General features: G+C 42.4%; 2 protein-coding genes across 8 annotated transcripts; both read left to right on the top strand.

Moving 5' to 3' along the window:
- Nucleotides 1-45733: 45733 nt before the first annotated feature.
- Nucleotides 45734-62614, top strand: GFPT2 (glutamine-fructose-6-phosphate transaminase 2). The gene is made up of 19 exons (XM_009091418.4): nt 45734-45822; nt 50301-50408; nt 51016-51114; nt 51803-51928; nt 52500-52558; nt 53079-53213; nt 54587-54648; nt 55853-55932; nt 56213-56330; nt 57030-57193; nt 57713-57808; nt 57907-58004; nt 58348-58468; nt 58638-58795; nt 58932-59046; nt 59651-59778; nt 60416-60583; nt 61015-61176; nt 61756-62614. Exons 1-19 carry the CDS (start codon nt 45816-45818, stop codon nt 61798-61800), a joined length of 2049 nt encoding a protein of 682 aa, XP_009089666.1. The 5' UTR covers nt 45734-45815; the 3' UTR covers nt 61801-62614.
- A 1436-nt stretch (nt 62615-64050) lies between these two features.
- On the top strand, nt 64051-90296 carry MAPK9 (mitogen-activated protein kinase 9). 7 transcript variants are annotated; one of them, XM_050979685.1, is made up of 13 exons: nt 68103-68221; nt 68645-68880; nt 69017-71456; nt 72109-72219; nt 73381-73439; nt 74343-74481; nt 74698-74863; nt 76088-76159; nt 79949-80131; nt 80638-80762; nt 81277-81340; nt 82653-82724; nt 83460-90296. In XM_050979685.1, exons 6-13 carry the CDS (start codon nt 74353-74355, stop codon nt 83600-83602), a joined length of 954 nt encoding a protein of 317 aa, XP_050835642.1. In that variant the 5' UTR covers nt 68103-68221; nt 68645-68880; nt 69017-71456; nt 72109-72219; nt 73381-73439; nt 74343-74352; the 3' UTR covers nt 83603-90296. The 7 variants fall into 7 exon arrangements, 5 of the variants coding, with proteins under 5 accessions (XP_009089663.1, XP_018770985.1, XP_050835642.1 ...); XM_050979683.1 differs by having other exon boundaries at nt 72109-72238; XM_009091415.4 differs by lacking the exons at nt 68645-68880; nt 69017-71456 and adding an exon at nt 64051-64201 and having other exon boundaries at nt 68047-68221; nt 72109-72238.
- The last annotated feature ends 20143 nt before the right edge of the window (nt 90297-110439 follow it).

Raw genomic sequence — 110439 nt, 5'->3', positions numbered from 1 at the left:
AGGTCTAGTGACAAAGGCCTGCAACACTGCAAGTGGAGAACCAATGGCAGAAAATACTGTAATTCTCAAATAACTGAGATAAGCAAATGAGAACATTATAGAAAATAATTTAAAATAATCCTGTATAGATTAACAGGAGATCACAGCAGTTTGGCAGATTTAAAGTTAGTGAACCTTATTATGATTTTACAGGTTATTTATAAAAAACCAGCAATGTTTGGAGAGCCTAAAATTACAGCCTTTTATGTCAACTTTTTTTTTAACTGCCAGCTTGTGTGGTTTGAAAGAGCAGAATGAAGTAAAAACAGGTATGTGGGGTTTTTTTAGAAACTGTTATGTTCCACTGAATTTCCTGTGCAGCAGTGCTATTGCTCATCTGTACGTCTGATTAACTTTTGCTCCCTGAAAGTGTTATCAGACCTGTAACCAGGCAAACAGCAGAGCAGATGGCCAGTGCCAGTATCGGTGTTTCTGGTCTGGGTGCTTAATGAGATCTGAGAGTGTAACATGAGCCTCTTTCATTTTGTCTGTCTCACATGGCAGATATACTTGGTGCAAGTGCTCTGGTTGCTCAAGGTCACAGATTCATCAATCAAGAGAGAGCCCTTCCCATTAATCTTTTACCTGCCCATGACAGTTCCATACATCTCAGGAGCTGCCAAGTCACACTGAGTGCTGTTGTCCTGAGTTTGGGACAGTAGTGCTGCGAAAGACAACCAGCTCAAGCAGAAATTGGCTGCTGTTTAAAACACAGCATTACATGTACTGTACTCTGAGTGTAAGTTTTCATTCATTAACTCTAAACCAAAAATGCCTTTTTGTGCTGTGGAAGAAGCCTTCAGCTGGGCCAAATCTCCTGTACCACACAATTGCATGTCCCACACTATGCAGGTGAATGTCCTACAACGTTTCTCAGCTTACACTTGGAGATAAAAGTATTTGCTGTGAGTGGTTTAAAAAAATCTCCGTACCCCCCCATCATCTCCTCTCTGAATGCACACGTCCAGGTGGAGCTGGGAGTGTGCCTGGGAGGGCTCAGGGAGGCCACTGGGTCCATTTGACCAACACTTACAGCTGGTTCAAGGTCCTGGTTCCTCTGTGCACTGACAGAGGGATGTGAAACTTGCGGTAGAGAGTTGTCTTTGTGGCAGAGCAATGGTACTTTTCTGCTTTATTTAAATTGCTAAATTTGGTAAAGATATACTCTTGAAATATCTATATACAATTGCACAGTAGAGGCTTGTTTGTCTTATAAGTTCTTTGCAGTAGAGGATGACCTTCATCCTGCACGGCTCACACATCACCCCAACCCGAGAGAGAGCAGGCACAGTGGGGTTGTGGCTTGTGGGATCTCTTGTGTTTGGGGTTACAGAAGTGGTGACCAAGGAAAGGTTCAATCCTACCCACCCCCTCACTTTCTGTGCCCAGGAAATGTGACAAAAGCAACGTAACTGGAGGCAGGAAAGGAATTGAAGAGGAGAGCACAGTTATGGTAAAGCAGGGGAGATAATGAGAAGGAAAGAAGGAGTAAGTGGGAGATGGAGAGGGATCCCAAATAGGAGGGCAGAGCCTCATTATGGTCAGCATTTCCAGTCTGTGTGGGTATAGATACAGGGATCTGAACTGCAGGATGGCTTCCATGGCTGAGATCAGTGGGATAGCTGCTCTGAACATGGCATATGCCTAAAATGACAGGTAGTCTGAAAAATGAGGACTTGGAACACTCATATTGTGCTTCTGAAATCATTGCATTTTTAATGATTTCAGCCTTAAGTTTTATGGCCTGTTCTCCATCTACCGAGTGAATGTAAGAGCATCTTCTTTCACAGCTGGATAGTAAAGATAAATCTTTGATGTTTATTGAGCATTAAAACTACAGTGAAAGCTCCATACAAAAAGCATTGAGCCAATTAATATTCCTGCTTTTCTCTGCATGGAATGGAGTTCAGTGGTTTCCAGAAGACCTGTATGTAAAAAGGTAATTGAAATCTCCCCTTATGCATATCCACAACAGAGATGAATTCAGGAATTTTAATCCTGGGATGGCACAATTTGTAGGTGAGGGCTTTGCAGCCTTAGAATTACTTTAATATGCAGTGTTAGACAAAAGTGGAATAAGTACTTTGAAAGAAACTGAATATGATCAAAAGCTTTCTTTCTAGAAATATCTGCATTTTAGTAGGAAGATTTTCACAATGAGAGAAGACTTTCAAACTCCTTTTTTGCCTGTTATGGGTACTACCATATAACTCTGCCACCACCTGAGATGCTTGTGTACTATGTTTAGATGGCTATTACAATTATTTAGATATTTGATAAACTGTCAGGGTTGCAGCAGTTTAAAATGTGCATTGGATCTTGTTCTTTATCCCAAGCATGCAGGTCTGTGGAGCATTGAGTCATTAATACTTCCTAGTGTGTACATTTGTGCTATACTGTAGCAGTGAAGTAACAGATCTAAGAATGCCATAATTCTTACTGGTCCTAATCAAATATTAAAATCTGAAGGCTGTTAAGAAGCTGGATTTATGAACCATGATGTTGTTTACCTCACTGTCATTTTTTAGACACAGGCTGATTCTTGCATGTTTTTGTTCTTAGAATCTCCTCTCCAACTCTTGTCATCTTTCTCCAAGAAGATATCCATCTTTTCATATTAGAACTAAGTTAATAATATGAAAGAAAATGCTAATGGTATTTCCTGCCTGCATGCATTACATGGGCAGAGCTTCTGGTTGCATTCAAAGCTCTGCAAAAAGAGCACAAGGCTTTGCCTTTCATGGCAAAAGCTTTTATGGATGTGAGTGAATAGAGCAAATTGCTATGAAATACCTGAATGCCCAGTTATGGAATCACAACAGAGAGGTTAAATGCCAAATAATGGCATTATTGGTGAAAGATGGAAGGATTCTCTTGAATGGAAGGAAAGCCAGTGTTCAAACTACCCACACAGATCTTTGGTGTTTTCTACCATATCCTCTTCCCTTTGTGCCCATTTTGGCCGCTTTTTCCTCTTCCTCTGTCAGCATCTTCTTTTTCATCTTTATTCATCGTCTCTTTCTATGCTTTTCTCTAACAACAGAAACATATTTACTTGCAAGCTGATCCCATCTGTGCTCCTGCATTGTGAAGCTTCCCCCTGCTGTGGCACTGCATGGCTGATGGAGCTTCATGCGACGGGTGGGAAGCTCCAGCTTTCCTCAGTGCCAGGATTTCACACCATGGGTCAGGCAGGCAGGGCACTGCCCACTGGGCATGGGGCTTTTTTAAAAAAAAGAGGGTGGGCAGTTTTCCTCGTGTAAGAAAATGCAGTAATACTGTAATCATTTGTCACCTGAGCGTTGGCTGAAATGGAAGAGTGCTGAACTTTTAATTTAATTGGGTCTCTCGTGCTTGCACTTCTTCCTGCTTATGAACCAGAATATATGAGGACTATAACTCAAATATACACTAAGCTGTCCCTGCTGCAGTCTCATCCCTTGCAAATTAAGTAGGATCAGGAATCAAAAGAGATAACTAAGGAGACCTATGTCCTGGAGGAAATTACTGTGAATTACAAAATGATGGTTTCTCTCTTAATAAAAAATGAACTAATGCTCCAGTGTGACGCTATGGAACTCTTCAGTTTATAAAGGTACTGTCTTTCAGGAAATATATATGTTAATCCAGCTGTCATGCATAAATTCTCATTTGGGGCCTGATCTAATTCCCATTGAAGTAGAGATGGACTCAATCTACTTAAATTTCTCCATACAGTTTCACGGCTTTCCACTATCTTCATCTGTTGTATCACATTACTGTGTGTGGGTAGAGTTGCCACATTCCACCCATGACACAACTGTTTCAGTGGCAAGTGAAGTGATACGTGCATATGGTACACACAGGCTTTACACAAACCGTATGCTTTCAGACAGCTAGCTGTGTAACTGGGGGATGCTGGAGAAAAAGCCCATTTATAACATTATTAGGAAATGTAGCAAACTTTGTTTATTACCCCCATGATCTTACTTTTTATATTTGAGGGACAGAATGAGTGATTTATTGTTTATCTTTTCTAAATTAGCAAATCGGATTAATTACTAGGAATAACAATAAAATGGTTGCATGAGGATTTTGGAATCAATCTCTTAATATTATTATTTACTGTGTCAAGTCTTAGGCCCAAGTTTTGCTTATTTAACAGTGAGCAACTTCATAAAATTTCCAATTAAATTAGACATAGTCTTCTTTATGCAATGTGTTTCACATTTCAAACATGTTGAATATCCTCATTACTGAATGTTTTGTATAGATTATTATTATTTATCTGAAGAATTTTGGCTAAGGGTGGTCTCTGGTTGGGAAAAGACACTCCAGAGAATTTATAAAGTACCCTTTAATCTTGAGGCTATTATAGGCCTACTATTCTTGGGGTTTTTTCATTGGTGGTTGCAAAAAAAATTACAAAATGACCAAATAAATTTAGCTGGTAGTTAAGTGTGGTTATTTGTACATTATCTGAATTGAAAAAATACTTTCCTTAGAACATCAGCTATGCAGAGAGAGGGGACAACATAGTACAGGGTCAAACACCAGCACAGCCAAAATAATTAATTATGAAAACTTTTCAGCCTCTCTTGGAGCTGCACATTAGGTTGCTCCCCACCTGTAGGGCCAGATCCATTGCTTTGGGATGTGTTGGAGTAGGCTTTGAAGGCAGGAATTGGGGCTGAGGTGATGAAACTGGAAGAGTTTTGTTTCCAAGCACTGGGAGACCTCACTGAGCTGAGAGAACATAGGATGGGGGGTGAGTCAGTGTCTGCAGCCATGCTGGCTTAAAGGCTGCACCACAGAACAGCTTCTGCTCAAAAAAAGGATGAAAATCACTGCCTGCTTCCCAGGTGATGACTGCAGGTGACAGGAAGAAAATTTGTCCCTTAAAGCTGATGATTGGTGCGGTACATTAAGGGCTTTCCCGTTCCTTCCAAAATATTAGGCACTTTGAATAAATGCCCCAAGGAGGGACAAAATGGCAAGTTGAACAAGCCACTGATCTGACCTGCTGTTGTTTCCTCTGTGTCCAGAACTGTTGGTCTGCAAGATTAAAAAAGGACAAAAATTTGTCAGACAAAAAAACCGCAAATGTTTGAGCCTAATGCAGCAGGCTCAGGCTGAATCTCGTTTCCCAAAGTGTGGCTTTCAATATCAAGCCTACTCCTGAGGAACTGGCAAATGCTCAACGAGCACAACACGGAGACAACTGGCAGCCTGAGTCATTTTCACATGTGATTGTTGAATGTGACAGATTGAGAATAGCAAGGAGTACGAGTTCATGCTATGAGAGTGAAGTAACCCAGCATCCGCTCGCTGGCTCGAGCCTACGGAGAGATGTGGAGTGCTGTGGCAGAGAAATGCCATTGAGGCTTTGGAAAAATGGCTTTAACACACATGTTGTTTTCTTCCTTTGCTCATTTTTATTTCACCAGAGAATGTTTCTTTCTTGTCTTGATGACAGATGGAAACTTAGAAAAAAACCCTTGACATATTTGTAAAGCCTGGATTAACTTATTTGCCTTTTTTGGTTTTTTTCTGATTACCTTTTGCCTTTCTACTTTTACTGATGCTGTGCTGGCCTTTTTATTCCATTGTTCCAGCACATTGGCTGTACAAAAATGGCTTCAGATAAAACTGGGGTACAATTGCTTATGGAAATGATCCCTTCCAAACAGTCCGGGTGAGGGTTCCTTTCAGAGCAAACTGCAACGGGCTGGGGAAGTTCAGGGGAGTTACCAATGAAATATCTGCTGCAATCCAACCTTCTGTTGCAGTTGATCAGAGTATTCTATCTGAGTCATCTATTAATTAAATTTAGCCACACTTTATTTTGACACATGTTCTTGGAAAAGGCAACTTCTTCCCAATTTCTTATTCAGAATTGTTGGATGGGTGGTCTCTGCCAGCACAGCTGAGCACTTTGGCTGTTTGGGACATGTCTGTAATGTGTTCTGCACTGAGCTGCTCTTTGGAGACTGCTGCTCAGCTGTGTAACACTGTATGTGAGGGATTCTTTCGTTTAATCTCTGTAAAACAATGTGCTTGGTTAGTTAGCTGTAGAGGTGTTTAGAGTGTTTTGGATGGGAGACACCATGGACCAGTGAGATGTTGCAAAAAGAATTTGAGATGGGTAATGTTGATGCCCAGGGCCCTTGCAAAAAGAGAAGCCTCTGCACAGCTTGAGAAGGATAAAGGAAGATTTTTTATGCGTCCAGAATTTTTTTCTTTTTTTTTTTTTCCCTGTGAGATCTTATGTGTTACCATAGGTTCAGGACATATGTGGCTCTTTTTACAATTAGAACCAAACCCTTTTACTCCTTTAATTCTTTCTTCAAGACTTTGGGAAGATGATGATTCCTGGGAGCCCTTTGGCTACAGTGAATGGTGAGTACCTGGACTGACTCCACTGGTCTCTGTTCTGTTCTACAAATAATTATAGGTAATACATTAACACAGAGAGCTGCCTAATGCACCGGGCACGCTCTGTTTGCTCACCACAGCAACAGAAAAGGATTAAATGCATTCTTTGTGTTCGTGAGCTCTGGGCCGTTATTCTCGCCAGCCCGAGGTGATTTATTGCTTCAGATCTGAGTTGCCAGTCCCTGGTGGGGATGTGTGGAAGTGAAGTGACCTGTACAGGAATTGGTCTATTTAAACCCATATTTGTTCGGTGAATCCTTGGCCTTTATGGCTGTTTGTGACAGCAGCTGCCTGTCAGGGATGTGCCAGGGGTGGTGAGGGGCCCCAGGAGAGCAGCCAGGACGTGGATGTCTGGAGCTGCCAGTGCTGTTTTCTCCAGCTTGGTACCTCCATGTCTGTCCATGCATCTGACACCACAAGAAACTGCACCAGCCTGGGCATTTTTCTGACATTCCTTTTACCTAATTTCCTAATTCTCTCCTCGATGCTGCTGTTTGTTCAGGAGAATTCCACAGAATGCCTTCTCTCTGGGGTGACTGGTGCCCCTGAGCTCCCCAAGACTGGCCCTGCATGGACTGAAGCTGCTCCCAGTGTCCTGGAACCAGAGTGGGACTTGGGGCTGTGGGGAGACCGTGGGTGCCAGGCCCTGCTGGGGACCCTGCTCTTCCAAATAATGGACAGCAGGTGGTAGCACATGTTCATTTCATCACTTTTGGGGCTTTTTTTTGAGAATTAGGCTTTGCAAAGCTTCATCTGATTTTCTAGAAAGGGAAGGGGTGGGAAGGCTGCTTCCGAAGAGGATGAGCACCTGGCTTGCTTCCAAGTTTTTCAGTTTTTCCACGAAATCTCAAGCCCCTGACATTTCTACAGACACTTTTCCTCCATGAGTTCCTTTGCTGTGTAACCAAGAGAGCCTGTCTTGGCTTGGCTGCAATCCTTCCTGGATCATTTCCCTGTGGAAGAGCACAGGTAATGCTGAGCCAGCAGAGCACCCGGGCTGGGAGCAGCAGCGAGCTCAGGCACACTCTGTGGACCTGAACTAAAGCTGAATTAAACTGGTTGCATCAGCCACCAGGGCTGCTGAAGGGAAACACTCTTCCAGCCCAAAATCCTCCTGAGAAGTGTGAAGGTAGCCAGGGCAGCGTGTCAGACAGGCAGGGCTGAGTCCACCCTCCAGCTGGCAGGCAAAATATACAGATCCCTCTCCCCAGCAAGCTGAGTGGCAGCAGGAGCAATGGAAGCATTTTTAGACAAATATTCCTGCAGGGTTTGTGATAAGATAATACTTTTTGTTGGCCTGGTGAGAGCATCTGCACGGGCAAAGGCACAGACGTGGTTTTGAAATATCCAGCTCAGTTAATCCATGTGTCAATAATACATTCATCCTGAGATTTATTTAATACAGACACTTTGTTTACTGCTGGCTTTGGAAATACTTCAGCTCCAATAAAAGGGAAAACTTGCTTGTTTTTTAATAACTGGGCTTATATAATTAACTGACATGTTATGACAGTCTACTGTGGCCTAAAAAGCAGAGCTTCAATCACATGTCTTAAATGAAATTAAGACGATCTAACCTCAGGTTTCTTGTTTGACTGGGTTTATAATTGCTTTCAGACTGCCCTTACAAACGCCCACATGTGGACAGCAACACCTGCAGTTTGGCCACTGGGATAACCTCTGAGTTGTTTCCTTGTCAGCCCAGGGGAGGAGTGCCAGGAGGCTGAACCCTCTTATGTGGCCAGTGCTTGCAGGTGTAGCTGCTTTTGTAAAAATATTATGTGCCTAATCTCTTATATCTGTAGATATCCATTTATAGCAGGGAGAGCAGAAATGCCCTAGGAAATGCTCTAGGAAATGCATACTGTCACAGGAATATGTGATTCAACTTGGCTCCACTTGTTTTGAACTGTTAAAGTTTTCTCAGGACTGAACTATGGGCCTATTGTAATTAAATTGTGTTTGAGCTTTTACGTCTTGATTTTGACAAACCAGAACTTTTCTTCTGCAGCAGCATGCTGGGATTCTTTTCCAAACTTCAGTTTAGAAAAAGTAACAATTTTCCAAGGAACTGGCCAGAATTTGAAATCTTGCAGAACTTCTGAGCAGTTTAAATCAGTTCTCAATACACTCTAGTCACTGTGCCTTCTGTTTTTTAGTGCCAACCTGTCTCAGGCAGGTGCTCATTACCTTATGTGGCAATATAACCTTTTGTTTCATTAAACTTTTACCAGTAAAACCTCATTCATTTTCGTCTGGATAATCTAGAAGATGAATTACCACTGCAGTCCTCCTGCTTTCCAGAGTTGCAGTTGAGCCAAACCCCAGCTTTTCCAGAAAAGTGAATATTAATTTTGTGTCCTAGTAGCTGGTAAATCACATGGTAACTGTAATTGCAAAAATGGCTCCTCTATGACATTGCATTTTTTGTAAAGTTATTTTTTGTAAAGCTTACATTAAAAAAATACTCTAGTAAACCATCCTATGAAAGACACATCTGAAGAAGAGAAAAAAAGGGGTTTGCTAGCAGTGACTTATTTGTTCTTCAGTGAATGTAGAAGTAGTAACTGATATGAAATTGCTGCTCAAACTTAGCCAAATTCTGACGTGTAATTGCAACATGCTTCTTCAGAAGGGTGGTGCTTGCAGAAATATCAGAGTGTGTAAGTAAAATTCCCTTCAGGATGGGATGATAGGACAGCTCTGGGAACAAGTAGACTGGGTGTCCTGCCAGTAACCTTCACTGTGGTGACGTAGGAGGAACCACCCATGGCAGGAGTGCAGATGGCTCACGTTATTAGAGATGTCCCCAGCAGGCTGGTCAGTTCCCTAGTATTTAATTTCAGGACAGCAGGGAACATGCTATTTATTGGAGAGGGGATGTGGATGTGCAGGATCCTGCCCAGCTCTGTAAACAGAACCTAAAACCTCAATCTCCCATCTTCTCATAGCTGGGTCGATGGTATCAGGGTCCAGGACAAAATCCTTCCTTTGTGTGGTGTCCTTTCTGCCTCCCAGGAAAAGAACCTGGGTTGTGAATAAACACCAGCATGGAGGTGGAACTGGGGCAATCTGGTTTTGCTTAGTGGTGTGAATGATTTTAGCTTTGTTTCTCAGTCCTGGCTTTAAAAAAAAATAAATAGAATTTCTCAGAGACAAGTCACAGGCCTTCATTCAGGAACAGAAGCACTTCAGTCTGAAAGGCCAAGTGGTACAGGCTTTTCCCTGACTTGGGAAGCCCTGCCATTCGACCCTCTTGGTTGTGGTTCCCATGGTGTAATGCTTAAATGTGTCCCTTGACTGCCACTTGGTGGTGTTTTCTAGCCCAAGTGGCAACATGGGCATGCCTAGAGAATAAAGTGATGCTCCACTTAATTTTGGCCCAGAACAGAGTTCTGTCATTACTGCTGGGTGAGCAGGTTAAAGGCTGTGTCCCTCCCTAGTTTAGCAGAGCTGTACCTCAGCTCTGTGGCATGTCAGAGGTTCAATTCTCTGGCTCCTGGCCAGGACAGACAGGAACTCTCTCAGTGTCCTGCTATTAGATATAGATGGGGCTAAGGAGAGCATTAGTAATCAGAGCAACTCCACCCTGTTTGGTGGGGACACAGTGCCCTGATGGGAGATTCCCCTGGAAAACTCTGGTAAAGCTGATAAGAATCCACCACTGACCTTTGATGTCTGCAGCTTTCAGATGCAAAATGTTTAAATTAAGGAAATGGTGAATCTGAGGCGTTCCCAAGTGGGTCTGAGCAAGGGCAAGCTGAAAATGTATTTAGAGCTTTTACCATAGATTTATGGGCTTAGTAGGGCCCAGCCAGAGGGAAAATGTTTTCCTTTCTATGTGAGGATGCTGTGGCAAATTTCCCTACAGAGCCCAGATCCTGGGAGTCTTGTTGGATAGAAAAAAAGAGCTTCTCAGCTAGAGCTTTGCCTGAAGAGATTCAGAATATACCTGTGTTTTTCTCAGCTTACACAGTTTTCATTTAAGTGTTTCTGGTGCTGAGGTGATGCTTGTGCAGGTCAGGATTGTTCAGGGTGTTTTATTCTGTGCATTTTTCTAGTGTACATCCTGTAGGCTTGTACAGCCCTAAGGAGCACACTGGACCTGTCCCAAACTGTATCTCTCCAGCACAGCACTGAATGAAGAAAATCATAACACAGTGCAGCAGGTGAAGTCACCTTCTGGCTCATCACCATGGGAGAGCTGGAAGAGGAGGAGCAGCCCAGGTTGCAGAGGGGAGTGGAGGTGATCAGTGTGCAGGAACGCAGAGGGGACATCTGCTCCAGACCCAGCAGTGACAAAGCCAATGCAGAAATACCCTTTGTTTCTTGGATGGGAGAGTTCTGGAATTCTGTCAGTTATCACTGAAAAGCAGACTGCAGCCTCAGTCCTGCTTTGTCCAAGTGTGAGGTGTGCAGGTTCACATCAAAGGACCTGGTTGGTTCTTGTGTATGGGCTCATCATGGCCCTGCAGAGCATCTCAGTGCTCATGCAATGGTTGTGGATAATTTTGTTGTTCTTACTGAGACTGGTGCTGTATGTAAATTTGGTGTTGGAGTGCTTTGCATGGCTATAAAGTCTCTAAGAGAGAAAAAAGCGATTTCATGGAAATATTCAAACACTTCTAAAAAAGAACATTTTCCTTCCTGCTGGACTGACTGAATTCAAACAAGGCTTCTCAGACCACCTCTTGAGCTCAGGGTGAAAAAATACTTTTAGAGAAAATAACCTCTAAATCACTTCCAGTAGCTTTGCTAGTGACACAGAGTTCCTTGGTGCGTCACAGGGTGTGTTGGGTGTATTACACTATGTTGTTAGATGGTGTAAAATTCTCCTCATTTGGCAGGAGAGCTGTTGGGCAGTATTTTGAAGGGCCTGTAACTTGTCCATAAAAGACCTTTGTTTTTGAGCTGCTGCACTGCTCTGCACAGGAAAAGTGATGTTCCATATAACCAAGCTTAAAAAACCCCAGATATTTCTGGGTTTAGCCCTGGTTACCACTGTGGGCAGATGTAAAAGACTTGCTTTTTGTTTGTTAGTTGTTTGTCATATTTTTAAATGTACTAAAAGATTAAAAAATGTTGCATAAATATGTTCTATCATTAGATTTTTAATACAAGTTCTGCCTGCTCTGTAGTGTCTGATCTACACTGTTGCTCACAGAAGTGACTGAATTGATGCAGATGTTTTCCTTCCTATATCACAAGTAACAGCTGAACACACAAATTCCAGCTTTTCTCAGTCAGAACTGATCATTGCCTCATACATATCTTAGTAACATATAAAAAGTAGGTTTCAAAATCTTACAGGGGACTGATCAATTGTCATTTTTGCCTACTTTATAACCCAAACCACAGAATTCTCAGGAGCTTTCTGTATCCACTCAGGTGCTCTGGTCAAGCCATCAGCTGTAACATAAACATATTTGAGCTTCAGTAGGTGTAACTGGCCCCAGAAAACAGGAGGAGGGTTGGGTGCTTCCTGGAGTGGCAGGGGTCTGGTTTGAAGAGGGACCAACACTGAATGCCAGCTCAAAGTCATCACTGTTCCCCTTTGCTCATTTAGATCTGTTTCTTCCCTCTAATCAATAGCTGGCCTTACAGCACTGGGCTGTGTCACAGATGATCCATGTGCACTTAGCAGTATTAGAAAGGGGCTGTGATGTGCTGCTTCTCTTTGCTACCCTTCCCAGAGGGACTAACCACCACTCCAAGGGACAACTACTCACTTCCAAGCATTTCAAAGGAAGTATCCTGGATGCTCATCTCTGGAAAACAGCTGAGCTGAACTGGAGAACAAGCCACTTAAAAAGAAATGGTATAAAATATTTGCAGTTTTCTTTCTACAAACCAGGCTGCCTTTGCCTTTGGTGAAGGGCCCCAGGACAGTTGCCCCCTGGGTTATTTTAGGAGGGTCCTGAGGGTCCTGGGGTCCCAATTCCAAAACCAGCAGCAGGAGCAAGGCTGGTGTGCCCCGTGGTTTGGCTGTGCCAGCAGTGAGGCACTGCAGAGCTTCCCCACTCTGGACATTTTGCTCCACAGAAAGTCCAGCTCAGCTGGGCCAGCCACGAAGCAGAGCTAACACAGATCACTGGATTTTCCACAGTTGTTCAGTTGCCTGTAAGAAATGGGAAGGAAAATCAACTCTGCTATCACAGCTGCCTTTGCAGGAAAAGGGGTGGAATTTATGACCTGGTTACAAGCATATTATTACTTATTAGTTCTCAATATGAAGGTAAGATGATTTGGGGATAAATACCTATTTTCAACCAACAGTCTTTCCTTTGGTTCTTAGTAAACCTTTAGAAGTGTTTTGATTCAGGCACAGGAGAACCCATATGCCAGGGTTTTTGTAAGCCAGCACCTCTCTCTTCTGTCACCATCCCCCTGTACCTGCTCCTGCCCTGCATTGTCCTTTTCCAAAAGTGATGGCTCTTTCTCCTTGATGTGGCAGCTCCTTCCTCTGCCTCTCTCCTGGCTTTAGTGTCTTGATCCCCTGCCCTACTTCACTCCAAAGACCAGGACTCCTCACCCTCAGGTCTCCCCCTGATTTTTATTTTTGTTGCTGTGTTACCTGACTAGCTATGGCTCACATAGCAAAAAGTCAAAAGTAGTAGAATTCGTGTTAATTTGGGGAAAAAAACCACTCCATGAATGTTACATGTTTTAAAAACATTAATATGTTTTGTGCTCTGCATCCTCCTGGCTCTCATCATGTATAAATTTGCAGCCCTCCAGAAGAACACACTCCTCAGCACAGCAGGATCCTGATTTGATCCTAATTGTGACTGCTGGGCCTGAATAGGCTGTTAGTCAGCAAACTGCCCCCTGCACACAGCAGGTGTTGGGGAGCCTGAGATGTGTGACAGGTTTTGTGCCAGCTGTCCCCTCCCAGCCCCGTGCCCTGCCAGACCCTGACTGACCTGCCAAGGGAGGGCAGGGACACACAGACACCAAGCCCACGTGGGCACAAAACTTTGAGAGCTGGGAAGACCAAGTTTTGATGAGCTAAACTCAAAACTTTGAGAGCTGCGAAGACCGAGTCTTGATGAGCTAAACTCAGAACTAAGCCAAGCAAAGCTCTTTTGACTTAGTGACTAAAATTTTTCAAGTGTAAACATAGCCCATTATACAATTTTTTACTCTGTAAAAGAATGCAGAAGACCACACAAACATTTACATTTGTGTATCCCAGACCACTTAACAGCCTATATAACCTTGAACATTTGTGAGCCTCTGATTGTACTCCACAAGAAAATATTCCATTGCAGGTTGGAAGCCCTCTGAAACCTTGCTGCTGTCTCTCCCAGGAGAGCACACAAGTTATCTCAGAGACTTACACAATCCTTGTTTTGCATCCCTGCTGAGGGCTCTGATGATGTCAGGTGGCTGTGCCCCTGGCCAGAGCTAAGGCTGTGCAAACCTGTGGTTTCCCCAGTGGAAACTGCAGCCAGATAGTCATCTTCATTTCATATCAGCTGGAGTTCCTGCAATGTGCAGTTTTATTCTGATAATATTAGCCAGTCAGTTCAGATTTTGAGGGCTGCTTTCCCAATGGTGCAAAGGTGTAAGAGTGGAATTCCCTCTCCCTCAGCAATGTGTACAATCCTGCAGAAAAATAACCTGACAGATGAAGCTATTTATTAAAATGTTTTTAAATGGATAATCATGCCTGCTTGTATACCTCTTGCATTAAACAAGTCACTCATTTATAGGATGATCCCTTTTGTGTCCCACAGTTCCACAGAACTCAGCAGTGCTGGTGCTTATGGAAGTTGTGCTGAATGGTGAACAAACAGAAAACTCAACCTCACCTCCTCCAGAGGCACCAGCAGGAGCATCTGCTCTCTATCAGGCTGGTTGGATTTAAAGAAGTGACAAAGGATGGGATTTTTCTCTAGCCTTTGAGCAACCTTTCTTTTTTTAATGTTTGTGTTTGTATCTGCAGGTGGTATCTGATCCATAAGACATGTTAATTGAAAGCCTGCTTTAATCATTAAAAAAATGTGGGAAATAGCTGGAGGGTGAAATATCAGGCTGGGATTATGAGACTAAAGCTGCATTTTACAAAGGAAAACCTTGTGCCTGGCAATTGTCCTTGTAATGCTGGAAGAGCCCGAGGCGCTGAATTAATTCCCAATACAGTTGGGTTCTAATTATCCAAACAGATCAGGAGACCCAGGAGCAGCACATCCCTCCCAGTGCCCCCAGAGCCACCCCAAAGCAGGGCTGGTCCTCCCTGGGATGCTGGGGCTGTACCTCAGTCAGCATCATCCCTCACCTCAGTGACGTACTGAGGGGTGCTGGGGTTTGGTGGTTTTAAATAAAGATGGGACATCCCCTTATTTAGGTAATGCAAAGGGGACATCACTCACTCTGAGGTAATGGAAAGTGGGGTTTGAGAGGAAACCAGAAAAATGGGGTTCATGTAGGGGAGCTTGCACTCTCTAGACAATTTTCCTTGTCCATTTCCAGAAGGACAAATCAATAGTTCATGGTCACATTGAGCTGAGGGTTATCACACTCATTTATTTTAAATTGACAGAATAGGGTGTGGTATTTTGGGCCATGGGTGGAACGTGGATTTTTGGGTGTTTTCTTGATTTATGATTGGAAATACTTAAAAAGCAATTTCTGTTTTGCAGAAGAATAGCTATGTCATCTTCCTGTGAATAGCACAGGGTGTTCACATCTCCATGGTAATTGGATGTGATAAAATAAACAGATAATCTGAGGTTCTATGAGAAAAGTCCTGTAAAGGTCTGAGTTTCAGTGCTCCTAATGCACAGATGTCCCTTTGCCTTCAAATTTCTCATAGATAACAAGGTCATGCTACAAATCATGGCAGAAGAAAATACAAATCTGAAGAGAATTATGGCTGGAAAATTTTTCATTAACTTTCTTTAAAAAATATTGGATAAGATTTTAGGAATAGGGCACTTGACTCATCATGCCTACCCTTTAGTTCCCTCTGCCCTAATCCTGTTTTCAGCTTTCATTTCATATCCTAATTCCTTTCCTCCTTCAGAAATGAATAGAGGTATCTGCTGAATTCCTCATGCTCAATCTCCTGCTCTCCAGAGGCTGCAGCAGCCTCGAGGGGAACACCCTGATGAACTCCCTGCTGCCCAGCACAAGCCTGTTGCCTTTCACCATCCTGTTTCCATGGGCACACACACACACACCCCACACAATTTCAGGAAGCCCTCAGAGACCACAGCAGTCAAACGAATTTGAGCCTTTATTTGAACAAGTGTCAGAAGCTGTTGACCTTCCTGGTGCAGATAGAGAGCCCTTTCTCCAGAGGCAGCTCCTGGGGGGCCAGGGCAGCTTGGGGGGATTTTGGGTGTGGGGAGGTGCTGCTGAGGCTTGGGGCTGTGTGTGCCATGCACGAGTGGTGATGGAGAGGAGGGGAGTGCTGCTGGCTAAGTCAATACATTCCTGTTGATATTTCACTGATGCCTAAAAGCCCAGTATGAGAGTGGAGCTGCTCCATGCTCCGTGCTCCCTCTGGCCTCACACACATGCTGCTTTCCCTAAAGGCTTCATGCCCTAAAAGGATGAAGCCAAGAGTGGGAGGGGAGCATGGGGTGGTGGGGAGAGCTCCCCACCCTGCCTGGCTGGTCTCTGGCTGTGCTGGAGCAGCACCAAACCCTCCTGACTCCCAGCCCAGCATCTCATCCACAGCTTTCCTTATCAATTTTTTTGCATTCTTAAATGCATTTGATGGACTGCAGTTGCTGGAGCACCACAGATCTGCTGAGAGGCTCTCTGAAGTGCTGGAAGATTAAAGTGTAAATAGAATATTTTTGGGGACCTAGCCATATTCCACTGATAAGCCTGAGGGAAGAATGGTCCAGAAAAACATAGCTAAAGTCACTGCTGGCACATGGGGTGTCCAGTAGTTTTGGGAGTTGTCAAATTCTCTCTCACTTCATCTAAATTGTAGGGAAGACAGAGTTTTGTCCTTGAAGAATAATACAAAGAGGTACTGAAATTATATTCACCACACTTTCTATCTTTAAGGCACCCTTTAATTTCAAATGCATTGTTCCAAGTTGTTTTTGCTGGAATAATTATAAGGTGTTGCAGTTTATCATCCTTGGATGACAGCCATACCTGGAAAAAAGCACTGAATAAAAGCCACGTTAGCCCTGGGCTGGTTCCCACTGTGAGCCAAGCCCTCTCTCTGGAGCTCAGCTGTTTGCAGTCCATTTATTTAAAAGCTGTTAAAATACTAAATATTTCTTTCCCTTGAAATTCAATGAAATTGTGTGCAATTAATTTCTTCATTTCCAGCAAGCAGTTAAATTTTTTTGCTCCCCATTAGCTAATAAAGCTCTTGAGGTGGAAAGCTGCTTTCCTGCCACAATGAAGCAATATTAATATTTTGCTCTGAAAAAGTCCATTTGGGGGGTCACAAAACATTTTCCAAGGTGGATGACTGTATGGATTGGTATGTACACACTATATATATATATATATACATATATAAAATATATATATATATAAATATATTTTTATATATGCCATCTGTCATGGGCATTTCTGTCACTCTGTTGTCTCTAACTGCAGCTGCAGCTGGTTCCGGCTGGGGTGAAAGCTGACCCTCACCAAGGAAATGTGGGAACTTCCAGACCTCCAAATTATCTAGGAGTGGTTTAAAACATTTGAAATCATCCATCCAGTCTCTCTCCCTGCCTACTTACATGGTAGACAAAAAGACTGGGAAATTTTGATTATGCTTTTACTGAAAAAAAAAAAGCAAGCAAGCAAAAACCTCCCCTGAAGTCAAGCTGACTGGAAGATTTATGAGGGTGAGTTGGGGGGAGCTAATTTTCTTGGAAAGTTTCAATTTCATTTCTAAGAAATAAGGAAACAAATATTGAAGCTTCCATTTATTTTTCTTTTTTTATTATTAAATATAATGCTGTTCTCTAGCCAACCCTAAGTCTAAAAAGCCCAAACAATAACTAACATGATCCAGTCTTGGGTGCCAAGGTAAATCCTTACTGGCTTGGGTAAGAGAACAGTGAGCTCTGAGCAGGCACAGGAGCACAGAGAAAGGTCAGGGCAGGATTTCTGGAGAGATTTTTTTCTCTCCAGGAAATCTTGATAGGAAGCCCATCAGCCCTGGATCTCTTCCCTTTATCCAAGCAATGGCTCAGGCTCCTGTCCCCAGCCCAGTCCCTCTGACAAGTCCTGTGCCCCCATCTCAGTGCCAAGGGACTGGTTCCCTGTGGTTGTTAACAGCTAAGGTTCTGCACAGCACTGGGGAATGGTATCCTCTCCTGCATTTATCCTCACTGGCCTCTCCTCTTCCTCTTCTCCCTCCTCTCCCCTCCTCTTCCTCCCCTCTCCCAGCACTCCTTGGCCTCTCCTTTGTCAAGGCTCTGGGATGCTCCCTCTGCTGAGTGCAGGAGGAGGGTGAGCACACCCATGGCCAAGCAGGTTGCCGTGGCTCCTTCCCCAGGAGGAGGATTTGCCAGGGCAGCAGGCAGTGAACAAACTCAGCCCAGAGCCAGGAAGCATCAGCCTCATTTTCTGCGGGAAGTTTTGGGGGAAAGTCGTGTGGTTCTGCCCCATGTCCAATGACAAATCCTGGCACTCTGATTGTTTCCAGTTGCTTTCCAGCTAGAGGGATTTATCCAACCCCAAACCAGCCATGCAGAAGCAGATGAAGCTGCACAATGGAGGGTTGAATGCCAGGTGATTTTTAAGGTGAGAAGATCAGGGGATATATTACCTTTAATTAGGAAAGCAACAGAGTCAGTTCTGAGATTTAGACTCATGAGCAAGTTTGGAAATAAAACAGACCTTTCACTATAAGCCCCTTTGCCAAACATCTATTCTTATCCACCTTTTTGGTGAACACTGGCCTTTTTAATTAAAAACGGAGCAAATTCCATTATTATGAATTGTTGACTGTCAGTAGGAGAAGAATCATCTGGCCTGTGTTAACTAAATTTTCAGGATTTTTTTCCCCCAAAATACCTCCTTTTTATAGGCTTTAGCTTTATTAATACTATAAATGCAAGAAATTGTATTAATTTAAACATTCTCAAAACGAGCAGTACACCTGACTTTTAATAACCAGGGGTGTAAGCCGTGGAAGAGAAATCTTTATGAAATGCAGTGAAATTTTTATGAAATGAAATGCAGTCACTGGAAGCTTTGCCATTAACTTTGCTGGAGTCATCTTTTCCCTTCTGTTCACTTCCAGCTTTCATTTCTTTCTCCAGGCATGGGGATAGTACCTGTCCCTTGCTGCCACCTGGACCTAGGCCAGGCTGGCCAGGCCATCCCTTCCTTTCCTCCCACGGGTTTATCAGCTTCACCAAACCTGCACCACCACCCTCTGTCCTCCCTGCTGCTCTGCTGAAAGCAGGGGGAACCCAAAGCTGTCCCCAGGCCACCTGCCTGGGATGCAGCAGGTCTGAATAAACGCAGGCAGGTCTCAGGTCTGAGGCCACACCTGCACCTGCAGAGATCAGCATTGGCACTCTGGTGTCTTGGCACCACAAATCAGGAATTTGGCAGTGACACAGCCACTGGTTTCCTGAGGTGGCTGTGGAGGATTTTCAAATCAGGAGGATTTCAAGCTGTTCCCGGTGCAGGATGTGTTCCCCCATCCTCAGGCAAAACTATGGTCCCCACCTCTCCCTCCCTCCTTCCCTTGCTCCATCCCTCCCATCCTTTTCCCCTGCAACACTGGTTCCAATACAAGAGCTGACTCACCCTGAGCTGCTTGAATGCTGCACAGTAAAACCTTGATGGATATTAACTGTTCTTGGATTTATGCATAGCTTCCAGCAATGCTGGCTTTATCAAACCACTAAAATGAATGTAAACTTAAAATATTTTTTTTTAAAAATTAGTTCATTTCCCTCTTCAGGACTCAACAATCAACACCTTCCAGGGTATGTCCTAAAATGAAGAAAAAGACATGTTCCATGACTAAGAAAACAGAGATTATAAATGTTGATCAGGTTGAAAAATGAGTGGTTCTTGGTGTTCGATATCCCTTCATCAATACAGCAAGAGAAAATGGCCCAAAAGACTTTTCCCTCAGTAAAGATGCTCATTGTCTGAAATCTAGGAGAGCCTTCCGACTTTCTGGATAGCAGCACTTGTTGCTACACGTGCACAAAATGCCTGGCTTGAATATTTTATTGAGCTTGGTTTGTTTTCTAGTTTCCACTCAGGCCTTGGAAGTGGCCTGTTTTTCATTTTTCACACCTGGGGCTCACAGAAGGTCTGTAGGTCTGGGCTGGACGTGAGGGCAGGGGCAGGAGAGGGCTGGCAGGCGAAGTGGTGCCTCCTGAGTCCAAAGGGTAATTATTTATGTAACCAGGATGTCACTTGCTGGAGCAGTGGCTGGAAGAGCAGGCCAGAGCACTGAGAGCTGTCTCATGCTGAGGGAATGGTGCTCCCTCAACACGTGTTGCACTGGTGGAATTTGTAAAGCAAATGCAGCCACTGCTCTGCCTCTCGTCCCAGGGCCCTGACCCAGAGGCCACTGCAGCCAAAAGGAGTCTTTCCATCAACTGCAGCACACTTGGAATGGAACCTGAGCTTCAGACACCCAAGATCTTGTGCACAGAAAAATAATTAGAAAAACTCAGTTGGCTGCAGTTGTTACCAGCTCACATGTTTGTGGATTTGTCTGGCTGGACACATGGTTAGAACAAAGAATTAGGAGTGCACACAGATCCCCCTAGAGAATTAACTTCCCTTATTCCTATCTGACCAGACCACCAAAGCCAGCAAACATCTTGACACCAGACCCTTAACTAAGATGTTTGGGAATCTGCAATGGAAATGAGAGTCCAAGGGCCAGATTCCATTGCTGAACTGGTGAGGGAGGACTGGGCCAAGCATCAGGGGAAAAATCTCCTTGAAGAACTCTAGGTAAATTTATCTTGTCCACAAAAATCTTCTAGCTGGAGATAGGCTCAGCCAGTAGGGCCTTGGGAGGCTGGGATCCTCACTCCAGCTTGGCCATGAGCCCACTGGGTGATCTGGGCAAGTGCCTTTGCTTTGTGGCTCATTGGAGGCACTTCCATTATTCCAAAATTAGATATTCCTGTCAGGCCAGATGCTTCACAGCTATTGGATTTTTTTTCCCCTTCACACTTCTGGGCACTCTACAGGGAAATCTTGCATAACAGAGGCTCTGGAGGCACAAGTCAGAAGTAAATCCTGGGGCTGGGATGTCTCCAAGCCTTTCCTACAAACCTGATACTTCTGCTGACAGCTCTTTTTGCTCATGCCCAGTTTTACATCCACTTAACCTGTTTTTGTCCACCTACTGGGAGAAAGGGCTTCTTGCTGAAGAAGAAGGAAAAAAAAAGAGGATTGAAGTGTGATGAAATAATGAGGGTGCTGGGGAAGCATCCCTGAGTCAGAGGGCTGTGGGGTGTGTTACTCACTGTGAGCACAGCCTGACTCCATCCGTGCCCTTCCTTGCTTGGGATCAAGCTGGACATGAGCCAGCAGAGCTGCCCTGCAGTGAGGGGAGGCTCACCTACTCCTGCTAGACTTGGGTTTGCCCCAGTGTTTGCATGGCTGGTAAGGATCCAGTTGCCTTTCTTTCTTCACTTGAGCTTTGACAAATCACAGTCAGGAGAAATATTAATCTGAAATATGTGTCCTGAGCCTTTGATCGCCTTGAGCCAATGAGAAGCTGTGATTAATTTTAATCCTTTAAATGCTCAAATGCAAATCCAGAAACCTGAATTAATATATTTTGCTGGCATCAGTATAGGATTGTGAAACAGGAAATTAAGAACACAATAACTTAAACAAAAGCTTATGAAGAAATAATAGCAGTGGTATGGGTAATGAGTCAGAGCAAAGGGTGGGCTGTTCAGGGAAACCTCTAAGAGTAGGGTACCAGTTTGGTGGGATTTGGGGACCTATTGCCCCTTAAGTTTCTGGAACATTCCAGCCTAAAGCTGTTGCCAACATTTTATTGCAAGTTTATATCTTCATAGCAGAAGTTCTTAATAAAATGATCTTTCCTCTGACCTTGTGCTGAGTCCCAGCAAGGGCTTTGCCTGTGGGTATTCCTGGAGCCTCCTGTCTGCTGCAAGGACTGATTTGTGTTGCACAGGACAAGTAGAGATGGTCTCCATCATCACACCAAGAGATGCTGCAGTTTAAGTGCTTCTTGTTGCTGATACTGGGCAGCAGCCTCACAAAATGCAAGGTGTAAAATGTACCTGGTGGTTTTGAGCCTGTAAACTTGAGTTATGCATTTATCTCCAATTTATCTCTAGTGTCATTCACCATATTAAAATGTGACATAAGTATTATTTATACATGATGGTTACCCTACTAAATTGCTTACAGATATTTAATAGGTGATAGATATTTCCATGAGGAACAGGTGTCACGAGTGAGTACAGTCCTATGAGCAATAAATAGCAAGTAATAAAAGACTAACTCAGTAACAACAGATTAATCATCATTAACCCTCTCTGGAATATTTATAATTGGAATCAGTTCATTAATTTTCTGCCTGCAAGCACCAACAGGTTAACCAGACACTTGTATGACTGAGCTACACCCCTGGGTTCCTGATCCTGATGCTGTTTGCAGTCCCAGGGGACTGGAAATGACGTTGTTCCAAACTCAGTGAACTGCTGCTCCTGGTGCTCTGTGCTGGGCTCCTCCTTGGCTGCCACAGCCAGGGGACGTCATCCCACCAACACACTCCCAAAAATATCAAAATATTGACTGGTCTGTGTGCTAGTTAGGTCTGGGGCAATGAGTTTGGGAGTCTGTAATGTCTCTGTTCTCATCTCTGCTGTCTGTAGGAGTCTGGGGTTATGTTTGAGGAGCTGTGTGTGAGAGAGAGCCACTGCCGGAAATTCAGCATCTGGAATCCATTGTGCCACAGTCATCCCGAGCTGAGCTGGAGGCCAGAAGGATTTCAGACTGCATGGGTGCATTTTTTTTCCTCCATGCTTGTGGGATTTTTAAAGCACAGAGAAAAACTCAAAGGAAATCCGAATCCCAGCATCTCTAATCCTCGCAAGTTGACTTCACATTCTTTGGTTTTGAGGGTCAAATTGTGACCCTTGCACAGGAGCCAGAGAAATCTCCTTCGTCCTGCCCTTCAAACAGCACCCACCGATCCCAGGCACAGCGTGCCCACAGAAGCCACTCTTGGAGAGGGCTGGCCACAGCTGCACCCTGCCTGGGAAGGATGTGCATCTTCATTTCACCTATTTACAGCACTCACAGGGAGGTTAACAGACCACAGAGGAGGTGGCAAATGACCTCTCTAGAATCCCATGTCTACCTCTGTGCCAGGCATCATCCCTGAGCTGTCTGCCTCCTTGTTCCCTCAGGGGAATGCACCTGGGGAGCAGAGGCAGGAAGGTGGTAGAAGGGGTGGGTGTGGGCTGCAAAGTGCCAAATCCTCATGAAGGGCTCAGGGGCCCTCAGTTTGTGCCAGAAACCATACCAGCCCTCCTGTGCCCACAGAATGCCAGCAGCACCTGAGGATTTTCACCCCTTCGGCATTGCTGAGGTCATTCTTGATTTATTTTAGAGACAAGTTTCTCTCTGAGGTTTTCAGAGGCTGGAACTTGACACCTCCATGCTGCAGGAGGCAGGAGGCAGAGCCTGGATTCAGTGGCAATGCCCAGAGGCCAGAGTGTACAGCAGGGCACTGGGAGAGGAGCTGGAGCATCACCCACTGCTGCTCAGTCCGTGATACCTGCAGGGCTAAGGAACAGCTGCCACCTCTGGGGCACACCCTGCAGGTGTGCAGCAGCATAAATCTGGGAATGAATAATTCATAAAGCCCCCTCCTGGGGAGTGCCACAATTTGTGGTGCAGGTAGTTGGATTCTTTGCCTGTTGGAGGCTGTTCCAGATCCCCACTGCTCAGATGGTGCCTGATTCCAAGCCTGGACTGGTCTGTTCTCACTTAACCTCATCTGCTCCCCTGCAAAAATGGCTCTTAAATAGCTCTTCTCTCTCACAGGCAGCATCTTTCCAAGTATTTATAGAAAGCAATCAATGTCCATTCTCACTTGTGTGGACTGAGGATGTCACTTCTCAAAATCTGTCTTTGAGGAACTCCCTAAGTGATGTGGGCAGCCAATAGTTCCTTTTTCTGCTGCTGATTTGGTGTTTCCCTTTTCCATGAAAAATCAATGTTTTCTCTTTAGCTGGGGAATTTATTTTATCAACAGTTCCTTATTAATGCCCCTTTCGCCCAGTTTCTTTGATTTTCCTGGTGAGAACTAACCAAAGCCTTTACTGAAATCTTGGTGAGATCTACCACATTCCTGTTCTTTAGGAAATGAGATATCAAGGAAAGATGCTGAGAGTGTAATTGGTGTTACCTTTGATAACTTGTAATAGAGGTTTATCCTGTTTTTCTACGTCTGAATGTGAAATGAGACTTCAGGCACATTCAGATGCTATAATGGTTTTTCCATGTACTGAATGATCAAAGGTAGAAATTTGAAGGAGATGGATGTGGGCATCCTTCAGAAGATAGATAAAGCATCGGGAAATGAAGTTTGAAGCAAAATGAAAATGCTTTAGTTGTTAAATTCAAGAAAATCCTCCATTCTGTTGGGTTGTAAGCAAAAAAAAAAAAAAAAAAAGATCTGTTTCTTCTTTTGGGTTTTCTTTTAATGTAGACACATGTCAAGACATGTGAATCTTGACAGCCTGCATGAAACTGCAGATCAGATAAAGGAGACCCTCCCCTAAAATCCATTATTTCTGCCTTTCTCATACTTTCTGGTCGGGTTTCCTTCCCCTCTCTAGTGAACTGCCAAGCTGAGGGGTTTGGTGCCAGCTGGTGGAGAGCAAGGAGGACTGCTGCAATGGAAAACATGAGTGCTCTCACTTCAGAACAGCAAAATAAGCAGCAGGAGCCTCTGCCCATGTCTGATGAGCCTCTGAGGCTGGAAGGGATGTGATCTGCCCATCACTGGTCAGAGCTGCCAAAGAGATGGGAGAGATTCAGATTCAAAACCCAGGAACTGTGTTGGGATCAATGTGGGACTCAGAGAGCCCAGCCCATCCTGCCAGGCTGCTGTAAGTGACATGGGAATGTCTTTTGTGTCTCTTGCATTCTGCTCCCTGTGCTGGCCACTGTGGACATCCTCTGAAGCAAATCTCTGCTGTGGAGCAGGACAGCCCCACGCAGCCCAAAGAGCTCTTTCCCTGCAGCTGCAAACCAAGGCTGGCTCCTGTGTCCTCCTGTGAACGTTTCAAGTGCCATAAGAAACCAAACAGTATCATTTTACAATCCTGTACTTTATTGCCTTAAAACCCCACAGCTGGGGGAATAAAAGCCCCCCTCCCCACCCTCAATACCCCAAAGTGACTTAGTGGTTCACATATTCCTGAGCTATCAGCTCCCTTGATCCTGGCACAGAATTTATGCCAAACTCCAGCCAGCAAGTGATCACAGAGGAAGGCTTGAACTGAGAAAACAAATAAACCCTGGTGCATTCTGAAGCAATGCAGATTTTCACTGTGTATGAGCCTTGACAACATACATTATGTCTGCATTCAGCAACAAATCTGTTATCTCCTGGCCTCAAAAATATGCCACAGATGCAAGTTACAGAAAAACAGCTGCTACAAAAAGGGGATGTGTAAGTAGTTACCATCAAAAAAATCCACAACCTAAACAAATGTGAACTACTATAATGTCTCACTGCTTACCACAACAGAGAAAGCAAGTCTGGTTTAGAGGGGAAATGATGCAAAGCTCTGCTCTCCAAATCAGAAACATCCCAGCAAGACCTCCCATAGCAACAAAGGATTAAAAATAACAGAGAAAAAACAGGACAGGGCAGCCAGCATTACCTGGGCTGCAGATTCAATTCAGAATCCCTCACTGTCAGGCTGGAAAGGTTCACTTGTGCTGAAAACATTCATTGATTACATGACCTCCCCCCAGGCCCTGCCAGGAGTGGCACTGCAGTCCTGGGGCTCCAGCATCACTGCTGTGCTCACCCTGGGCTGGTTCCATCACACCATGAGGTCTCCCAGACTGACTCTGCAGTGCACAACCCCCATTACTAAAAACCCCCAGTTCTAATCAGCCATGTGGTTCTGCTGTAGGAGAAGGAGATAGATCTGAAACAGAAAATGTGTGGATTTTGATTTGGCCCCTAGGAATATTGCCTGTGGCAGGGTCAGGCAGGGGTTATTGGGTTATGTGAACTGCCATGTGAATATGAGGCTGGAAATGAAGTGAGCCCTCAAGCACACAGAAATTGGTCATTTCTGAATTACAGGCTCACTCTTTGAGCAGCTTCAATGGATGTGGTCAACTCTTGATCATGAATTGTTGATGGAAAACAACTGCAGTGAATGAGCTTTTTTACTCTACCTGGTAAATGATAGATCTTCAAAGAGGGATAAGAACTGAACTGTACAGAAATTCATTAAAAATCAACATACAACAGATGGTGTATTCTGAGTCTTGTGTCTTAAAATGTAGCCAGCTACTTGTACTCTTGGCTTTTATATTTTCTTCAACTACCTCAAACCTTGTCTCTCAATAGTCATTTCTGTTACAAGCTACTACAGGGACTTCCCAGCTCCTTTCCTGGTGTGGCAGTGGGGTCTCAGACCATATTTGGATATTGGATTTCAGGGTGGAAACTATTCACTAATTGTTCTTTTAGCCTCTGCAGTAGCATATCAGGCTCCAACATCTTGGTTTCTTCCACTTCAAAAATCAGAGAGTGTCTTCCTCCCAGCCATGTAATGATTGTGGGCCAAGGAGCTCTCTGCCCAAGACTTTGTGGGCACACGAAGTTTAAAAATGTAAAGAATAAAATTCTATTTAGCATTTTCTTCTGCCTGTCTACCACACTGTGACTCTGTAATTGGTGAGCTCTTTGCCAGATGAAAAGATGAGCTTATGAAAATTCAGCGGAAAAGCTCCCCAATTCCCTAAAGAACAAAAAATGGGAACAACATATTCTGAAAGCTCATCCTCAGCAGCCAAACTCTGATCCAACACAGATGTAGTTGAATATTGTAGATGGAGAGGATTATAATTTGATATATTGTTTCTCTTGCTTTATCATTCTCTACATTTTTATGGGCTGGCCACATCTTGCTTTGTGTACAAACATAAACATGTATGTGAATGAACACTGGTGAGCAAAGTCTTTTTCTGGTACCAGTAATGGAAAGTTTTCATCCTGGGGTTATCTGTACAGCACACAAACCTGCACACTTCTGATTCCTGGGTTTTATATTATTTCCTGATAAAAAAAGTGTGCAACTCCAGTTTATTGCTCTCCATTTCACAAAGGAAATCCATGTTTATTTTGTATGTCTGAAAAGTACAAACTCAATTAAAGGAATGGCCAATGAGACACTGACTCAGGTGCTTGTACACACATTTAATCACACGTGTGGGAGAATCCCCCTGGAAGACTGATTGTGCTGCCCATTGAGAATGATGTCAAAATCCATTACCTTCAACAGGAACAAGACCTGGCCAAGTCTCCAGTGCCTCTCCAGGCTTGTAGTTGGCACAAAAATTCCAGCATCTGCTGCAGGATCCTGACTTGTGCTGTGCACAGAGAAATGTCTGTCCAGAAGAGCCCACAGCTACAAGGACCCCCTGCTGCAAAGGGCAGCTGGCTGGATCTGGGTACCCAGCAGAGCATAGCTTGGATCCCACAAAGAATTCATCCATCCCTGTGGTATTCATTTTACTGTCCTTGAGCAATGGGCCAGCGTGGGCAAAGGTCACAGCTGGAAGTGGCCAGCCCTGCCTTGTAATGCTGAAGGGGGGTGGCACTTTGCTTGTCTATTTCCCATGCATAAATATGGCAAGTTACAAAACCCCCTAGTGTCTGTTATTTAAAATATTACTGACAGATTTTAACCAGGCCTCACTCTGGCAGCTCTATGGCTGGTTTTTAACACATGGAAAATAGAAGTTTTTTTGCTGGGACAGTCTGCATCTTCAACATTATCATTGGGAGAGGTGACAAAATGTTTCAGTTGTGTCATTTTCAGTGTGACTTTGGCACAGCTACTTTCAGATGAAAAAGACATTAGGAAGGAAAAAAAAGCCACCCTGGGCGTTGTAAGCATGAGAGTGACCTGTTCACTTCCCTACTGCAGATGTCTTGCGTAATTTGATGGTCAAACCTATTGAAACTACACAGCATATTCTGTTTTTCTGTTTCATGGGCAGTGATGTAACTCCAAAACAAGCAATGATTAATGAAATATCATTTGTCCCACCCAAAGCAAGAAATGTCACACTGCTCCAAGCTTTGCTATTACACTGAAAATGTCTGATAAAATGTCTCTAGAAGAGTTTCAGCAGTGCTGTTTCTGTCCCAGGCCTGGCAGCTGGTCTTCTCTGGCACAGAAAATTCCATGTGATATGGTAGGGATGCTCTGGGTACATCTGGAGAATGGCTCAAGTGGTTGCAATTGGGTAAATGGTTCCTTGCTCAACATCCTCAGTCATTATATCTGCTATCCTTTGTGTTTTCTTCACAAACCAGCAGAACTGGGTTATCTCATGCAAGGCCACAGCTGAAAAGGAAGTAACAGAAGAGAGAATGTATCAATTTGGAAATGTCTCGTTTTGTGGAGAGGTAACTGTGTCGTGTCTCATGCATCAAAGGCTTGTCATGCCTGACTGCTGTGGGAGGGCTGCATGAACCCCACACCAGGAATTCACATGGAAACCTCAGAATTTCAGATAGACTTGTTCACTGCTCAGCCTCATCATCTCTCATCCTCATTAAAGTAAAAATATCATATAAGCCAGGAAATCACTCAGTAAAACTTCCTCCACACTAACCCACAGTGATGGAGTGAGAGATGAAAAAGAAAAAGGGAAGGCAAAAGAAAGGCACACCAAATGCAGAGTCAAAGTTGCTGTGTGAAATGTGCCTGCCTCCAGAGTCTGGCAAATCAACAGCAGATGTTTGAGATAACCTCTTGTGGCTGGAACTTGACATGTCAAAGAGCAGTTCTGCCCTACAGACCTTCACTTCTTCCCCCCTTAGGAGGGTAACAGGAGATCTTTCTGTCATCCAGTGGAATTTCTCTTCTACCATGATGCTAACTCTGGAAATTCAATACTCATCAGCCTCTGAAACTGATACATATGGAGGGGCTGCAGAGGGAGGAATCCCTCCAAGCTCTGATACTATTTTGGGGATTTATTGGGACACTTCCATGGGACAAAAAACTGTGCTGAAATGTTCACAGCAACCCACACTCCCTGGGGTCTGCAGCAAGTGGTTGTGCAGGAATTGGGAGCTGGGGTGAAGGGGGTTCACATGCACCAGACTGATCTCTCTGCTGGTGTCCCAGCTCTTCTTGCAGGCAATATAACTACAAAAGTGTCATTTTGGGCTCTAATCCCTCACAGCAGAACAAATGTGACGTGAATGAAGATGGCAAAAAAGCTTTGCAAAAGCTCAGTCACTCAGCAAGCTACTGGGATTAATACTTTTGTCACCAAAAAGTGGCAATTAATTCTTCACCCAAGGGATCTCTGTCCTCTCCTCCTCCAGGCAAAAAAGTTTATGTTCTGGTATTCCTGCAGAGCTCATTGTAGGGACATGGCAGAAACAAGAGAGGTATCTTGGATTTGATTAACCCTCATATAATGAAGGCATGGGAAAGATAAAACCCAAATGAAGGTGAAACTGAAGACAAATTTCATCAACACCTTCATCTTTCTAGAAACAATCAATTTCATTTATCATTTTCACTCAGCTGCAAGGGGCAGCCCCAGGGTGGTGGGCTGGCAAGCAGGAATGTTTCCTAGGTAAAATCACCACTGGAAGAAACCAAATCAAATCAATTCACCTGAACTTCAGCAATAACCTGGGCACACCAAAGATCCAAAATGAGTCTTGAGGTCTGTTCTGAACCAATCCTTATTTTATCTCATTGCTGCACTATAGACACAGGATAAGGCTTCCAACACCTTCCATCATCACATCTTTAACACCACTGCACTCATATGAGTCTAAAGACCTTTATTGCCCTCCCCCAGTAATTTTAATAGGTTTTTTTTTTTTTTCTTCAGAGGTTGAGTTTCCTAGTTATTCTCCTCCCTGCATAATGAAAAATACTGTAGTAAGGAAGAAAATGCTCCTGCTTATAATGAAAACCATATTATGGCAGAGCCCTGGGGACTGGCTGGGGGAGGTGGAGGCAAGGGGGCTCCCTGGCTCTGCTCAAAGTATGATCCAATAAGTCATTTCCAGGGTAAACACATAAATCTGTCTATGTTGAACAGAATCCAAACAATCAGAAGTATTCCCCTTGCCTTATTCAAAACATCTCTGCTGCTACTGAGGAAATAAAAGGAGTGGATAAAAACAAACACCCTTTGGTGGAAGCTGAAAAAGAAAACATCCAGTGTAAATGTTCAGATGGCCACTGAGTAACTCTACTGAGAGGTAAAGTTCTGGCTGCTGTGATGTTCTCTGCCTCACTGGTGGTGTCATGCATGCCCTGATGTTGTTCAAAGGATGAGATGTTAGGATGGATGCCCCAGAGGAAAGAAAAAATGGAATGGGAAAGAAAAAAAAATCAACAGTTCTTCCCCTGCAGCAAATATGGTTTAGCTAATGTGCAAGTTTGGATTTGTACAGAAAGCAGAACCTCCAAGAGCAGCCTGTTTTCATCAGGCTGCCCTGCTGGGGAGGTGTAAGACTGGCCCAGCTGAGTGTAAAGATCAAGGAAAAATTTCTTTTTATGAGGGTCAAAATTACAGTGTCAAATTGAAAACCCAAATCTGATAGACTTTGCAGTGCAAATGAAAGCTACTGAGCTGTCCTAATCCAAGCTCTCCCACCCCCAAAATCTAGCTCTGTGTGTAATGTCACTGAAGGAGTCACGATCTGCTCCAATTAGTGTCAGGTATGGCTCACCCTGCTGTAAACCAGTGTCTCTGGAGGAGCTTTTCAAACCCAGTGCTATTGTCTGCTTTCTTGTTTAAAGCATTGTCCTCGTTGTTATCTTAAACACCTTTTTCTGCAGAGGCAGTGATGTTCTCAGGGAGCTGGAGTCACAAAGAAGCACCAGGTGTTACAGAGGCGTTTTCATCAGAGTGATTCCAAGTGAGCATTTAAAAATGGTGAATCTTGAAATCAGCTCTCTAGCTATCTTGTAGGATTCCTTTCTGCTGCAGAATCCTAAAACTACCCAGTTTCCTACTTAGGTGATTCTAACAACTCTGAGTTTTCTACTTTAGGTCTTCATTAAGAGCACTGGGAACAAAACACAATGTTCAGCTTTAGCTCTTTGCCAAATTGTGCTATTCAGTTATTTTCCTTGGAGGCCCTGTCTTTAACCTCTGCTGTTATTTTAGCCCAGCTACACTTGGAGTTTGTTTGTTTAGACAGGTTTATAGTCCAGTAAAAGGTGAGCCAGGTTCCCTGAATTATGGCTGTAGATAGCACAAAGGCAACCAAGTCAGGGCCAGTAGAAGTCAGGAAAATCCCACCAGTCAGTTCATCCTTTCTGTGTAACCATCTGGATTCTGCCCTGAGCATCTACAGACAGTTCAGCAGCACAACCACAGGTAATTTTTCAGCAAACACACACAGGACACTGAATTTCTCTGTGGGTCTTTCACAACCCTTCGGTAGCTGCACGCTTGTGTCTGGTCAACTTTCTACTCATTCTACAATTCCAAAATCAAAACCTGTCCATTTTCATTTGAACTGGTTAGCTAGAAGATGATTTGGACTTTCTCTAGGTTGTATTTTCCCTGCCTCTTGCTCAGCTGACGCCACTCTTGAGCTCCTGTTTCTCACAGGAGGCTCTGAAATGTGGTTCCCAAGAGTGCGGCTCTGACGCCGCAGCGCGAACGCGTCATTTCTGCCCCGGTCCAGCTCACGGGATGTGGCACATCAACTCAGGGGATGTGTCACTGAGACACACATGATCCCCCCACTCATCTGTTTCTACACACAGGGCAGACAGCAGAGTGAGTAGTAAGGAAGGAATTACAATTTTTATGTCACTCCCTTCAGTGGAGAGAACGTTTGGAGACATTATTGGCATAGTCATGTGGAGTGCTGTCCAGACTAGATTTCACCAAAAGACTTCAAAGCAGTTTAAGGAAATAACTTTAATAGATGGTTTTGCAAGAAACAGATTAATTCAGCCTTGCATTTGAGCTGAAGAAATTCCTAGCAAGAGTAGAATAAAGCTCATTTTGTGCAGATGGATCCTCATTATCTGAACTCATGTGGCTCCTGCAGAAGGTGTCAGGGAATGGTCACTGGTGGGGACTAGAAAGTTGAATCTGCTCTCTACATCAAGAAGGAAAGAGACAGAGCACCCACAAAAGGAAAAGCTAGAGAGCAGCTGGGCACTTGAGGAGGGCATGGGATGGGTTTGGCTGGTAGGGGATGGAAACGTCATGCACACACACCTGGGAGAGGGTTCACAGCTATTCTGGCAGAGGGAATTCTTCCTTGGCTCAGATACACATCAGGTCAGAGAGATATATTGGGCATCTGCTTTATCACCTGATCATCCTCCACATCAGGTCATTCATGGGTAGATTTGATGTTTCAGTGGGCTTTATTTCCCAAAGGACACCTTTTCCTCCTTAACTGTGCTCTTCCCATGTGTCACTTGAAAAGTGGCTACCAAAGGCTGAAAGTGCTACTGAGGGGCTTTTAAAGGTTCAGGACTTAAATTCTCAGGTTGCCTAAACAAAAGGCATTATAAAACCAAGGAAACTGGTACTCAGATATTTTTAATTATCTGGACTTGAGTGACTTTGCTACATTAATTAAAAAAATTAATGATGGAGCATGAGATTAAATAGGATCTGCTAAAGCCCATTGAACCCTTGAGCCATCTTCCCCTGGTCTAACTGGTGCTTTGGAGCTAAAGGAAAATACCACAAGCTTATTTCTATGGTTCACCTTGGAGACACCCCTAAGCAGAAAGCAGACTCAACAGGTATTTCATGTGCCTCAAAGGTCCATTGTGCTTCCACAGCTCCTTGTGAAGGTCAGGAAATCAGATGCTCAGAGCCTGTTCTGAACAGTTTGCAGACTGGCAACTCCAACATCTGGGCTAGGGGGATTGTGCTTCAAAGGAAAGTTGTGAGGAGTGGGGGGTCTCTTGTAAAACTGGGCTCCTGCTCTGCATCCATTGATAGTCCTTGTCTGAGTGAAAATTGCTGTGGTATTTCTGTGAGATGACTGCTGAAACTCTGCATGCAGCTGCTAACAGTGGGGAGAGAATGTGTGTGCTAAGCCATTTTCTTGGAAGCTTTTTAGAAATCTACATTCAGCCTGGAGAAGGAAATTATTTCCCCTGAAGATCCCTCCCTTTGGATGCGTTCTCTCCCATCAGTGCTCTTCTGATGCCTCCCTTTGTAGAAGGAAGCAGAAAGGCTGGTTGCAAACAGTGAGGATTCTGCTTTACCATGAAAGACCTGGCAAAATGTCTGTTGGTTCAGTTCCATTTTGAGCAGGATTAAAACCCAGATTCTTTCTTCTGAATCAAAACATGGAAAGAAGAGGAACCACAACTACTGGAAATAAACATTTTCATCAAATCAGAGTCTGAACTTTGCCTTATTATTTCTCTAACAATTATGCCCAAATAAAACACAATCTACTGGCGAACAATCCATCAATCTAAAAGAGAAAATGTAACTAATATTAGTTGATAGTTTATTTTATATCTGACTATTCTACCAGAACCATTAAATCTTGCTTAGCTTAGATTGGTTAATTTGCTTTTGAAAGAAATCTCCATCTGTGTAATAAGTTTTGTTAAATCTAAGCCAAATTTAATAGAAAGAAATTGTATTTTTGCATACCAGAAAAGGATACATTTCCTGCTAAGTTTGCAGCCATGCCTTTTAATTCTTTGCCCAGTAAACAGTGCTCAGATCCATTAAAAGATGGACTGTGTCAGCCATTACTGGAACCTCCTCTAAGCTGTCAGAAAATGCTGTTTGAGAGGTGGTCCTTTAATAAAAAGGGAACAAGAACTGGATGTAGCTTACCAGGGGATACTTCTTAGTTCTTTCTGTTGCCAGGAGGCCAAAGCTTTTACTGCATTTTGGCACTGTTTCAGCAGCAATGCACATTACAGTTCAGTAGGAACAGGTAAAGAAGAAATGGGCACTGGAATTGCTCCTTTACTTTTGCTGGCTGCAAAAAAGCATTCAGCCTCTTCTTGGAAGTGTTTTCTCAAGTGTAGAATAACACACCAACAAGAATTGCAAGGTAAGAAGAATCTTCAAAAGCAAAATTTGTAAAGGGCAAATCCTACCTGACATAATTCTTGTATGGAAAAATGAAATATTTTATTACCTTTGCTTTTCAGATGTGATCTGTGAGTGGGAGAAGGACTCTGGGGACTGGGACAGAGACACTACAGATGCTCCATCCTCAGCATCACACAATGTCTCTGGCTTTCTTTGTGACTGTGGATAAATCCTTTATCCCATGAGAAGGAATAAGAATATCTATTTATCTCCTCTGCAGATGTTTTGCCCTTTTAAAACCAAATGTTGACTTGTGGGTGCTGTGAATAATCTGTTTTACATACAGCTCTGCTCATTAAAAGCCACAGGCACAGATCTGAGATTGCAGCTGTAAGAGACAGCCCTTGCCCCAACCCCAAAGTGCACTTACTGCCCCCAGCACTATCCCTTCTTGGGAACTTCTAGCAATAAAGGTTTGCTTTCTTAGGAATTCTCCTGGCAGCTGGTTGCTTATCTAAGGAAAAGTGACAGATATGAGCATAAGCAGACACACAGGTACTGGATGCAAATGATCAGTGGGAAAAGATTCCCTGAGGCCAAAAGTTAGGCTTGGGTATAGCCTGGCCCAGAGCTGATAAGAAGCAGTTAAACCCAAGAATGCTCTAGTCTGAATAAGAAAGGGAGAAATAGGTTTCATCTATTTATCCTCACTTATTTTAACTCAAGGGATAATCCAGAGGGCACCCTGGGGCCAGGCTCAGGACCTGCAGAGCCAGACCCAGGGGGTGCAGCAGGCACAGCCCCTGTGCCAGGAGAGCTCTCCCTTCAGCCCCTTTGCAGAAAGACCTGATGGGTGCCACACTCACAAATGCACTGCATGCTTCCAAAAGCTCAGATCTCATCCCAACTCCTCAAACCGTCTCTGTGGAAAATAGAACTGAGGTTCCCAAAGCAGCTGTGTATTTGGGATCTCTCCATGAAAGGCTGGCAGTCTCCACCTGTGCTGCAGATCAGGTCAATCACTGCTGTGTGGCTGAACTCATTCATGGGTGACCCTTAGCTATTTTTTATTTATGTAAATATAGCTAATATCATCACTAATTTTACCTGACTGATTATGCCTATGAAGGACAAAGATTTCTTTTGTTGTTTGGTTTTGTGGGGGTTTTTGTGTATTTAAAATACATCTATTTAAAGGATAAGAAAGAAGCTTAAGTTGGTTAAGTATTAGCAGGCACCAGGTTCAGGGCAGTGAATAAGCTGTGGTTTACACCATTGAGAGAGCAGATTTAGTATTTTGCTAGTCAGAAAAATAAGCAAAATAATATTTACTTCTGTTCTTGGAAATGTATAGGAGCTGTGTCCCTAAGAAGAAAGATGTGCTTTCAGAGTTGTGCTTTTTCCCAGCCTATCTGGAAAAAAATATCTTCATGTAGGCTGCAACAATTGAAGCACAAGCTATTTATGCATTGATGGGTATTTCTGACTTGAAATATTTGACAGGCTCTATGTTAAATATCTGGTTTCAGTTTCTAAATGTCTATCTCAAAGGCTCTCTTTCCCCTGTGCCTTGTTAAAAAAAAAGGCTGTAAGGAAGAAAGTGAAGAAACTTGAAAGTTAAAAACATTCTAGCAGCATGTAGGAAGCCTTCCAGTGTATTGATCCTCCTTGACCCCTAATTAATGTATTGATTTTGCTGTATTCATTCTGTTGATCAATTAGTTTGTGTTTCTTTTTAAATTATAAATGCTTTCCTTTAAAATGATAAAGTCCTAGGACTTTTTAAGGAAGAAGGTGGCATTAAGAATGGAGCTCTCAAGGATATCAGAATCAGACTTGTCTAAAACTTTATTTACTTCACAATATTTGCCCCTGCAGCCGACGAGACTGTGTTTAATGGGCTGTTAAATGTGTTTAAACTAACAAGCAATTGCTTCAACTGTGTCTATCTGGAGAAAATTTTGTCAAATACCATTTTCCAAAGGCAAAAAATAAACCCCTGGCCTGTCAAGAGGAGCAGCAGGCTGCCTGCTGTGGTTTGTGATGGGAAGTTCTCCTACAGGAAGGGGCTGGCTCAGGTTGGTGCCTTTGCTGTCAGTGCCACTGATGATGCCCAGTGTGTGAGCAGGAACCCTGTGCTCGTGGAGCTGGAGCTTCTGGTATCTGCAGGAGGGCTCAGAAAGGTGGGACTGAACCTTTCAGAGTCACTGAAATCCCACAGGACCTTCCCAAAGAGGACAGGGCTCAGTGCTAATGCTGAATCAGGTTCTTCCCACCGAATGCTGTGATGGGGCTGAGGCTGATGGCTGCTGCTTTTGCAGGGGATGCTCCAGGTGCCAGCAGCACCTCCAGGGAGCTCTCCAAGCTCTGTCCTTACTCTGCACACAGCCATCAGCAGGCTTGGGTGTCCCTGATGGCAGCAGAGCTGGACAAAACCATTTCTCTTGTTTGCAGTGTAAATGCAATGATTTGGTTTGAGAGACACCACCAGCTCGATGGACCCTCTAGCTCACACAGGTGCTGTCTCCTTGGAGCTGCTGGGCTGCCTGGACAGCAGCAGAAACTGAGCTATTGAACAGCAGCAGCAATGTGCAGCACCCCAGCTCCTGCCCCCAGGCTGGGTGCTGAAAGCCCTGGCAGTGTGCTTTGCTATTCACTGCTCTTTACTGTAAGAATTCTCTAAAACAATGAAAATAGCTCACCTATGTAACCCGTCTGCTTAAAGTGGTCAGGGTAATGCTGCTGATTTTTGCAGAGTTAAGGGTAAAGCCTTGATTGGACCTGGTGGGTTTCTCTGCTGCTCTTCAATAACCCTGCAAATCTGGGGGTGTAGAAACACAAGTAACTGCAATATTTTCTTACCCTTCATACAGCTGTGCTTAGTTGTTGACAACATGACTTGGGAGAAAGCAGATGGTTTTGCAGTCCAGAAATCTGGAATTCATTAGTGGAAATTTTCAGACGTGGGTTATTTTTCTGGGTTTTTTTGAAATTATTTTTTGGCTGAGCTACAAAAAGTCAAAACAAACAGAGCTGAAAATTCATCATGAGGGGTGCTAAAGAATTTCTTTGCTCTCTTTCACCAAATAAGTGACTGGACAGGAAAATCACTTGAAAATTACTTTTTCCTGAATTGCTTTATTGTGACAGCAAACCCTTTCCTGAGAGGAGGAAGCTCCCCTTCCAGTTCCAGCTAAGAGGAACTGCTCTGGAATTCAGGTTTATTTGTAGAACATCAACTAATGCCTGCATTTTGTACTAACCTCGAAAAGGAAAAGGGAAGGAGACAGAGAAGTGATGTTAATTTATTCACTGAAGAATTCAAACTGTGCAGTTTTTCCCCTCCAAGGAACTTTTTCTCCTGCTCAGGAACAGAAACTGCACAGCAAATGTTAACCTGTGACATCCTGAATCGAGACAGGAGGGGATTGGTTTGAGTTTGTTTTCCAGGCACTTATTGAGAGCAGAGTGCAGCATTTCAATACTGCAACTGCCTGGAAGAAGATGGAGGTGGAATTTGTTTGGCAGGAGTGAAAAATTCTTTGCCTGAGTAAAAGCACAGGAGTGCTGAGCCCTCCTGAGGCAGCACCAGCCTGGCTGCTGGTCTGGCAGTGCTCTTGGTTCTGCCTTGAGCTCTCCCTTCTCAGAGTCTCAAACCTGTTTCTTCCACTTTGTAGGTTTTTCCTCCATTCCCACCACCTAGATTTGTTGCTCTAGACTCCCCTTCTGCTGGGGGACTATGGCATTGTCTCAGTTCCTGGCAGCTTCTTTCTGTGTTTTCCAAGAGATCCAATGCTCCAAGGCTGCTCCAGCATCCACCCTTCCCTGCTATTCTACTTCCCATTATCCTTCAGGCAGCAAATATTTCCTATCTTGTTACACTCCTCTGATGCTGAGCCCTGGGAGAGCCTGGGCTCTGGTCCAGGGGCCAGCAGCTTTCTGACAAGCACAAGCAGCAGGGTAACAAATAACAGGGCTTTGGAGAGCCACCTTTCCAGAAGGAAAGGGAGGTGGAGAGAGCAAACAGGCAGGGGGAACCTCTCCTGCTCCAATCTTTCAGCACACTCGGGGGATCTGCTGCAAAGGATGTTTCAACACCAGCTCCTGGAAGCTGTGCTGCTCATGAATCACGAGGGGTTTACACACACCTTGGTCTGGGAAAGCCTTTAAGCCTTAGGTAAACACAGGTTAACAAAAGTTGCCTGGGACTTCAGGAGTGTTGGGTGAACTTCTCTGAATCTGGGGGAATCAGTTGTTTAAAAAAATAATTTAAAAATCCTGTTTCTGCTTCTCATTTTTGGGCCTCTTGGATTTCCAGGCTGATTTAGGTGTTACCCTCCCATGCAGACAGGGAAGCAGATTTGGTGTGTCACAGCAGCCTTGAAGCACAAGTGATGTCATAAGAAAGTTTTGCCCCAGTCCAGACAGGATGATGACTGTGGTTGGACTAAGGACTAGCTAAGCCCCTGGCAGCCCTCCTCTCACATCTAATATGTAGAGAAGGTGCTGCAGCTGTTATTTAACATCTGGGCTCCTCACCCTCAGCCAGTAAACAATGTGACTAAGAGACAAGGAAATTGAAAATCTTTTTCTGTAAACTGCAGTGTGTAATTAGGCAGATGATAATCCCCCATTTCTTGGAAAAGGAAAAGGTTCCTATTTGGGATTTTCCTAGCATGACACAGTTCAGGAAGCAAACGACCTTCCACAGAATTCTCTGCAAACCTAAAGTGGCAAATTTCCAGTCCTTGGTGACAAGGATGCTGGTTCTTGTGAAGTGACATGCTTCCTGCTGGTGTCCAACATGGAAATTCTTGATGTAACTCCAGTGGCAGATGCAGGACAGACTGTGAAGCTGTTTCTTCTGCCTTCTTTTACTGCTGCTTTTGGTAAATGTACTCAGAAGATATGTGATACAAAATAAAATGTTTCCTTGTTTGAATTTTTTTCATGAACTTATTTTTAGCACATCCAAGTTAAAACTGCCTTTATTTAGGTTGCTTAGAAGTAAGGTGGATAGGTGGATTCATAAATGTGCAGACTGATGTTAAAGGTTGGCCATTTAATTCAGCACCTATTTGTGTTTGAGTTGATTTAAAATGTACTCAAGCTGTACTGTAAAAGCACACCCAAGCTTTGAGCCTGGACTGACTGGATTGCATTCAGATCTCCCTGGGGCTGCAGCAAGGCTGTGCCTGTAGCTGTACCAGCACCACTTAAAGCATTGCTATGGTTAGAAGGCTTTAGCAATACTTCCCTCTAAAATGTGGGCAGAACTGTTGTGGGCTGTAAGGACAGAGGAGGCTTGTGACCATTCCAGGTCCTGCTGCAGGACCCCGAGGTTGCAGAGTTGATGTCCTGCAACTCGATCATCAGAGGGGGGTGGAGGAGAGCCCAGTGCCTGCAGCTGTACAAATAAGGGATTGAGCTGCTTGGGTTTCAAGTTTCCCAGCCAGTTTTGATCAACTGAGTTGAAAACTGACTGTCTTTGCTGTCAAAATGTACAGCACAAAAAAAAAAAAAAAAGGTTTCAGACTTGAATTGAAATTAGATGTTTTGACTGCGGCAAAATATTTTTTAAGAGTAAATCCCTTCACTTTAAGATGTACCTCAAATACAGAAAACAGAAACACCTATTCCTCTTTGTTTTTCTAGCAAATTTCTCTGGCTTACTCCCCCAAATCTTCCTTAAATTTTGTCCAAGTTACCATGAGTTAGTATTTTTTCTCTTTAAATTGCAGAAACAATAGGAAACATTTAAGAAGTACAGGCTCAGTTTCAGCACACAACTCACAGAAGCACAGTTAAAAGTGGAGAATCAAAACCATCATCTTGCCTCCCACTTGCCCAGATAAAATGATGAGGCAAACTGTAGGTTTACCAAAAGCAGAAAACTCAGTTTTGAAGCAAAACATCGTCCTCAACTTACCCCATCTGGTATGTTCAGACCAAAGTACCCAGAGCCCAATGACAATACCACAGGAACTTCATTTGCCAAAGGCAACTTTGCAGTGCAAGAGCATGAACACCCCCACAGGGATGCCATCCTTTCATGCATCTCTTGGGATACTCTAAACACACAGTTCTAAATCCATTTAGCAACTGGAGCTCTTAGGACTAGATAGAGTCCATCTGAGTAAGAGAAACCCAAAGAGGATTTCTAATTTTACTGTAACACAAAAGTCCTTTGCTTAATGGAGGAAAACTATATTTAAAATTTAAAAGGGAAAAAAAAAAAACAAAAAAGGAGAATTTACATGGAATTTTTACTGGCAGTAAAAGAGTGCAATTCATAGGTTGGTTATGAGAGCTGTTTCACTGTGTAGCTGGCAGAAGCTGTCAGGGACAGATTTACTCTGCAGCCCGAGGGGCAGGGGCAGCAGAGGAGGTGCTGTGGGATGTGCACTCAAGGTGACACCGTGGGGGAGCTGCCATCTCACTGCACAACCTTTCCTCCATCCCAGGCTCACTGAAGGATGACATCCTGCCCACTTTCACAGGCTGTAGAGCAGTTTCTGTTAATTATCAACTTGTGACTTCTACTCAGTGGTCTCTATCACCCTGTTCTGCAGCAATGCTGGGTGTGTACTAAACAAACAGATGCTCTGCAGGTTTTTTAGGTGCTTCCTAATCCCCAGTACAGAGGAAGTGCACAAAAACTGAACTGGTTTTGCATATGGCTGGTGATAGAAAAGTTATCTTGGAATCCCTTGCATGCAATATCTATATTTCTACCAATGTTGATGTGCCCAAAGCTGATTTTGACAACTGGTAGATCATGGCAGATCTAATAACCCCAAACCCCTGGAAACAGAGATGTAGATGAGTCATTAATTGTCAGTGGAAGAAAATGACTGCTTCTATTTCAGCAGTTAATGCCATTTTTCTTTGAATAAGCTGCCAAAAGAACAAGATCACAAGCTGTTAGAAAAACAACTTGAAGAAGCTGTAGCTGTGATTTGTGTCAAGCTCAGAAGGAGAAATATAGAATCTGTAGGCAAGAGCAGACATCATCAGAATAGCTGTGGCTCTGGGACAAAAAATAACCCACCTGTGAGAAGAGTTGTGTTCAATATTGTATCAGTTGCTAAACAACAGCATCACATTTCTGTAATAATTGTTTTTTATTTATTAAAGCTAGGGAATGTCTGATTACCTGTGTTTGGACTTAAGGTATTTTACTTCACCCTCCTCTAAAATAAATAGTAGCTCTGAAGCTGCAGTGTTAATACACTAGTCCTAAAAAAATTACTGTTGTAGTTTAATCTGGCTCCCCCCATTGATTCAGTTTAATCAGAAATGGAAGAAAAGGGGGAAGAGGTGGTGTTTAAGTTCCCAGTATATAGTCCTTTGATGCCTATCTCAACTAGAAGGAAGTGATAAGGACAGATTATGATTTGGGGATAGGGACAGATTAGGATTTGGGGATAGGGATAGATAAAACAAATAGACTTGAATGTGTGAGGTAAAGCCAGATGCATCTTGTTAGATGGGCTGCTTTTAGAAACTTGGATTTATTTTCTTTCAGCCTGGAGCTGCTGATAACTGGAGCTGCTTGGAAGGACCTCCCATGGCCAGCACCTTGCCTCCCTCCAGCTCATTCCAGCTGCTGCTGCAGCAGCTTCTTGCTGGGCAGTGGATTAAATCATGGTCACCTAATCCTCAGTCATAGGTAGGATGTTGATTCACACTTATGTGTAACTCCTCCTTCCACACATAATTTTTATAATTTCAAAGTCAACTGTTTGACAGTGACAAATGATAATTAACTCTCCCCATTCTCAAATGAAAAGTTGTTAATTACTATTTCATACTTTTAAACAGAAAATAGCAATGCCTTAGCCCTACACAGATCCTAGGTGAGCAGCTAGTTGACACCTCCACTGAGAGAATCATCAAAATTACAAACATATTTTTCTTCTCTTTTGAGCCTCTCAGCAGAAGAAAGGTGTTGCTGTTTTCACTTCAAAAGCACTGCTGATTGTTCTCCAAACTCGCTGTGGAGCTGAGATGGATGCAGAGGGTGTCCTGAAGCTCAGCCTGACCTTCTTCATATGCCAGCAAGGTCAGCACTTCCTTTTTATATTTTCTGTGGGTGAAATTCAGTTTCACTGGAGTGAGTCCTGGTTAACAGCAGTCATCGTTATCAGACTGGGGAGAAATCAGAGAGATCCCAACCAAGCTGTCAGCCCAAATATTCCTGAGAGCCTTGGCAGGGAATAACACTGTCCCATTTTGTTAAGATGAAAGTGATGGTGATGAGAATGTTCAGGATTTGTCCATGTTTTAAATATTTTTTAATTTGGAGTAATACATAAAAATTGCAGAAGTGCAGAAGCCTAGTTGTGGGGGATGATGATCTGTAATGTACAATTGCTGCTTTTAGGCTCTCAAATTCCACATTTGGAAGCAAGAAATCTCTAAATAAATAATAGATAATTATATGAAATATATAAATATATAATATGCAATATATAAATATATATGTAATATTTATTTATATGCAAAATAATTGTTAAATACATGTATGTTAAATATATAATATATAGATATATAATAGAAACTAAAATAATATATATAATATAAACTAAAATAATGGATTTCATTGTTAATATAAGAACTTGTGCTGTGCATTCCAGTATGAACCTGGAGACAGGCTTCTAGTTCTCAGAAATGTTGTAGACACTCAAACAGCAGTTCAAAAAGGCAATTTAAAAGGAGTTTTATAACCCAGTCATAATCATGGGAGTGCTGGAGTTGGAAGGGACTGCTATTTGGTCACCCCTTGTCCTTCACACCACACACAGGTGACTCAGTGGTGACTCACAGGACAGGGTCTATTCCAGTGGTGTTACTGGGAAAAGGGCCATAAGCCACCATCTGGAGGCTGTTCCATTGCATAACTGCTCCTCCTAATTTTTTCTTGGTATTTATCACAGTTCTTCCCTTTTGCACTTCACATCCACTATATTTTTCCTGCCCCTGTTTACTAATGAGAGGGTTTTGGTCCTTTCTCTCCTGGGTACAAGGGAACCTACTGGAACTCCTCACCAGGAAACTTGGTCCCCATGGGTGTCAAGGACCAGAACAAGATATTCAGAGATGTATCTGGACCTCTTGAGTGTGTGAGTGCAGTTTGAAATAGCTGTCCTTAAAAGGCTGATGGCTGCTTTTCCGGGCAGATCATAAATGCTGTGAGAACTAGTAGCAGTGTTAGGCTCAGAGGGAGCTTAAACAGAAATCCCTCCTCTTTCCAGCCACATGCTCCATGATTTTCATTGTCCCTCACCATTACCTATTGGTGCCCCAGGCAAATTCCTCATTGCCTGGCACTAAAAGAGTGATCCAGCCATCTCCATCCTGTACCCCACTGTTTCCCACTTCTATTTTGATCACTTGTGTAAAGACAGAAAAAAAGAGAATGATGTAGCTGGGCAAAAATTCCTGATCCTTTGGGTGTCCCTTTGGGTTTGTCTTCAGACCTTAGTGGGAAGTTGCACCCCTTGACCTCCTTATTGCTCATCAGTTGCCTGTCTCTCGTGACAGGAAAACAGCAACCTTCAATTTGCAAACTCTCTGTCAAAACTGCCCTCTTTTGTTTTGGGTTTTTTAATGGTCTCATGAGAAGAGCATTTTTGTAGAGTATGGCAGAATTTCTGGATCCTTATTGTGTTGAATACAGTAGGTGATACTTCAAAATATTTTGGCTTCTGGAGTTTAAGAAATTGTTAGATGGGATCAGTTTGATTATCTCATGAGTGCCATAAAATGTGTCCTTCAAGCCAAACAAACCCACTAGTAAAATGAATTAGTGTAGTCTCTAATGCACTTCCAAAAAGTCATGAAAAAGCCAAATGGCATCAGGAAGATGTGTCTGAGAAGTGTTGACTGATAAGTTATCAAGGTGATGCATTAACCACTAATTAATGCAGTTCTTCCTAGCAGTTGAATCTCATTTTGTTTAGTTTTCTCCCTGAGAATGTCACATGGAAACATGAAATGTCTTGCATGAGTGGAATTTTGGGCTCGTGATCTTTGGCAGTTAATATTGCAGAGATGTTCAAAAAAAGTGTTTCTTTCCTACTGTCTGCATCACTCATTAGTTCAAATCCCCCACAAGAAGCAAATAAGAAGTTTTCCTTTACTGTATATAATTTAATATAAATAGTAATGCTACTTAAAACACAGAGAGCTGTGATTAGGAATGTCCCTCTTCACTCAGGCTGGGCTGGGGAAAACAAGATCAGAGGTTACTTTAGAGAAGGAGCAGTTACCTAAACAGAGAAGAAAAACTGCAATGGAGTGTCAAAATTACCTGCCTGATGTCACGTGGCAGGTCAGTGACAGAACTGGGACTGACATGGTGACAAATCATGGGCCTGTTTCATCTTATTCTGGGAGACTGGGGGAAGGCAAACAATATTGGTTTTTAAGGAGCATGGTGTGCATAGCTGTCCACACATTAAGTGAAAAATACACTTAATTATCCCTTTTTATAAACTAATTTTAAAGATAATTTAAACGCTTTTAATTTTATGACCTGAAAATATTTTAAACCTATTTTTTTACTTTAAAATTGAGACAAAGTTTCTCTTTCTTGAAGTGGCACAAAAAGGGGTTTTTTTGTAACTGAAATGTTAATGTTCCAATCTTTATACTTCATTCCACTTCTCCATCAAACAATAAGTGACAAAGTTTGAGGGAATCACTGCCTTAGGTAAAAAATTACCTGCAAAATAAATGCAAGAGGGAAAGAGCCATTAACTTCTAGCTCAAATAAGACACCTTGCACTTGAATTTCAAGAACTCTATAACATAACTAGGACCATGTCTATAAAATATTTTGGTACTTTTTAATAAGGAAGATATTCTGTTCTGTGTCAGCTGTTCTGTTCTGTGTCAATCCAAGTGTGCTGCAAGGCACTCCCTTTAAAAGCCAGCATTCATTCCTTTGGTTTGGAGGAGCCCTCTGAGATGAGATGAGTTCCCTTAGAAGAAGATAAAGCTCGAGGCTCTGCATGGGCCATGTCTGCAGACCTGACCCCATGCCAGGGGCTGTGGCCTTCCTGCTCCTTGCAGTGCCTGCCCCCAGGAGAGAGCCTGGAACAAGAGGTAGAGCTGGACAAGGCTCCTGGAGCAGTTTCTTTCTTACCAAGTACATGGAGGAGATCACAGGGGCTCAGCAGAGTTGAGGCTCTCCCTCAGGTGACCCTGGTGACCACATTCAGCACAGAGCAGGTGCCCCTGGTGCTGCCTGTGCAGGTGCAGCTGGCTGCTGAGTGTGGCTGTCAGTTCTTGTGGCTGGAGGATGTGGGACACCTTCCCCTGCCCAGCTCCACGAGGGGCTGCCCTGGCAGGATGGACCTGTCCTGTTCTTTGATGGCACTGCGAGGTGGAAAACCAGAATCAGGGCACAGAAACTGCTCCTTGTGCTGCCCATGGTCACACAGCCAGGTCTCTCTGGTGTTCCTGTCACTCTGAAAATCCCTGAGCAGGACTGAGGTGGACATGGGATACATCCTGTCTTGACATGACTAGAGGATGTAGCCTAGACCTGTGCCAGAGAAGGTTGAAGTTGGACAACAGGTAGAATTTCTTCAAGGAAAGGATTGCCAAGCATTGGAACAGGCTGTCGGGGAGGTGGTGGAGTTCCCACCCCTGGAGGTGTTGAAGAAATGATCGGACATGTCGTTTAGTGCTCTGTTTGACCAGGTGTGATCGGTCAAAGCCGGACTTGGTGATCTGGAAGGTTTTTCCCGAGCTTAATGGCTCTGGGCGTCCCCGTGCGCCGAGCTCGGCAGGGCCCGGCAGGGCGGGATCCGCCGAGGTCCCGCCGGTCTCTGTCTCCCATGGGCTCTACCCCTTCCCTGGGCTCTGTCCCTTCCCTGGGCTCTGTCCCTTCCCTGGGCTCTGTCCCTTCCCTGGGCTCTGTCTCCCATGGGCTCTACCCCTTCCCTGGGCTCTGTCCCTTCCCTGGGCTCTGTCCCCCCGCGGGGCCCCGAGCAGGGGCGGGCGGAGGCAGGGCCGGCCCGGCCCCGTAACCGGAGCATAAGAGCCGCAGGCGGCGGGGCCGGCCCGGCGTCAGCCGCGTTCGCCGGGAGCGGGAGGGACCGTGCGCTGCCACCATGTGCGGTGAGTGACGGAGCGCGGGCTGAGCCCGGCCAGCAAGGGACAAGGGCGGCTTTGTCCCCAAGCCCAGCGGTGTCGCTCGGGACTGGCCCCGCTGCATCCTTCTGGGGGGTGGGAAGGACAGCGAGCGCCCGGCAGGTGAAGGTGAAGCCCCTCGGCCCTGCCCTTCTCCCAAGAGATGCGATCGCCGTTCCGCTCCTCCCTGCCCGAGCCCCCCGTGCCTGGCGGCGTGTCCCCGCTCTTGGGACGGAAATCGTCCCGTTCCCACCGCCCGGCTGTCCCGGGGGTGCCCGGGGTGCCCGGTTAACCTCTGCTCCTGGTCCTGCTGCCTCTGATGCAAGGGATGCGCTGGGCTCTGTCTTTCCTAATCCGGGACTAGGGATTGATTAATCCTGACTCACTTCCGAGCTGGAGCGATAAGGGAGAGTTTGTGGTTTTCAAACAAAGGCAGTGAAGGAGCTTAATTCCTGGCTGTTGTGAGTTTATTCACCTCATTTCTCCTAATAAAGATGAGATGGAAAAGATAATTCCTATACCCTGTACACAATTGCTTAGGTATGCTTCGGATCAGATGGAAATCAATGTGTGGGTTCGGAAGCTGCTAACGCGATTTTATTTGGTTATGGAGGAAAGTTTAGTGAAACTTTGCCAATCTGTCCCTGACATCTCCTCTCAAGTCTGATGAAAGTAGAAAAATTTGCACTTGTACTTTGTTGTCATCAACAAAACCTCTTTTGTGGGGTGCAGACTGAAAGTGAGTTGAGTTACTGCTCCCAAAATTGTACTTTCTGAATGAGGTATCTTTTCCTTGCCTCCTCATCCTTTTAAATTGTAACCTCAGAAGGAGCAAGGAGCTCTGGAATCCTCTGTCACTTGAATAGAAACACGAGGTGATACTGTTTCAGCTGCCATTGTGTGAGCTCCTACGTGACAGATCGCTATCAATGAGACAAACTCGGTGCCTTCTAAACAAAACCCCTCCAGGTGAGAGACTTGGCCCAGTGCCTGAGCCACCCTGGGGTAGCCACGGCAAGCCCTGAGACACGCAATGGTAACATCAAAAACTTTGCATGTCTGGGCTGTGTATTGATTGGGAAGTGAGGGTGTTAACAGTGTTCTGGGTGTTCGGCGGAACATCCAACTTGGGGTGGAGCAAGTGACTCAGTATGAAATGGCAAAGAGCAGCAGTTCATCAAGGGTGAGAGTAGAGCAAGGTTTTTTCCCATCAGCATTTAGAAACCTTTTATATTCCATTGTTTATGGATATGAAAGATATCCCTCAGCCTGCTATGCTGATCTCTGTACGCAGTGTAGGAGTTCTAGAAACTGCAGCTAGCAGTTCTGAAATGACTTGTTTGTTGTTGTTTTTATTTTTTCACATCTTTCCAGGTTTAAGTGCTGATAATGGACCTTATTTGTTTTCTTTGGCTTCAGGTAGCACAAGAAGATTTACAGCCCTTGGTTTATGTTTTGAAAATACACAGGTCATAAATTCTGCTATAAACATGCTCGTAAGGAAGCAAAGTAGAGATGTTATCATTCTCAGATGTAAGACAGTATAGTCAAAGTATTCAAGCAAAACTATTCAGGGTTTAAAAAAACTCAAGATGCACTTAAACTGATGGCCTCTTTTAAATCAAAGTTTCATCAGGATATGAAGTTGAGACTTTTTCAAAGCTAAGTTTTTGGCATCAACAATGTGCTTAGGGGTATCCTTTTATTTTTCAAAAAGTAAATAATTTTGTTCAAACTTCAAGTATAGGCTGCCCCCTTGTTGATTTTGGTGAAATCTTGCAATTGCAAGAGTTCTTGTGGAATTTTCCCACAAAAAATACTTCATTTACTTTTCCTTCTTCTGATGCTCTGCTTGTAAACCTGAAAAGGGAAACTCTAAAGTCTTGATATACATGTAAAGGGAGAGCCTTGCTTTCAGTGTCTGCATGTGAGTGAAACTGTTTTTAATTATGTTTCAGCAACCTTCTCTTTCTGTTTTTAGCATCTGCTTCTAAAGGTAAGCCATACACTATTGACCTAGTTCATCTTTCTAAGCAAATTGTGATTATGGAAAGTTATAAACTAGATTTAGCATTCAGATCAAGAGGACAATGTCTTAGTAAAACACTTCTTGGGTGCTTTTCCTGGATTTTATGTTTTTGAGTCTCATGAAGGAAGCAAGATCTGGAAATGGCATCTAATACCTTGGGGAGGCCATCATAAAGGAACTTGTTTGCATCACAAAACTCTTATCATAAGATGATTCAGCTGAGATTCAGTCATACTGGTGTGCTTCCAGAAAGAATTAAGATACAAGGAGTCTTTATCACAAATTATTTCTACATGAGTTGAGTAATGTGCTTTAAATCTGGCCAAAATGATGACTGAGGAGGGAAAAAATACGTGAGTGGATAAATCACAAAACAGAAACGTACTAGAGAAAGTGTTACTCTCAGTGCTTAGAGTAAGATTTATTTCCCTTAACTGGAAGAGTTTATAACATGTTCTTTGAAGTCAGGCTGCAGCTATTGTTTTCATTTTAAATGGCCTCTGGTGACTTCTGCATCTTCTAATGCACGTGTGTGGAAGTGCAGCTCCAATTCCCTGGAAACAAGGATCTTTTTAACAACTGCAGCACACTGGTAGCATTGTAGGGATGGTCCCAGAGGAAGGTTCTTCCTGGAGCTCTGTGTAGTGAAAGATGCCACATGGAACATACAAGGATGTTGAGGCTTAAATTCATTGTGAAATCTGGCCTAGAAAGTAGAGCTGGATCTGAAATGAGGTGTGGCAATGTTTTGGAATGATGTTGAGAAATTCGTATTGAAGAAATTGAAGAATGCTGCTTTTGAGGTTCGTGGTTAGTGCCAGGGAACGGTAAATATCTGTCTGGAAAAATGATCAACAGGCTCTCAGTCTGAAGTGACTTCTTATAACCAGAGGCATTATTTCTCAAAGCATCCATGAAGAACAGTATTAAGCAGCTCAAATTCCCAAATACCTCCTTAAATGCAACTATTGTCTTAATGTCTCCGTTAATGTTGGATGCACTAGAAATAATTAGGCTGAGCTCCTCATAAATCTCACTTCTGAAGCAGAAAAGTATTATCCACCCTTTAATTTTTCCAAAATAAATTCAGAGGCACATGTAATGCTCTCTTTGTCTCACTGTCAAATCAACAGTATTAATGTCTTATAAACCAGCAGAGTAACCAAATTCGCAGTAATATTTGTAAGGGAGATTTATTGGTGTATCATTATAACAGCTTCTTCACTATGGCCATTTACAGTTCAAAAGCCTTAATTGAGGGGGAAGAGGGTGTTAAATTTCAAACAAAGGCTTTCTCTATCTAAAACACTTGTCTGAACTGCTTATCTGAAGAGCTCCTAAATTATGGGGTTTTTTTCTAACTGTAGTCTCCAATCCTGACTTGTTGCTCGGAGAAACTGTTGAAACAGCAAAATTAGTTGGTTTTGTTTTATTGGGGTACAGATTTGTAAGAGTTAATAAAGGGTCCTAATGTATCTATATAAATGCCAGAGTTGCAGGAAGAGCAGTAGGCAGAGAAAAGGAAAGGCTGTGTTTTCCTTTGCAGGTGACTCTTTCATCTTACATCTTTTCTAAAGATAAAACAACATCCCCAACACCCTTCTAATAAAAAAATGCCTGTTTACTAAAAAAAAAAAAAAAAGAATTAGGGTGGGGGAACCAAGCCCCAAACTAAAAAAAAAAAGCTTTTTTCTTGGTCGATGGCTGGTCTATTGAAGAGGAGAGGGATCGGGGAGATCCTCCTCGCGATGCCCCGAGGAGCTGACAGGGGCTCCTGTGCCCGCCTGGCTTGGGCATTGTGCTGAGGCAGCGCAGGGGGAGTGCTGTGCTGTGGGTGACCCTGTTTTGTACCTTCTGTTTCTTTCCTTTGTTGTCCCACCCTATTGACTTCTGCCCTTTCCTCGTGTTTGCCTCTCCATTCTCTTTCTGCTGAAGTGGCTGTTGCATACAGGATTAAGCTGGAGCCTTTCAGAAATAGATGTTGTGCCTCGTACCTACCCATGGGTATTTAAGGCCATGACTTGGATTACAAAAGTCTCCTTGTGTTAGTACTGGTGAATATATTCCCTCTTTGAATGCCTGGATATGAAATAGATCACAATGTTCCCATTTTCAGCTGTGGTTTTCGTGAAAAGTGGTTTTTTTTTACCTCTCCTAACTGTTTAACTCTTGGTGGGTAATATGAGGCGAGTGAAATTCGCCAGTGAACTTTGTGTTATGTGTTGAAATTAGGCTTCTGAGTCCTTTATTGTACTTGAATTCTTTCCATTTCAAAATGCATTAGAAGGAATTGTACTAAATGGGAGGCTGGGTGCCCCTAGGACTTCTCCCTGACACTAGTTTTAAAGAGTTTTAAATTGAGTCTGAAGTGATGCAAATTTTTGAAATAACCTCTTTGCTTCTTTCCCCCCCTCCTTCCCCCTTTCTCTTTAAACAGGAATTTTTGCTTATCTAAACTACAGAGTGCCTCGCACTAGGAAGGAAATATATGAAACCCTGATAAAAGGATTACAGAGACTGGAATACAGAGGCTATGACTCTGCAGGTATGTTAACCAACTCAACAAATTAATTTTAGCAACCAACAGCTCGTTCCATTTTGGGGTTTTTGGGTACTTTCAGTGTCTGGCCTCTTGGATTTTTCTTTATTCTACAGATTAACTACAGATCAGAACTAATTAGCTTGATTCTTGGAGTGCTACAGCTTTCCTCAGGACTTAGAATTGGGTGTTTAGCTCTGTAATTAGATGGTTGAGGTTAGTGCACAGTAAGCCAAACAAACAGGGTGTGGGAAAAGATCTCTATACAGGGGCTATGTAGTTTGTACCTTAGCCTTTTTTTTGAATGTGAATCACAGTGAAGGATGGGGAAGATTAAACTTGTCTTAAATTCGAGTTGGCTCATTTCATCAGGCAAAATATTTCAGTCTGTTATCAAATACAATGTGAGATGGCTCATGTATGTTTTAATCTGTGCAGTGGATAAGACTTGATGTGGTTTCATTTGAACATGCACAGCTCTAGCAACAGTCTTCAACTATATCCCTTTAAAGGGTAACTTAAAAAGACTGATTTCAGTGGTGTGTGCCTGTGTGTATTTTCTCAGCCTTTGCTTCATTCCAGTGTATTTCATGCTTTAAATCCTGTGCTGTAGGAGTGGCAATTGATGGGAATAATAATGAAGATAAAGAAAGATTCATCAAACTGGTTAAGAAGAGAGGAAAAGTAAAGGCCCTGGAAGAAGAGTTGTACAGTAAGTGTTAAAAACGACCCCTTTACTTTGGCCTCCCAGTCAGATACTATCTGCATCTCAGCAGAAAGTCAGACCATAAAATTGCAGTTATGATTTTGCATCTGCAATAACTGCATTGTGAAATCCAAGCAGCTAATTTTTTGGTGTCCCTCAAATCTGCACTTAAAAAAGCAAGCTGATCTTCAGATCTAGCACTGTGAAATTGTCAGTCTATTCTCCCTTCTTTTGGTTGCTCCTTTGTTCAAAACCTGGGCTCCTCTTTACTCATGTGATTTCTGTGCTGCATGGCTGAAATGCTGAAACATGCACTCTGACAGAATTTATGACCATTTAAGCAGCTGGCTGTCATCACAATCTGCTTTATGCAGTGCTTCCATCTGTGAAAGCCTGAAGTTGTGTTTTAATAGGTTTACATTATAATTTGTAGTAATGGGGTCTGTTAGCCTGTCTGTTAGTGTTGGCTAAAAATGCTCATGGCTTGGCAAACAAGGTTTTAATCACAGTAGCTTGAACTTTCTGAAGTGTAATGTCAAGAAAGCAAATGGTTAAAAAAACCCCCCAAAAAACAGAAGATAGCTTTTAGATTTTTGTCTGTAGGAATTGTCTTTGTGTTTTACTAATTGTGTGTGTGTGAGAGAGGGAGAGAGGCAATATTAATTATTCAGTAAACTGCATTTCTCCTGTATAGAACAAGATGACCTGGATTCAAAAACAGATTTTGAAACACATTTTGGAATTGCTCATACTCGCTGGGCGACCCATGGAGTACCAAGTGCAATAAACAGTCACCCTCAGAGATCAGATAAAAGGAATGGTATGTAATCTCTGCAGCACTTGAAGCACACAAATCTGAAATGATTCAATCCACAGAACACTAATGTTCTTACTATTGCTATGGTATCTATTTTTGATAGTAGGGCTAAGCTGTTACCATTCTATTTAGTTCAGACACTTTTAAAATGAAATAGGCTCTTCTCAGGCTAAAGCAACACTAAAAATTAATGATATCTGTTCTCTGAAAATTGCAAGTTAATCAAAGTACAACATTCTTGTTTTGAAAAGTAAGACTGAAAATGTGAATGTGTCAATATTGCCTGGTCCAGAAAAGGGAGATTTCATATCATCCTTTACTTGAAATGTTTTGGTGCTCTACTAGATGTAGTTTAGAAATCTCTCAATAATTTGGAACTGCCTTTGTATGCTTTCAGAATTTGTAAGCTTCTGTTTGCAGTTGTCCATGTTGTGATAAGCTGTAGGTCTGAAAGCAATAGCAGATGGTTTAAAGTGTACTTCTAAGCCTTTTTTCCCCCTTGTAATTTTGTGTTCTGAATTAAATAATTTAATTTTTTGTTGCTCATGACTAAATCTATTTTTTTTTCTCTTAGAATTTGTTGTCATCCATAATGGAATCATCACAAACTATAAGGACCTGAGAAAATTTCTGGTGAGTCTGTGGCAACTCAATTCTAAAACTAGAAAGTTAATACTCCCCCAAAGTACCATCAGGTTGTTCATGACTTCAGTGGAACATGAATATTCAAGTTTCTTGATGTCATCTATAAAAAAGCTGTGTGAAAGGGTCTGCCTAATAAAGATACTCAGGAACTGGTGAAGTGCAATATGTTCCTGTAATCCTAAATGCAAAGTATTTATGAGCAGAGTAGCAGTTTGTGCTGAGATTCTCTGAGAGGGTGTGTGGAGTGGGCTCCCTCCTGTCTCTTGCTGCTTCACAGATGCCAAACAAGTCTTACTATGGGTCTTATTCCAGCATTTCCCATAAAGTATCTATGACATAAGTCCTTGTATTTTATCTATAGTGATTTATATGCCCTGGTCCAATGTTGTGCTCTGAGCTCTGACTGCAGTTTCTGGTGGGAGGCAGCTGAGAGGTTCTTCAGTGTTTGCTGCCTCAGGATGGACACAATCCAAAACAAAAATTTTCACTCTTCTATATGATATTTCAGGAGAGCAAAGGATATGAATTTGAGTCTGAAACAGATACAGAAACAATCCCCAAATTGATCAAGTACATGTATGACAACAGAGAGAGTGAAGACACCAGTTTTTCAGCCTTGGTAGAGAGAGTTATTCAACAGTTGGTAAGTGGGAAATGACTTTTTTTCCCCTGTAAAACAGTATAAGCTGTTTGTGGGGTTCTTTAGCATTCTGCCTTATGCATTTAGATCCTGTGCAGGAATTCTTAGAAGGTGCTGCAAATAACACTTTTAGGCTTCTAAATAATGCTTAATAGACCAAGAAATGAGATTAAAATTTTGGAGACTTCAAAGGCTTTTCACTGTTAAATCTTTAAATTGCAGTAGCAGTGCGTTTTGTTTGTTGAGTTTTTTGTCTTGTTTTGTTTTTAGCAAGAAGTTACAGCTTTTTAATGAAGCAGTTTAAATTAAAAAAGTAATAGGAGCCTCTGGGGGTTAAAATCTCTCATAAATGGCAGTGTGTTCCTAAAGGTTATTCTGATCGTGTTGAAACACTGCTGTGATTCAAGTTTGGCCAATGCCTTGGCTCTCCTATTTGGAAATAGATCTAACAAGCTGGACTGGTTTCCAAACTGTGAAGTGGGAATCTACTGTTACTCTGTATGTGAATGCTTAAAAACTTTGATAGATGCATTGCAAACTTGGAGAAAGCTGGCTTTGTTTCCTCCCCCAGTCTCTGGGCAGATGTTTTCCCTCCCCTTCCTGCAGTTTCTCAGTCTCCTCTTTAAAGCAGCTCTGTAGGATTCCTTTCAGCAGGGCTGGAATCCACACCAAGGCAGGGCCTGTGTGGGTCAAGAGGGAGCAGCCCCAGAGCTGAGGGGAAGGGAGGCTTCTCCTGACCCCAGAACAGGGGCGGAGTGCTCCGAGTGGAGCCCTGGGAGAGGAGGGAATGTCGCCATCTCTGTCCTGCTGGCAGGGTGGGGGCCCTTGGCTCCTGCTTTGGGAATCTTCCTCCAGGAGTCTGCCAGCTGTGTTAGTACTGTAGAGTTGTTTCTGGTTTGTTTTTTTTTTTCTGGTGTTGTGGATTTTTTGTATTTTTTTTTTAATACATTCATGAGAATTCGCTGCTTGAACTAGGAATAGTAACTGCAGGTTTTTAGTTGAAACTGCATGGGAATGCACTACAAGTGAAATTCTGATTGAAGGTCTTACTGAAAGTAAATGTCTAACAATCTTCATGTTGATTATGAGTAGCATCTCTGACATTTTCATAACCTTTGCATTCAAGTTTATTGTTTTTGTTTATAAAGAGAGGCTAAGTGCTCACTTCCTGATCTTTTAGCTGTTGCACGTTAATGTCAGCTTGCTCTGCTCCAAGGCCAATTCCTTTAAAGGTGCAGTCTGCCCTCCAGGAAGAGACTCCTGATAGCAGCTCCTTCAGTGCCTCTTCAGAGAGGGGCCCCAGTTTAATGAGATGCAACTATTTGAGATAAGTTGTTTAAGATCTTTTTTTTCTCCTTTGTATTCGTGGTTTCCAGGAAGGTGCTTTTGCATTGGTTTTCAAGAGCATCTATTACCCAGGTGAAGCTGTTGCTACCAGGTTAGTAAAAGTCCATTTTATACATAATGCATGCTTTTTATTAGGTTAAAAAAAGGCCAGCCTCTTAAAGATACTAAAATATTGATGTTTAAAGTGCTTAATTAACCAAAATCAGTGAGTCAATAAAGAATCTTTGTGTTTCTAAATTTGTATTAAGAGCATGCTAACATTTTTCCTCTATCAAAAAGGGGAGAGGGAAGGGAATATTGTTCAGTTTTAGTTCCCATTGAGTAAAGACTGAGATAAGTATAATCATGTGGGCTGAAACACCATCACAGTAACAGGTTATACAAATAGAGTTCTATAGCTGTCATAGCATTTATGGTGTCTTTCTGTGTTAAGTTCTACTTTTATTTATGACTTGAAAAACAACTTTCAGGAAATGTAAAGATATTAAAATAGCAAGTGACATAGCAAGTGATTAAAATAGCAAGTGATGGGAATAAAGACTGTTTTATATTACAACCCAAAAGCCCATTGCTTCAGTGGTCTAAAATAAGACTACATTAAAATTTTGAAAAAGCCAGCTGTATCATCACTCCAACTGGAGAACATCTTCTGAAATGAACTATTCTATATGCGGTTCAGGTTTGGGTTTTAGGGCTGAGGGATTTAGGAGAAGCTAATCTTGTAATCTGAGTGTGACTTGTTCTTTTATTCCTGTGATATTTTTTTAATAAGGTCTTCAGTGACATGCAACCCATATAATTAAAAAATTATCTTAATATTCTACAGTTTCAGAGGTGCAGTAGGGATGGTTGATGTTTCTGAGTTTGAAAGGCTAAAGAGTGTAACAGTACTTCAATTCTAAAGAGCACAGGAGCTTACTGTTGTCTCACTTTAGAGGCAAAGTAAGCTTTGGTTCAAATTGGTCCCTGTACTAAGAAGTTTTCTGATTACTGCAAAGAAAAGAGCTGGTTGATATTCACATTTATTCATATATATTCACATTTTCCTCTACCTGGATGTAGTTTACAAGTAAAGAATCACCAAGGCATGTGGTAATTACTTATATAATAATATTTGGTGAATCTTACAGAAGAACCAAGTTTATAGAATTCCTGCCATGTAATGGTCTTAGGATCATGGCTGAAGGATGTTTAGGAAGCTAGATGGGATATTGTCTTTTCAGCTTCACTGATGTCTGGTAACTTCTTTGTATGCACATTTCTCTTTATAAACTTGAGTGTTTTCCTTCCTCTAGGAGAGGGAGTCCTTTGCTCATTGGGGTTAGGAGCAAGTACAAGCTCTCAACTGAACAGATTCCAGTTTTGTATAGAACATGTAAGTTGACAAATCAAAATACATTATTTTTAAGAACTTAAATTGCTGTTACTTTATGATTAGAAATTAGGTTAATTGGGTTTTGTACCATAAAACTACCAGCTGATGCCCCAGATAGCTTTTTGGCTGGGGATATTTTTATACTACTGAATGTGTAGTTCATGTGAAAGTCCCATGCCCCAACCTATTTCTGTAACTCTGATACCCTAAACCTGTATAGTCTGTAATCTTAACTGAACAGAAATGGGTTTGCATTTAGAATGTCTCATTTCTTTAATAGGCAACATTGAGAATGTGAAGAACATCTGCAACTCCCAAATGAAAAGACTGGATAGCTCAACCTGCCTTCATGCTGTTGGAGATAAAGCAGTAGAATTCTTCTTTGCTTCAGATGCAAGGTAGTAAAAGTACTTCAACTTTGCTGAAAATACTGGGGTTTTTTGCTTAAAAGTGAGATGGTTCTGGAACTTCAAGCTGCCTTGCTCTTGTACAACGGCTTTCTGAAAGAAGAGCTTTTAATCCAGCTAACATCAGAAAGCCCCCAGGCTCAGGTGCTTGAAAAATGTTTGCAGTTTAAATGCCGCTGACAAACCTTCACAACTGCAATATCTGCCAGTTGCTGACCTCTATGTGAAATACATCCAGTGTAGGACAGTAATTTGGGTACAAATGGCCACTCATCAGCTGAGCATTTGGGCAGACTATAGGTTAGTTGGGGTTGTGATGTTTTCAATTCAGATATTGGAGGAGGAAAATAGTGGTGTGGTTCCAAGCTGGGCAGGAACCTGGACATCAGGCACACATTTATCTTGGAAATAAGAGCGTGACCTTAGCAGGATCCATCAAGGACACTGGGAGGCATCTTCAGACCAGCAGGAATGCATGCAGTGGTTGCTGAGCCTCCTGCTGTGGGTTGCTGTGAGAGTGCAGGAGGAGCAGCAGATGGAGCCATTGCCTTTAGGATGGCTCTGTCTGCAGCTCTGTCCTAAAGGAAGCGAGAAGCAGGGCTGGAAGTGCTCTTGTGGCATATTTAATTGCTTTGCTATTGCCAATTCTGACCTGTCAGGTTTATCTTGCTTCTGTTTTTCTCTCTGTAGTGCTATCATTGAGCACACCAACAGAGTGATTTTCTTGGAAGATGATGACATTGCAGCTGTAACTGACGGGAAGCTCTCGATTCACCGCCTGGAGCGTTCAGCTAGTGATGATCCTTCCCGGGCCATCCAGACCTTGCAGATGGAATTGCAGCAAATCATGAAGGGTGGGTTGAAACATCTGTAAATGAGTATCATCAAAGATGGATAGTTACTGTTTGTGTAGTAGATGAGGCAGCAAACTGCTAATGTGTGACAATTACATTTTATTCAAGCTGTTTGTACTAGGAGCTGACAATTTCAAGTTTTGAGACCGAGAGAGAATGGGCAGCCACGGACCCTATCCATTTTAGCCTTGGAAAAGTCATAGATACTTCGATTCATTTCATTATCTACTGAAAATGTAACTAATGTTAACATGTTGTAGTTATTGGCAAAGTTTGACTATAAATTAAGAATCGAAGGGGAACATGGATGTTTCCTTATGAAGGAATTAATTTACCTTGAAAGTATTGGGAAATGGAACCAACCAAATAAAGTGACCTATCCATTCTTCCTTTCTTCTTGCCTATTCTAAGCTTTTATTTAGGCTAACATAGTCAAGTTAGTCTTAAAGTTCTCTTTGTAACCGGAATAGACTTAAAATAACAAACCTAAGCATTGCCATGTCATGTTTTTATAAACAGGTAACTTCAGTGCCTTCATGCAAAAAGAAATTTTTGAACAACCAGAATCAGTTGTCAACACAATGAGAGGCAGGGTGAATTTTGAGAGCAGCACAGGTAATGGAGAACAGTCCTTCAAACTGCACTAAGTTTGAAATTTGTAAATGTGCTATCTGGAAAATGAAAAACATCATTGTGTATTTATTTGTTTGCAGTTCTTCTGGGGGGGCTGAAGGATCATTTGAAAGAAATCAGAAGATGCCGAAGACTGATCATTATTGGCTGTGGGACCAGTTACCATGCTGCAGTGGCTGTATGTTCCCAGCCTTGGCTGAAATGCATTTATAACTTACTTGCTGGGCTTTCAGACAACAGATTTTAATCTGCTTTTTCTTCTATCTCAGACTTTGTCTTTCACTGAGGGATGTCACCCTTTTATTTAGCTTTCTTTAGTGCCATATTCTTTATTAATGTTCCAATGCCATTAATCACCATGCTAGAAGTTAAGTTTTTCCACCTTGGCTTTTAAATCTCTGGTGAGCTGTAATTACCAGCTTTTCTAATAAGAATTCATTTAGATTTTCTCTTGATTTGTAAAATGTCCAAATATTAGTGGGTGGCAATATTAACAAATACTGTGTTCTGCTTGAATACAGACTCGACAAGTCCTGGAAGAATTAACTGAATTACCAGTGATGGTGGAACTTGCCAGTGACTTCCTGGATAGGAACACACCTGTATTCAGGGATGATGTGTGCTTTTTTATAAGCCAGTCAGGTAAACTGCATTTGCTGTTGAGTGAGTGCTCTAAGATTGCTTTCCATTGCACTTTGCATCATGTAAGTGGGGGTACAGTTATTTAGAACACACTTGTGAAGACTTTGATGCTTTTCAGGAATTATTACTATCTCTGCCAACCTGAAGTGAAGGTGTGAATGTTTTCCAGGTGAAACTGCAGATACACTCATGGCCTTGAGGTATTGTAAAGAACGCCGTGCTCTGACAGTTGGCATCACAAACACAGTTGGGAGTTCAATATCCAGGGAGACTGACTGTGGTGTGCACATCAATGCAGGGCCTGAGATTGGTGTGGCAAGCACAAAGGTAATTCCTGTTCAGGGTTTGACTTTCACCCTTCAGCCCTCTGGAATACAACTCAAATTTCAATTGCAGCACTTCAAACTGAGATAAAATTCACTCTCTGCAGAATTAGCTGCTAAATATTTTGTTTTGTCTGCAGGCCTATACCAGCCAATTCGTGTCTCTTGTAATGTTTGGCCTAATGATGTCTGAAGACAGAATTTCCTTGCAGAAAAGGAGACAGGAAATCATAAGTGGACTAAAATCATTGCCAGGTATATTGATATTTTGAGTTTGAGGAGGCGTAGGGGATGTTGGCAGTGTAAAATACTACTCAGGGATATTTCTTTCTCATTTAAGTTTCACTCTTCCCCTCATCCTGAAAGGCAGACAACATGAGAAAAATGGACTGTTCACTTCTGCACTGTTTGCCAATTTTACAAGTGCTCTTCCAAGAAACTTGGCAGGAAGATCGGAATTTTCATGGGTTGGGTTTTCTAATTACAATAAGGTAGTTTTGTACGAGAAATATTACTTGATCTCCTAAATTCGTGGTTTGAAATTTTAAAAACCTCCCACTTTAAATCAGGATAGATAAAATGAAACTAATTCAAGGTGATTTTAAATGGATATTTCATTACTTCCTTTAGAGATTTGAATGGTATGTATGGGCCCTGCTTAAATCAATAGTTGTTTTAAATTTATTACTATAAGTAAGGCTGGAAGAAAATATCCTTAAACTGCAGTCCAAATTGCTAAATTAATGGTTGAATTCCATTAAATGTATTTGTTCTATTAGATAATTAGAACATTCTAGTACAAATGAACTATTTTTTCCAATTTAAAAAATTGATTTTTTTTTTTTCTGTGTCTCAATAGAAATGATTAAAGAAGTCTTGTCCTTGGATGAGAAGATACATGATTTGGCTCTTGAACTGTACAAACAGAGATCGTTGCTGGTTATGGGCCGTGGGTATAATTATGCCACATGTCTGGAAGGAGCTTTGGTAGGAACTTCTCAATATTCTTTGATATTGTTTAAAATTATATTTTGTGGCTTCTGCAATATAGCTTATATCTAATACTTCATTACAATTTAATTCTACTGCAAAAAAACTATTTATAACTAGAAGCATTTAAACACATACATAAGGCAAATGGATGCGATACCACTTTCTTGTTTCTTTCACATCATAAACATAGTGTTTAATTAGTCTATTTAAAAACAAGAAACTAACAATTTAAGTTGTTGACCCATTTTAAAACAATATCAGAAACATGCAATGTGCTGATGTTCAGAAGAGATGCTCATGCATGAAAGTCATTAATTATGTTATGAACATCCTGGTAAAATGGACACATACCCATTGCTCAGGGGAGTTTGGTGTGTTAAAGGTAGACTGCAGTAGCCAAGGTTGTGCTGGATGTTTGGTTCCTAAAATTCCTCTGGTTCCTCCATGTGCCTGGGTGAGCTCTGCTGCTGCCCACAGCCCACTAGAAATCCCAGCAGCCACCTGTGTGTTTTCACCAATACTTGATACATATATTTAAGTGGCAGAAGCACAGCCTTGGTGTTTTGATTCTTGTGGCTGTTTTTTCTCAGCTGATTTGGTAATAACTTGAAGCATTTTCTTTTTTTTTTAGAAAATAAAAGAAATCACCTATATGCACTCAGAAGGTATCCTGGCTGGTGAGCTGAAACATGGGCCCTTGGCCCTAATAGATAAACAAATGCCTGTGATCATGGTGATCATGAAGGATCCTTGCTTCACCAAGTGCCAGAATGCCCTGCAACAGGTCACTGCTCGCCAGGTACAGTGCTCAACTAATTACCTTCTCCTGTGGCATAGGAAAAGAGATTGTGCACACTGCCCTGCTGCTGACTGTGCACTTGGAAAGGGATGTACTGCTGATTATTGTTAATTATTAAGTTATAAATAAGATGCTACATCTGCATTGCAGGTTGTTATTACAGGTTAATATCAGCAGTGAAAACTGCTTTCATATGGCTTAGTTGTTTTGGGCTCTTTCTGTTTTGAAGCAAATAGAATAATGTTAAAACTCTACAGGGTGAAAACATTCAAATCTTGCAATATAATGAAAGTCAATAGCCATTATGCAAGACTAGCATTGCCTTTGTTAGCTACTTAAGTGTGTTCAAACACATACAGACATGCTGTGAACAATATTTCAAAGCAGTTCTAGGCTACTCTTCACTTAACTATGCAAAAATTTATTTTCAGGGTCGTCCAATCATTCTGTGTTCTAAAGAAGACACTGAAAGCTCAAAATTTGCCTACAAAACCATTGAGCTGCCTCATACAGTTGACTGCCTTCAAGGAGTGTTGAGTGTCATTCCTCTTCAGTTACTTTCATTTCACCTGGCTGTTCTCAGAGGATATGATGTAAGTATTTTCTATATTTAACACAACTTTTAACAGTTTTGAACTTCCTCCTACCAGTGTAAAGTGAGACCCAGTTATATGGCATATCTAAGACTCACTAGCTATGAAAATAACTAGTGAATCTTATAGTGAATGTGGTTATAGAAGTGACATTTCAGTGCCAATTCTTCAGTATTGTATTTTTTAATTAGTATCCTTCTAAAAAAATTGTAAAGCTCTTTAGCTGTTTGGTTAGTTAAGAGTGCAAATGAGACTTCTTCATAGAATCTAATCTTGAAATATGATATTGTACTTAAAATAGGTCAGTGCTTTGTACACCTTGGTTTGTTGATGTGTCAGTTTGACAATGATGACTGCTTTGGAAAAGTATCCTCTGCAAAAAAAAAAATGTATTTGTTAGGAGGGTTTTGGATTAATTCAGCTGCAAGTCATTATCCCTAGATCTATAGCCTGTTGTGTTAATGTGTCTAGAATCAAGCAGAACTCATTAGGAAGTCAGAAAAAGCACACTAAATGAACTGTCAAATGCACAATGTCAGTATTACTCTGTCATACTGAAAGCCTGTCTCTTCATTCTAGGTGGACTTCCCAAGAAATTTGGCCAAATCTGTTACTGTAGAGTAACAGGCAAGAACAGCTGATGTCTTTGTCACCAGACCTCTGAGTTATACTTGTAGAATGTGTTGTTCTGAATTGATAGGTAAATGTTTTTTCTAAAAAGAATGATAGTGCTAACTGGAAAGTGGCAGAAGGATTTATCTTGCAGCTTTAAAAGCTTTTGATGTGCCTTGTACCCAAGTGCTTTTGCTCACAGCAAATACTTCTCTAAGTCCTGAAATTACCAAAGAAGATAAAAATTGTTTACACATGGTATACTGAATGAATTTTTTACTGTGCAATATATATATATACAGCTCTCTCCAGAGTAACTGTGAACATTTTTTTTAGCCTACACTACATAACTAGTTTCAAAGATATAGTATTTATAAGTACAATTTGTATAGCTTTTTTTAAGTTATTTTTTTAGTACATTGCTTATCTGTAACATTGGTAATGCTCAGAATGTAAATACTGAGCATGTTGATACTTCTGTACAGTTGTTAGGGATTTTTCCCCTTCAGCCTCAAACTGGAAATTTGTTGTCCCCTCTTCTTTCCCAGCTTCCCTTCCCCCGTTGCATCTGTGTTTCATATTTACCCAGTCATTTGCAAAGTTCTTCCCTGGCTGTAAATTCCCAGCTATGTTGTCAATTTCTGCTTCTTTTAACTGTTTTGAAAAGCCAGAATGACATTTGTTTTGTATGCCACCCCAGCTCTTATTTGCATAACATGTATAGTGCAACAGAATAAGGGAACTGGATGTCTTTCAAGTGATATTTTTGTTTGAAGAGGGCACAATGAAATGACAATGCAATTAAAAGATTATATAATTCTTCTTATTTTGTGGTTTGGTTTTTTGTGTGCGTATGTGTGTTTGGGTTTTTATTTGTTTCATTTTTGTTGCTTTTTGGCTTTTTTAACCTGATGACTTCTATCTCAGGTCTGAAGAAAGTCCTATTTTAGTACCTTATATATTTGCAATACACACTTTGATAGTTGTGAACCAACTTGCAGTAGGGGGAGAACTTATAAACCTGCAAAAAAATAATGCAGATACACACAAGAAGCTCTGTGCTCATTTGTTTGGTTTTTATTTCCAAATGGCCAGAAAGCATAAGATTTATTTTTTCTGCATTTTATTAACTATTTCACTAGTGAAGTTTCTGATATTCCTCTGCAGGCTTGGCTCTAAATGGAGGTGTTTGAATGTTTACTTAGGTTAAAAGCTTGAGAAGTGTTACACCAGCTTGTTACAATAGTAGCTACTTAGGGGAAACTACCATAGTACCTTTTGTAACCACATAAAAAAATCAAAATCATAACGAAAAATATAGTACTAATCTGACCTAAATGCCAAGAATGTTATTCTGTATCTAACATGTTTTGGTAAGTGATGAAAAGACCCCTTTCACTCTTGATCTAGAATTAATATTCCCTTCATATTAAACAGTGGAACTATCAAAGCATATCGAGGTATCAATGTGACAATTGATTTATTAAAAAAATTACAGATGCATTTTTCTAAAATCATCTGTGAGAACAGAAATCACAGAAATGAAAGCTCTCATCAGTCCTAGGAGAGGTGGCAAAGTGAGTTTATTTTTAGGCAGCACCTGTTTTAAAAACAAGCAGTCCTCATGTCAGGGCGGGGGGTGTGTAACGGAGAGAAGGCTTATGATTTTTGCGTGGGGTTGAAAATAGCTCGGGGAGGGAATAAATCCCTTCCCTCCTGCGCCATCCCTCTGGAAGAGCTGAGGGAAGCCAGGCTCCAGGGGCTGTGCACAACTGGTGGGCCGGGGCCTGCTGTGCTGTGTGGTGCTGTGCCCTGCTGTGCTGGTGCTGTGGGTGTGGTGCTGTGCCCTGATGTGCTGTGCGGTGCTGTGCTGTGCCCTGCTGTGCTGTGGGGTGGTGCCAGGCTGCCCCCGTGTGACGTCACCGTGCCACTGTGCGGCCTCTTACCCAGGGTGGGTCTTTGCCTCACCGAGGGCTTCTCCCGCCTGCCAGAGCTGTGAGGAGCCGGCAGCAGGACAGGCGCCACAGTCCGTCGTGACACGCAACTGCTGTGAGGTGACATCACGACTATCGTGACAAGGTGACGTCAGGCAATGACATAACAACTCCCGTGACGCCGTGACACAGTGCGATGACGTCATTAATATAGTGACTTCCTGACGTCACACAATTCCACCACGCCAGGGGCGGGGGCCGAACTGCCCCGTCACTGCAGGCCTTCAGCCCCCCTCCCCTTATATAGCGGCTAGCAAGTCCCGCCCACAGGTCCCATTGGCTGGGCTCCTCCGGCGGGGGTTGCGATTGGCCGCGGCCGCTGTCAGTCAGTCGCGGCGCCGTGCGGAGCACCGGGAGGCCATTGTGGCTGGGGCAGCGGGAGGCGGCGGCCGGGGCCGGTCCAGCCGCGTCCGACCCAGGTGAGGGGGTGGCCGAGAGGGGCGTGCTGGGGCGGCGGGGCTGGAGCCGGGGCGGGACGAGCCCTGGGCCGGACGAGCCCTGGGCCGGACGGAGTGCTGAGCTTGTCCCGCGGCGCGGGCAGAGCCGGGGCGCCCCGCGGGCCGCTGCCCGGGCCCGGCCGCGCCGGAGGGACGCGGGGGAGCGGCAGGGCCGGGCTGTTCCTCCTCCGGCCGAGCCCCCCGCCCTGCCCGTGCCGCAGTGCCGGCCCCACGGAGCCGCCTCTTCTCGTGCTGTTCGCCTGTCCCTCCGTGCCGGCCCCGGCGGTGCCCGTGCGCGGCCGGCCCGCGCTCGGCGGCCCCAGAGCCCCGTCCCGGGAGGGCAGCGGGACCGAGCGCTGCGGGACCGAGCGCTGCGGCCGCGGCCAGCCCGGGCTCTCTAGAGCCGAAGGGATTGCTTAGCAGAAGTTTTAGGAAAGATGTGAGAAGACTCTTCTTGCTCGCTTCTTACATGAACAGCGAAATTGCTTACAGCACATGCATGTTTAAACTTTTTCTCTCTTTACACCAGCTTGCCCTGGCAGAGTTCTGAGATGCTTTCAGTGTCTGTATGTAATAGTTGAATGAGGCTATAACAGGTAGTGGTGAAATCTTCGTTTGGTCAGTAGTGTGGGTTGCTTAAAGAAAAAGGTCTGCTTTCCAAGAGTTTCCAGTTGCAAACTACCTCTAAACTGCTGTAATCTTTCGGCATTACTCGGGTAGTGCTTTGATACACGTTTGTTCTAAAGGTTGGCAGTAGAGGAGTGAGGTGTAACTCACTGTGATTTTGTAGTTGGACTCTTTCCTTTTGATATATACTGTTGTAAAGATGAAAAAAAATCCTTCTTACTATTGAATGATAGTCCTTAAAAGGGCACACCTGACTTAGAAATGCCTTTGCAGAGGTGAATCAGAGAATAGGGGGAGATTTTCTGCACGGGATTCCCGTATGTTTTCATAAATATGTGTGTGTGTGTGTGTATTCACTGCTAATATTGTCAGTAGTAGAATTTTAGCTTAAGACTTAAAAAAATAAGCCAAGCTTCATGTTGTTCTTGTGTTTTGTTGTCAGTAATAACATTTCTGTAACCAAAACAACCCTAGGAATGTGTTCCCAGTCTGTTTCATAAGCTTTTGACTTGAAGATATCCAGAGTACAAATCTAGTTAATAATGAGTTGCCATTTTAATAAATACGTTTTAGGGAAGTGACTGTTCAATGCAGGATGTATTCTGTAGTGCAGTTGCTTTCAGCTTCTAAAGATTTCTCACTGGAATTGTGTATAAGCCTACTACTGGCAGGTTTGGTATGTTGGTTATTTTTCTAGTAGGAGAATAACAGGTAAGTACTAAGAAACTTATTTGACAGATATACTTCTTACTTGCACAACAGGAAATCTATTTTTATTTGGAGGCTCTTTCCCCCAGAGTGGATTGTCTGAAGTCCTACAGCTACAGACCCATGGCACCTAATTTTACATTATGTGTATGTGTGAATTAATATATGTCCTGATGCACTTAAGCAGCTTGAAGCCCTAGTGAAAGTCAAGACTCATGGAGAGCTGCTTTGCACAGAGAATTGCAATTGTGTTGAAATACATAAAACTTGTGTGTTCTGATAACCCATTTCTCCCTTTGGGGCTTTTCTAAAGAGCTTATGCTCATCTCCAAGTGATTTTTGAAAGGTGGCTTTGTGCAGACAATGATTCTTAAAGAGAGGGTTTTTTCAGGATCAGGCTAATTTTGTTTTCCCATATTTCTTTATCCCTTTTTATAGAAAAGTGTTTCATTAACTCCAGAAGAGGTACAGCCTTGTTCTTGTGTAGCTGACAAGTTGATATCCTGTAGCTTGATACTCAGTTTATGCAAAATCTGTATTTTTTTTGGTTTTGTCTCTAAGTCCTTGCAGAGGGAGGATCTTGACCTTTCAAATGTACTTTTCTTAAAATATTGAAGATTCAGTGAAGATACCATAGGTGCTGAGGAGCTATTCATCAAAACACTTGGTACCTCAGAGTGCATAGCTTTGGAATAATGAGAAGGGTTGGAAAGAGGAGTGGGATGTACTGGGAAAGTCTGGAGCTGCCCTTGAGGCATCCTGTGGTCTCATGTTAGTGCTAGCTGGCTGTGCAGCTGCATCTGACTGCCTCTGATATTATTGTGTAGGAGATACCATTTTCTTCCTTTTTCTCCCTGTGACAGAGCAGAAAGTTGGTAGCCCACATTTTCCCTGTGCTGATCTTTTTTCCTCTGCTTTTTTTCTAAAGCTTCTAAGAGGAAATGTCAAATAAACTGACTGTCTAAATTGCTGCTGGAGGTGACCCAGTTGAATGTCTGCCTCTTAAAATGCTGCATAGATTTTGAGAAACTAGAAGGTAAAAGGGACTCTAGACATTTCTTGAGAATCTCTTAAGACTATTACAGTTTGGTTTAAACTCAGTCTTTACTAGGATTTGGAGGTCTTCCATCTATTTTACTGCAGATTCCTTGAGTTTATCAGCTGACTTAAAACATGGAAAAGATGCTGCTCCCTCCTACGTGCACTGAGGAAGACAGAAATACAAATTCTAATTCTTAAAGCAACAAAAGTTATTTGTGTGGCTTTGTGCCCTTCTAGGGTGGGTGTCTGGGTTGCTCTTGAGGCTTTTCTGTTTTGCATTGGCTCACAGATACTCGGTGGGGCCAGTGAAGCGAGGGACAAGCTGTGCTTTCAGTAACCAAAGCAGGCAGCCCAGAGCACAGCTGCTCCGGGGGAAGGGGCTGCTTGCATTTCCTGTTTTAAGGAACAAGTTTGAAGAGATTTGCCTGTGCAAATCACTCTGGGCCCTAATGGCACTATCTGTCATAGTGAATGCAAAATTATGAAGGGGAAAATTTGTTAGAGAGCTCTTCAGTAATTACTGAGGTAATTTACTTGTAAGGTTTGGAAGAGGGATGGACAGCCAGGAAAACTGTTGGTCTGTGCTCTTGTTACTGTAGCACTTAAGAGCTGAAGAGGTTGAGTCCATTACTGTGCTCTCTGATGTAATTACTTACCTCTTAGTCATTCTTGACAGATGAATTTAACTAACTCTCTATTGTGTCAGGAAAGACTCTTCTAAACTGTAGCACAAAAGTCTTATTCTGTAGTACTACAAGGACTCTGGCTGATAGTGCAGGGTGTTGTGGTGTGTATAGAATGGGAAGGAAAATGTGTTGTTATAAGTCTGGATCAGGGAAGGGTTGCCTGGCAGAGCCCTCCTTGAAATTTTTACTGAACAAGGCTGAAGGGAATGTTGGAGAAATTGCAGCAGCCGCAGGGATCTGGGGGGTAGTTTTGTTTTAAACTTGTTTTGCTGTTTTAATCAAGTCTTTTATTAAAACCCTGTTTCCTTCTGTCCATGGACTCCGTGGATGAATGTTGTCACTTTTATCTTTGTTCCCAGGGTTTGAAAAACATACTTTTTGATTTTTTTTTTCTGTAATACAGAGATTACTACAGTCCTAGCACATAGCAGTAGTTCTAAGTTATGGAGTAGCCTTCAAGGAGTAGAGAGTTTTATTTGGGTGGTTTTGTTTTGAGTTGTTTACTTAGATGCTTTTTGTTTGAGGGATTGGAGTAGGAACACGCATTTCCTTAAAGCTGTAAAAGCTGTAATTGCTGTCTGTCTGCAAGTATATTTCATTAGCAGTGGTAATGCACGAAACTGAAAGAATGTTTGTTTATGAATGAATGCTTAATGGTGTGCTGTTGAAAAATTCATATGTATTAAAATATGTATAATATTTCCCATCCTGTCTGCCGGAAATTAGTGAGATATTGAACATTTGTTTTCTTTCTTTTTCTTTAAGATCTTGAAAACTTTGCCAGGTCCCTGAGAGAGAAAACTACATGACACTACACCATGACTGACAGTAAATGTGATAGTCAATTTTACAGTGTTCAAGTTGCAGATTCAACATTTACTGTGCTGAAACGTTACCAGCAATTGAAGCCCATAGGATCAGGGGCACAGGGCATTGTTTGGTGAGTAATAAATACTTTATTTAAGTATTAAAAGCTATAAATATAAAGCAAAGTTTGCATGTATTTCTGATAGAAGCACCAGAATGTAAAACACTGATAATACATTCTCTTGTTACAGGGTTATGGACTAAATAAATTCTTAACCAGTTGCTTGCTATAGTTCATGTGCAATCAGGGGTTTTTTTGTTCTGTTTTTAGGGAAAATTAATATTTGGATAACTGCATAAATTAGAATGGTCCACAGATTTCTTCCTTTTCCATTAATCACTTTATTTCTGTTTCTAGTTCTCCCATTGCCCTTGTAGTTGTGATATTGCAGTGTAAGGTATGACAATGGTGAGAGATTCTGGGTTTTACTCGTTTCTTCATCATGGCCCCTTTCTTCCCCCTCTTTTATTCCCAATCACTCCTGTCCATTTCTAGGAGCCATCAATGCAGTGCCTTGCCATTAACTGGCAGGATGAGGCAAATCAGTGTCATTGTCACTCCATGGATTACCCAGAAAGGGATGCTGTGTGAGGGGCTGGGCTGGCCGGCTCTCCCTTGGTGTGTCACCCCAGCTTTGTGTCCAGCCTCCACTGGCCCAGGACGTGGGAGTCTTTAGGCTGCTCCTGAACCTTAGTCTCTTGTATGGCACCACACCTCTGGGCCAGCTAAAGGTAAACACTTTCAAATGTTTTTTAGACTGCAGCTATCCATTCTGCACAATTTAGTGCCAGCCCATATTTTGTTGGGCAAAACTTACTTGGTAACAGCAGAAATGTTTATTGATGTGGGTTTTCATTCCATAAACAGGGGAGCAAACAGATGTACCCAGGAACTCTGTGATATTGACTTCATCACAACACATGGTGGGCCGTTTGTACTCTGAATCCAGCCTGCAGTTTCTCTTCATCTGTAAAATCTGCAGAATAACTGTGATGACTCATGTACTGTGAATAACTCCTTAACAGCACCTGCCCATGTCTTCTTGGCCTTTCCATAACCATAATAAGTTATATAAGTAGGAAAAGAGTGCATTTCTGTGAAAACAGGCCTTATTTTTAAAAATTTTTAGCTACCTCTCTTGTCCTGCTGATAGGTGACAAACAATCAAAATGAAAACACCATATTTCATTTTTCTTCAGTGGGTTGAGTGATGAGGGGTCCGAGATCTTGGTCATTAGGATTTGGGGAAGATTTCGTATAGTACTGACATTTTCCAGGTGTCTGTGTTCTCAGAGTTATGCTTGGTTGAGATGGTGTGCAGGAATTTGGGGTGCTTGGAAGTGTTTGTTCTTTCATTAGAAGCAGAGCATTTTTAAGCCACATTACTTTGGATCTCTGCTTCAGAATGAAATGCAGGTAGTGTTAAGGTCATTGTGTTGGGAGGAAGAGGAAATTATTTGATTTATTCGCTTGTTTTGAAACTACTTGATTTATGGAACAACAGTGAAACATTGCATGGATTTTCATCTTGCTGTGAAATACCTCAAGTTGAACAAGGTGCAACATCTTAGTTTCTCCTAAAATCTTTATGCAAGGGAAAGATACATTTTACTTCCTAGTTTTTTGTAGAAAACTCAGTGTAAGATGAGTGCTATCCTGCTATGTTTGGCTGAAAAAATTGTCAAGACATTAGGCTAACACACAGATGTGATGGCTTTTTCATCATCCTGTGTTTAATATAAAAAATAGGAGAAGTTTTTCTGGAGTTTTCTGTCTGGATTTAATTTATTCTGTGAGGAATTTTTAATACCACCTGTGTCACTTTAGCTAGGAGAGATCTAAATTTTTTTCTTTTTGCTTTTTTTTTCTCATGATATTAATGGGAAACTTCAGTGGTATTGCTCCATGTAGTTTTAACTTTGATATTAAAATGTAGGATAATAAGTAGTTTTAAAAATATATACTTAGGAAAAATGGTAAACGAGAGCTTGAGGAAGATGAAAAAGCAACTCAGCTTTTATGTAGAGGGTATTTCTAGCTCACAAAGCCAGGAGAGAAACTGGATACATCGTTTGTATTTTATGTGCAAAGTAAACATATTTAACTTACTGCACTTCTTCATTCCTAGGTATTAATACAGCTGAAGTCTGCTAATCTATTTTGGACTGAATCAAAATAACTTTTGTCTTTAACTTCCTCACATCTTTTTTTTTTTTTTCCTTTCTTGTCCTTGATTTCCTAAATTTTCTAGTCAATCTCCAAAATAAGAGGTTCAGGTAGAGTTCTTCATATGTGCCTAAACTAAGGCTTCTCATACATCTGATTTGTCACATCACACAGGGACACTTCCCCTAAAATTGTTCCTCTATCTGCTGCTGCCCTGTGATTTACAGCTAATTCATGCAGACCCTGTTGGTTACTGGTTTGATACTAATTCACAGGTATAGTCATTAACATATGGAAGTTATTAAACATTAAAGGCATTAACATATAAAAATTAATTTACATGTAACATCTTTTGGGTGGATACTGAAATATCAGTGCTTTCATGTTTATGTTTAGGAGGAAAATAATTTCACCAACTGTCTGGCCAGTTGCTTTCCTCCCACTCTGTGTTTCCTTTTGCACAGGCATAAAGGGTTTAAATCAGAGACTTGGTGTAACACTCAGTAATGACTTGTGCACTTGTGCACTTACTTCAGAAGCAAGCTGAAATAAATGCTACCAAGTCTTTAGTTAAGTGGCACATTGGTTCAAATTGGGAGGCATCTCCCAAAAAAACACATCTCCTGGGTGAGCCCTGCCTTGTGGTGGTGTGGCTTTTTTCTAGGAGGGAAAGCACTGACTTTAGGCTCGGAAACTTGATAGATTTTGAGTATTGTTCTACTTACAGGGAAGCTGTATTTTTTGTTAGAGTACTGTAGTGTGATGGCCCTTTTAAGTCTGATGTCACATATAACTTGATGAGATAGGAAAGGAGCTCACAAAGAGCTTAAATGTGCTTGGAAAAAATGTGAATGAGAATTCTTTCCTATCCTATGAAAGGAACATCAAATGGAAATAGGGTAATGTGGGAATCCTTATTTAAAACTGAAACTGTTTAAAGACTACAACTCCTGAATAGCATGTGCTAGGAATTCACATATATTTTTGCCAAATAGTCTGTGTTACTGATGAAGACTATTCTCACTTTAGTCTTGTTTTGTTTATACAGATACTTTAGCTTTAGATTCTTTCAGCTATTAAAGCAAGTGTAACTTTGACCTCAAACTGCAGAGGGAAGGAAGAAACACAAGTAAAAAGCAGGGTAAATTTTATGGTCATGGTCACTTTTAAACTCTTGTATTCCTCCCTTCAGTCTGAGTTTTCCTTGTTTCTCTATTCAATGCATTTTTTTCCATCCAGAAGCAGATGATGAATGTAATTTTCTGCTAGGCATTACATTTTTTATCATTGCAAACTATCCATGTACAGGAGAATATTGATCCCTGCAGAAGGGATCATGGAGACATGGTTGTGACTCTCCTTCAGCCAAGAGAAATTTCTGCTGCAAATACTAAATGATTGTCAGTCAGCAAAAGTGTCAAAAAAATATTCCAAATATACAGATTAGGCAGCTGCAATGCTTCTTGATTTTAAACAGGCCTGAAATATTTTTAGATCTTGCAGTTTTGGGTGTGAGTCTTGAGTCAGCAGTTTCAAGTCTAAAGACAGAAAGGAGAGCAGGAAGACCTCTGATGAATGTCAGTGCTTCTGTTTGACTTACTTGTATTTATTAAAGGTTGTATAGTTTTTAAAGGATGTTTCTTTTCTGAATTAAAATTAGGTGTAGTAGCAACAGGCTAGCGGATATACTTTGTCTTAAATCTTGATTTCTTTCCTTCCTCACTTCTGCCTCCCTTTTGCCCCCTCCTCTCCCTCAAACAGACTTCAACTTGTTTGTCTTTGAACACTTCTAGTGCTGCATTTGATACAGTGCTTGGAATCAATGTTGCTGTGAAGAAGCTGAGTCGTCCTTTTCAGAACCAAACCCACGCCAAGAGGGCCTACAGAGAGCTCGTTCTTTTAAAGTGCGTCAATCACAAAAATGTGAGTCGGGCTTTGTTGCTCTCCTTGCTCTGCCTTATCTCAAAAGCTCAGCATTTGCTCTCTCACTTGCTGTTAGTAACCACAGGAATGGAAATAGTGACGGGCTGGAAAGATTTGCTGTGGGCAGTGCAGTTCTCCACAATGTATGGCTCAGTTTTTGGGTGAGCTGCTTGGGGTCTGAAGTACAAGGGGAGGAAATTTGTGCTGCCATCAGTGTCAGTGTTAGAGACCAGGCCTTGCTCTGTTGCATTTGCCCTTTTTAAGCCATGTGCAGCACTGCCTGTTTGGCACTGGGGTGGTTTGTGGGTTTGACCATTGTAACTTTACTGTATTTAAATCATCTGAGCTTAGGCAAGATTTTTATTAAATACAGTGTTTAATTGCTGAGGTTTTCAGGGGTACAGCACTGTCTACAAAATTGAAATGCTATGGACAATACTTGTGAATTTTGAAATCTTTAAACTCTCTAAAGTGAGCCATGATGTCAATGCTTCATTGTTCAAATACAAGAATATCAGGTTTATGTGGCTGCTGTGTGCTGGTACCAACATGAACTAGAAACATTGCTGGTCATTGAAGCTGTGCAGTCAAATCTCAAACTTCCTGCAGTCAATTAGCCTTTCAGGGCTGCTCTTTAAGTAAGTTTTTGGTGCATCCCAGATGTAGCAGAATAAAAGCAAGGTGGGTAAAGATGGCAGTAGAGCAATTTTAGCAATTCTGGAAATAGTACATCATAATCTAAGTTTAATGGGATGGTGTGGGGCAACTCTCTGCACATGGTGTTAGACAGCCTTGGTTAAAATTCCTTGCACAGCATGTGATTTAAAATAAAGAGATTATTATTTATGGGGGGAAATGGGATATATTTCAGACACTGGGGAGGGAGCTAAAAGCTGTCATATTACTTTAAAAAAAAGTGATTTTGTCCTGTCTTGGTTCCCTTGGCACGCATGCTGCAGTTTGGAACTATTTCTGAATTGGCAGTTTTTCAGCATATGTGAATTAAGTGCAGCCAAGTAACATTCAAATTGTGTGTATAGTAACAGTGTGCACTTTATTTTGCATAGTAACTTCTGCAGTAGTAGAGTTTTGTGTGAATTAAAGCAGAAGTTTCTTCTAATGTTTTGTTTTTTGTTTTATAGATTATTAGTTTATTAAATGTATTTACACCACAGAAGTCACTAGAAGAATTTCAGGATGTGTAAGTACTGGATTTTTTTTCATTTTCTCTGACAACTACTAGGCTAAGCCCTAGATTTGGATTTCCAGTATGCTACAAACTTCATGCTTTGAAAATCAAGAGTAGCTAAAAGCTGAAGTGGGCAGTGAAAAAGGGAAATTTACCTTTTATCATTAGTCTGCCATGCTTTGCTTGCCCATGGGTCTGGTTTGCGTGCATGGTCCTTCAGCAGCTCCATGGATCACCTCAGGATAGTAACTTGGTCGGGATAACATGAGAGCAATTTTTTACTGTACCAGTCACATCAGCACAACAGTATTTTGGCCTCAATTCAGAACTGAATATATTTCTGTTTTATTCAAGCATTATCAATTGGTCTAGAAAGGATTCATGGCCATTTGATTGGTGGGATATCCTAGGTTCCAGTGAATGAGCTGTTGTGATTTGTGAATAGGCTGCTTGGGCAAATGAGGGAGTGTTTGTGTCTGAAGAGGGTAAGTAGATGATAACTGAAAATTATTTTATGATCCTTAGTTTTCCACTGTTGTTATCCCGATTTTCTAATTTTTTAGAGTAAAATACAGTGAAAGAGAGCATTTTGTTGCATTATCTGCAATCTCTACATCAACTTCACTCAGTTTTTCATGATACATAAAGATAGAATTGTTCTCTGTATTACTGTTTATAAAACTAGTGGAATTTTAATACTTTGTGATGGAATATTGAACACTTAATTTTTAATAGTAAGACTTTTTGAATAGATAATTTTACTTTGTAACTGTGACCATGCGTGGGTTTTTTATCATTGGTTATTTGACAGTTAGGTTAGCAGAGGTGATTTTTCTTAAATATCTCATATGCTAAACTTAAACCTATGAAAAATAAGACTTGAGCTTTTTTAATACTTTCTTTTTTGTGCTTTAGATATTTGGTTATGGAGCTGATGGATGCAAATTTGTGCCAGGTTATTCATATGGAATTGGATCATGAAAGAATGTCTTATCTTCTTTACCAAATGCTATGTGGGATCAAGCATCTCCACTCAGCTGGTATCATCCACAGAGTAGGTAGTAGTAGATCATTAACAATACTCTTTGTGAACACAGTTTTTATGAAACAGGGAGGAAGGGAGGGGGTTGAATAAATAAGTACATACACCAGGGCAAGAAAATGCAGTTGTTAATAAAATTACTTTTTGGCTTATCCTGATTGTGGAGGGGAGTGTGTGGGTATTATTCTGTATGTTAATCCTTCCTTAACTGAAGTGATTTCTTGTTAGGATTTGAAACCCAGCAACATAGTAGTAAAATCAGATTGCACACTAAAAATCCTTGATTTTGGACTGGCAAGAACAGCATGTACTAACTTCATGATGACTCCATATGTGGTAACACGATATTACAGAGCACCGGAGGTTATCCTGGGAATGGGATACAAAGAGAATGGTAAGCTGCTGGAGTAACGCTTTACATCTCCTGTCTAAAGTATGTCTCTCTTGGAACATAACTACTGTAAATAGAGGAGGGAGGGCTGCTTTCCCCCATCAAGTTTGTTGTTAAAATATACTAATCATGGTATTGGAAATGAAAATTATTACAGTGGGTTTTTTTTGTTGAAAATATGTGTATGCTTTTCTCATTTAACATTAACTTCTTCCTCTCCCCTGCTGTAGTTACATTCTGTCATATATTTACCATTATCTTTTTGCCATGTTTTTTATTCTCAGAAAAACTGTTGAGGCTGGTATTAAAAAAATCTGAACCAAAAAATCAATATATGAATAATAAACCCTTTAATCAATGTAATTTTATTTTGAAACATCTTCTTTTAACAGTGTGTCCCCTTAATGCCTCTCTGATTATTAAAATACGTTGCAGATTCCTACCATAAACCACATCTAATATTCTCTTAGGTCTGCTTGGTGCTCAGAGAGGCTGGGTGTTACATTACTGAAACCAACACAGCTGTAATATACTGAACATTCAGCCAACAAAATTTCTCCCAAGGAATTGTCTTTGCATTATTGGGAGTTTTACCTGCTGATTTTTATTAGCACTGGACTTGTATGTTCTGTATCACAAGGGCTTGTGGATGGTTTTGAATATCTGTAATTTTGGGTTTGTAAAACAAGGGACTTGTGGGACCTTGCTGGGCCCTTCATAATGATAAAAACACTTTATTTAGTGCAGAAGGCAGCTTGTTGTACAGCAAGTGCTGATGTGGATCAGAACTTCAGCAAAGATTGTTCTGGTTGGGACAAAATTAATTATCTGCAGGACTGTAGGAATACAGTGTGAGCTTTCAAATAAATAATTGTGGTATTTAAAAAAAAATGTCTTTAATCTTTTGTCCTTGTTGCACCTAACATATGATAGTGGATATCTGGTCTGTTGGGTGCATTATGGCAGAAATGGTCCTCCATAAAGTCCTGTTCCCAGGAAGAGATTGTATCCTTCTTCATGGTGGTTTCACAAGTGTAAACACTGATTATGTTTTACAAAATACAAAATTCAGGAACAGTCAGTTGGTGTTGATATGATTGAAAATTCATGTGAGCAGTTTGGTTTTCCACGTTGTTGTGTTTTACTGTAGATGCAGATGGTTTTGTTTGTTTTCCTCACATTTGTTCATGATACTCCATAATTTGATCATTTCACTTTTATTTTCAGTTGATATCTGGTCAGTTGGGTGCATCATGGGAGAATTGGTGAAAGGTTGTGTGATATTCCAAGGCACTGATCGTATCCTTCCCTAGTCATCCTTGAGTCCCATTCCACTTCAACAGAAACACAATTATGTAGATCTGTATAAAACCATAAACAATTAATAATGTTAGCAAAACATTTAATAATGTTTCACTAGATCCACTGTACTCTTTGAAATTAGTGTCATTAACCAAGTTGTTGAGCTTTCCATTTTATTTTCTTAGTAGACTATATTTCATGTAATTTACAGTAGTTGAGTCCAATGTGTTATGAGCTCCAACTTTTGTAGTTTAAAAGACAAATACTGCTAGGTTTGAAAAATAGAAAGTAGCTTATTTTTTACTCTTTCTCTTTGTTTTAAACAAAAGCCTACAAAATTACTTCTTAACTATGCATGGATTTTGCTGATTATTTATTTGAACAGTAGACTAATTTTTTTTTATTGCACAATTTGAGTTTTAGTCAGATTTTTTTCTTGTTTATTAGGGGTTGCTGGGCAAAGGTGGCCTAACGGCCAGCACACTGCATGAGATCTTTTTTTATTATTATTTAACATAAAAAGAAAAAACTTTCTGGAGGTTCTTTTTTTTTCCCATTTTATGAAAATTTGATTTTGGACTGACTTCTTCTATAAGACAGTTGTTCTTCCATTTCTCCTTCCAATATTTTTAACCAAGATTTCATAGAACCATAATCTTTGAATGGTTTGGTTTGGAAGGGGCCTTAAAAACCATCTCATTCCAACTCCCCTACACCTTCCACTATCCTAGGTTGCTTCAAACCCCATCCATCCTGGCCTTAAGCCCTTCCAGGGATGGGGCAATTGTGCTCCAAGTTTTTAAAGCCAATATAATATTTTTGCTCATCAGCAAGGGGCAACCACCACTAAAAAATCAGGTGCCTGTTCACAGATATTTGTGTATCTTATAGAGGAGGATTTCCAATTTTAATGCTAAATTTCATGACACTAATCTTCAACAGTTGATCATACATTATTTAGTAGTAAATTGATTAAACATTAAATAAGTATATTTTTTTTCTACCTTTCTTCCTTTCTATATTTATTATTTTACCTTTTGAAGCCTTCAGACCAACCTAACACAATTCTTCATGGATGTTATGTGTCTTTCACCTGCATGTTGTTAGCATGGGCTATTTTGATTTATTCATGAATAAATGAAGGAAATTTTGTTTGTACTTGTTGAATATACAAGTTATCATTTGTGATTCTCTCAGGGCCACTGAGAGAAGCTCTCCCAGTCTATGTTTCAAGGAGTCTCCTCCCCTGATAGGGATGTGCATAGCTGTGCTTATGGGGATTTTTGCTTCTTGTAAAAGTTTCAGTTCTCTTTAATGTGAGACACTGACAACTGTTTGTCTTGTTGAGGCTTTTCCTGGGTGATCACTGCCTGGGTCAGATTGTCACCTTCAGCTGCAGGATTGTCTTGGCAGGGTGGTTTCTGGGCAGTGCTGCTGTGCATGGCCATGAAGCATTGCTTTTGTTGATTGTGTTTGGGGTTTCTTTTGTTTGGTTGCTTTTTCAAAGTTAAATTTTAAAATGTCTTAGTAATTGGGCATTTAGAAGAGGGAGCCAGGTTCAGTATATTGCCCAATGCTTGCCCTTGACTCTCTTCAGGAAAATCTGCCCTTAGATTCAGTAATTTGTATTTTCCCAGATGGTGGATGGGAATTTCTGGGATACTTGCAGCAGTGCTCTGGGTGGAATGAGATGCTCTGTGTTGCCAGGGTGATGGATGCACAGAACCTGCTCCAGACTGCTGGGGAGTGCTGAGTTACTGCCAGCTGCTTTTGGGAATGAGAAATGGGGAAAAACCAGGCACCTAAGGTGACATGGTGGAAAAGCCTGGCAGCAGCCATGTGTGTTTGGTGTTCTTTCTGCCCATATGGAGAAGGAAACTGATGGCCTGACCAATGCAAAAAGCATGAGGGGTATTTGTGCTTTCTTGGGAAAAGTCATGCTTTGTTGTGATTGTAGGAAGGACTCTTTCCAACTTTTCTTCCAGAGTCCCTAAAGGCAAATAGACTTTGCATGGATTAAATGCCTGGTTCCTTCTGACCCTGAAGTCTCTAGAGTGGGGAGAGTGGCTTTGTGTGAAGGCTGCCAGGTCAGTCACAGAGCTCACTCTGCCTGCTTTATACTGAAATCCCACTTGGATTTCTGCTAAGAGGCTTATTTTAAGCCATCCTATATTGAGAATTTTTTCAACTTTCACCATCTGTAAAGCACTTTGTAACTGAGATATTGGTTTTTTGCTTGTTTTTACCTCTAAAGTGGGATGGGTCATTAAGTGTTCTGCCCTTCCCTGCAGTCTTCTGAGGCCTCAATAAATTGGACTCTAATTTGATTATCTGACTAACCAGGATGCTGTTTCTCAAAGGAAAAGCATCTTCTTGAATCTAGATTGGTGGAGCTCTCACACAAATCAGTTTCTCAGCTAGGAACAAAATTTCCTGATGTATGTTACTTTTCTGTTTGTCTGTGCTTTGTTTTAGCATGACAGTTAACAATATCAGTTCTGAATTTTGATTTTAATATGGCTTTTTCATTGGAATGCATTCAATAAACAATAAATTTTCAATCTTTGTATCAGAAGTCTAAAGTCTTAGCGTGGAGCAGTGACTATATGTATATTCATAATTGTATTCTTGACACACTAACTGAAATAGAAGCACCTCAGTGTTTTTTAAATACATCTTAATTCAAAGTACAGCATATTTGTTGTTTAGTTGCATAGTCTGTCTATGAGAATGGATAGGTTGAAGTGCTAGATGGTGAATTTAGCTATGAATTTTTTTGCAAGGTCAATGGATAGGCTCTGCTGGAATTGCACATTCTTCTTATCAGGAAAAACTGGCAAGTGTAGCTCTGAGTTGACTTAAATGTTCAGAATATCAATGCAGTGTCTCCTGAGTGTGATAAATGAGCTTTGTTTGCCCAGCTGGGCTGGTTCAGAGCAGGCTCTGGTATCTCTGTAACAAGTGTCACCATGGCTGGGGAAAATGCCTTCACTTGAGAGGAGAAGAGACAGTCCTGAAGAAACATGAGGCCCCATTTCAATTTGTGACTTGCAAATACTATTCTTATAAAATATTTACATTTTGAATTATAAGAACAGAGTTATCTGTGAGTATGATGGTTGATGCACTTAAACAAAAGAACCTGCTATAGAACCTTCTAGAATATGGATTTCCTATTCAGAACTCCTCTGGACTTTTCCTGAAATTGAAAAAGAAAAATAAATCAACCCCATCCAAACACCAACCAAAAAAAGCCCCCAACCATCCAACTACAGCCCTGCAAAATGCTCCAACTCAAAGTTTCATTTCCTTAGGAGACAGGTACAAAGCTCCTTACTTTGGTTGGGATGCATTTGTGCTTTAGGGTTTTTTGTGTATTTTTCTCTAGCTTCAAGAATCTTCAGTGTTCCTGATGTTACATTGCACTTCAGAAGATTCCACAGCAGCCTTTCTTTTCTGACCTTAGAGTTGTATTGCTATGGATACAACTGCCAAATAAAGCTTCTTTTGGATTCTAGAAAAATATTATAATTAGAAAAAAGATACTTAAGCGTAATGCATTGTGCAGCACTTCCAGCCTGTCCTTCAGACTACACTTGACACAAAAATAAGATTCAGATTTTGTAACTTTTTGCATGGCAGTTCAGAATACTGCTGATGCTGCAGTCAAGTTCATCTTTGTGTCCTCTGTTCAAGTTCTTGTTAACTTCTCAGATTTTTAAGTGGTATTTTTTTAGAGTGCAGACTTCAAATTCTTCAGCTGATTTTCCTAAAGATATGGTGCAGATATTGATCAATGGAATAAAGTTATTGAACAATTAGGAACACCATCCACAGACTTCATGAAGAAACTGCAGCCTACAGTGAGGAATTATGTAGAAAACAGGCCCAAATACCCTGGTATTAAGTTTGAAGAGCTCTTCCCAGACTGGATATTTCCATCAGAATCTGATCGGGACAAGTTAAAAAGTAAGGCGAGTTTTTTCTCTCTGTTTTCCTATGAAGTTAACTTAAAATGTCTGCAGCACACTTAATTGAAAGCCTAATAAAAATGTTTATTGCAGTAGGTGTCAACATTAAAAGCCACATACTTTGTTTCTTTCATTTATGACAAGTCCTCAGATCTTCGTAGTAGTTACTAAATACTCTTTCCCTGTCCCAGGATTCTGTTTAATTATCTTAATTTTAATCCATTGAATAATATCTGTAATTTAGTGTTCTCCAAAAGTAATACTTTTTATTACTGATCATCTTGCTCTAAGTGCATACGGCTCATGTGGGTTATATTTTATCTTTAAATAATTATTGAGAAAATTTTATAAAAACCAAAACCAACAATCCACTTTATTATATTCTGTAGAGCAGACATGAAATTTTGCAGTGCATGTCCTGTGTTTCCAGTATTTATTTCCTGTGTCAGACATTAAACTCTTCAGCTCTTTTACATGTGTGTTCTTTTCACCTTTACTTTCTAGCCAGCCAAGCTAGAGATTTATTGTCAAAAATGCTTGTAGTAGATCCAGACAAGAGAATTTCTGTAGATGAAGCCTTACGTCATCCTTATATTACTGTCTGGTATGATCCAGCTGAAGCAGAAGCTGTAAGTTTGCAATTAAAATAAATTTTCTAAGATTCCAATTCAATAACTTTTAAAATACCTCTAATTTTAGTCAAGAGCATGCTTTGAACTCATTGGCTAGCAGGAGTTACACAGGAAGCCTTCAGATGAGCATTAGGGGCAGAATCACCTGAAGGACAGCTGCTGGTGGGGAGCTGATACAATTCTGAAAATGGTTGTTAATATTTCATTTTACTTACAGAAAGAGGTGCCTGTTTGGTGGCACTTGAAACAGGGCCTTGCTCTAAAGCCCTGTAAAGCTTTACAATGAATTTAATTTTGGTTGTTGCTTTTAAACAGCCTTTCAGTTTGAGGCAGGACTTAAAAGCAGATTCTGGAGTTGTAAAATTAATGTCTTTGAAGTATAGGGAATAAACTGCCAACAATGAAGGTAAAAAATACCAAAAAAGTTGTCATGTTTAGATTTTTAGTTAAGATTGAGTGTGTTAAGTCAATGTAGTAGGCACTATAGACTTTTCTTTTCTTTTCTTTGTAGCCTCCACCTCAAATCTATGATGCACAATTGGAAGAAAGAGAACATGCAATTGAAGAATGGAAAGGTAAGGAGTGAGCATGACAAATTACATCTATTGTAGTATCTTGTGTTATTAATGAGTGGCTGCAATGTGTGCTGGATTGTGTAACAGACTATTCCAAATAATTCCCACCGTTCCAGATAAGCAGTACTGCCTGTGGCAACAGGAAAAGAAATCGGGTGGAAACAGATTGTGTGTGAATACATACCTAGGTGTGTGAATGCTCATATATACATGGAACATTCTGAAATCTGTTCAACAAAATGCTGAAATTTTCTTTTTTTCTTTCCCTTTTTGTTCTTAAGTGCATGTAATCTATAGAGCTTTTTCCTTGCTAGAGAGTTCTCTGAAAAAGAAGCATGCCTCTTCTCAGTGTGCATTGTTTAAGCCATATCTCTTGACAATATTTACTAGTTCATTTGTTTTAGAAATCTAAATAGCAGGAGAGTCCTTTGGTGTAGTATTTTTTCTCTAAACCCATTGCTTACTTATTGACCAAAAAGATTAAACTGTTGACTTAAACAAAAGAGTAAACAGCACTGTAGTATTAAAATCAATTTCACCTTACAGTTTGAGTAAAAACCATTAAATGGAGAGGCAGTTAAAATTTTAACATCTGCCATCACAAGACCAAGGGTAATAGGCATCTTTTATTACTACTTTGAAAGCTGCTTGCTTTGTAAAACAGCATTATAAATTTCAGATATTGATTCTGGCTGATCTATACATATGTTATCCTTTGGGCATGCCTGCACAGGTAGGTAGGCTTCAAATCATCTTTGATTACTGCAAGGTGGAAAAGTAAAATGGATCCACTAAATGTAATTGAATGCATTTGTAAACATTTTTACTCAGAATTGAAGAGTCCTTAATCTGTTTAGATATTGTTATCTAGGTTACATTAAGACTGTGGGTACACACATAAGCTTCTGTGATTTAAGTTACAGCTCTGGGTTTTTCTGGGTGTTGTTCAGATGAATGTATCCTAAGTTGTCCTTGACTAGTAAATGAGGGTTTCCATACAATATTTTAACTGTTTAACTTTCTTCAAAATATGCAGACATTCCTCAGTGTGCCCATGGAGATGGTTCTTCAAGAATAAAAATTTGTGTATAATTTTGCTATCAAAGTAAAATTTCCAGGGAGGTTTTACATAAAATCAGATTTTGAATCCAAATCCAAATGGTAAATAAATACCTCTACAGTTCCACTTCCAGAGTGACCCTGAACCATTTCCTTGTACCTTGATACAAATGTGAATTGTTTACAAATCCTCTGTAATCTTAGAGTGTTTTTCCTGTCTCTTTTTTCTTTTGTCCCACTGTTCTCTTGTAAGAACTAATATACAAAGAAGTTATGGATTGGGAAGAAAGGAGCAAGAATGGTGTGGTAAAAGATCAGCCCTCAGGTTAGTCATTGTTTCAGTAGTTCTGTAACTGTCACACATAGCCCTGTGAATGAAGAAATCTGCTCAATAATCCAGGTAGGCAAAGCTTTTGTTGTTTGGGACTCTTGAGACTGATCTGCCTTTGGAGATCCATGTACTCTGCTTTTAATTGTTCTGAACTTGTAGAAAAAGTTCACTGGTCTTGCATGTCCCACACTCTGAGCTGCCTTGTCCCTACAGGGCTCAGTCATCAAATGCCCCAGTGAGCTCACCTGGAGCTCAGGTAACTGTGCTGAGGGCTGTTCTCAGGCTCAGCATGAGCCCCTTTCCTCAGGGCTAAACAGATTTAGGGCTCCCTCAGGATACTTAACAGTGCTGTGTTTGTGCCCATGATTGAATCCTTGTGTTTGCTGCTGTTCTCACAGCTCAGTAATCAGAATATTGTACTGTCTTTTTTTAACTATATCTGTTAGATCTCTTGACACTCAAGTCATTCACACAATGCATTCACACTATGCATTGTCTGTTCTTCCTTTCCTCCACAGAGAGGGAGAAAAATAAAAATCTCCTCAAAGGTCACCTTGGCTTTTGAGTGCTAGGGCCCTTACTGCTTGCTTTTCTCCTTTTTTCATTAATTCCTTGATTTTCTAAGGGTTTCTGTGGGGAAAGTGCTGCTCACAGCCCAGAAACGTGGTTATTTGTGACTGAAATATTGTCTTGCCTCAGATTTTATTATGTTTGGTTTTCTTAGCACAGATGCAGCAGTGAATAGCAACACCAGTCCTTCCCAGTCATCATCTATCAATGACATTTCATCCATGTCAACAGAGCAAACATTGGCCTCAGACACAGACAGCAGCCTGGATGCCTTGACAGGACCCCTCGAAGGATGTCGATGATCAGCTGTGATTGCAGACTTGACTTTGGAAAAGAACTCTAGTTTCCATTGGGCCTGAATTGCTTGTAAGTTAATGGAACCAAGTAGAAAAACTCCATGTTCTGCATGTTCTGCTAAAGTAATGCCTGTTGTTTTTTTTACTCAGTTGTTATGAAATTGCCTGCTTAATGTTGTAGAATGGAAGCAAATCAATGTCTAAAGAACAAAAAAACCCAGTTAAATTTAGACACTATTACAGGCTTTTCTTTGTTTCAGCCTATTTCAGGTGAGCAGTTATAATAGACTTTTAGCCAATAACTCCTCTTAAGTGGCTTCATCAATCTCCAGTCCCATCTGGCAGGCTTCTGTGACACAATGGTTGTTTACATTTAGTACAGTATTGCTCATCAGTGGGTTTTTGAATGTATAGTCCCTATGAAGTTTGTTTTACTGTGTGACTGTGGCAGTTTGCTTTATTTAATGACCAGAGTGTTGTGTGTAAGTGTGAGCTCACATGTGGAATGCTCTCAGTACTGTGTTTAAAGGGCAGGTTTTCTTCCACATAGCACTTTTTTTTTTCTTTTAATCAAACCCTTTCTAGCTTCACTTTTCAGTAATTCTCTCTTCTTGTAGAAGAGATAAACGTGAAGTTTAAAGCATAAAGCCATTACTTTGTATTTCACCTGAGTGTCTTTTTCAGTCTTTTAAATGTGGACAGAAGATACAGTGGCTTAAATAAATCATGAGGAAGAATGAGTGACTTTTCTGTGAAGCAGTGCCTGTTTAGAAGAAGAGAGTGTGCTAAAATGTTCTGTATTTTCTAGCTTGTGATACTCATCCTTTAACAAAGATAAACAGAAAATGAAGTTTTATCTGTGATGCTCTTCATCCACTGCAAGCTCTGATAAAAGGAGAGATGACTTGGAGATACTTGCAGCCTCAAAAAGCTGCATAAATGTTTTCCATTTTTTTAATGGGTCCATTCTATCTAGTGAGTAATTAAAGAAATAACAGTACAGTAGTTCTGAGTCACTTGTAAATTAAGCATTTAGGTAACAGAGCTTAGCTCTATTCTCACCTTAGGAAAGTCTATTTGTTGTGAGAAGAAAGATATGTTTAATACAAATTTTCTAAATGCAGTGTCAGACAAGAGGAGGAAGTTATTTGCTGTTTCCATACAGATTTATCAATACAGTTTTCAGAATCAGATAATACAAAATTTCCTGTTACATTGCACAATCTGTTGAATTAGAAAATGCATTTGCAGTAGGGTAGGAGTTAAATTGCTCTGTAACACACACTTGTGACTTGGAGTGCACAGGTGTGAAGTTTGCTGTGCATGTGAGTGATTGAACTACAGAACTGTAATAGTAATAGACATGTACAAGATGAGGTAAAACACCACTTTCTTAAAGGCACTATATTTAGCTGTTGATCAGATGCTCTTGCCTTGAATATATAAATAGAACCTGTAAAATACACTGGCCCAGAGAGCCACTGCATTACTGACATACTTCTCATGTAAAACACAATTGTCCATTGTTCCAGGCCTTTTGACTTGAAAAGCAGCACTTTCTCCTTATGCAAACCTGGCTTTTATATTAAAATTCTGCCCCTTTTTAATAGCTTAATTTGCTTTAGTAAAAATACCAAGATTTTAGTGTCCCAGAAGATTTTAAAAAATTAACAAGGTAGTTAATGTTAACTTCAGAATTATATTCTGGCATATCTGATTTTTAAAATTCTCTTTAATTGTTGTATTTGGGGCTTGTGTTTTTTCTTATTGTTTGGTTTTCAGCCTATGGATAATTTACTTTTATCTTTGGATACTGACAGTATATGTGAAATATTTTTAGTGCATTCTTGGCACTGGAAAAACATTTAAAAATACCTATTTACCATATAGCAGAGCAGTACACTTTGCTGTTCTTTTTCTTTTTTTAGTCCATGTTATTTGTGTAAGTTAAAATAGATGAAAACACCTATTTACAATGAACAATTAGTGAATTTGTCTGCTGAATTTCATTTTTCAAGACTTAAATTTTTCAGCTGAAGTTGCACTGTGCTATGTTCATTTTAACAGTTCCTACTTTAGAAGACTTCATGATTTATTGCTTTTTCCCCATGTGATTTGAATACTCACAGAGTTGAATTTTTCCTGTTGGACTTGGGCTGCTCAGCACAACAGAGGGTTGGACCAGATGACTTCCAGGTCTATTCCAACCTAAAATATTCTGTGATTCAAATTGTCTTAAAGTGTTTTTAACAATACTGTTCTGTCTTCATGACTGGTATCTGTCCTTCTCCTAGTACATACTGTTAGCTTGAAAATATACTCTTGGAACAAGAAAAGAAACCCCAACCTTGAGATTAAATGAGTTTATTTGTAAATCTTGTAGGAAGACTGTCTCATGCCTAAATTTTTTTTATGTCTTCTTGCTATGGCATACATTGAAGCTTAATTACAGAATGCCTTCAGAGCATGCATGAAATGTCTGTGACTATTGTGGATTTTGACTCCAGTTTAATCCAAAACCATAGTGCAAATGCACATGGATCTCCAGAGGACACATCTGCAGACAATACCCAGCAAAGCCAGGCAGGTGCATGCTGCAGGTCCCAGGCTGTCCCAGTGTGCTCATGTGGGCCCTCAGTGCACTGCATGCGGCTCCTCCCCTGTCACTGCTCCTGTGACTGCAGGGCAAATTCAGTGCCAGGTTGGGGACATGGTGGTCAATGCCACGAGAACCTCCTCACTGATGGAACACAAAATCCAGTGTAACTTGACAGGGAGAGTTTGGTGTGCAATAGAATCACTTTTATTCCTAATACTAAATTTATGTATGTAAAGTGATGCAATTGACCGTGGTTTTGCACTTTGGCATTTATAAATATTTATATGTATTTAAAAATTAAGAATATGTGTGTGTATACATATATATTAAGAAAACAGCTCAGTTTTGTAAACATGAATGTTACTTTCCTTTGAGAGACTTTGTATAGTGTTAACACTACGGCAGCATACATAGACAATTTATGAACTATGACTAAAATAAATGGTGGTCAACATAGATATGATCTGTAATCTTAACTGCTCACCTGAAAAAAAAGGGATCTTTGGCTGTCAATAGATACTTTACCAGAAACTTGTTAAACATCTGAACACTGAGTAGCTGAATGGCATTGCAGAAATGGAGTATGTTTTAAACAGTTCATTTCATCTTTGCTCATATCATTTTTCCTCAAAAAAGCCTTTAGAAAGAGAAGCTTGGCATTTTGCAATCTGGGTAAGCAGCCTGTACTTGTACTTTGAGGAAATCCTGTGATATGACAAGTCTGGGTCTTTATGGAAAAAGACAAGAAACGAATGTCAAAGGCTTTGTCTGCATGGATCATACAAACTAAACTAGTCTAAGGACTGGAAACTACAATTTGCAAACAGTCTTTGAAATTTTGTAATGTTTCCAGCAAGGGCTTGCATTGTCTTGTCAAAATAATGAAAAATTCAACCTTGACTAGAAATTAACTAGTTGGTTGGAGAGTTTTAAAAGCTGTTAGGAACCAGAGGGCTCTTGAAAGAGGTTTTGTCTTTTTTTACATCCTAACAGAGCATATTTGTTTATTCCAAATTAATTAAAAGAAAAATGTTATTCCATATGTTTAATTTTTCTTTCTTAAAGGAAGGACCTTAAATGCTAAATTGCTTTCCTTAAAGTTAAAATTTTATGAATGAAGTAGGATTTAGCTATTCCAAACACAGCTGACTTGGAGTTGCCAAGGACAGGGTGGGTGAGCCTTGTGTTGTCACAAGGGCCACCCTCCAGCTGGGAGTGAGCTGGGAGGTCCCAGCTCCAGGTGCAGACAGACAGACAGACAGACCTTTGTGGTCCTTGGAGAGCGTGGGTTCAGTCTTGCAGCAGCACAGAGTGTTTGGGGTAGGTGCTGAACTGCATTTGTCTGCATGTTCTACATGTGTCATGGATTCTAGCAGGGCTTGATGAGCCTAGTGAGACCCTATTCTGGGAAGCAGATTCTTTCCTGGGATGAGTGTTGTGTCATTCCTGCTCAAAACTGGTTTTGATCCAGGCACACCTGCATCCAGATGCAGAATTTGGACTTGAGTTCTATAATGAATCTAGTGACTTCTTTGCTTTTCCAGAGTGTCTTGAATTATTTTTTTAACATGCTGAAAGATGATAAAAAAAGAGTATTCTGGTTCATTATTTTACATATTTTATTGTCTTTTACATGAGTGGTGTTCTAAAAGCTTCCTACACAAGTTGTCGAATCAGTTGTGGTTTTTGCCCACTCTGCATGCTAAAATAATGTCTGGGGCTAAAATAATGTTTTAAGTAAACCATCTTTTCTCATGTTAGCTTTGGAGGAAATTGGAGAGATAGCTTTTCTTTTTTTGTTTGTGTTTTATCAAATGATTACTTTTGCAGCTAAAATTTCAGTTGTTGGATTTCAGTCCCACAGTGTTGCTTTGTGGATATAAATTTCCTGGGTCCTCTATTTCAAATTTGTATAAGATGTCCAGTATAAAATTAAACTAATAAAATGCACTCTTCTGCAATTTGTTATTGAAAACAAGGCAAATCATTTTGGTCCAAGAATTGAAAACAAAATAGAGAAAATACATTTAACTATTTAAGTTTATTCAGTGATGCTGCTGCTTATTTTTTTAAAAGGTGCTTGCAGTTTTGCACAAAAGAAATCAACTTTATTAATTGCTGGGTTTGAAGCACTTTAGGATTCTTCTAAATACAACCATATATGGTGTGAAAAGGAATGACATAACATACTTAATGTGTTTAAATTTTGGTTGTAGCCTTTGCAATTCTGACAGATTTGATCAGCATGTTTCTTTAAACCTGTTTTCAGAGATCAGAAATCAGAAACCTTTGGGGGGCTGAAATTTAACATGGTAAGAGATCATTTGAGAAATACCTTCTGAGTGGGTGACTTGATTGGCAACGTGACTACCTGGCCATCTATTAAATAAAGACACAGCAATGTCTGTTCCTGCAGCAAGGGCAGCTCGCTGTGGGCACTGGGATTCCTTTTTTAAACAAAAAAACCCTTTTCTTAACTCTTGGCTATGCATCATGAAGTTGTATGTGCTGTGGTGAGGCCAGGACAGCTTTGTGGGACTCTCCTGCAGCAGATCTCTGTGCCTGCCAGGGGAGACACTGTCCCTGCTCTGCAGTGCTCCAGACACCAAAGCCCTGGCACCTGTGGGGTGTGCTTGAGCAAGTCCTGTGTTTCTTTCCCTGGTGGGCAGTGGCTCAGCACTCCTCAGGCTCCTTAGGATAACAAAAGTAGGGGAGGAAGGAATCAGGTGCAAAGAGCAGTTGGTGCTGGCTGCCTGAAGCAGAGATTGTGTTTGTGTTTGTTGCTGATCAGAGCTCCTTATACCCCTGAGCACGTGCTGTTGTCTTGTCTTCTAATGGGGAAAAGCTTTTTTTAAAAACCCAAGCGTGTCACATTTTCTATGAATTCAGATGCTTAAATTGGTGCTAATTTTTTAAAAGAAAATGTAACAGATGGTTAGCACTGTATTTGTCTGTTTTTGATACCTATATTTTCTTAACTGGTAGCAAGCCAAACTTTATAAAATGACTAATGTGCATTTTCAGCTCCATCAGATTCCCAGATTTTCCTAAAGTAAAATGCTTAAACTTCCATGGTAGCTACTGGTTCTTTGGAGCCATTGCTTTCAGGTGTTTTAGACACTAATCAAATGAACACAATTAGAACAGACAGAACAATACCTAACTATCCCTTTCTTTAAATCACAACGTGGTTCCCCAGGTGGTTTTAGCAGTTTAAGATGCCTAATTAAGAGCAAATTAGAGATACCTGTGTGCAGTTAACTCAGTATATTGAAGCCTTACTTGGTTGTTAAGATAATTTATAAAGATTATACAAATCTTCATCTATTTTAAAGAGGGAATAACAAGCAGAAATAATGAACTGTTTTCATACAAATGAAATGTAAATTCCAGAAAATATATTATTTAATGTATTACAGAACACAGGATATTAAAGAGTGTAATAGGCTCATTAAGTGATTAGTTATGAAATCCAGTTTTTATCCAATGACTCAAACCCTTTCCAAAATGTAGTTCTCTGAGAATTTCTTTTGAATGCCTTCAAGTTTAACTCCTCTCAGAATCAGTTGTTGGTTTGGTGTCCTCTTTCCCACCTTCTGTTTACCAAATGTCACCAAAAGTAGCATCAAGCCCTATCATTGTTACAGTGTTCTGGTTTTATGGCCTTACCATTAGTTCTAGTCTGGTATATACTTTCAGAAGAAAGATGTGCTTTGAAGTCTAACTGCAGATACATGTGGCCTCTTCTGCCTATGGAATTAGGCTTTGATTGTCATATCTCATTCTCAATGCTTGTGCAATAGGAACATATTCCTCTCAATGCAGTGGCTATTTTGTCTGATGCTGGACTTTGGTTTCAGGATGACTAGAAAGTTTTTTTGGGTTTGTTTGTTTTGGTTTTTTTTATGGACAGCATAAAATGGTTTTTTGGACTGTTACTCTTTAGGAAACTAGAATTTGATAAGGAAAACTGTCAATAACTAGTTCTGTAGTTTAAGCCTTGTTCTGAAGCTTTTTGGTTTTTTTTCTTTCCAAAAATGTTATTGTAAAACAGTACTAAAGCCACTGTAAAATTACAAATAAATATGTATACATAAAGGATTTGAGCAGTCTGTCTTATTTACTGTATTTTTTTCTTACTTACTTATATTTTACAGAATTACTTGGTTCTTCCTGTGTTGAAGTAGAATGTTTTATATAACCAATGATGTATGTTTGATGTATAGATTACTTCTTTCAAAACATGAAGTTAAGTTACCACTTTAGCTTCCAGTTAATGGAAATGTAGGTATTGGCATGAAAAGTGAATGAAAAAAACTGAAAGAAATTGATTGGAGCATTTTTTTTTCCTGACCAACTGGAATGTTTGGACACATTAACAGCACTTGGTTTTACTACAACTGTGTTTTGAAACTTATTTGAGGGGTTTGTTGTTGTTGTTTAAATGGCAGAAGCTTGAAAAAAATAGTTCCACTATTCTTCTTTTGAGGATGATGTGAGTATTTTTGCAAAGACAGTGATGAGGTTTCCACCTTGCAGAGCTGTCTGCTCTGACTCCAGGGCATGGGACTAAAACTGAACTGCTGCTTTGATCTACTGGATTTAAGGAAGGGTTTCTGAAATTAAAGGGAGGATTAACAGCTGCCTTCCCAGATCCAGGGCCAGGGCTCTCAGCCAGCTTTTGGTGCTGTGAAAGCTTCACCTGGGATAGTCTGAAATTACATTTACAGCAATGTTTCTTTCTTGTGTGGAGAAGGTGGAAGTTTTACCTCTTCTCTACAAGGCTTTGCAACAGAGTATCTGGATAAAGCAGGGATGGCCAGTACATCCCAAAACATCCCTGGGTTAGATGATGGGATGTTTTTCAGGTTGCTGTTTGAGCTACAAAGAAGATCTAATCCATTAAATACACACCAACAGCAACAACAAAAATTCAGCAGGATGATGATGTGTGAGCAGGGAAGTGCTTTGCAAAGCATTGCCCAAGAACATTCCTCACTTTTGCAGTACCTTCTATTTCCTGCAAGTTCTTGATGCTAGTAGGACAGTTTTTAAAAAAGTAAGGAGGGAGTGATGTGATTAAACAAGACTCAAATATTTTTTGAAGAAAATGGGACTTCAGAAGTTGATTTTTCTCACAGGAATAAGGTCTAAAAAAAAGAATGCAAATGCTGGAATTCAAATGAAAAACCTGCTCATTTGTGATTGCTTGGTGTGAAGGTGGCAATGAAACAAGCTCTCGTTCACTGATGCACAGCCATGAGGGCATGAAGGGGGTTGGCCAGGAGGAACTTGGGAGGCACTGCAGACAACCCTCTGCATCTTCCTTTGCTCTCTCTGCATTTCTCATCCCCATCTCCCCCAGCCTGTACCCCTTAGGCTGCTGTCCCAGTTTCCAAAGCATCCCCTGAAACTCCAACTGCAGTGCTCTGTTGTGCTCCAGGCTGGTAGAAACATAGATAACGTAAAGCACAAGATTAATTTCCCTCTTAGAAAAGCTCAAGTCTTTTAAAGTTAGCCTTTTTAAACATATGTTCCCATAAATACAAGTATTGGCACCCCCAATACGTTTCCAATCTTCAGTGTTATGTATTAAAAGCTGCAATTTTTAGCTCCCTAATTTATAATAAGTATAAATAACCATATGGCCAAAGGAGTCAGTTTGTGGGTTGATTGGTTTTTTTAGGGTTTTGTTTTTGTAGCAGAATACTCCACTAGTGTAAAGCAAATGGCAGTGCAACATATTTTAGGAGACACTGGTGATTCTGCTTGAATTGCAGTTCCCTTGTACTGCAGGGGAAAATAGAAAACTACAGCAAAGATATTAAAAAAAGAGACTAAAATCTGACAAACAGTTACTTTAAGAAGAAATTGAGGAATACTTAAAGAACTTAAATGGATCTTTTTCTTTACACGAGGCAAAGCGTAATTTGACATTACCCACTTGCCATCTGTTGAAATGCAGCATGTTGAGGTATTTTTTGGTTTATGTCAATTTGCATGACATACTTGTAACTTTTAACTAATTAACAATGTTATATTTAAAACATTCACTCCTTTTAACTACACAATAGCAGAGCAGCACTCTTTGGAAAGTGAAGCCTGGAAATGTTGCTGCCTTTTGGCTTTGACAACAAGCTGTGGGTAAATCTCCTTCCAATTTCTAATCTTAGAAATGGGGAAAATACTAATGAACACTTTCCTCAGTTGTTAAAATTCATGACTTGCAATTTGTAAAGAATAATGACTTACTGTTAATGCTGCTGAGCAGCCTGCACGTTATTCCCTGGAGAAATGCTTGATATTGGATTAAGGCAAAAAGGGAAAATACACAATAGACCAGAGGCTTTTCAAGAGCTCTGTGCAGCCCTGCAAAAAATCTTTTAGATGCTCTGGAGTTCCTCAAGCTCCTTACATGAAAATGAGTTTGGATGACTGAATAATTGCCTACCTAATCCTGTAATGCTGGATCCTGGTACAGGGAGGCATTGGCTGCTGCAGCATCCACAGACCCTGCTCCTGGTTACACACAATGGGAAGGGATGCCTTCCCTGAAGCCTCAGAGTGTTCAAAATCCTTTACCTTGCAATTACAGATTTGTACTCGGCCTTTTGTCTGCCCACCAGCATCCTCAGAGCTGCCAGGTGGTGCTGGGAGGGTCTGCTGGCAATCCCCAGGGCAAGTGAACCTGTCACTGCCATTCCCTGGGACCTGTCCTGTCTTCTTCTGATCCCACAAAACGTGACTTAGAGCTAACTTAGTTTCTTGGGAGTCTTCTGGCCAGGCAAGTTGTGTCAGGTACCTTGAGAGTTTCCCCCAGTTGTGGTTCCTCAGGAGGAGCCTGTGTGCTGCCCAGCCTGCTGTCCCTGGGCCCTCCAGTGCTGTCACCAGCTCGGTGCCTCTTCTGCTCAAGAAGGGACTTTGTGTGTGTGTGTGCCTTGCTCTGCCTTGCCACAGGTCCTTTTCTTCCTCTCCACAGCTTTGGAGTTTTCAAGTATTTGGAAAGGGCCATTTTGCCAGAGCTGGGATCTTATTTCAGCCTCCAGCTTTGCTTTTTGTGCACAGCAGGTTGAGGTCTTGAGCTGCTGTACCCTTCTGCTGCCCACTCCCTTTGTCATCTCCGGGAGCTACTGCTGCTTTCCTGCCCCAGCTCTGGTGGCTGTAGAGTGTCTGACGCCTGCAGGTGGCTCATTTGAGAGCTGAGCACCCTTAAATGGTTCAATTCCCTGGCTGGGAAGGGAATCCTGCAGCGCTGTCCCAGTCCCAGTGCTGTGCAGGGGGAGCAGGGAGCCCCCTTTGCAGCATCAGGGACACAGCTCCTTGCATTCCCCTTCCCACATTTCAGGAAAGAAACCTGCAATGTGTGTTCTGGCTGCACTCTATCAGCTGGTGAGGCATGAGAAAAATCGCAGGGATGTGAAATGGCTCAGGCTGCTCATCCCTGGAGCATCCACTGCGTGGCTTCGGAGCGAGCAAATGGCAGCAGTGCAGGAGGGGAGGCGGCTCCCCCGGCCACGCTGCTCCAAGGACAAGGAGCTGGAGGTTAAGGAAAAATAGGCCACATCAGCGATATTTCAGTTTCTCTTGGAAAAATTTTGATGTGACTAGATACAGTGTGTTTATTTTAGCTGCCTGTTCTCACAAGAGAATCAAGCACAGCACAAAAATAACTCGGTTATTACTAAAGGAAGAGCAACCCTTGCAGTTTAAATGCATGTCTCAGAAATAATGGAGATGGTTTTAAAATAATCTGGAAAATGTTTCCTCTCCCTCCTCCCCACAACTTCAGTCTCATGATATAAGAAATGAAAATGAGCTGTTTGAAGTGCTGCTGTGTTTCTGTAAATGTTTCACAGGCCTCTCTCGAAAAACCTCTGCCCACCTGACAAATCCGGATGTGTTTGTGGCAGAAATTGGGTTTGGGAGGTTATTGAGATGCTTTCCCACCTTAACCTGCACTCCCTTCAGTAGGAAGAGTCCTTAGAAGTGAGCAGCCATGTGAGTGTTTTGGGAATCCAAAGAAGGCCTGGGGTGTGATATGTAAAAGTCAAGCAAGGAAGGCTTTAGCTGTCTGAGGGGGAAGATGCTGTACTGGAGGAAGGTGGGGATGAATCCACTAATCTGATTTTGCCAAAGTGAAAGAATAAACTGGTTTAAATTCCACCATCAACCACCCTTCCCCACCCAGTGCTGCAGTTGCTGCAACCTAAACTTTTCCTCCAAAGAAAGATCTTCCCTGAGTATTCATGGCAGTGCTTTACAGGAGTTCTGTGCCTATTAATAAGCTGACAGATGGCTGTAGTTTCTGATGAAGCAGATTTGGTTTCATTGATGAATCTGTTTTCCCCCTGCCCCAAAGGACAGGCACAGCTGTGTGGGCCAGCAGCTGCTCCTGCCCAGACCTGATTTCCACAGGCACATCTGCCTGCCTGGCCAGGAGGGGATCCCGTAGGGAGGCAGGGAGGGAGCTGGCCTGGTGTCTCTGCCAAGGCAGGATGGAGAAGCAGGGCAGCCAAGGGATCCCCATTTGAGAGCTGAGGCACTGGGAGGAGTCCAGCCTTGTGGTTCCCATTAATAGTGACACTATTAACACAGTCTGGGTGAAATCAGGGAGTTCAGTGGGAAATTCAGAGAGCTGACCCCTGCTCTTGGTCCCCAAGCCTGTGTGTTGCTGGAACTGATTCACATGGGGAGAGCCATTGGAGGCAGCAGGTTTGCAGCACATGGGGCTGGGACTTGGGGACAAGCAGCCCTTAGCCCTGTGCCTCTTTTACCCAGTGGCTGCCAAGCTCCAGGTGAGGAGCTCAGAGTACCCCAGAGCAGTGGGGTGTCACAGCTGGAATCTCCCCTACTCTGTGCTTCCTCTCCCAGTTCTGATCTTGGTGAGGCACAGCACCATAGAATGTTGATTTCCTCCCCACACGCCTCTGGATTTACATTTATTCATTTGCCATGTTTTCCTTTCGCCTTCCCTTTGGCTCTCCAAGAAGATTGCTTGTATTAATTTCCTGACAATGTAAAGGTCAGCAATGAAAAGAGCTGTGGTTTTGGGTTTTTTTGCTCTCAGGCAGAGGAAGAGCTCTGTTCCAGACTCTCAGCTTGCAGAGAGCTGGGATGTTTTGAAAAATTATTTCTTATTTTGGACTGACTTGGGATGTAGCTTGTGATTCTCTGCTATGACCTCTCCCTGGAGCACAGAGATGCTGCCATGTGTGGTTAAAATTTAACATGCTTGAAATAGTTCTTCCAGGCAGCTGTGGGACTCAGCCTCCCTCGGTTCTGGTCCTGTGCCAGCTGCCTGTTCCCCTGGAACTGTCTCTGAGCTCTGGAAAAGAGACCAGAGTCCCCTCAGTGTGCCTTTTGTGGGGTGTCTTTTGCTCTGCAGACAGATGAGATGTGACTGTTCCAAAAGGAACATTGTCCCAGGACTGTGCATGTGTAGGGTCACTGTCCAGGTAAGAGCTCATGACTTCCTGCACACAAAAACTGATGACAGAGTTGGAGAGTCATAGAATGGTTGGGATTGGAAGGTACTTCAAAGGTGTTCCAGTTCCAACCCCTGCCATGGGCAGGGACACCTTCCACTGTCACAGGCTGGTCCAAGCTTGGTTCAGCCTGCCTTTCAACATTTACAGGGATGGGGCAGCCTTTGCCAGGGCCTCACCACCCTCACAGGGAAGAATTTCTCCCTCATGTGTAAAATCTACCCACCTTTTGCCAATTTGAAGCCATTCCCTCTTGTCCAGTCACCACCTGCCATTGCCCAAGTCCCTCTCAGTACACCACTGGAGTGTTGTTTAAACTGGGTTAATCAGCCCTTTCTCAGCTTCAGCCTGGGGCTGGAGCTGAGCTCAGCTGCCAGCAAGGGAGAAAGCAGAGAGATCTGCACACAGCTGGCAGGGCACATCTTTGTGCCAGGCTCACCTCTTCCAGTTTGTTAAAGCAGCCATGTGGTTTGTGCAGGTAGCCAAGAGCTGCTAAAATGCACTTCCAGCTGTGCACTGGAATGGCTTGGAATGACCTGGACCCACCACTGTGCTCCCAAACCACCCTGCTCTCCATGAGCCCCTTGTGCAGCTGGGCTGGAGAACATGTCCTGGAAATGGGGAAACGCTGCTGCCCTCTTCTGCAGGATGCAGTCAGGGCTGTGTGTGGAATGAATGACTTTAATGCTCTCTTGGTTTGCCATTGGTAAATTGAAAGGTTTGCTCTTGCTGGGTTTCTTTTCAGCCTGGACTTGCATGATGTTAGAATAATGAATGTCATAGCCTCATCTCTTGTTTTCCTCTTGCAGCCAAATTAAAAATAAAAACAGTTTCCTGTGCTTTTTTTTTTTTTTTCAAATCCCACTTGGATTTTAATTCTGAACAAACTATTTATTGTGCTAAATATGGTGAATAAAGGGAAACAAAGAAAATGTTCTCTGTGCACCTGCAGAAGGAGAATCAGGATGGACCAGCCCTGGCTGGGACAGGCTCTGGACCAGGCACCTGCCCCTGTCCTGAGTCTGACCTCTGTTAAACTCCTGGCAGCAGTCTTGTATTGTTTGATAGCAATCTTTTTACAAAAAGAAATAGAAACAAAGTAATAAAAAGCATAGGTTCAAAACTTGATTTTGAAATCTGATTACACTTTTAACCTTAATTTGCCTTTTTATGATGCATGTTCTTATACAAAGGTGCTGCCCTGTTCCAATAGAGGAGGAGCAGGTGTGTGTGGCTCAATGCCATAAGGACCTGAGCTTGTTAAGCTTTGGGGCTTGTCAGGAATATTGGATATTGCCTGTCTGATAACATAATGCTTTTGTGCATAAATAAAGGTCCAGGGCTGCAGCCAGACAGCATCACCGACAATGAAGGTGCTTGCCTTTGGGCTGCTGGAAGCTGCTTGAAAAATAGAGCTGGAGTCTCCTTGCTGTGACCCCAGCAAAGAGCCGTGAGCACCTTTTGGCTTCTCTGGCTCGTGGCAGGCTGGAGCCGAAGGTGGCGCCCTCCTCATGCTGCCCATCCTGCCCCAGGGCCGGGGGACGGCTGGGACAGCTGTCAGATTTACAGGGATGTGTGGGAAGGGGGAAATTCCCTCCTCTCCCTCTCCCTCTCCCTCTCCTCTTCTCTCCTCTATAGGGGCTGGGCTGGAGCTGCTGGCGCTGCCGGAGCCAAAACGCCCGGAGAGGAAAAATCCCCCCTTTTTTCAGGCTCTGTGACAGTTTGTAACCAACATCTTCTAAAAACAAGCCATAAATTATTTACGTTCCTTACAAAGGGGGCAAAAAGCCAGGTGTGGGGGAATATTTGAAAAACACAGGCTCCTGGCAGGAGAGGGCACTGTGTGCTTGGCTATTCCGAGGCAGTGCGCGGTTGGGATGAGAGAATTTGGGGCGGAAAGGCAGAGCCGGCACGCACTGCCCGAGGTGGGACCAGCCCCGTGCCGTGGACAAAAGCTCCGAGGACAAAGCTCGTGAGCTGCTCCTGCTCCTCCTTCCCACACCATAGCTCGGGTTAAAACCTGCTTTGCACCTGATGCTGTACAGGGCAGAGGGGCTGCCGAGGGAATGGGCTGGGATGAAGGCAAAGGCAGCATGGGGAGGTGGGAAACGAGGCTTCATCACAGGCAGCATCTGCATCACTCTGCAACAAAGCATCCTCACCAAATAGATGCAAATACTTTTAATTTGAGATGCTTTTCCCCCTCAGCAGCACTACCATAACCATCATTTACCTGTTTGCTTCAATGTAGGGTTTCCATCTGGGGGAAATGGAGTTTCACTGGAAATGTGTGTTCAGATTAACTCTCTTATCCTTTGTTTTCTTCTGTAAAGTAACTCCTGTTGTGTTATAATTGGGGAAAATTGCTTGGAAGGAACCCTCCCAAACTGCCTGTCTCATGGACTTGGCTTTTAATGGAGGCAGTTTTGATACAATTCCCTACTTTAGTTTTATTTTAGCTCTACAGATCTGCAAGGAAGGATTTAAAGTATTGGGTTTATTCAGCACTAAAGACAAGCTCGAGACTTTCTTGTGCTCTCAGAATGACCCTAAACCCTCCCAGGGAAGAGCCTGTTTAGTTCAGCATTTGTATTTCTGATAAACACTAATGGGAGCTGCTGGTGTTCAGGCTGTCATTCAGTTTTAAGGATTTTATTTCCCTTTCAGGTTCTTCCCAAGGCGTCTTTCCATGTGGGACTTTTGTCTCTGCATAAGGATGAGGCTTTGACTTTAAACTAGGGAAAATGCTGAGAGCTCCTGGGATCCCTCTGGAAGTGATCAGTGTAACAAATGCTGGGCTCGAGGCGAGCTGTGGTGTTTAGCTGCATTTTGGATGGTGTCTATAAACACAGCAGCTGCCTGCATGCAAAAGGGACTTTCCAGCAGTGCATAATATGAAAAGAATCTTATTACCAGTTCAAAAAAAAAGAAAAAGCAAGAAAGGCTCACAGAGCTCGGATGATGGCAGCTTGCTATCAGCTCCAGCAGCAGTCTAGACATCTCAGAGAGCCATCAGAGCAATGTGATGTGCGTGAGGCATCCACAGCTCTGCGTGCCTTGGAGACAGCTGGGCAGAGGGAGCTTTCCTCCAGGGGTGGGCACAGCTCCTCAGGGAGCTGTCCTCTGTCCTCCTGCTGTCCCCTGTCCCACTCCTCACCCCCTGGGATGGGTGCCAGGGGTCACCTCTTGAGGCACAGTGTGTGATAATGAGTTTCTTTTGGTGTCATTAAACTCGCTGATGCTTTGCTCAAACCTCAGGGGTTTTTGCAAGTGCTCCTGGGACAGGGCTGTGGTCCCTTCCCTCTGGCCCTGTGGCCATGGGAAGGGCTGAGGCTGGGGGAGCTGCAGGGACACTGCCAGGACACCTCCAGTGTCCCCTGCCCTGGGCCTTTCCTCAAGGAGCAAAGCCAAGGTCTGACCCCACTCCCAATGCTTCCCTCAGCCACAAGCTGCTCTTCCATCTGCTCCAAAATCTGCTGTGCTGGGATACCCCAAGATGGGCAGCTTGTTCTGCCGGGACCAGTTCTGAGTCAAGAACCCCACCACCTCCTGAGCCAGGCTGCTCTTTGGGGCACAAATGAGCCATGTCCAAGCTGCAGGATTCAATTTGTAAAACATAACAAAATTTTGGGGAAAAAACCCCAATAGCTTACTCTTGAGCAAGTGATTTACTTGCTTGAGTGCAAAGCCAGGGATCTAAGTGGGTTTTCTGCCATCCCTCATGACTAGCTGAGCTGTGGGATGGATGCCACAGGGAAAACTTGGCTCTGCCTGCACTGAGGAGGTTCCCAAAAAAGAAATACCAAAACACCAGAGGAAAGACTGCTTTCATGATAACTTCTGGCTCATCCAGAGGGAGAAAATGTCAGGAATTTCCCAGGAATATCTTTAGTCTTTGACTTTCCAGCTGAACTCTAGAGCTGTCTGGGATGGAGGAGCACCAGACACTGCAGGTGTCCTGCCTCTCCTCCAACACCCAGGCCTGGCATTTCTCACAGGGCTCTTCTTTTAACAGGATTCAACAAAATTTATTTGGTGCTTCTGGGTTTTTTAGTCTTCTGGTTTGTGTTGACAGGAGCATGTTGGGCTGGATACATGGCTTCATGGTTTGCATGTTATGGGGAAAAGCAGCAAGAAAATGGGGGGGGGCTTATGGAAAACTAGCAGTTCTTTGCATTCATTTTTGGAAAATACAGCACAAAATTCACTAGTCCCAAGCAAAGGTACTGAAGGAAGAAGGAAAGAGAGAGATGTGCCACTTAACATGTTACTTTCCCTAGGGAGAGCAAGCAGGTAAAACAGTGGGAGGAATAAATGTTCTTATTCAAACGGACAAGTGAAATGCTTATTAAAAACCCAGTGAGTGATGGCTTTGGAGGGCTTAAAATTATGGCCCTAAAAAGCCCCAACAACTTTCTGGTGTGAAGGTACATGAGTGCAGGTGGTTCCTGTGCAATCACTGCCCTGTGAACATGGCACTCTCTGCACCCAGGGCTGGAGTTTGTGCTTCACTGCAGAGCTGGAATCTCCCCTCAGCTGGGGACCCTGCCTGCAGGGTTGGGGATGCTGAGGGGGGGTCAGTGCCTCCTTCTCACCTCCCCACCCCTCCATGGAGGGTTTTCATGGCTGGAGGGGAGCGTGAGGAACCAGGGGTGCCTGGTTCAGTCCACATGAGGGCAAAATTTTGGTGAGAAGAAAGATAAAGTCAGCCTCAGTCCTGCTCTGAGGCTGCCAGGGAGGAGGAGGCTGGGGCACAGCCAGTGCAGCAGGGCCAGCCTGGGGGACAGAGAGGGACAGCAGCATATTAGAGCCTCTGATTCAATCATTTTTTCCTAAATGTCACTTGAAGAGAGTGGTCGTAATGTTGAGTCATTACCAGCCATTTGCATGTACAATAACAACGGGGAAAAAGATAAAAAAATCAATACCAGGATCAATGGAGAGCTCCCTGCTCTGGGTCTTCTGCCTGGAGCTTATCATTAGCAGACACTCACAGAGCAGAGTACTATTAATTAGAGGAAGCATTGGCAGTCCATGGAAATGACTGGCAGCTGGAAAATCCTTGGATTTTTTTTAAACTGAGTTTTTGGAGGTGGGTTTTTTTTTCCTTTCACTTCTGCACTCCTCAGTGTGCTGAGTGAAGTGTCTCCTTCCCACCTGTGCTTCGAAGGAGATTTCTCACTTGGAATTATGGGAGAGGATGACTTTCCAAAACAGGTGAGCAAAAGCCAGGGGCAGCTCTGCTTGAGTTTAACCCCTCTCACATCACTGGGCACTGAGCCTCTGATCCTCCTCTCTTGCCCCCTTTCCCCCAGCACTGCTCCCAGCCTGGTGTAGCACATAAATAACAAACATTTCTGTTGTTTTTGCAACAGCAGCTGATGGATTTCCAGGAGAGGGGCTCTGGGCAGGCTGAGCATTCTTTTAGTGCTGCTGGAAGCCTCAGCCCTGGCCTGAGCAGGACCAGGGCTGGGTGGGTAAAATGAACCTTGAGCCTTGGCTTCCCTGCAATTGGAGTAACTTGGATGGAACCCCCAGGAAAAAGCCTTGTCCCCCCAGCTGTCCCTGGGCTGTGGCATCCTGCCATCCCCAGCTCATGGCACCATCCAAGGCAGGGTTGGTGCTCTGGCCTTTGGCTGCTCCTCCTTGACCACTGGGAAATGGCTCTGGGCCAAAATTCAGCTCCAGAGCCCCCAGCCCACCCACTGCAAAGAGCAACGAGGAAAGAACACAATTAACTGCAAAACATCCAATGGTTTTGCTTATTTTTGACAGTTGTGTGAGCTGACATGAAGACAAAATTCAGGAAATGTGTGTAGGGACAGCTGAGTCAGGGCTATGCTGAGGTGAAACTGTGCCAGGGCAGGGCAGGGACTGCCCAGGGCTTAGTGCTGGGGAGAACCCACTGGATCTCAGGCTGAGGGTGAGGACCTCAGCAACATTTAATTTTTATTAGCATTTTGGGGGAGTTACAACCACTTCAAGTGTGTGAGAGTGTACACAATCCTGCCTGGGCTGGCTGGGCTGTGAGCCTGGCTCTTGGCACTGTTTGCTTTATTGTCTGTGGTTGTGCATTTACTTTAATTAAGAAACAAATGCTGAAACCACACTCAGGATACTCTTCCTCCTCTGCATCATGGTGTAGCTGATCCCAGGCAGCTTCTATTAGGTGGCTTTGTATTTGGGGTTTTTTTTTTTACTTGCTATTACTACCATGAAAGCATTTCTAGGCCCCAGGGAAGACTGGGGAAAAATATCTCTTTAAAACCAGCAATTATTCTTAGTAAAATATTCTAAATAATTCATTGCTTACTGGCTGTAGTGCACTATTAAATGCCTTTTAGCTACTACTTGTATAAACTCTTAAAGCCCTGGTTCAGAGCCAAGCTCAGGTTAATGATACAGAGATTTCTGTGGGAAGCTCTGTGTGTCCAGAGAGCAGCTCCTGCAAAAGGCCCAGGGAGCTGGACACAGGGAGGTCTGTGTGGGCAGGTGCCTGTGCCACTGCACTTGGTTTTAAGCAGATTCTCAGGATTTCTGGACCTAGGGAGTCTCCTCATTCTCGCCCAGTTTCTGGAGAAGCTGGGTAGACAATGCTGCATTGGTGTAATGCCCTTCTCACAGAAACCCAGGGGATTTAGGAACATGACACCTGTCTGGAAAGCATGGAGGAAAGGGCCACAAGTGTGAAGCCAGCAGGGGCTCAGCTGCCCTGCCTCTGTAGCAGCCTGTTCTCCATCCATGCCCACTGGAGATGAAGGGGAGTCCTTGGCAGGCTGGCTCAGTGCAGGGCCCATCAGTGCAGTGTGAGGTGGTTTTCCTTTCCTTTATCAAATGCCTGCCCACCTCTGTCATGTATTTGCTTCTATTTGGTTCAATCCTAACCCAGCACTTCAAGCCCTAAATTTGATCCAGATGAGTCCTTATTTGCCTGACAAAAACCTCAACACTTGTAGAAAGCTATTTAAGAGGACTGACCTGAGCACAGCATTAGACCCAAGGATCTGCCTCCAGCTCATCTCTTTGAGCAGCGCTTTTGGGTGCAGCTGTAAAGAAAAGGCTGAAAGATACTGAAGCATGAAGATTTAAATTTACCTTTCCTACATAAAACTTTTTTCAAATTAGCAGGTATTAGCATCTCTTTGCACCCTTAACCTCTGGGTAAAAAGGAAAAGCTATGACATGGCTCAGCAGCCAGCAGGAACATCCAAGGCCATTTCCATCAGCAGATCAAGCAGTGCCTGTGCAGTCTGTAGGGTGGGACATGTTTCCAGGACAAATGGCTGGTGGAACCAATTAAAGGATTTCCAGTTTCATTCCTGTTTAAATTATGAACGTTGCAGAGTTCCATCAGGCATGGAACTGTTTATTTTGTCATTTCAAGTGAAAATAGTTCAAATCATGATTTAAACCTTAGAGTTCTTTGCAGAGCTGGCCCAGGTTAGTTTCCAAGAAACAGTAATTTGTAGCTAGACCTGACAAAGATCCATTTCAGCTGCTGGCCCCCATCCAGACACTGCTCACCCCATGGCACGGGGATCTCTTCCCTCAGAGCAGCCACAGAGCTGGGATTTGCAGGGTTTGGCCCAGGGTGCTGTTTGGGAATCAGCAGACACAGCCTGAGCTCTGTTCCCCCAAAGGTCTCCAAGTATTTCACAAATGGTGACCTTCACTTTATCTCTTGGAGGTGGGTAAATAGTAATATACTAATTTTACAGATGACTAAACAGCGTAGAGAGTTTAAATGATTTGGCCAAGGTCAGAGCAGCCAGCAGTGGGGCTGGGAGGAGATCCAGTCCTGCTAAATCCCATCACCTCCTCCCACAGCAGGCCCTGCCTTTCACAGAGCTCAGTGGCATGGGTTGAATTTAAATGGATCTCAATTTCATTTACAGCAAACTCCAGGATATAAACTGGGGGTTTCAGAGCAAATCTTTTATCTGGCCATTTTTAAAGGACTGTGTCATTTAAAATTGCACTTGGCAGAAATCAGGCTCTTAGAAATCAGAAAATAAGCTGCCTCCTGAATGACAGCTATGAGGGAACGGGCGAGTTAAGGGATTAATTTGTTTGATTAAATCTTTAAAGAGTTTACTGAGAGTGCAGACAGGCCTGCAGATTATAGCAAGGGCACAGTGGTGGGCAAAGGAGTTATTTAGATAGAACCCACGTGCTATCTTTCATTTTTCTCACTCTGTAATTACTTTTAAGTAAAATAAAAGCAAAACCACAACTGAAGCCGCAGAATTAGTTACCATCCTATTTTTGCTCTTCCAGGATAATAAAATAGTGTGAATTACTGATGGCAAAAGTGCTTCCTTCAGCCACCAGCACCCTGACATGGGAGCTCCAGGGAGAAATCAGAGCCACAGCCCAGATGGGCTCTTGCTAAAATCCTTTTTACTTCCCCAAACGTTAAAGCAATCACTGAAAGTGCACATTCAGGATAGGAACAGGTTGAAGACCCTGAAGTTTTTGATGATGGTAATGAGCTTTTTCCATTAGGGCTGGGAGGCTGGAATGCCCCATTTGCCTCCAGGTTGTGCTGAGCCTCTGGGAAGCTCTACAGGAGCAGCTTCTGAGAAGGGCTGTCCATGCGTGCTGCACGTTTATAAGCACATTTATTTAAGCCAACAGTAATTAATGTCGTGTTTTTCTTAATTTTTTCCTACGATATGCAATGCAGCAGGAACCCAGCACTGCAGGTTTCTGCTTTGTTTAATGGCTCTGGATGCAGCAGTTCCCTGCCAGCCCTTGGGCTGTGAGGCAGCTGCAGGAGCTTCAGGAGCTGGTTACTGACTGAGGCTTCTCCCCAGGACTAGGGGGTTTTTCACAAAAAGCTGACCATGGGTGAGGTGCTGCTAAGCAGGGACACCCTCCCTGCCCCAGCACTTCATGGGGCACATAGGCACAGGTGGGGCTGGGCCCTCTCTCTGGCCGAGGGGGGCTCTCAGCTGCATTGATCACTCCAGGCCAATAAATCCTTTGCCCAATTTGCCATCAGTTGCCCAGACACAGGGAGCAGCTTGCTACAATTTAGCACTCACCTGCTGGTCCTGGGCTGGGTATAAATAAGGGACAGCCCCTAAACCCCAAGGTTTGCAGTGAGGTTGGAGGTGGGCTGAGTTTGTGATGTCTGGGTGAAGATTTTTGTCTTGCCTGTGAGCTTTGAAGGGCTGTGAAGCTGCTGGGTTGGACCCTTAGGCTGCCAAAGGAAATGCCAGGTGAGAAAAATGAGGGGTTTTTTTTAACATGAAAAGGTACAGAGGAGCTGCAGATATTGAAATGCCTCACCAGGCCCTCGGAAGGCTCCTGTGAGGTGGGTGAGCAGGAGGGCTCAGGTGGGGCCCGGGGTCCCCCTGGGTTGGTGCCAGTGTGGGGAACCATTCAGAGTGGGATCCAGCCCGGGGCCAGCTGTGTGTCAGTGCCACAGCAGAGTGGCAGTGGTGTCCCCTGAGCCCTGCCCAGTGTCCTGCAGCACTGCCTGTGCCATGTCCCCAGGGAGAGCTGCTGCAGGGCTCACTGTGCGTGGCTTGCTCTGCTGGAAGGCTGCAAGGGCCTGCTCTGGGGGGACTGGTGCCAGGTATGGGGGAAGAGCTGCCATACCCTAAAGGTTGGGAGCCTCCCCTAAAGCCTGAAGCCCCCATGGAGCTGAGAGGTTGGGCTCCTTTAGGAAACATTTGGCATGGGAAAGGGTGGAAGTGGCCAAATGGTGCTGTTGCACCAGGCTGTCAGAAACCTTGGAAGGACTTTGCTGCAGGTGGCAACTCAGGGCCTCCCCCTGGTGCTGAGGTCCATCAGTCCCTGCTGCTTTGTTCCCTCATGGCTGGTTTATGAGGTGGGGCTTGGCTGGTGTCCCCCTGTGAGCCCTGTCCACCCAGATGTGCTGTGTGCCAGCCTGCTGGGCTGATGTTTCCCAGCAATGCTGAAGCATCACTGCACTATTGACAGAGCAGCTGATGGATGTGAGCATCACTCTTGCTTTTCATTTGCAATTAATGCTGGCTTTGTGCCTTGAACTTTTGTTTGTTTCAAAGCATGCAGACCTGTTCTGAACCATTAACCTGACAGCCAGTGAGTAGTGGCCTCTATTTTGTTGTTTTCAAAGCAGTAGAAGCCCTTTTCTGGAAAATGAATGGATCAGGTTATTAAAGTCCTGCAGGAGCACTGTGGTGAGGCACTGAAAAACCAAGGTCCTGCTCTTAATCCCAAATGAAGACAGCAGAGCTGTCTTGTCTTTGCTGGCTTGTGTCAAGGCAAGGGTCTGACCTACTGGTGTGGATTTGCTCTGGGACAGCATGTAGCTGGGCTGGGGTTTGAGAAATTCCCACTTTCTCCATGTCTGATTGCCTGGGGGTACCATGTGGTCTGGTTGACAAATGGTATGTTCACTGTAAAATGGCAGATTCTCAACACAAGCCCTGTCCTTTAAAATTTCCCACATCTGATGATGCACAAATCTTCTACTTTGGTTGGGATGAAAAGCAGCTGGGTACAGAACTCATATAAACTTATTCAAATTTGAAATTTCTAGTGTAAAATTTAAAAATTGTGAGCAAGTTCCCACTAGCCTTGTCACAACAATGGTGGTAGGACCAGTTCAGAATCTCTCTCCTTAAGAGTGGCAGAGGCTCCAATTTCACGTGGTGTTACTCAGAGCAAAGATGAATCTTTGCAGCAAGTCTTTGCAGAGCAAAGAGTTCCTGTGCAGCAAATGGCCCTGAGCTGTAATTTAATTGCAGTTCTGATTTTTTTTATTGTTATTATTCCAGAAGCAGCTTGGACTCCTGTGCTATTCTGCTGTTAAATGCATAAATAGGCACCAGTCTGGCAAGAACAAGCTTACAGTGCAAAAAGCAATGTCCTGGGGGCCTGAGTGTCTCTGGGACAAGGTTTAAACCCAGTTTCTTCATGAGTTCTCCCAAGCCCTTCCCTGAAGGAAGGGATGGGGCAGAGGAGCAGCAGGTAACATCCCTGCTCCCACTGAGAGCATTGCTGCCATTCCATAGCTTTGGGTTATAGGGAGAACTTGTGAAACATCTGGGCGGCACAACCCAAAAGTGCACTAGATGCAGCATGGATGTAGGAACAAATACAAAGCCATAATATTTTAGTTCTGTTGTGAAGGCTGAGTCACTTGAAGAGAGAAAGGGAGTTGCAATATTTTGTCCTTGTTTGCAGGTTTAAGTATAGCCCCCCTCTGCTTTCCTTGTTACTGCAGCATAAGTATTTAGCAAAGCATTAATCTTGCTTGTCAGTAATAACATGCAAATTAAACACCTGCTCTAGGAATCTGTAGTGCTTTGTTCCATTAGATGGTATTGACGTGTCAGGTATTTGGACTTTAATTCAGAAAAATGATGCCATTTTCATTTATCTCCCCTAATGAAGAATGAAGGTGTGCACTGATACACGGCTGCCCACAGCAATGCAGTGAAAAGTGAAAAACAATACTTAATATAGCCACTAAATTACATGTGACATCTCATTTAAAGACAAACAGCCTGAAGGCATATGTCCAAGTGGCATTGATGAAATTTTTAAATGTTCCTTTGGATTTTCATTTAACCACCAACTTGGTAGTGAAGGTGCTGTGCTGGCTGGGAGATGCAATGTGTTGCTGCTTTAAATGTGAGCTGGAAGGAGAAGTAGGAGAAAGCTGCAAGTCCTGAGGGACATGGGTATGGATTGGCCAAGACACTCCCCTCTGCTCAGCTGGGGAAATAGGAGCTGTGGCCATGAGATGGGTGGGAGCAGTTCTTGTGCTGTGAGATGTCAAAGCTCCCTTGTCCCCACCTGCACAGTGACACTGGTGCCAGAGGCTGGGCACAGCACAGGGGCTCTTGCAGGGCTTTGAGTGACTGTGAGTGTCCCCTGGTCTTGAGAGCTGCAGGCTGGACACTGCTGAGCCCCACTCTGTCACATCTGACCCCTTTTGCACATCTTACTCTTTAATTTTCCATCATTTTCTGGAAGAGCTCAGATCTACATGGAAAAATGTGAATACAAGGGGGAATGGCTTTAAATTGAAGCAGTTTTTCTTTGTGGGAGTGGTGAGACACTGACACAGGTTGTCCAGAGAAGCTGCAAGTGCCTCATCCCTGGAAATATTCCAGGCCAGGCTGGATGGGGCTTGGAGCAGCCTGGTCTAGTGGAAGGTGTCCCTGCCCATGGCAGGGGGTCAGAACTGGATGATCTTTAAGGTCACTCCCAGCCCAAATCATTCCATTATTCTGTTAAATGTTCCTTAGCAATTTAAACATGGAAATTGGGTCCTGTTTTCCATCTTAGCAGGGAAGCTCTCTATGCATTTGAAACATGTTCGTTGCTTGCTCTTTTTTCCCCATTTAAACAATCCAAATTTTTTCAGTCTTTTTTTTTCCATGAGTTTTTCAGGCAGGTTTTGTTTTCCTTTGGGTCACAGCTTTGCTGTGTCACATCCAGCTAGGCACAGTAACTGAGCTGAGGTTCCTCCTGTGCAAAGCAGAGGATCCCTTTTGCAGGGTTGTGTTCTGGCAATAGAAAATGCACATTTTCAGCAGAGCTTCACCTCTGACTTTGCTAGTGTGGGCAGTCTGGGCTGCCAAGAAGCAAACCTTGTTTGTGTGTGCAGCTGGGGCTTTCTGGGATCTTCCACAGCAGTTCCTAGAGGCAGGCCCTGGGGCAGAGCATCTTGTGGCACAAAGACTTCCAGAGGGAAGGCTCACAGTGCCATATTCTCCTGCCAATATTTACCCATCTCTTGAAGTGACTGCTTGAAATGGTGCCTCTATAATGTTTTTTCATTGCTGTTTTTGGATGAGAACCTTTGATTTACTTTCAACTAATTTCTTTTGAAGACTTCTCCAGAGATGAGCTCTGTGTTTTATTTTTGTCCAGATCTCCTGAATTTGTACCAGAGATTTTTTTTTTTGTTTGCTTGTTTTCCCCAGAAGGTAGCTGGCAGCAGCAGGAACAAGCTCATGCAGAGGGTGCTTTTGTGGCCAGACACTGAACACACCAATGACCAGGCTGCAGATCTTCAAAAGCATCCAGCAGCATGAAAAAGCCCTGCTGGAGGCAAACAGCAGGCACTGCCAGACCATTCCCTCCAAATCTTTGATTAGTCACATTTAATGGGATTTCTTCTCATGCTTTTGAGCTGTTCTGCAATGCTGGAGTTTGACCAGCATTCATGGTCACCTATTACTGGCTCCAGCCAAGCTCCATGCAGCCACTGAATGTTTGTTTGTTTGTGTCTCCTTGGTGGGTGCCAGGCTCAATCCTGGACACAGCTCTCAGGATTTCCTGGTGTGGGCTCACTGGGATCCAGTTCTGGGAAAGCTCACATACTTCTACTTGTTCAGTCTTGATTTTGATCAGGGGAAGAGTTGATGTTGTTGCATCATTCCTAAAGCTCACCTTCCCTTTTGGCTTTTTTTTTTTTTTTTTTTTTTAACATAAAGAAATTTGACACAACAGGCTGTGCTTTGTTGGGTCTTATTTTTGCATCTTGGGATGTGATAATATCCATAATAAACACAGGCTGGGATTGCTTGTGGAGAACCCACCCTTATTTTGAATAGATCCTTTCCTTTTCCTCTCAAGATGTTTAAACCTTGCCTTATTAAAAATAATAGAAATTCATTTCCCCTCACATAAAATATTAAAAACAGTTTGATGGGTTTTATTGTTTAATAAATAGTTTGCACTCCCAAGACTCTTTCCAGCAGGGAATATGAGTACTCCACAAGCCTTTCCTGTGCCTGGCCATGTGAGTTGCCTCCAGCAAAGAGAGTTCTCAATTCACAAGGTACCTCCTGCCCACGTGCAGTTGTCAGCCCCAGCCCAGCAGGCTCTAATCGTGGCTGGCAGGAGCTGGCCCTGCTGTCATTCCAGCCCTGGGGAAGTCAGACATTTCCATACCCACTGAGTCTCTGGCTGTTTCCTGATGGAGACAGCAGCCTGTTAGAATGGACCTACTCCACAAACCAAGCAGGAATTGGGTATTTCTGAGAGCAGCCTCATTTATTTACACCCCTGAAGTATCTGTGTATTTCATAGCTGCTCATTTACTTACCTCCCCCTGATAGGACATGAGGTATTTCCATGTTTTCTCTTGTCCAGCTGGGAATTCAGGCCCAGAGAGAGGAGGGGGCTGCTCAGGAGAGCCTGAGGCAGAGCCAAGACCCTGTGGAGGTGCAGTGGCACCGTGGCCTCATTCCTGCTCTGGCTTCTCACTCACGTTTCCCTGAGCTCTGCATCCCTGTGACAAGTGACATTTAGCAAATCATGTCAAACTGAGGATTTGCTGATATGATTCTTCTGGCTTGATGGGAGGGGGTGGGGAAGAAGAAGCCTCTTGATTAACAAGAACTAGCAAGAAAAACTCTTTTCTTCAGCAGAAAATACTTGCCAAAAGCAAGAGAGCTGTGGAGGGGAGTTGGGGCTCTGCTGAGCTTCCTCCCCCTGTGTTTCTGCAGCTTCATGGCAGGTGTTGCTGTGGGTCACAGATGATGACTTATTGGTGCAATATTTTGGTGGCCTTGCCTCCTTTACCCAGCACAGTGCAGGTTATTTGGGAATGTTGAGGAGCAGCCCCTGCCAGCCCAGCCTGAGGATGGACCTCTGTGGTCCCACCACCCAAGGAAATTTAGATTTTATAATAAACTGACTGTGTAATAGTGACTTTTAAGCATATTATGGGGCCCTTTGTGTGTATATTTTCTGATTCACATGACTCCTCTGTCAAATCCAGGACTCTCTTGGCTCACAGACTG

This window comes from Serinus canaria, chromosome 13 (genome assembly GCF_022539315.1).
Source record: "Serinus canaria isolate serCan28SL12 chromosome 13, serCan2020, whole genome shotgun sequence".
In the NCBI taxonomy this organism is placed as follows: domain Eukaryota; kingdom Metazoa; phylum Chordata; class Aves; order Passeriformes; family Fringillidae; genus Serinus; species Serinus canaria.
Note: the sequence above shows the minus strand (reverse complement) of the source record. Positions and strands in the feature narration are given on the sequence as shown.

Coding starts and splice junctions, on each gene's coding strand:
- GFPT2 (XM_009091418.4), top strand. Junction 59,047..59,650: donor TGGACTAAAATCATTGCCAG/GTATATTGATAT, acceptor GTGTCTCAATAG/AAATGATTAAAGAAGTCTTG. Junction 60,584..61,014: donor AACAGGTCACTGCTCGCCAG/GTACAGTGCTCA, acceptor ATTTATTTTCAG/GGTCGTCCAATCATTCTGTG.
- MAPK9 (XM_009091415.4), top strand. CDS start 68,100: ATGACTGACAGTAAATGTGATAGTCAATTTTACAGTGTTCAAGTTGCA. Junction 73,440..74,342: donor CTAGAAGAATTTCAGGATGT/GTAAGTACTGGA, acceptor TTTGTGCTTTAG/ATATTTGGTTATGGAGCTGA. Junction 80,132..80,637: donor TGATCGGGACAAGTTAAAAA/GTAAGGCGAGTT, acceptor TTTACTTTCTAG/CCAGCCAAGCTAGAGATTTA.